This window comes from Mytilus californianus, unplaced genomic scaffold (assembly GCF_021869535.1).
Source record: "Mytilus californianus isolate M0D057914Y unplaced genomic scaffold, xbMytCali1.0.p SCAF_7, whole genome shotgun sequence".
Classification (NCBI taxonomy): Eukaryota; Metazoa; Mollusca; class Bivalvia; order Mytilida; family Mytilidae; genus Mytilus; species Mytilus californianus.
Genome location: NW_026262723.1, coordinates 48,054,059 through 48,169,777, shown reverse-complemented (window position 1 = coordinate 48,169,777; position 115,719 = coordinate 48,054,059). Strand labels below are relative to the sequence as shown.

At 31.5% G+C, this 115,719-nt stretch overlaps 1 protein-coding gene and 1 long non-coding RNA gene across 2 annotated transcripts; one reads left to right on the top strand and one right to left on the bottom strand.

The window, feature by feature from the left end:
- The first annotated feature begins 47,135 nt into the window (after window positions 1-47,135).
- Window positions 47,136-95,344, top strand: LOC127709733 (uncharacterized). Its single transcript, XM_052215404.1, has 9 exons — window positions 47,136-47,423; window positions 55,075-55,284; window positions 80,222-80,318; window positions 86,930-87,113; window positions 87,666-87,727; window positions 89,952-90,054; window positions 90,610-90,700; window positions 91,518-91,586; window positions 93,640-95,344. The coding sequence occupies exons 3-9, from the start codon at window positions 80,261-80,263 to the stop codon at window positions 93,784-93,786; spliced, it is 714 nt and encodes a 237-aa protein (XP_052071364.1). The 5' UTR covers window positions 47,136-47,423; window positions 55,075-55,284; window positions 80,222-80,260; the 3' UTR covers window positions 93,787-95,344.
- On the bottom strand, window positions 57,618-58,672 carry LOC127709747 (uncharacterized). The gene is made up of 2 exons (XR_007985723.1): window positions 58,479-58,672; window positions 57,618-57,758 (listed from the first exon to the last, which is right to left on the bottom strand). It is a non-coding gene; the product is annotated as an uncharacterized LOC127709747 (long non-coding RNA).
- Window positions 95,345-115,719: the final 20,375 nt, after the last annotated feature.

Genomic DNA, 115,719 nt, shown 5'->3' with positions numbered 1-115,719 from the left:
ATAGTACTCTTATATACCGTCTATCAACAGTATATGTCTATACCTACCGTCGGTGGTTAACATACAATATAGTACTCATATGCACTATCTATCAACAGTATTTTTCTATACCTACCGTCGGTGGTTAACATACAATATAGTACTCATATGCACTATCTATCAACAGTATTTTTCTATACCTACGGTCGGTGGTTAACATACAATATAGTACTCCTATATACCGTATATCAACAGTATTTGTCTATACCTACCGTCGGTGGTTAACATACAATACAGTGCTCCATTACACAGTCTATCAACAGTATTTTTCTATACCTACCGTCGGTGGTTAACATACCATATAGTACTCTTATATACCGTCTATCAACAGTATATGTCTATACCTACCGTCGGTGGTTAACATACAATATAGTACTCATATGCACTATCTATCAACAGTATTTTTCTATACCTACCGTCGGTGGTTAACATACAATATAGTACTCCTATATACCGTATATCAACAGTATTTGTCTATACCTACCGTCGGTGGTTAACATACAATACAGTGCTCCATTACACAGTCTATCAACAGTATTTTTCTATTCCCTACCGTCGGTGGTTAACATACCATATAGTACTCTTATATACCGTCTATCAACAGTATATGTCTATACCTACCGTCGGTGGTTAACATACAATATAGTACTCATATGCACTATCTATCAACAGTATTTTTGTATACCTACCGTCGGTGGTTAACATACAATATAGTACTCCTATATACCGTATATCAACAGTATTTGTCTATACCTACCGTCGGTGGTTAACATACAATACAGTGCTCCATTACACAGTCTATCAACAGTATTTTTCTATACCTACCGTCGGTGGTTAACATACCATATAGTACTCTTATATACCGTCTATCAACAGTATATGTCTATACCTACCGTCGGTGGTTAACATACAATATAGTACTCATATGCACTATCTATCAACAGTATTTTTCTATACCTACCGTCGGTGGTTAACATACAATATAGTACTCATATGCACTATCTATCAACAGTATTTTTCTATACCTACGGTCGGTGGTTAACATACAATATAGTACTCCTATATACCGTATATCAACAGTATTTGTCTATACCTACCGTCGGTGGTTAACATACAATACAGTGCTCCATTACACAGTCTATCAACAGTATTTTTCTATACCTACCGTCGGTGGTTAACATACCATATAGTACTCTTATATACCGTCTATCAACAGTATATGTCTATACCTACCGTCGGTGGTTAACATACAATATAGTACTCATATGCACTATCTATCAACAGTATTTTTCTATACCTACCGTCGGTGGTTAACATACAATATAGTACTCCTATATACCGTATATCAACAGTATTTGTCTATACCTACCGTCGGTGGTTAACATACAATACAGTGCTCCATTACACAGTCTATCAACAGTATTTTTCTATTCCCTACCGTCGGTGGTTAACATACCATATAGTACTCTTATATACCGTCTATCAACAGTATATGTCTATACCTACCGTCGGTGGTTAACATACAATATAGTACTCATATGCACTATCTATCAACAGTATTTTTGTATACCTACCGTCGGTGGTTAACATACAATATAGTACTCCTATATACCGTATATCAACAGTATTTGTCTATACCTACCGTCGGTGGTTAACATACAATACAGTGCTCCATTACACAGTCTATCAACAGTATTTTTCTATACCTACCGTCGGTGGTTAACATACCATATAGTACTCTTATATACCGTCTATCAACAGTATATGTCTATACCTACCGTCGGTGGTTAACATACAATATAGTACTCATATGCACTATCTATCAACAGTATTTTTCTATACCTACCGTCGGTGGTTAACATACAATATAGTACTCATATGCACTATCTATCAACAGTATTTTTCTATACCTACGGTCGGTGGTTAACATACAATATAGTACTCCTATATACCGTATATCAACAGTATTTGTCTATACCTACCGTCGGTGGTTAACATACAATACAGTGCTCCATTACACAGTCTATCAACAGTATTTTTCTATACCTACCGTCGGTGGTTAACATACCATATAGTACTCTTATATACCGTCTATCAACAGTATATGTCTATACCTACCGTCGGTGGTTAACATACAATATAGTACTCATATGCACTATCTATCAACAGTATTTTTCTATACCTACCGTCGGTGGTTAACATACAATATAGTACTCCTATATACCGTATATCAACAGTATTTGTCTATACCTACCGTCGGTGGTTAACATACAATACAGTGCTCCATTACACAGTCTATCAACAGTATTTTTCTATTCCCTACCGTCGGTGGTTAACATACCATATAGTACTCTTATATACCGTCTATCAACAGTATATGTCTATACCTACCGTCGGTGGTTAACATACAATATAGTACTCATATGCACTATCTATCAACAGTATTTTTGTATACCTACCGTCGGTGGTTAACATACAATATAGTACTCCTATATACCGTATATCAACAGTATTTGTCTATACCTACCGTCGGTGGTTAACATACAATACAGTGCTCCATTACACAGTCTATCAACAGTATTTTTCTATACCTACCGTCGGTGGTTAACATACCATATAGTACTCTTATATACCGTCTATCAACAGTATATGTCTATACCTACCGTCGGTGGTTAACATACAATATAGTACTCATATGCACTATCTATCAACAGTATTTTTCTATACCTACCGTCGGTGGTTAACATACAATATAGTACTCATATGCACTATCTATCAACAGTATTTTTCTATACCTACGGTCGGTGGTTAACATACAATATAGTACTCCTATATACCGTATATCAACAGTATTTGTCTATACCTACCGTCGGTGGTTAACATACAATACAGTGCTCCATTACACAGTCTATCAACAGTATTTTTCTATACCTACCGTCGGTGGTTAACATACCATATAGTACTCTTATATACCGTCTATCAACAGTATATGTCTATACCTACCGTCGGTGGTTAACATACAATATAGTACTCATATGCACTATCTATCAACAGTATTTTTCTATACCTACCGTCGGTGGTTAACATACAATATAGTACTCCTATATACCGTATATCAACAGTATTTGTCTATACCTACCGTCGGTGGTTAACATACAATACAGTGCTCCATTACACAGTCTATCAACAGTATTTTTCTATTCCCTACCGTCGGTGGTTAACATACCATATAGTACTCTTATATACCGTCTATCAACAGTATATGTCTATACCTACCGTCGGTGGTTAACATACAATATAGTACTCATATGCACTATCTATCAACAGTATTTTTGTATACCTACCGTCGGTGGTTAACATACAATATAGTACTCCTATATACCGTATATCAACAGTATTTGTCTATACCTACCGTCGGTGGTTAACATACAATACAGTGCTCCATTACACAGTCTATCAACAGTATTTTTCTATACCTACCGTCGGTGGTTAACATACCATATAGTACTCTTATATACCGTCTATCAACAGTATATGTCTATACCTACCGTCGGTGGTTAACATACAATATAGTACTCATATGCACTATCTATCAACAGTATTTTTCTATACCTACCGTCGGTGGTTAACATACAATATAGTACTCATATGCACTATCTATCAACAGTATTTTTCTATACCTACGGTCGGTGGTTAACATACAATATAGTACTCCTATATACCGTATATCAACAGTATTTGTCTATACCTACCGTCGGTGGTTAACATACAATACAGTGCTCCATTACACAGTCTATCAACAGTATTTTTCTATACCTACCGTCGGTGGTTAACATACCATATAGTACTCTTATATACCGTCTATCAACAGTATATGTCTATACCTACCGTCGGTGGTTAACATACAATATAGTACTCATATGCACTATCTATCAACAGTATTTTTCTATACCTACCGTCGGTGGTTAACATACAATATAGTACTCCTATATACCGTATATCAACAGTATTTGTCTATACCTACCGTCGGTGGTTAACATACAATACAGTGCTCCATTACACAGTCTATCAACAGTATTTTTCTATTCCCTACCGTCGGTGGTTAACATACCATATAGTACTCTTATATACCGTCTATCAACAGTATATGTCTATACCTACCGTCGGTGGTTAACATACAATATAGTACTCATATGCACTATCTATCAACAGTATTTTTGTATACCTACCGTCGGTGGTTAACATACAATATAGTACTCCTATATACCGTATATCAACAGTATTTGTCTATACCTACCGTCGGTGGTTAACATACAATACAGTGCTCCATTACACAGTCTATCAACAGTATTTTTCTATACCTACCGTCGGTGGTTAACATACCATATAGTACTCTTATATACCGTCTATCAACAGTATATGTCTATACCTACCGTCGGTGGTTAACATACAATATAGTACTCATATGCACTATCTATCAACAGTATTTTTCTATACCTACCGTCGGTGGTTAACATACAATATAGTACTCATATGCACTATCTATCAACAGTATTTTTCTATACCTACGGTCGGTGGTTAACATACAATATAGTACTCCTATATACCGTATATCAACAGTATTTGTCTATACCTACCGTCGGTGGTTAACATACAATACAGTGCTCCATTACACAGTCTATCAACAGTATTTTTCTATACCTACCGTCGGTGGTTAACATACCATATAGTACTCTTATATACCGTCTATCAACAGTATATGTCTATACCTACCGTCGGTGGTTAACATACAATATAGTACTCATATGCACTATCTATCAACAGTATTTTTCTATACCTACCGTCGGTGGTTAACATACAATATAGTACTCCTATATACCGTATATCAACAGTATTTGTCTATACCTACCGTCGGTGGTTAACATACAATACAGTGCTCCATTACACAGTCTATCAACAGTATTTTTCTATTCCCTACCGTCGGTGGTTAACATACCATATAGTACTCTTATATACCGTCTATCAACAGTATATGTCTATACCTACCGTCGGTGGTTAACATACAATATAGTACTCATATGCACTATCTATCAACAGTATTTTTGTATACCTACCGTCGGTGGTTAACATACAATATAGTACTCCTATATACCGTATATCAACAGTATTTGTCTATACCTACCGTCGGTGGTTAACATACAATACAGTGCTCCATTACACAGTCTATCAACAGTATTTTTCTATACCTACCGTCGGTGGTTAACATACCATATAGTACTCTTATATACCGTCTATCAACAGTATATGTCTATACCTACCGTCGGTGGTTAACATACAATATAGTACTCATATGCACTATCTATCAACAGTATTTTTCTATACCTACCGTCGGTGGTTAACATACAATATAGTACTCATATGCACTATCTATCAACAGTATTTTTCTATACCTACGGTCGGTGGTTAACATACAATATAGTACTCCTATATACCGTATATCAACAGTATTTGTCTATACCTACCGTCGGTGGTTAACATACAATACAGTGCTCCATTACACAGTCTATCAACAGTATTTTTCTATACCTACCGTCGGTGGTTAACATACCATATAGTACTCTTATATACCGTCTATCAACAGTATATGTCTATACCTACCGTCGGTGGTTAACATACAATATAGTACTCATATGCACTATCTATCAACAGTATTTTTCTATACCTACCGTCGGTGGTTAACATACAATATAGTACTCCTATATACCGTATATCAACAGTATTTGTCTATACCTACCGTCGGTGGTTAACATACAATACAGTGCTCCATTACACAGTCTATCAACAGTATTTTTCTATTCCCTACCGTCGGTGGTTAACATACCATATAGTACTCTTATATACCGTCTATCAACAGTATATGTCTATACCTACCGTCGGTGGTTAACATACAATATAGTACTCATATGCACTATCTATCAACAGTATTTTTGTATACCTACCGTCGGTGGTTAACATACAATATAGTACTCCTATATACCGTATATCAACAGTATTTGTCTATACCTACCGTCGGTGGTTAACATACAATACAGTGCTCCATTACACAGTCTATCAACAGTATTTTTCTATACCTACCGTCGGTGGTTAACATACCATATAGTACTCTTATATACCGTCTATCAACAGTATATGTCTATACCTACCGTCGGTGGTTAACATACAATATAGTACTCATATGCACTATCTATCAACAGTATTTTTCTATACCTACCGTCGGTGGTTAACATACAATATAGTACTCATATGCACTATCTATCAACAGTATTTTTCTATACCTACGGTCGGTGGTTAACATACAATATAGTACTCCTATATACCGTATATCAACAGTATTTGTCTATACCTACCGTCGGTGGTTAACATACAATACAGTGCTCCATTACACAGTCTATCAACAGTATTTTTCTATACCTACCGTCGGTGGTTAACATACCATATAGTACTCTTATATACCGTCTATCAACAGTATATGTCTATACCTACCGTCGGTGGTTAACATACAATATAGTACTCATATGCACTATCTATCAACAGTATTTTTGTATACCTACCGTCGGTGGTTAACATACAATATAGTACTCCTATATACCGTATATCAACAGTATTTGTCTATACCTACCGTCGGTGGTTAACATACAATACAGTGCTCCATTACACAGTCTATCAACAGTATTTTTCTATACCTACCGTCGGTGGTTAACATACCATATAGTACTCTTATATACCGTCTATCAACAGTATATGTCTATACCTACCGTCGGTGGTTAACATACAATATAGTACTCATATGCACTATCTATCAACAGTATTTTTCTATACCTACCGTCGGTGGTTAACATACAATATAGTACTCATATGCACTATCTATCAACAGTATTTTTCTATACCTACGGTCGGTGGTTAACATACAATATAGTACTCCTATATACCGTATATCAACAGTATTTGTCTATACCTACCGTCGGTGGTTAACATACAATACAGTGCTCCATTACACAGTCTATCAACTGCTTTTAGGAAGCTAAAGGTGAAATACCACCATTGATTTTCCCCTATTAGTCTTTCATAAATTTGCACTTTTCAAAAAATTGTGCAGAATTTATCTTTGTTTAATATAAAGAAATATTTGGCATGAGTAAAGTTTTATCCTGTCCAGTACTATGGAAAAAATTTCACATAAGATTTCATTGCATATAAGAAAATAACCATCACTGCAAGTTAACCAATCAAATTTTCCCCCTTTTTTAACCTGTGTTCAAGCTTTAGTAACCATGTAACCTCAAGTTTCCAAAATATTCTATAGAAACTCGAAATAAAAAAATAATGGTGCTTTGAAATACTCAAGATATATGTTTATGACCCAGAAATGATTTACTGCAATGAAATGTAGGATCAATTACCTACAACTGTCAAATTCAAGGGAATATTTTTTTTCGACCTATTTTCGTATGTAACCGGATGTGACGTACTATGATTTGGTGGTATTACACCTAAATCCCTATGTTTTCTGGAATCTAAGGAGCGCATTAATCCCTAATTTTAGATACAAACTCAAAATAGTCTATATATATATTTATTTTTCTTTCGCCAAAAGTTCATTTCTGGAATTTATTTGGTTAGTTGAAGAAAACAATGACACCAAAAGCACTAGTTTTTGTCAGAGTAGGGCTACTTTTACATACGTTCTAAATTTTAGGGAGTGAAATGGTTGTATCTGTTTATGCTTACCGTCGGATATTATACAATACAATAAAGTACTCCAATATGCAGTCTATAAACAGTATCTGGCATTAACTACCCCTTGCTTATATATATTCGAAATTTAATTCATGTAGAAGCACCTACTTAAAATAATACCGATAATTTAATTTTAAACTCAACAATTCTAATTCCTTTTGCATCGAAAGGTATTAACATTACAAATATAATTTTACGATATTCATAAACAGTTTCATTTGTTTTAGTTTCTTAATTCTATTCAAATCCATGAGATGTCTTATTTTAGGTTACTGTTACCTAACGCTGAAATGCAGGTTTCCATCTGTAAACGGTAAAGTCCAAATTAAAGTTAGAATACTCGGGGTTTTTAAATTTGCTTGTAAAAATATTTCCAAAGGGGATATCCTTTTGGCTGTACGGGATGTATGCATACGTATCCACGTTAAATAAAGGATACGTCTAATCGTTAGCTTCGAGTAGAGAGAGTGCAATGAAATCCGCAATTAGAGAACCCTATCAATAAATCGTTGAGGTATCCGGAGGTCGTCTCTGGCAAGACTAAAGTTCTTGTCAATCCAAAAAAGGGAGGACGATTCAAAAGATATATCCAAACAAACTATTAGCAAGTGGCAGTCCAAATTTCCGCATTTATCTCACTTCACTCCGATTGACCGATTACAGGAACATTATATCCCTATTGTATTAATTGTTTAGTTCTCTCCCCGAACTTGGCTGAAATATTTGCCGCTGGACTGATGGCAAACAACAATCAATCAATTTCCTGAGGTGCTTTTAAATCTAAATATCATATTATTTTTAATCTAACCAATTAAGTGTGATCGGTAAATTATGTGCGTATATCAAATGCGCCAATTTTGAAAATATCGAAATATCATAGTTTATTTTTCATTTGCGCCAATTATCAATTTTTTATTTGCGCCAAATTAATTCAAACAGTTTAGATCTGATAAATTTTAGATAATTACATTCACTTAGGTTAACCAAACGCAGCAGTTCAATGAGTACATGTCTATGTTATAGATACATGTATATAGATACATGTTAAGCTCATTGATTTAATTATAAAACACTTCTGTTACCCGAACATTTACTTTAATTTATGCATGTCATAAAGAAAATCCAGGCATTAATTTAATATATGTAAACATGATAATCAGATCTCTCAACGTGGCAGCAACCGTAACATAACATGAAAAGGGAAAAGAATGACTTTTTTTAATAAAAAGTATATGATATATTGTAGAGACGATATCACAAGGGAAGACTTGTAAATATGCTTTGATGTCAAACTGTTACTATCTTATTTTATAAATTGCTTTTTTAAGTGTGATGTATACAGTTTTAGAACTTTTGCAATAAATTTATCCTGCTCAAAATTCCACTTCCTCCTCCCCGTCATGGGTTAACAAGGGGCAGATGGCAGAAGGCCAGTAGGGATATTTTTGTTATTTTATCAATAAATTCTATACATCTTCTATGTCTCATGACTTGTGTTTACCTGTTAATTGGTGCAAATGAAGAAAAACAAATGGCACAAAGAAAAACAAATAGGCGCAAATGAAGTGCAGAGTGGACGCGGTTATCAAATATCAAACAAATTTAGATCATTTTTGAAAATGTAATTAAAAAAAATATTTTTTCTTAAAACATAAATATATTTATTGTTTAAAAGTTCCGCTGATATGTCAACAGTTGCATAAGCATTTATTATGTATTTTGATTTTCGTTGCAAACGACTCATGCAATTGAAAGTTGATTACTGATAAACAGTATTGTAGTATTAGCTTTCGTACATTATAAAATCGTTAACTGTATGATCCTGTATGAATCCACTTCATTTCTTTATATTAATCGTGTATAAATGTTTCACATATAGGTCTTATTTGAACATAAAACAGTATGGAAACAATGAGTACATAGTATAACCAAATATGCATGCAAAAAGCACGATTTATCATGCAAAATATGCTAAGTGTCTACTGTTACTGTATTGTACATAGCTCAATTCAATTCAATTCAATTTCAATTTCATTTTTGTTTTTTCAATTTTCATCAAAAACATGATTTCTAACAATTAAAATGAACTAATGTGCTCTGACGATGACACACAGTAATTGCAACTACTTCCGGCATTTACACTCATGTTTTTATTTACATCGATGTCAATCATCCAGTAAAGATGAATATTCATTACTACCCTCGGTGGTTAACGTCCCTCGCTGGTTAACTTTAAGTGCCGTTGTCTCTTTGACACATTCCCCATTTCCATTCTCAATTTTAAGTTCGATGTTTACCATTGCAGTAAGATTGATAATTAATGTTACTATGTGAATATCTATAGCAGCTTCAGAATGATAAAAAAACAAATTCAAATTCAATATAACCTAAAGGCTTTAGCTAATACGCTTACAAAACAAACGTTTGAATTTCACATATAATTCATTTTATTTGAACATTTAAATTTTAGTTAATTGTAAAGAGCTAGAATAAAATATTGGCTGTGAGATAAAATTTAGTTGTAACTCAGATTTTGAATTTATTAATTTGAATCGTAAATAAACAAACTGAAGACAATTCCTCACTTAATTATTACATTATTTACACTCATACTCATAATAAGGAAATTTATACACTTTTTAACCATTTCATCTACTGTTGTGTCAACTAATGTCTAGTACACAATTTATTAAAATTTCTAAAAAAAAAAATCAGTCCTCACATAATAAGACTAATCCATAAATTAAATGCCTAAAAAGGAAGTCATCCATTAACTATAAACATCAGTGGCGGATCCAAGGGGGGGGGGGGGGGGGGGTCCGTGGGCTGGAACCCCCCCTTTTTTTGGACGATCAATGCATTTGAACAGGGACATATAGTTGGAACCCCCCTTTATCCTGGGTTAGGACCCCCCCCCCCTTTTATAAATGGCTGGATCCGCCCCTGAACATTGCACTGACAATCTGAGACTACTATACTGTGTTAACGTAGTCTCAGTGACAATGAAACGAATTCTTGATCAAACACCAATCAAGAGATCATTTGAGCCTTGAGCACTTTACAATATTCTAAATTTATAAGATAATGATAATTCTTTTATTCATGATAAGTACTCGCTAACGCTTGTACTTGGATTATCATTCTCTTGCATATATATATACAAAAAAAAAAGAAAAGATGACTGACAATTTATCACCTGACTTTCGATCAGATTGAATAAAAAAGCAACAGTATTACGTCACCTATCTCTTACCTGAATCAGATAATATAATTATTTTATATGTGTCTGTTCAATTATATATCTCTGTTTGAATAAATTAATAAATGATTAGTCTATTGTGGTTTTAATCATCGACGTTGTATCATTGCATGAATTGTTTATGACCTTCGACTGAAAAATGCAAGCTGTGTTTACCAACGGCATATGTGGTTACAAGTCAAAAGCAACCTTGTTCTTATGAAACATCTCTGTCTGAGGTTAGTGGAGCCTCAACCCTGCCAAATTTCTAAATGTCCCAAGTCTGTATTAAGGTCAAGGAACAGTAAACGGGCTATGTCACAGATTTTGCTAAAATTTTGCACACAACCTTGATTCGTTGAACTATAAATGATCATAAATGAAAATTGGAAAAATAATGCGTTTATCTCTTTTATTATCTGAAATTTTACTGATTGAATTCTTTCAATATAGGTGATCATTTGTATAGAAAGCACATAAAATCGACAAAAAAAAACTTCTTACAGTTTTAAAATCATTAAATACATAGATTTTTCTTATAAAACTATATGTTGTTGATACATAAATTTTCGTTTTAATGATATGAAATAATCATATGGTCACCGACTTTGTTTTTTTTTTTGTGTCTAATAATCAATACGTATCTGTTACCTATTTGGTAGTGAAAAACGTCAAAATTATCGTTTTACGGCCTGCAACGCGATGCATGACGTTACGATTTTTTCACACAGAACACCACTTTGAATAAACGAAGTCGGTGACTCTATCATTATTTTACATCATCAAAAAGGAAATTTTATATGTATAAACAACATATAGTTTCAATTCTTCATTATATATTAATTATTTTGAATTTAGCTAAATCTTTTTCATTATTTTGTTTGAAATCCGTGATAAAAGAAATACGTTTTATGATTTTGAAAGTGAATTATGTCGGGTGTATTTTATTGTTTATGTAATATATCTGTATTTTGTTAAACTGTTATTATACATGTCACTATAATAAAAAAAAAATACTTACTTACTTGCTTACTATAGTTTTTCCATAAAAATCTATGTATTAGAAGTTAGAGATTTGATGATTTTAAGACAAATTTCAGAATTTTTTTTCGCCGATTTTATGTGCTTTGTACACAAATGTTCACCTATCTTGAAAGAATTCAATCAGTAAAATTTCAGATAATAAAAGAGACAAATGCTTTACTTTTACAATTTACTGTTATAGTTCAATGAGCCAAAGCTGTATCATCCCCCCGGCCAAATTTTAGCAAATCTGTGACATAGCCCATTAATGTAATTTGACCTTAAGTGGTTGCTGTTGGTTGCCGTCTATATCTTTTAATTTCCTGTAGAAAACAATTTTGATTGATATTTTGCTCGTTCCATGTAAGTCATGATTCATAGTTGCATTAATATAAGATACACAATGATGCACAAACATAACATTTTACACTAAATTGTTATTACTGATGAATGGGAGATAACTCAGGATAAATATAGCACAACATTTCTTGTCTTGAAAGTTTTGATATAAGAGTAAATGAGGTATAATATACCGTATATGGAAGATATCATTATTCCTTACAGTTAATAGATTATACTGTGATAATCATCATGATATCTTGCTATGTAAAAGATTTTACGTGTTTTACGGTATTGTAAAAGTTACATACATATAAAAATAAGGAAATGTGGTATGATTGCCAATGAGACAACTACCCACCAAAGTTCAAATGATGTGAATGTAAGCAATTATAGGCAACCATACGGCCCTCAGCAATGAGAAAAACCCATACCGTAAAGTCGACTATAAAAGGCCCCAACATGAAAAATATGAAACAATTCAAGTGAGAAAACTCTGGCTAACGGCCTGACCTAATCTGTAACAAAACAATTTACGAAAAACAAGTATGACACAGGTGAACCAACGACGAATGTAGGACAGAAAGTCACAGGACAAAGGTCACAGACAAAAGTCACAGGAAAAAAAGTCACAACTCAGTTTTGACATTATTTTTCTTAGAATAAGAAAACACTAATATTTTTAAATGTATTGTTTGTAATTTCTTGAACTTTTATATATAAAGCAATTTTGTAAACAAAGTTTATTAAAAAAAAAAATCAATAATGATCTAATAATTATTAAAAAAAAACAATTTGTCGAAGTGGCTTGGTTCTTAATTGGCTTCATGGTTCCTAGAAATATATCCTTAGCATGATTTAAATTTCATAAATCCTGATTTATCAAGGCTTGTGAACAATTTCCTTAAAAGTAAAATGAATATATGTAATAAAAAGCAATTATTTCAAGATACTTCTCTCAGTATATATTCAAACCAGAGGCGGATTTAGGGGGGGGCAGGGTGCCCGCCCCCCTTTTTGTGGGAAAAAAATTGGTTGATTATTTAGGGACCACTGAAGCATGACTGGAGCGGGCCCCCTCATATGGCAGTCAGTTGCCCCTCCCCCCCCCTTTATGACAATTTCTAGATCCGCAGAAATCGACATTATAGATTTTACAGATAAAAGTCTTATAGAAAAATTACATTTGGAATTTTGTAAATTTGTACTTGGAACCAGAAAGAATGCTTTCAGTTTAGCAGTATGATGAATAATTCAAGGAGATTCTGATCATTAGAACATTATAATAAACAATCTATAATATATTTAAAAAGATTTATAAATAAGCTTAACCCAATTTTACAAGAAGCGTATGAGTCAAGTCTGATGGAATATACACTTCGTATACATTTGCCGACAGTATTGTTTAAATGAAATTAATTTTGATACTAAACAGCTACAACAAAATATAGACGAACAAAATCATTTAAATAATAGGTTCAACAAAATTATAAACAGCTTTATGACAGATTAATCTTTAAAATTACTAAATTAGAAAAAACGATGAAGAAAGTGAATGGTTTTTATATAGCAGACTTTAACAAAATTTAAGGGTAGAATATTTTTTAACTACACAAAATTTTATATGTAGAAAACTGATCACTAAACTCAGAATTAGTGATCACAACTTAGAAATACATCTAGGGGAGACATTCAAATGTTTTAATTCACTAGAACCTGAAATGCATGTTTTATTGCATTTTAGATTTAACAGCTTTTTATTGCAGTTAAAAATTAGCGAAGAACTAAGAGATATTTATTTTACCGTAACTTTAAGTAAACATGAATTTCATTGAGTTATCAGAAAATCAAATGAAAAAAAAAATATGTATTAAATTCATCAACTCTATCTTGAATAAATCAACTTGGTTCCTATATAAAAAAAAAGCCATTAAAACTTCTTCTTAACGATGGTAAGCCGTTCTCGTCAAAACTATCATACCATTTTTGAAAAATTTACACACTGAGAATTAAAAAAAAACACAGAGATTACAAAAAATGAAAAACAAACACTGAAAATTGAAAATTACACAATGAGATTTCAAAAAGACACACTGAGATGAAATAAACTCAAAAACACACTGAGAATTTGAAATTACACACTGAGAATTTAGAATTACACACTGAGATTTGTGCGCACTTTTTTGCGCACATATCTAATTAGCATACTTAATCTGAATCTATTACAAGCTTAAAACAACTAGGGGACAGAACTCGTTAGTCCTTCAATTTGGCGCTAAATGTTTTATAAAAAACATTAAAAATACAATGTATAGAAAAACTGCGTTATTAAAGATCAATAGAAAAAGAAAAATACCCATTAATTTACTCTAGAGCTGCAAGAATACAAACAATGCAGTGATTTTTCCCCCCAAGTGCCTATTAAAGCATATATAGGTAACAAAAATGTAAAAGATTACCTTATGAAATCAGGGTAACAGTTGAAAGACTTTTGAAAAGGGATCATGCTTAAACAGTTTTAAGCAAAAAATCCCGATATACGGTTAGTAATAATCTGAATTATAGGCAACAAACTTATGAATATGAGTTAGCAATAAAAGTTGTTAAGTCTCGAAATTTATTACGAATGTTAGTTGTAGGAACTGCATTTCATTATGACAAGAGTCCGGGAGACCAAGATATTAATCTGTTGAATTATTCATCTCATGAATATTCATTAGTAATTTGCATATTAACCCTCTTGCTGCCAAGTTTTTTTCTTGCTTTGTCGCGCCAAAAGCATCTTGACGTTTCATATCTGTGACGTTGCAAAACTTGTGCCTCTCTGTAGAACAGCGCTTTCCCGCCGTCCATAATATTTCCCGCGTTAATGTAGCCGTAATTATGAAAAGCGATGTAAAAGTAATTTTATGAAAACTATTGCTATAAGATTGTTATAAACGATGTTTTAATACAATATTATTTTACAATACAACTTTTAACCTTGAAATATAGTTTTTTTTATCTTTCTTGTCTTCAAAAAAATGAAAATAATATACCCATGGTCACCCATTGCTACAAGCTTTATAAGCGCTTTTGTTTTATCTTTGTCAAGTGAAATGCATAACTGATTTTTAACCACCTCTAAAATACTAAAATATATTTATCCTTGTTATCCGATTAGCTAAGCAAACCTTCTTATAATTGATAAATACCGTAAAAAAATCTCTCAAATAATTATATAAACAAAACAACGGTCCCAAATAAAAATTAAAATAAAAACAATGAGTGTACAAATAAAAATAAATAAAAACTCCGAGCAGCCGATTCTATGAACTACTTCTTGTTGTAAAGTATCAAGCGTGTCAGATTAAAATTTTCATTCCAAGCCTTGTTTCGGTAGGCGAGAAAATAATGTTTATAGACGTTATTATCCGTATTCATTTTGTTTATGTTTTAATCATGTTTATTATTATTTTGTTGACCACTTATTGCTCAAAATTTCAGAGAAATGTTTGAAAATACGAATTTAAAAAAAAAAAACAGAAAAGCGAGGGAAGAAATTCTCTAAAATTAATTTCTAGTTTCTACAAGTGAACCTGAATCAACAATAATTCTTTTTCATTTTCTATGATGAAGTACACACTGTAATTGGCATACACGAAATATCTTTTAAAATCTGTTGATTGATAAATTGTTCTCTTCTCAACGTTCAGTGGCAAGTATTTCATGCAATATTAAGGACGTCTGAAATTTAATGTAGAATAAATATGTTGCTCAGTTGGTCCTACAAAGTAAAAGTTTTGTGATGAATGGCTGAAAATTGAGGTTGCCACTGGGAAAGGATGATATGTAAGATAGGAAAAGAAATCATTGGGTCACCTGCTAATTTAACATCCCCATTTCGAATGAAAATAAATAGTTTTAGATTAGTGCTTCAATGATGAAATGGGTATAAAATGTATTGAAATATCGTATGGCAATACAAGTATATCGGGTATCATTTGTGTACTTTTACAAAAAAAACAATCTTCACTGAGAATTCAATCACGGCATTTGAGCCCTAAAGAAATTTTCCAGTTCTCTTAAATAAAGCGTGTATTGTGAATATTAATATTTCGCGTACACAAGTATAACAGTTACCATTTCTATGATTATTTATTAGGAATGCAATTATTATATGAGATATTCTGATTGAAAGATGTATGCAAAAAACGTTTAACAAATTTCTCGAAAGTATGCAACATTTTACATGAAAATGACGAACTAGATAATTAGTAAACACGTTAAATAAGTTGGTACTATAGTACTAACAAGCTTATGATCCTGTATAATTTTTGACATCCGTTTTAAGTATACAAATAATGCATTTTATTCAGTTTGCTTCATTCCCGCCAAAATCGTCCTTTTGGCGCCGTCTTTTGACGTTGTCAGTGCCCCTCAGTATTGTGACGTTACCATGGACCTTTGACGTTCTACACAATCAACAAGATTTGTGTGTAGAAGCCATAAATGTCCCTTTGGCAGCAAGAGGGTTAATCTCAGTGTGTATTTTTGAAATCTCATTGTGTAATTTTAAAACAATTCTCAGAGTGTGTTTTTCAAATTATTTCATCTCAATGGGTTTTTTAAAAATATCAGTGTGTAATTTTAAATTCTAAGTGTGTGTTTTTCAATTTTTTAAATCTCAGTGTGTAATTTTAAAATCTCAGTGTGTAATTCCGATTTCTCAGTGTGTTATTTTAGGTTCTTAAATCTCAGTGTGATTTTTTTAATTCTCAGTGTGTAATTTTTTCGAAAAAATGGTTTAAACATAGTTTTGACGAGAACGGCTTGCCATACTTAACGGTCTCCTCAACAAATCTGGTGGTCTTCTGTAGGGCATCCACTGGTCCATATTATAGCTTCTCTTTGAGTGGTGTTAGTGAATGCCATATCTTATCTCTCAATGCCTGATGGATCTTGCATGACTGTAAGAGGTGTGCAGTATCCTGCTCTGCTTCTCCACAAGGACAAATTGGAGATTAAACAACTTTCATGACTTTGTATAATTCAACAGATTAATATCTTGCAAGGTCTCCCGGACTCTTGTCATAATGAAATGCAGTTCCTACAAGATTTTACTCGAATTTTTTAATTCCTTAAAGAATACATGCAAGACATTAAGTCATTTTATTGGCCCTGAACTAAGGACATTCTCAGGATTATCCAAGAATTATCCCAGGGCCAACTTAATGCAAGCAAATCTGTAAATCCTGACATCAGGATAATTTCCTGAGACCAGGACCTGATGAATCCTAAGCACAAGATTATCACAAGATTCTTTACTATGATCATGATGATATTTATGGTCTGGATGGTCTCTGGATATCCCTGGAATATCCTTGTTCCAATACCGTCCCATGTTTAACCCTATCTCAGGATAAGGATTATCTCAAGATTGCCCTGGGATTTTTCCCAAGATTATCCTGCTGGGGATATCTTGTGATATCCTGACCCATTTTCGCAAGGGTCAGTCACCATCACCAGGGGCATTAAAGTGATTTTCTTAATTAAAATGTCATTTAATATTTTAAATATTTTACATCAAGAATGCAAAAATAGCAAAATATATTTTTAGAACTGCATTTTAAAAGTCAAATCCTGAATTCCTGCAAAAATAAAAGCTCGAGAAAGACCTTCTGCCCCTCATATTTGTATTCATGAATTCTAAATTTATTTCTACATTCAATATTCAAGAACATCTATTTCGCATTCATGGTTATTCTAGAATATTCTAGGATATTTCACATTCATGGTTATTCTAAAATATTCAAGGATATTTCACATTCATGGTTATTCTAAAATATTCAAGGATATTTCACATTCATGGTTATTCTAGAATATTCAAGGATATTTCACATTCATGGTTGTTCTAAAATATTAATGGAAAATTACTTCACATTCATGGTTATTCTAGAATATTCAACCATTCAATATTCATGGACATCTTATTTCACAGTAATGGTTATCCTTTAAGTCAGTATTCCACTATCAATACTCATGGACATCCTTTTTCACATTCAAGAATATTCTGTAGATAAATATTCATGTTAATTCTTGGTTATTCAGTTCATACAATATTCATGTATATTCAAGGTGCCATTTAACATTCATGAATATTCATGAATATTATTCATGAATGTTCTAGAATTATTCTGGAATATTCATGAATAATTCCAGTTCAGGAAAGCAGGGTTTAACGCCACTTTTGAGCACCGTTTTTGGGCTATTTCGTGGCGGCCAGTTTTTATTGGTGGAGGAAGCCGGAGTGCCCGGAGAAAACCACGACCTTCGATAGGAAAACTGACAATCCTAGTCAATTAAGATTGGAGTCGAGTGCACCTGCACGAGCGGGGTTCGAACTCACAACCTCAGTGTTGACTGGCTAGTGATTACAGTAGTAACTACTTAGATATGGACTTGTGAGTAATTCAATCCTTTTCAAAACTTCATAAAAATGCTGCTAATAAAATGTGTAATAATAAAGGCTAACTGTCCATTAAACATATGATAAAAAGGCAGTGTGATGTTGAATTTTCTGGGACATATATATATCTACTTTTGCTAGGAGACATAAAAGGAGTGTATGTAATATCAGGCTTAAGAGGAGTAACTCCCACAAAACAAGCATCTGTTTCTACAGATAATTGAATTATTCTATACTGAAATAAATCATATTATTACACAAAAGTTAGTTCAGGACATATAGATTCCAACACTGCATCAAGTGTGTTACAATATTTCTCCACTCAAGACAGTTAAATTTTAATATTTTTAAATAATTAATTTAATTTAACTGTTGAGAGTGAAGAAATATTGCACAAGTTATACATGTAAGTGGTGGAGTCTATTTCTCAAATGATTTTTAGACGATATCTAAACAAAGTATATCTTTCCTTTTCAAAGATTTGCAAAATGTTGTGTTCTTTATATGTGACGTCATCATGCATGGTCGCCGTTTTTCATGACCTCACAATAGGAAATTCAGAAGAAACCAAGAAAATTTGATGTCATAATTAAATTTCGACCATTCATTTGCTGAGAACAAAGTTTTCTCTAAAGATGAGAAATATTTTTCTCACACAGATCGAGAAATGTGAAAAAAGCATGAAAATTAAAGAAATCTGAATTAAGTATTATACCTGTGACAAAATATCACAATATGACAAGTTAAAGTTTAAAAGAAAGAATATATACCAGGTAATATGAACTGCATTTGATTTTACATACAAGTTTTTGATTTCAGTTTTCTTGAGGAAGGATTAAATGATATGGAAATTTCAAGTCAGTTTGGTTGTACAAAATTATCATAAGAAAACTTGAGTTTTCTCCCTTTAACTATAATAATTATAGACATTGTTATGGTAAAATGCATAGTTATCTGAACTAAATATTTCAAAATAAGGCCTAGTTTTCATTGAAATACAATATAGTTGAGTCGGTCCGAATTGAAAAACTATAATTTAATCTTGAAATGGGTTAGAGTTATCCTGGTTTAATCTGTGCATATATCTCCATTCCTCTATACTGAATATGAACTAAGACATAAAAAACTTTGAAAATTGAAAGTTTACAAATTCTTAATTGGCTATAACAACCGAAAATTGTTGAGTTAAAAAGCATGGTTATATTTATACATCAGACCGTACTGTGCTGGTTACTGGAATTTTAGATACATCAAACCAGGCACTTCATATCTGAGAAACAGGCTATTTAGAATTCATTCATACATTTTTGTATTATTCAAAATTATCTGTAAATTGTGTGTTCTTACAAGGATCACCAGTCCTTCACCTTTCATCTGATACCTTAATTACTAAAATATATATATGCTACATAGTTTAAGATTTACACCTATGTGTAGAAACTATTTTGTTGTAAATATGTACTACTTTCCAGTACGTTCTTTTTTACCGTGCCCAATTAGGAGGTTTTACATCTTCCAGAGTCTATCCAAATCATTTTTGCAAAGAATTCCGCTCAAGCCGGTGCTAGGGGCCATCTTAAACTTGCAGTGAGGTGAGAGTTTTTTTGCTCCGTGTTGAATGCCTCACTGTGACTTTGAGATGAAGAACAGCAATAAAAGCGGTGTTCCTTTGCTTTTTGTGTGTTTATTTTTTTGCTGTGCATGTACTGATTTTGTGTCATGGATGGATACCCATAATGCCCATATCCTTTTTTTTTCTTTTTCTTTTTCTATTATTATATCTATAGTAAAATTATGCAATCAATTAATTATAATTGGTTCTAAATGAATATTTATCAAAGTTGAAGCTCAGTTAAATGGGCAACATTTGCTGTCAGAGTAAAATGTTTGTGAATATACATTCGAAAAATATTTGCCACAGTATGTTAAACAAAAAAAATTATCAATCTTGTAAGAATGACTGGGTATTTTCAACAATTATAACCAGGTTTTTGTAAGGATAGGTATACATTTTTAGCTCTGACACCTGGCCTTGATCTTTTCTCATCATTTGGCATCTGTCGTCATTGTCTGTTAAATTGACAAAAATCCTCTCCTCTTAAACTACTTGGCAAAATGTAACCAAAATTGGCCACAATCATCATTCAGGTATCTAGTTTAAAACTTGTGTCTGATGACCGGCCCACTTGCTAACCAACTTGGTCGACATGGCTAAAACTAGAACATAGGGGTAAAATGCAAGTTTTGTCTATTGTCTTGAAAACCGCTTTTCATTTAGAAATGAAAAATATGGTTAAGTTCTTCATTTAAGGCAATAACTCCTATGAGAAGTTATCTATCAGTTTTGATGTGAATGGACAGTCCGTATATATATATATCTCAACTTTTTGAACATTTCTGTAACCTGTTAGATTTCATTTTTCTCATCACTTGTTGTCCGTCTTCATTGATCGTTACAAAAATCTTCTATGAAATAAGTGGGCCAAACATGTCCATAAAAAAATGAAAAAAAAACAACACATTATAAATTTCATGCGTCCGAAGCGCTTTTCTGGATTTACCTTCATCAGGAATCATCATTTGGTATCCAGTTTAAGAATTGTGTCCGATGACCCTGCTTGCCAACTAACTTGGTCGACATGGCATAAAATAGAACATAGGGGTAAAATACAAGTTTTGTCTATTAATTTGAAAACCGCTATAAATATAGAAAATCTGACTGCATGGGACAGAAATGGTCAGATTGATGAAATCTACTTGTTCATTTACATTAGAACAGTCAGACAACTTCTTATAGCCCTTAAGGGCATACGATACAGTAGAGATCTCTCGTTGATTTTTATGCCCCACCTACGATAGTAGAGGGGCATCATGTTTATCGGGCTGTGCGTCCGTCCATCCGTTCGTGCATCTGTCCTGCTTCTGGTTAAAGTTTTTGGTCAAGGCAGTTTTTGATGAAGTTGAAGTCCAATCAACTTGAAACTTAGTACACTCATGTTCCCTATGATATGATCTTTCTAATTTTAATGCCAAATTAGAGTTTTGACCCCAATTTCACGGTCCACTGAACATAGAAAATGATAGTGCGAGTGGGGCATCCGTGTACTATGGACACATTCTTGTTTTTTTACATTTCAAGATAATACTTTTGACTCATTATTTTAATATAAAAATGAATAAATATAACAATTCTCATGATATGGCCACTTTTCTTAGCAGGTACTTTTTTTTTAAATTCGCGCAACTGGATTTATGACGTCAGTGAATTTTCCGCAAATGTGACTACATCTAAAGCGATGTCGCAAAATGATAACGTTTTGATTAGAAACATGGCAAAATTACAACGTCGCGAAAACAACACGAAAAGCTTTGAAAACATTGTTATCTGCCCCTGCTACTGTATTGTATGCCCTTAAATGATGAATTCTACCAATTTTATTCATTTTAGCCTATTGTCCTAAACTATAATATAACTGTAAACAGAAAAAGATGTTGGGCAATACAAGATCAACATAAAATAGTTTTTTTCTGTTCTAGTTTATGATGTTAGAGAGTGACCATTGTTTAGAAGCACGTAGGCCTAGGTGAGTGACAGTCTTTTTAGAGCTTCTAGTCAATGCTAGTTGTATTTAGTTAAATAAACCTTTCATTGAAAAACGTATCATACATATCTTAAAGACACATATGGATTGATTGGTTGTTAGGTGGCAGTTCAATAGCAAATATAACACTTATGTGCAGGTCGGTTACATGTTTTATACATCAAATCAAACCATTCCAATTATTGCTTTAAAAATGCAAAGCTAGGATTAATAGAAGATATACACAATTCAATATATATTATATTTGATACCATGCTTTGTAGAGACAGATGATCTGGGTGATTTTTAACATGCTGCTAACAGGGTAACTGTCCTCTTTAACACAAATATATTTTTCTGTTGGGTAGATAGGGAAATCCTTAAGCGTCAGTAATTTATGTCTCCACGTGAGTAAAGGAAAACATATTATTGTAAATTGAATTTGTGTTGATGTTCTTCTTCTTAAATTATCAAATTTGATTGTAATACATCAGCAAGTATGATTGGTTGATTGTTGTTTAACGTCCAGTGGCATAGTATGCATTTTACTTTTGTTTCTGAGGCTGTAATGCATTATATAAGATGCTCTATGGACAAACATATGAATTGTTAATTTTGAAATGCATATTATTGCTGTATATTACAGATAATTGATACATAATTATCACCCATGGAGAAATAATTACAGTCAGACTGCCATGCTGTAATGTCAACATATGATCATTTCTCACTGTATTGTAAACATTGGTCATTTTTGGTGAAGTGCTAAACCAGTGTACATGCATTAGAGATATATATACTTCAGGAAAAAGGTATGTACTATGAATAAATGGTAAAAAAAGCAAAAAAGAAATGGAAATTAGGGCACATCAAGGATGCAGACGCATCACTTTGTCCGTCGGTCTGTGAGCCACAAATTTTATAAATGCAAAAACTCCAAAAGTATAGGTAGGAAGCCAATAACATTTTGCACAGTTGTTGTGCATAATATGTAGATGTGCATATCATGTTTTGGTGTAATTAGGCTCATTAATTTTGGGAAAAAAAAACATTGTTTTTTTTTTTAAATCAAAAGTTTTGAGAAAAACTTTATTTTTGTTTTAAAAAATCAAAAAGTTTTGAGAAATGTCTTTTCTAAATTTATTTATGCAAAAACTCCAAAAGTATAGGTAGGAGGCCAATGAAATTTTGCACAGTTGTTGTGCATTAAACATACATAATAGGTAGATGTGCTCATTATATTTTGGTGAAATTTGGCTCATTCATTTTGGAAAAAAAAAAATTTTGTTAAAAAAAAATGCATTCTGAGAATGATTTTTTCTTTGTAGGATTTAAATGAAAAAGGTATGGGTTATAGGTTTTGCTCATTGTTGAAGGCCTTATGTTGACCCATAGTAGTTAACTTCTATGTCATTTGGTCTCTGGTTGAGAGTTGTCTCATTGGCAATCATACCACATCTTTATATTTTTATATCATTTTTTATTACAAAAGGATTTTTTGTGTCAAAATTATTGGTTGCCCACTATTTTTGAAAATACCCACCAAAAACATAGAGCTTGGATTTTAACAAAACAAATATTAATCAAGAAGACATCCAGTATTAATTGCTGGTGTCAAAATTTATGAAACTTGACAACTATCAACATTTGCTTTGTATGCATCAGTCTCTTTGCCGCTCATAAAGATGTGCTATCGGGACCCTTGCTGACATGTCAGTTTTCTAGTTCCTTTTTAAAAACAAAAAAGGAGTATAAAAAGAACCAATTTTTACAAATATCATTCAGTTACCACATGGTTATTTTTCATTATCTCAAATTTCCATGGATATTTTTCTCCCCTCAGTCAAGGCCCATTGACTTTGAAACTTTTACACAGTTTACATGTTAAAGTTTGTGTTAAGGTCTGTTTGAAGGGAAACACTTATGATAAGTCAATGGTATTTGGCATGTAGTTTTATTAGCATTTGCATTTCTCATTTCCATGGAGGTTATTTAGCCCCGCTACTGTGGTCATGGTTCATTGACTTAGAATATTTTGGATAGTTTACATGTTAAAGCAACGCGATTTTAATTTCAACATTTGCATGAAACTATCAAAATTACATAAAGGCAAGGCCTATCTCTGTGTCAACAGTTTATTTTTATCCCATTATTTTTTTTACAATCATTGCAAGGTATACATGTCCCTTATCATCTGACTTTGATATAGATAAAAGAAGATGTGGTATGATTGCCAATGAGACAACTCTCCACCAGAGACCATATGACGTAGAAGTAAACAACTATAGGTCACCAAACGACCTCATTTCATGGATCAATGATCAGCTTATGCTTTCATGGTTAAGTCCATTCATCAGACATCATTAGAAATAGGTCAATAGACCATTTTCATAATACCGACTTTTGACTCCGGAATTTATATTTTTTCGACAGGTTATCTATTCTGTGGTAGGACATCCTGGTACTCGGTCAAGTAAGAGCAAATTAAAGAAGTAAAATCAAGCATTCAATCGGTACAATTTTGCGGGAAAATTAACTGTTTTATGTTTTCTATACACGACAAAATCATCAGAAAACAGTAAACTTTCCCCTCAAATTGCACCGATTATATATTTGATTTTACTTTTTTTGGTAGCTCTTACTTGACTGAGTACCAGGATGTCCAACCGCAGAGTAGGAAACCTGTTGAAAAATTATATAATCCGGAGTTAAAAGTCGGTAATATGAAAATAGTCTATTGTATTTTGTGTATGGAATGATTGTTAGGTGTTCATGGCAGGGTTCTTCTTACCATGATCCAATTTTCATAGTTGATAGGTCAACATTTAAGTTCATGATTGGTTCTATTTCTAAGATAATACAGGCAATAGGTCAACTTATTGGGTGTGTAGAATGATTGTAAGGTGTAAATGTCCTTCTGACAGGGTTAATCTGACCTTGACTCATTATCATGGTTGATTTGTGAAAGTTGAGTTTTTGTGATCAGTTCTGTTGTTAGATACTATAAGCAAAAAGTCAACATATACTGTGTATAGAATGATTGATTGTAAGCTGATGTAAACAACAGTCACTTGGACATCTTCCAGTTTGTGTCAAGAGTTGCAAAAAACAAAGGTCGTCAGATGAGCTGAGGGAGGAAAAAGTTTAGAAAATGAACATTTTGAAATTTTGATAGTTAATGATTCAATTTTTTGAAACACAAATAAAAGTCATAAAAATGCTTTGTTTGAAGTGTTTAAGATGGTTTAAAAATGTCTCTTTGAAAAGTTTTATTCACAGAACATGGTTCAAACATGGCCCCAGATAGCTTCAACTGGTTTGTTACATCATGAAAAAGTTGTGTAATTTTGTAACTTATATGGATTTGAACTAGAGGCTCTCAAGAGCCTGTGTCGCTCACCTGTATCTATTGTTGTTTTGGAAATCATGTTAAATAAGGTTAAAATCATAATTAATAGTATTACATACCTTAATAATGATTGAGGCCAACTTTGGTTTAATTTGCCCAGTAGTTAAATTAAAAGCAGGTCATCCCATTGTAGTCTTACAATAGTTAATGCCCTTATCATTATTTAAATAAGTTTCAAGTTGTGACCATTTGAAATTATTTTTTTTACAATTTTCCTTTAGACTTCTATAGTAAACCCCTATGTTCTATTTTTACCCATGGCGGCCATCTTGGTTGGATGACAGGGTCATCGGATACATTTTTCAATCAAGATACCCTATTAAAAATTGTGGCTAGGTTTAATTCTATTTGGCCCAGTAGATTAAGTGGAGAAGATTTTTGTTAAAGATTACAAAAATTTACGAAAAATTTACTCTAAAGGGCAATAACTCCTTAAGGGGTAAATTGACAATTTTGGTCATATTGACTTATTTGTAGATCGTACTTTGGTGAACATTATTGCTGCTTACAGTAATCTCTATCTATAATAATATTTAAGATAATAACCAAAAACTGCAAAATTTCCTTAAAATTACTTCAGGGGCAGCAACCCAACAACAAGTTGTCTGATTCGTCTGAAAATATCAGGGCAGATAGATCTAAACCTGATAAACATTTTTACCCCAGTCAGATATGCTCTATATGCTTTAGTTTCAGAGATATAAGCCAAAAACTACATTTTATCCCTATTTTCTATTTTTAGCCATGTCGGCCATGTTGGTTGGCAGGCGGGGTCATTGGACACATTTTTTAAACTAGATACCCTAAGGATGATTATGGCCAAGTTTGGTTAAATTTGTCTCATTAGTTTCAGAGGAGAAGATTTTTGTAAAAGATTACAAAAATTTACGAAAAAATTGTGAAAAATTGAATATAAAAGGCAATAACTCCTTAAGGGGTCAATTGACAATTTTGGTCATGTTGACTTATTTGTAGATCATACTTTGATGAACATTATTGCTGTTTACAGTTTATCTCTATCTATAATAATATTTAAGATAATAACCAAAAACTGCAAAATTTCCTTAAAATTACCAATTCAGGGGCAGCAACCCAACAGCTGGGTTGTCTGATTCGTTTGAATATTTTTGGCAGATAGATCTAACCCTGATGAACATTTTTACCCCATGTCAGATTTCCTCTAAATGCTTTAGTTTCAGAGATATAATCCAGAAACTACATTTTACCCCTATGTTCTATTTTTAGTCATGTCAGCCATGTTGGTTGGCAGTCGGGGTCATCGGACACATTTTTTAAACTAGATACCCAAAAGATGATTATAGCCAAGTTTGGTTAAATTTGTCTCAGTCATTTCAGAGGAGAAGATTTTTGTAAAAGATTACAAAAATTTACAAAAAATTGTGAAAAATTGACTATAAAGGGCAATAACTCCTTTAGGGGTCAATTGAAAATTTTGGTAATGTTGACTTATTTGTAGATCTTACTTTGCTGAACATTATTCCAGTTTACAATTTTTTTCTATCTATAATAATATTCAAGATAATAACCAAAAACTGCAAAATTTCCTTAAAATTACCAATTCAGGGGCAGCAACCCAACAACGGGTTGTCTGATTCGTCTGAAAATAAGCGGGGTCATCGGACACATTTTTTAAACTAGATACCCTAATGATGATTGTGGCAAAGTTTGGTTAAATTTGGCCAAGTAGTTTCAGAGGAGAAGATTTTTGTAAAAGTTAATGGACGACGACGGACGACGACGGACGACGACGCCAAGTGATGAGAAAAGCTCACTTGGCCCATTTGGCCAGGTGAGCTAATAAAAAGCGATAAGGTGTATAGTCAACTATATTTGGTGCATACAATGATTTTAAGGTGTACATTATAGAAAATAAGGAAATGTGATATGATTGCCAATGAGATAATTATACACCAAAATAAAGAGTCATTTGACTTAGATACAATTGTCTGTCTGACAGACTTCATCTTACCTTGACCTCATTTCATTGATCATTGATATAAATGTTAAGTTTATTTCATACCTGAAGTAAGATTTTAATCTTAAAGACTTTTAACATAAAATTCAATCATATGGATTACCAAACCTAGGAAAGCAGGTGAGATATTTAGGCTTATATATAAATAAGAAGATGTGGTATGAGTGCCAATCAGACAACTCTCCATCCAAGTCACAATGTATAAAAAGTTAACAATTATAGGTCAAAGTACAGTCTTCTTGTTTAAACCTGGCAATAGATTGATTCCACGAACTCCATCTCTCTAAGGCAAGCACCAAAGCAGTTCAACTGTGATGATATGTAAAACCTTTTGATTCTGTAATGTAAAAAGTTGTCTCTCTGAAATTTTAAAAAGTTGTATCAGTATCTGAAATATAATTTTTTATTAAATTAATTGATCTCTGAATTATAAAACTACCAAAAAATCAGCAGATTGTAAAATGTTGAAAGAAGATAACTATATTTGTTTTTTACTGTCCTTTCATTTGTTAATCTGTAAAAATGTTGCACATAAAGATGATTCTGTACAAGTAATTGGTTTTAGTGAAGAAGATTTTTTTAAATATCATGTACAACAATGGTTCATGCATTGTGGATATTTAAGCCTCCAAGTGATGGTAATATCTTACACAGGCATTTTGGACCAGATGAGCTATGTATATTGTATATATGTATAAGGCCCTGTGTATTTTTATGTGTATGTGTATCATCGAGGGAAGTATCTTGATATATACCATACAGTTACAGGCATTAAGTGTAACCCTTGACCAATTCAATATAAAAAAATTCTGGTCTGATGTTCCAGGGTTACTCAGGACTTTTAACAGTCGTATTTTAGGCAATATTTGTATGTCTTGGTAAATCCTCATGTAATTTTTTCTTAAAGGCCATTTTACTGAATTCTGATTAAAAACCTTCAAAATGTTCCATTTTATTCTTGCAACAATTTCTATTTACAGCTGATTATTTCTTTATCTGCAAGGCTCAACACAGAGATACAATCAATTAAAAATGAGTGAAATATATCTATAAATGTATAGAAATTGATTATTAGAATGCATGTAAAAAGCACTGTAAATATGCAATTTTCCACTTTAAAGAGCCTTTCTCGAAAATCTGTCCACAGAATTTTGTTTAAAAATGACATGTTATTGCTGTTATATGCTGAAGTTCACAGTTTTTCTCAAATTTTTACAGGAATGCTTTGGGGAAGTAGTCTTTAATCGGAAAAAGGGTAACCAAAATTTTGGTTTAGCAATTTCATAGACTTGGACCTTACTTCCTCTAATAAACAACAAATAAACAGGTTACAAGTATCGTGAATGTTAGCTTGTTTTTGATTTTGAAAATTTTCTGGTTTGTCATTCTAGTGTTATGAGTCATATTTGACACAATATTTATATGTTTTTCTACAGAGCCATTTTATTTGCTTCTGATTAAATGCCTTCTAAATATCCCATTTTATTTTTGGTGTATTGTTTTATCATGACAAGTTACAGATCAAGTTCGAATTTTGTTCCGGTCTGACGATTTTGTGTAGAATTATGGTCCTTGAACTTAGAAAATTCACTCAAATAATCAGTTTTCTGCACTTTTTTTTTGTCATACTTGAAGATATTGATTTGATGATTGGTATATAGTTTTATCATGACCAGTTTCACATTAAGTTCGAATTTTGGTCCGGTCTAATGATTTTGTGCAGAGTTATGGTCCTTGGACTTAGAAAATTCACTCAAATAATCAGTTTTCCTCACTTTTTTTCGTAATGCTTGAAGATCTTGATTTGATAATTGGTATATAGTTTTATCATGACAAGTTACAGATCAAGTTAGAATTTTGTTCCGGTCTGATGATTTTTTAACCGGTAGGGGACTATGTATTGCCAGGCAATACTCGCAGAATTCTTGTTGTTTTACAAAATTCTGTGGACAGGATTTCAAAAAAACTATTTAGATTAAAATAAAAAGTCAGATTTATGCCACGTTTCACATTCATTATAAACATTTTTTCTTTCGTTCAAACTATTTTATTGATTATATATATGAAACATGTATTATTGTTTTCAGATGCAGCCTTTCATTAGTTCTAAATGCATAAAAATCTGAAATATCTCCCAATGAATTAATACTTAATTATTTGCCTGATGTTTGGAGCATAATAAACTTGTTCTAAAAACCATGACATTGATACGCCCGTCAATTTTTGACGGGACGTATTATGGTATACAAATGTCCCGCGTCTGTCCGTCCGTTGTCTGTCTGTCCGGCGTAAACATGTCGCACCGTAACTTGAGAATGACTTATCCAAATTTCATGAAACTTAACATAGTTGTTTCTTATGATGGTCAAATGATCTGTATACTTTTTGGTGAAAATAAGATTAAAACTTTTTGAGTTACGGGACTTAGTGTTTTTTTTCACATGTCGCGCCGTATCTCAAAAACAATTTATGATTATTGCTTAAAACTTTACACACTTCTTAGTTATATTAATCTTAAGATCTGTATACTTTTTGGTGATGATTCAAAATTTTATTTTAGAGATATTGAGTATTTTGTTAAAAAAGGGAGAGGGGTTTTTCACATGTCGCGCCGTATCTCAAAAACAGTTTATGATTATTGCTTAAAACTTTACACACTTCTTAGTTATATTAACCTTAAGATCTGTATACTTTTTGGTGATGATTCAAAATTTTATTTTTGAGTTATTGAGTATTTTGTAAAAAAAGGGGGAGGAGTTTTTCACATGTCGCGCCGTATCTCAAAAACTATTTATGATTATTGCTTAAAATTTTACACACTTCTTAGTTATATTAATCTAAAGATCTGTATACTTTTTGGTTTTGATTCAAAATTTTATTTTTGAGATATTGATTTTTTTTTTTAAAAGGGGGGTTTTCACATGTCGCGCCGTATCTCAAAAACGATTTATGATTATTGCTTAAAATTTTACACACTTCTTAGTTATATTAATCTAAAGATCTATATACTTTTTGGTTTTGATTCAAAATTTTATTTTAGAGATATTGAGTTTTTTTGTAAAAAAAAAAGGGGTTTTTCGCATGTCACGCCGTATGTCAGAAACTATTTATGCTTATTGCATAAAAATTCACACACAAGACGATGGGCGTATAATGTGCTCATGGCGCAGCTGTTTATTAGCACTTGCTGTCAATGAATAATTAAAGTTCAAAGATTCAAATATTTAACCGATTTCCAAGTATTTTTTTGACACTAAGCTGTAAATATTACAGTTTATTGGATCAATACAAAATTAAGAGGATTTTAGATTGAATTGCATATACTTTGATAGTTAGCCAAACTATTCTTACTTTTCTTATATAATTTATGTAATAAACTGTTTTGTTACATGTTTTTATCTCATTTTGGGTTTTTTTTTCTGTTCAGGAGTTCATTGTTCTTTAATACATGTATTGAATTGAAAATATTTTTAACAAACAATGTTTCAGTCATAACCAAGAATAATTTTGTGGAAAACTTTAATTTTTTTTCCTGATGAAGATAATGTTTAATTTATTGAAGAGGAAGCAAAATTAATGCCCTAAGGAATTTTATCTCCAAAACACAGAGAAATTTAGTAACAACTGGATGTTTCTGGAATCCCTTGCTCAACTGTTGTGTTAGAGTGTATGTATAAGTGTTATTAGTTTTCATATGATACTGTCAGTTGTATGTAATTAAGGCCAGTATTAATTGCACATTTGCAGAAATATCAGATTTGCATAGACTTCCCAAAATAATTCTTATCAAAAACAAAGTATTGTTACTGGAAGATCCCATCCATCAATCTGGTGGTAGCCTAGCATTATCTAGGAAAATAGGAAAATACAGACCAAGGTACTGGTACTTATCTCAGACAAAAAGCAAACTGAAAGTCTCTTCAACCAGAAACAATTGATAATGATTCATTTGTCAGGAAGATTATGTAAATATTCATTGCTTTTAGAAAAAAATCTGAACATAATTCCCAGTTGAGGTTTGCCTGTTAAGAGCAGTGATGCCAATTAGACATAATTATTTTGTGGAATGCTATCTGAGGTTCAAGCTATTAAGAATGTTGTAATATAGTATTAATGGTCTCTCACCTTCCTTTAAAAAAACTTTATACATTTTAATTCTAGAACTGAAGGAGTTCACATGCCAGACACTTTTATCAGCAATTTTACAGAAGACTTGTTCCTTGAATTTTAAGTTTAACAATATACCATTTCCTTTAAGCTTGTATACGGAATTTGTCAATGCCATGTAATCATTAGTATCCTGCAAACTTACATGATGTAGGTGTGCAAGTACACTGTTTTAACCCCTTGTCACGATTGCTACATCTTGATTATGAAAATAGCCCCAAAATATGATTGTGTGAAAATCTACCTGTACATGAAGAATGTGTTGTTTCACAATTTTGAATTTTCCCCAGGAGACATTCCATGAAGTTAATTAGCCAATAAAAATCATTTTTTCATGTAGTCATGCTTTCATCTCCTGATTAATAGTGGATTTGTGAATTTTTAAACTGATATATTCCATATAATATCAGACCCTATTTTGATAGTTTTCTATTAGAACTATATAGACATGCTGACATGCTCTCCAAAACACCTTATAAATGGTAGGAAATCTACAAATATTTAAATCTTCAATCAGAAATAGATAATTCTGGGAAATAACTTGTTATGAATGTATTCAGATTACTGAATTTTTCCTCGCTGAAAGAATAGTGGATTGGGCTGTGCAATCAACCTGATTAATGAATTAAGACTTACTAGTGTGACCATACAATCAGTTCAAATCTCAATTAAAACCATCATGTTCTAGGATACCAGTATATATTTTGGAGTTTGTGAGACTCAGTCAAAATGGTAGTCTCCAAAGCATATGTATTCACTCACTATAAGTTTGAATAAAAGATTCATTGTATCATGTTCTTAATCTAGCTGTGTAAAAAATAAAAAAAATTGTTCAACAGTTGATATGTTATTGAATGGAACTTATCATATTTAAACATTATAATTTGCTGCATTTTTATATTACCGCAAAAATTTGTTGGTCGTATATTGGTATCACGTCGTCGTCCGAAGACATTTGGTTTCCAGACAATAACTTTAGTATATGTAAATAGAAATCTATGAAATTTAAACACAAGGTTTATAACCACAAAAGGAAGGTTGGGATTGATTTTGGGGGTTATGGTTCTAACAGTTTAGGAATTAGGGGTCAAAAAGGGGCCCAAATAACCTTTTTTCGAGTTTCCAGACAATAACTTGTGGAAAGGTGTATGGATCTCTCTGAAATTAGACCACAAGTTTCCATACCACAAAGGGATGGTTAGGATTGGCTTTGGGGGGTTATGGCTCAAATCTTTAAGGAATAAGGGGCAAAAAAGGGGGTAAAACAAGGGTTTCCTGGTTAACGGACTATTACTTAAAAGTACAATGTTATGTTTGGATTACCTCCCTTACACTGCTTTTAAATTATGTATAAAGAAATGTTGTATTGTCTTGAGGTGATTAACTGTCAATTTATTTTTAGAAGTTACTATTAGAAATGCTGATTAAGGAATGTTGATTTGAGTCATGATTATGTATGTCATTTTCTATTTTAAGACTTTTATGATGTATTTAAATGGGTAATTATGGTTGGAAACTCCATTGGAAATTTGAATTGAGACTATGACCATATCTTGAGGGAAAGATTTTTTTTTTGAAAAAGTGGGGGGGGGGGGGGGGGGGGGGGGGAGGTGAAAAAAAAATTGGGGTGGGGGGGGACAATTTTTTTCTCATTTCAGATTTCAGAAATTAAAAAGATAATTTCTTCAAATTTTATATTTTTTTTTTTTTTGCAAAAAAACGGGGGGGGGGGGGGGGGGGGGGGGGGGGGGTTCATTCGCAACAGCATAGTGAATAAAAGCAAAAAATTGAATATAAATTCAAATCATATAACCAATTCTAAGTTCTTTGACTACAGTTATTCTGTGTCAGAAACCTATTATGTGTCAAATATTTAATTACAATCCCAATTCAGATCTGTATCAAGCGCGAATATTGTGTCCATTTTTGCCCCAACTGTTCAGGGTTGGACTTCTGCGCTCGGGGAAGCAATTTATTATTACTTATCTTGGTTTAACTTGAACAGGAATGCTATAAGTCGAAATTTTTGAAAGCCAAAAGTAGTTTGACCACAAAAAGGTTCACTAAAATAATGTCCAAAAACCCTCCTGGATCACCTCCAAAGTATGAATCATCAAAGCAATTGCATGTGCTGTTACTTTATTTTACTATTTCAGATTTTAAAAGACAGTGAAAATCAAATTTGCAGAGGCAGTCACTTATCTTACTCATCAGTTTACAGTAGAACACAACAAAAAAACTAGTGGACTTGAGAATAAAATTAGATTTTAACTGAAACCTAATGGGAATTTATTGGAAATACTATTTAAAAGGTGCGAACAATCCATTAGTCCAAGAGTATCGTCAATCTATTAAAAAACAATAATAAACAGCTATATATACTTACATTTAAGTAATACATTGCATACTGTTGATGATCTCACTAACTATCTTAATTTTCTAGGAATTAATTCAGTAACACTATTCTTAGTAATGCATACATTAAAAAATCACATACACTATTTTAATTAGCTCTGTTGTCCATCCCTAAAGAAAGTAATTATCATTATTATAGCAAACATATGGCCAATGTCTTTTGTCTGTCCCTGTCGGTTAACTTTCACAGTTGTTTATCCTTTCCCTAGAAACTTGGCAGGATTAAATTTTGTTTGAAGAGTTCTTTAAAAAAGTGGTAAGTTAGACAAAATTAATTCTGAATAGTGGATTATTTTATTTTCACTGAAACTACAAGGCTAAAACTTTTTACATTATGAGAGCAATTATTAAGGGACTCTCATGCCAGTCTTTTGGCATGTAAGATGACTTTTGTGCTATAAAGTTGCAAAGTGAAACTGTTTAATGTTTTACTTTTTTAGCTCACCTGGCCCGAAGGGCCAAGTGAGCTTTTCTCATCACTTGGTGTCCGTCGTCCGTCGTCGTCCACTGAATGGAATGAAACCAAACATGGCATGAATGTTCCTTATGAGGTGCTGACCAAGTGTTGTTACTTTGTAGCCGATCCATCATCCAAGATGGCCGCCAGCGGGGGACTTAGTTTAACATAGGACCCTATGGGAAATGCATACAAATGACTTCTTTTAGAGAACCACTGAATGGAATGAAACCAAACATGGCATGAATATTCCTTATGAGGTGCTCACCAAGTGTTGTTACTTTGTAGCGGATCCATCATCCAAGATGGCCGCCAGCGGGGGGACTTAGTTTAACATAGGACCCTATGGGAAATGCATACAAATGACTTCTTTTAGAGAACCACTGAATGGAATAAAACCAAACATGGCATGAATGTTCCTTATGAGGTGCTGACCATGTGTTGTTACTTTGTAGCCGATCCATCATCCAAGATGGCCGCCATCGGGGAACTTAGTTTAACATAGGACCCTATGGGAAATACATACAAATGACTTCTTTTAGAGAACCACTGAATGGAATGAAACCAAACATGGCATGAATGTTCCTTATGAGGTGCTGACCAAGTGTTGTTACTTTGTAGCCGATCCATCATCCAAATGGCTGCCAGCGGGGGACTTAGTTTAACATAGGACCCTATGAGAAATACATAAAAATGTCTTCTTTTAGAGAACCACTGAATGGAATGGAACCAAACATGGCATGAATGTTCCTTATGAGATGCTGACCAAGTGTTGTTACTTTGCAGTCGGTCCATCATCCAAGATGGCCGCCAGCGGGGGACTTAGTTTAACATAGGACCCTACGGGAAATACATACAAATGTCTTCTTTTAGAGAACCACTGAATGGAATGAAACCAAACATGGCATGAATGTTCCTAATGAGGTTCTGACCAAGTGTTGTTACTTTGTAGCCGATCCATCATCCAAGATGGCCGCCAGCGGGGGACTTTGTTTAACATAGGACCCAATGGGAAATACATACAAATGTCTTCTTTTAGAGAACCACAGAATGGAATGAAACCAAACATGGCATGAATGTTCCTTATAAGGTGCTGACCAAGTGTTGTTACTTTGCAGTCGGTCCATCATCCAAGATGGCCGACAGCAGGGGACTTATTTTAACAAAGGACCTATGGGAAATACATACAAATGTCTTCTTTTAGAGAACCACTGAATGGAATGAAACCAAACATGGCATGAATCTTCCTTATGAGATGCTGACCAAGTGTTGTTACTTTGTAGCCGATCCATCATCCAAGATGGCCGTCAGCGGGGGACTTAGTTTTACATAGGACCCTTTGGGAAATACATAAAAATGTTCTTTTAGAGAACCAATAAATGGAATGGAACCAAACATGGCATGAATGTTCCTTATGAGATGTTGACCAAGTGTTGTTACTTTGCAGCCGATCCATCATCCAAGATGGCCGACAGCGGGGGACTTAGTTTAACATAGGACCCTATGGGAAATACATACAATTGTCTTCTTTTAGAGAACCACTGAATGGAATTGAACCAAACATGGCATGAATGTTCCTTATGAGTTGCTGACCAAGTGTTGTTACTTTGCAGTCGATCCATCATCCAAGATGGCCGCTAGGGGGGGGGGCTTAGTTTAACATAGGACCCTATGGGAAATACATACAAATGTCTTCTTTTAGAGAACCACAGAATGGAATGAAACCAAACATGGCATGAATGTTCCTTATGAAGTGCTGACCAAGTGCCGATTTACTGTTCAAGATGGCCACCAGGATATTTTATTAAATAACGGGACCAATATTAATCAAAATTTGGCCTCAATCATTATTTGGGTATCTGTTATGATTTTTATCTATCTTTACATGATTTCTAAAACCAAAGTAGAGTCAGGTGAGAGACACAGGCTCTTGAGAGCCTCTAGTTTATTAAACTTTTTGGCTTAAATTTCAACCAAAGGAAGCACAATGTTGCTTATGGGGTATACATCTCTAAGTTGTGAAGTTATTCCAGAGGTTGATGTTTTTTAACTCAGAGTTCTTAAAGAATAAGTTGAAGTTGAGTCTTTGTTGACTGCCAAGTAAATCTGTATTACAGATGATTACAAATATCTTCATATGTATTATCCACAATTCCATTCTCCTTCCCTTTCCAGCTATGTGACTATCATAAAATGGATAACATTGAGAACTGAGATTTTGACTGATACATGTAAGATTTACCAATATACCTGATTAATTTAATGATTTTTGTGCAGTATGATGTCAATAGCCCAAGTAAACAATATACATAAGCCAAAAGAACAATGATACATAAGCCAGGTGAGCAATGATACATAAGCCAAGTGAGCAATATTACATAAGCCAGGTGAGCACAATGTTCTTGATTTTGGTGATTTTCAACATAACCATAGAATTTGAATAAGTTTTTTTTTTTAATTTATTTCATAGATTAATATGTATTGCTTAACTTGAATTGCTGAACTTTTATAAAACTGTAAATTCAGAAATGGTTGTGATGTTTTTTATTATTTCGGAAAAAGTTAGTGGATGGGATTTGCAAAAATAAAACCTCGCATTCTAAATTTGAAAGCTATAGTTTTATACAGCATTAATTACGGTATCTGAATTCACAGTTTGTGTGCATTGTTCAACAAATTTTATAATAGATGCATACAAAAAATCTGAATCTACAGTATTTCCATTTCTTTTGCACAGCTCATAACTTAATTTGCTTTAATGTGCTTGTTGATTTACTTTCATCATATCAAGGGAACATGTGGAAGAAAATTCCCCCCTCCCCCCCGTAGGGTCAGAACCAAATTCAAGTAGTCTATAACTTGTATTGAAATAAAGAATTTATTGAACATATCCTTGCATATCTTTACAAACAAATCAATTCTGATTACCAGTGGAACAGAAACTGACATACTGTTAGACATATTGAAATCAATTCCTGTTACATACATTTGTCTTTTGAATCATCCGAGATATCATGTGATTCTGTATAATTGATGAAGTTTTCATTGGAAGATGTTATGTTTTGTAAAAGTGCATGATATGTGTCAATGATTAACTGCCCAAGGTCATTGCTTTTATTTATATTTTTTTTCAGACCAGTTGAAGATTGATCAGCCTGAAAGTGAAGAAGAATTAATATTTGATGGTACAGTTCAGGACATCCTATACTATGCAGTAGATTAGTAATGTAAACAAGATTTTGGAAATTTCTTTTGGTTTATAATCCATAAACAATTTTAAGCATTCAGTTAGAAATGAAGTTAATTAAGGGGTCATGTCATCGAGTTTCAAGCTGCCTTTTCAAAATCCAATGAGTTGATGGAATTGATTTACTGTGACTTGACTGTAAGTGTTGCTTTCCACCTATTGCAGTTAATTCAAACTTCTGATCAAATCGCAATTTGTTTTATCAAACCAAACTGTTCAACTGGACAGAAAGTTTTAACAAACTGCTGTAGAACACCACAGTCAAGACGTGAAAGTGCAAGGTGATAAAATAAAGCATACTTACAATCCTATTAGACTTTAAATCCACTTTATTGTTTATTATGAAATTGTTTATAAGAATTTCTATACATTCTTTATTGTAATTTTCATCCAAAAGGTGTTAGGCAGTATTTTTTTAACAAATTGCATTTTGGTCAGAATTTTGAATAAACTGCAATAGGTGTAGAGCAACACTTACAGTCAAGTCACAGTAATACAACATTTTATTGTTTTAAAATATCCTAAAACCATTAAATTTAGATTGATTGGTGATTGCTTCAAGTACAGAAACAATTATTATTCATTTTAGCTCATCTCGTCAAAAGGGCCAGGCTAGCTAATCTCATCACTTGGCGTTGTCTGTTGTCATCAGTTGACTTTTACAAAAATCATCTTCTCTGAAACTTCTGTGCCAATTGAAACTTTACTTAGTCACAACCATCATTGGGCTATTTAGTTTTTTAAATGTGTCTCATTCCCCCCCTGCCAGCAAGACAGGATCAAAGAATAAGTCAACATGGTCGAAATTGCCCTTAAATGAGGATTTTTGTCTGGCTTCGACAAAGTAAAATAAGCGAGACTTAGGTGTGCTGTTGCCAGTGTAGGCAGCGCTGTAAACAATGAATTTGTTTGTGATTAAGTTAGTTTTATGGGGAACCACTAGTGGTAGATCAGTAATATATAGTATGCTGTTGTATTAGCATTGGCACATCTCATTCCCATTGAGATAATTGGTCCCACCCCCTCAGTCATTGTCTATTGACTTTGAAACTTTTGCTTACTTTACATGTATTAGTTTGTGATTAGGTCAATAGTTTATTACCAACTTATTTGTATTTTTGCTCATTATCTTGAAAACTATAATAGATAGATAGAACGTTAAATTGCAAAAATGATCAGTAAGACAAGTCTTCTAATAGCTTAACTAGTCAGAAAGATTTGGTCAACTCCTCATATTAGTATGGTAGTTGTTCCTAAGTGACACTAAAAGAAGGAAAAAATTATCAGCAGGACAAGATCTTTAAATTTTCTAATATGTTTTAATTGGTCAACTCATAATGTGGGTTATTGCTCCTAAATGAAGATTTTTAACTTTTTTTTTTGCATTTTTGCCTAAACTACAGTAGTTAAAGAAAAACTGTACACAACAAAAATTATAAGCAAGACAAGGTCTACAAATATATCAACATGGCTGAAACTGTCAGTCAACTCCTTATAATATGATAGGATAAAATTAAATTGATATATAATATGATAGACTGCCAATAATTATATATTTATATATCTTCAAAATCATATCAGAGGTAAATTATTGATGAATGTCAAAGGATACAGGTTAAAGTATTAGACAAAAACCTATACTGATCATAATGTTAGGTTTGAGTACTGCATCTCATCACTGGTAAGCTAGCGTCACACTGCTATCAGATGTCATCACTGGTAAGCTAGCGTCACACTGCTATCAGATGTCATCACTGGTAAGCTAGCGTCACACTGCTATCAGATGAATAACAGCAGTAAAAGTTTTGTTTGTTTGATATACAGTTATTTTTTGTATGATTCCATTGATGTTGTTTTGTACATCCATCCAATATTCAGTTTAAACTATACAAATATATCCAGTCTGTATTTTCTTTTTTTATTATTTAACAAGAGTCAATGGAAGAAAATAGACAAATTAGAGATACATACATACCATAAAGAATATTCATTGACTAAAATAGTGATATTCAAAATCAACATGAAATGTTTATTGATTCAATAATAAACAAAAAAATCCAAAAAAAAATAGGAGTAGTTATGCAATGTGTAGCACATTATATTTTGTCCAAAGTATAATGTTTTTAGTTCAGATAATTGTCTAGATTGGACATTTATAATTTATGACCAGAAAGCTTTCAAGATCAGAATATTAGACTATTTTAATATTCCCTGATGGATTTTGAACTGGAATGGTTAATTTTACTATGTCATAAACAATTAAGCTTAATATTTCAAATTCCTTTCATTTTGATTATTTTAGCATGCAGTGAAAGAAGATTTAGCATAGAACAACCAAGAATTTAATTTGTCAGAAGATAAGTCAAAGACACGACAGACACAAGGTAAATAACTCAGAGTACAAAATCTCTGTTTACTATAGTATATCCTGACAACCTTAGAATTATAAACCAGGAGGTTAAACAAAGTTTTTATGCCCCTGCCATGGCAGAGGGGGCATTAGGTGTTACTTCTAAATTTATTTTTTCTAAACTGAAAAGAACCTCCCACCTCTCAAACACTCCTTGAAAATAAAAAAATCTGATACCAAAAAGATAATTTTAGAATAAATCTGTTACATATGATTTTTTATGCTATGCTATTTAAATATATATAACCTGCTTGATTGTATAGATGTGTACAAAGGAAATCATCTCTGTATTTACCAGTGTTTTCACAACAATAAATCAAGTGTAAATTATACACATATTAACAGTGGTTAGTCACTATTGCATTGAATTGTGAAACTTTGTATCAAAGATCTTTACTACTGTGATATTACAAGATAATATTCTTTTATCCTCAAATGATATACATTGTAGTAGGAGTTGTTTCATAAAAGTATTTCTTTGATAAAAGCTTAGTGGGTAGATGTATGGTGGATGCTACTGGTTTTGTTATGAAAATACTCAACTAGAGGTTGAAACTAGCACAATTTTATCAAGGTCCAGGCCTCAAAATTTGGAGTACAATTATCATACTCAGACTCAGAATTCAAATAATCAAAATACTTGATTTGGTGTTTTGAGCACAAATTTTGTACTGGAATAACTGAGTAAAGTGTTATGACTGCAGTCTCAGGACTTGAAATAAAATTCAAGAAAGATTCTAGTTTATTTGTATGTTTGTGTATAACACCACTTACAGATTCCTTAGCTATTTCATGGCAGCCAGTTTATTTTTGTCATTTTGTTGTGGATGCAAGACATAGCGCTCCTTCATTCCATCTTCAGCTTCAGCAAACATTTAAGTTCAGTCTGTGGTTAAATTTTTGTAGTTATCAATAACTTTGTCAAACCTGCATGAAATTTTATGGAACTTGATCAGAAACTTTTTTGTTATTAAGAAATAATGTCCAAATCCAAATTTTGAAAATATATTTTTCAGTTTTCAATTTTTTACTGATAAGTAGACTTCTTTTTTCTTGGCAATTAACATTAACATAGTCTCAGACTACATTTTTTGAACATCAATAAATTTGTTAAACCTTTTAATGGCATGTTTTCAAACTTTGAAATAAGCTTCTTCAAAATTTCAAGAAAAAGCACCTGAAGAAAAAAGTTCAATTTAAAAATTTTGTTTTCCTGTAATTTACTGATAAATGGACTTACTTTTTGGTGACCAACAAAGTTCAACTTTACACTTTTACACAGAAGCAATCACAGGTGAGATACAGGGTCCTGCAGAACCCTTTACAAATTTTTGATTTAGGAATTGGACCTCTGGCAGGAAAACCATCAATCCTTGTCAATTAAGATCGGAGTAAACACCTCACCATGACCAGGGTTCAAAAGCCTCAAGGTTCACAACCTCAAAATTGACAGGCTGGATTAGGCAGTTTCAAGAGAAATTCTGCCAGGCCTTGTGCCTATCATTATGAAATGTAATGAATTAAAAATATTTTGAATATTGCATTTATGATTGTGGAGTTCTATTTGCCTATATAATTAACTTCTGGGAAACATTTTGGCAGGAAATCTTTCAGAGTTGAAGAAAAACATATTTGCATTTGAACCTGAAAATGTAAATAGTTTTCAGACTTTTGATTTCTTTTTGTCCACCGCGCAACGTGTTGCGGGGGACATAGAAATACAGGGCGCCCGTTTGTGCATATGTCCATCGGGTCTTGTTAGCGCTCTCACGTGTACACTTCTTGCCAGATTTTTACGAAACTCATATCATAGGTTTATATCAGCAATGTCTTGGAAGAGTTCCAAAATCAGTGCTGATCATTTATTTTTAAAAGAGTAATGCCCCTTGGAAACATTTATTATATGGAAAATTTCATCGTTAGCGCTCTCATTTGTTCAATTCTAGCCAGATTTTTATGAAACTTATAAGATTATATCAGCAATGACTTGGAAGAGTTCGAAAATCATGGCCGATCAATTATTTTTTTAAAAGTTATACCCCTTGGAAACATTAATATGGAAAATTGCATTGATAGCTCTCTCATTTGTTCAGTTCTTGTCAGAATTTTATGAAACGTATAGAATAGGTTTATATCAGCAATGTCTTTGACACTTTCGAAAATAAGTTCTGATCAAATATTTTTAACAAGTTATGCCCCTTGGAAATATTAATTATAATGGAAATCACATTGCATTTGCTCTGAAGCCTTCAATTCTCTAAAATATTAATAAAAAGTCTTATAGAACCAAAAAAAAAAAAGTGCTTTTTTTAGTTATTGCTCTTGTACCTTGAATAGATAACATATGTGCAAAAGGGGGACATTGGAACTCTGTTCTTTTATTCAAATAGATTTCATCAGAAAATTGTTAAAAGAATCAGATCTGTCCTATTTTCATGTCCTTGCCAAGTTGTCCCTTGAGTGACCAAGTTGTGATTATGATATTTATAGTGGAAAACAAGTATATTATATTCTGAATATATTTAGATGGAAATTGCATGCAAAATTTTAATACGGGTATGATTTATAATGGTTTATAATAAAAAATTTATCCCATTAGAAATTATACAAAGACTTAGAGAAGTATTATATGAAACCTGTAAAATATGTATTCCAGTGAAAAAATGCTTAAATGGAAGTTAAAACCTTGCCAATATATGATTTTTAATCAAACTTCTAAATGTCACCTGAACTGATCTAAACCAAGAGAATCGTGCCTTCAAAATGTTTAAAACAAGTTTTATTTTAGGAAATAGATTTCCTGTTTAAAAATTGGAGCAGATATTGGCCAAAAATCTGTCACGGAATAAATGTATAAACATTTTTTAAGTAAAGAAAACCTTTTAAAAATTACTTCAGAATAAAAATGTCATATCTAGTAATTCTATACATAAATAGCAAACACCTTCATGATGTCAAATGTGACCTTAAAAAGTATAGAAGAGTAATTATTTTATAAAGTACATACATGTGTAGTCTATTTAATTTATGAATGGAACCACCTAATCTCCTTTTCAATCTATTACCGATGACAAACACCAATGAATACAAACATTTATGAGGTTTACTTACCTGTAAATAGTTGTGGTCAGATTATACAAAATCTCTCCAAAGACAATTTGTCTATGATAATCCTATAACAGGTGTTCATGTGAAATTCTCATACAAAGCTTAGTGGACCTTTGTTTCATGGAATAATGTTTTTTTGTGAAGGATTTATATTGTTAAAGAAATGACCAGGTACCTTAAATATGTAAATATATGTATGTCAGAAGATAGAAGCTTTTATTTTATGTTGGTCATCAGTGTAATTTTTGTGATGCTGATTTCAAAGTTCCTGTAAAAACTTAAGACAGTAAAATTTTATAAAGACATGCTCATATGAGTTTGAGAAACTTATACACTCTTCAGGTGACATTATTGTAGGAAGAGATTGGATTGAGAGAATTTGAAATTTAGAATGAGAACTTGGGAGTACATGTAAAAGGATGTAAATGAATAAGGATACTATGTCGAACCAATGATAATTGATTATCAACATGAGGGAAACCATATGCCTGGCCAGCACCTTTTATTAAAGCATAATCAGGTTTTTCTGCAGAACTGAAAAAATTTGAATTTTGTATATGGAAATTGGATAATGTATATTTCTAATTTAGCTTAAATTTTCAACATCTTAAATCATTATAATTTTAGAAAACAAGAATTCAAACTTTCAATTAAAAAATTCAGTTCCTCCACTGTTCTAAATATGGGAGGTTATACTGAATATGAATAAAAGAAGACATTAGGAGGTAAAGCATGCAGTCTTATATATATAGTTGATATTCATTGTTTATGCATTTTCCATTTGCTAAGCACTGGTATTTTACATATATGTAATTTTTGTTACCTTCATTTCAACTACAAATCACATCATTGATCTTTAAAGCATACCATGAGATGTATTTTTTGAAATATTCCCTGGGGTATTTCATGTTTGCCAGATTATCTTTCAAATAACAGGAGCAATAGAAATATGTAATTCTCACAGCATACATCTAGTTTAAGCAAGATTTTAAGATGCAGGCAAAAATAATAATTCCAATAATGACATTCAATTTTTTAAAGTTCTGTGGTCAATTTGTTAACCTAAACAGTAAATTTCTAAGGTTAAATGATATGGAAAAGAAGAGATATGGTGACACAATAATCCCAACACGAACTTGAAAGAAACCATAAGCATAGGATCATGTACATCATATCAAAGTCACAATGATGCCTTAAACACAGCAAAAGCTCACAGCTCACTGCAGTTGAAGACAGCCTCTAGCATATTTTCTTTACAAGAAGCAGAAAGGGGTCTAAAATTGGAAAAGTAAAACAAATGTTGTTGTTTGTTATTGATGATAGTAAACCATAACTTAATATAGAAAAATTCTAAATCAAGTCAAAATTATTAGGATTACAAGAGAAAACAATAACTCTGTTATCAGTGCGTTAAGTTTTTTTGACCATACACTATAAGTATGTCACAATATATAGTATAATTTATATAATATACATTTTAGAGATCATTATGGTATTATAAAACTGTTATGTTTCGTAATAAAAGTGACAAACTCATAAAGTTCTCAATCAAATTCCACTGGAACTGATCAATATATGTGATCATGCACATACTTATATTTATACCTTTAGGGGGGAGACTAAAATACTATATGGTTAGAATAGAAAAGCAAGTAACTTTTCAGTGATGGGTCCAGGATATTCTATTAGGGCGCCCTTAGAGACCCATTGAGAAAAGGAGTAAAAAATCAGCAAAGTGAACTAAAAACAAATTTTGGGCCAAAAAATGGTGAAAGTGTTTTTTTAGGTAATGTTTGTAAATAAGTGGAAACAGGATACAAGACATTCTAAGTTTCAATTCCATATAATGCTTTCTGGAAGGTAAAGTAATTCCAACTAAATAAAAAAAGGGTCTTATAAGAAAATATGATACATCTGTAAATAAGAGGGAGAATATAATAAGGTAGTATTCCTCAGAGCATGTTGAAAATAGGTGAACATTACACAAAGATGATATCTATAACCACTGTATGAGAAAAGAATGAAATTCCTAAAAGAGATTATTTCTCTAATTAAAATGAGGGTAAAAAATATGTGAAAAAATAAAAAGTAGAAGAATAGGGACAAGATACGTAGGATAATAGAGACAGACAAGTAGGAAAATAGGGACAAGATAAGTAGGAGAATAAGGACTAGATAAGTAGGAGAATAGGGACAAGATACGTAGGAGAATAGGGACAGATAAGTAGGAAAATAGGGACAGATAAGTAGGAGAATAGGAACAGATAAGTAGGAGAATAGGGACAGATAAGTAGGAGAATAGGGACGGATAAATAGGAGAATAGGGACAGATAAGTAGGAGAATAGTGACAGATTAGTAGGAGAAGAGGGACAGATAAGTAGGAGAATAGGGACAAGATAAGTAGGATAATAGAGACAGACAAGTAGGAAAATAGGGACAAGATAAGTAGGAGAATAGGGACAGATAAGTAGGAGAAGAGGGACAGATAAGTAGGAGAATAGGGACAAGATACGTAGGATAATAGAGACAGACAAGTAGGAAAATAGGGACAAGATAAGTAGGAGAATAGTGACAGATAAGTAGGAGAAGAGGGACAGATAAGTAGGAGAATAGGGACAAGATACGTAGGATAATAGAGACAGACAAGTAGGAAAATAGGGACAAGATAAGTAGGAAAATAGGGACAGATAAGTAGGAGAATAGGGACAGATAAGTAGGTGAATAGGGACAGATAAATAGGAGAATAGGGACAGATAAGTAGGAGAATAGGGACAAGATAAGTAGGATAATAGAGACAAGATACATAGGAGAATAGGGACAAGATAAGTAGGAGAATAGGGACAGATAAGTAGGAGAATAGGGACAAGATAAGTAGGAGAATAGGGACAGATAAGTAGGAGAATAGGGACAAGATACATAGGAGAATAGGGACAAGATACGTAGGAGAATAGGGACAAATAAGTAGAAGAATAGGGACAAGATAAGTAGGAGAATAGGGACAAGATACGTAGGAGAATAGGGACAAATAAGTAGAAGAAGGACAAGATAGGGGAAGAAGATACCAAGGGGGAAATCAAAACACATTAGTAAAAATTAAACGTAAAAGACTGATGAAAATAATAGTCCATTCTCAACAAAGCATAGCACAGAAAGCTAACGATTTAGCAACATGAGCACACCAAAAATTGAGGTTTGACTTTGGTGTTCTGGAAGAATCAGCAGTTAAATAAATGTAAAAGAGGAGACAGACAGAGAAAAAGGAAGTTTCTTGTATATGTTATATTTTTTACTGGTGTGATAAAAAGATTTACTAAAAAATGACAGTATGATTACAAATGATATAAGGAAACAATTATTTATTTATGATGTTAGTGACGCAGTTAGAAAAAATTGAACCAAAAAAGAAATCTCAGAGGTGTTAAAATCTACAGACATAACATGATTAGTATATTAAACTATCAAAATATAGCTAATAAGTTATGAACTAAATACTATACAGGTAACAACTTTTATTGATACATAGCTTTCATACCAGGTAAATAAAGTTTTACTATAAGATTAAAAACAAACAATCATAGTACACAAAACATAGGTAAAGAGATCCCAGGTGTACCAAGACTGGGTTATTGCAATGACTTTTAGATGTTTGATAAGGGCATGACTTGAATACTGGCCAATTTCAATTTTAGAAAGAAACATTGTTTCAGTATGGAATTTTATAATTGGATGTATAATATATTTCTATAAGGTAAGGTTGTTTTGCACATATTCTTCAACCTTATACTTCTTGGTCAATTACGTTTTTAGTTTACTTAAATCTGTAAGTTTTGAAAGAATTGCTGCAATTAAAATTAAGTATATCATGAATTTCCAAATTTATTTCTAGTTTGAAGATATAATTTGAAAATGTTAAACATTTAAAGGTCAAGAATGAAAGGTTCACCAGTTCCCTTCATAAAACTTCCTTCTTAAGTTTTACAACCACTAAAATTGTGAACAATTGGATTCTTTTATAGTGTATATAACTGTATCTGTATTTTGTTTAAGTATTACTACATGTAGTATCATCATTAAATTTGGTGGTAATGTGTTCAAAAAGGATAAAATAGATCAAGAGTTGTAATATCTGTGTGTGTCATTAAAAGATAACCATAAGATAGTAATGTTGTGACACTTCAATTTTTGATAAAATCTCTTAAACTTTACAAACTGTATAAACTAGCACTCAATCTGTGATACTTTGTCCCTGCTTTAATCTATGAAGGTTGATCTGGACCATTGAGGGAGATGAGATATGATAATAGTTAGGATGGTTAAGGATTTTGTGGAGTATATACTGTAAATTCAGATATTTTTGCAATGTTATTATTATTGCAAATATTGGGAGGGAATCTGTTTCTTAAAAAAAAAATTTCAGACCATAATTTTTATGCAGCATTTGTTCATTTTTGAAAAATTGCAATAATAGATGCATGCAAACATTTCTGAATTTATAGTAACTTACATTTACTTTCACCTTTCTAAAGTATACTTCTTTGTACCTTTGATGTCCTTTGTTCTGGTTTTTAGATTTTCTGTATTCGTACTCCCCAAAAAGTATATGTCTGTTGATCCTGCCTCCAGACTGACCTTAAGTTTTATTGCCATTCCAAAAAATTATGGATTTTAATGCCTCTTTTGTCTAAATATTTATATTATAAGATGTAAATTATGTTTGAAGAAATTATAAAGTACCCAGTATCCTACTTTACCATGATTTTTGATTGACAGAAATATACATCTGTAAATTGATTCCCACCCTGGTTAATCACCTTAAATCTCCATTGAACACCTGTTTTCTAATTTCTTTAATCTTGCACAATGCCTTCAGGTTTCACTGTGTAGGTGTTCATTTATGTAAATTACCTGAATTTTTGACATTTCAGAAATGTTTTTAATAGATGATATATTAGATAACATCAGCTAATAATCAGGTACTTACAGACTAATATATGTGGAATTGAATATGATTTATACTTATAACAGGCTTTGACTTTGTTAAAGTACTGGAACACATCATTTGTTAAAAATCTAAATTCTTTGTTTTGTTTTTAAAATTGACCTTTGCTTTGAATATTGTATTCTGATGTGAAATTTGCCAAAAATCTAATATTTTTTTGCTTTTTTATTGTTTTAAAAAGCTTTCATGATGAATGTTTATCGTCTGTTGGGGTATGGAAAAAGGCGGTTGATTAATCATTTAAATATATATTAATACTGACAAAAATCATTTTTTTGTTCATTTACTGTAAAGCAAGATAATGGTAAGTGTATTTCTGCTACCAATAGCTACAGTAAGATTCAGCATTGGAAGAGGACCCATTTGCAGTTGGTGTCTGTATCTTCATTCATAAAATGATATTTCCATGATATAAGATCAATTCATACTTCCTTAGAATAAGATTGCCATCAGACTGATCATTCATTTCTTGTTAGGGATCTGATTTTAGGAATTCTAAGATGGTATTTAACTTGGGGTGAATATGGTGAATGTTTAATCCCCTGTAAAGTAATATAATCTGAAATAAACATTTCTAATCAACACACTGGATAAATTCCAGTCAAACTATTTTTTCACTTTTTCTCTATTGTTTAACTTTTTGCACTTCAGATTCCTATATGAGACTTCAATGAATTACATATTTGTTTCTCCTCTGTTGCTATTGCAGCTTTAAATCTTATAATTGGTTACTTCTTTCAGGATTCCTATGTAGTGATCTTAAGGTTGAATGAATACAATTATGTATTTTTTTCATTTTGTGTCTTCATTTAGAATTTATTAAAGGGAAATAAAGCAGACCTGTTATTAAAGCCTTTAATTCTAGGGACAGGGGTATAAGTAGACCCCAGGTTCTTCTGAATCGGTGTTTTGTAGTTTCATCATTTAATGAAACTAATATGTTCACAGTTTTTGTATTTTTATTCCCCAGGTTGGTTAGTTGGAGGCTTCTTTACATCCGCATAAGGAAGATTATTAAATTGATGGCTGCTTAACATCCATTTAAGGAAAGGTTGTTTGATTGATGATAGCTTCACATACTACAAACAAAAGGTTGTTTGGTTGATGATAGCTTCACATATTACAAACAAAAGGTTGTTTGGTTGATGATAGCTTCACATACTACAAACAAAAGGTTGTTTGGTTGATGGCTGTTTAACATCCATTTGAGGAAAGGTTATTTGGTTGATGATGACTTAACATCCATTTGAGGAAAGGTTATTTGGTTGATGATGACTTAACATCCATTTAAGGAAGGGTTGTTTGGTTGGTGGCTGTTTAACATCCATTTGAGGAAGTTTGTTTGGATGATGACTGCTTAACACCCTACTAAGGAAATGTTGTTCGGTTGATGATGGCTAAACATCCATTTAAGGACATTTTGTTTGGTTGATGATGGCTAAACATCCATTTAAGGACATTTTGTTTGGTTGATGATGGCTTAACATCCTACTAAGGAAGTGTTGTTCGGTTGATGATGGCTAAACATCCATTTAAGGACATTTTGTTTGGTTGATGATGGCTTAACATCCATTTAGGGAAGTTTGTTTGGATGATGATGGTCTAACCTCCTACTAAAGAAAGGCTGTTTGGTTGATGGCTGCTTAATATCCTACTAAGGAAATGTTGTTTGGTTGCTGATGGCTTAACATCCATTAAAGGGAAGATTGTTTGTTTACGGCTGCTTAGAGCTATTTTTCTTATGCTTGTAGTTTGAAGGTTTGGTTGGCTTGCTTACTTTGTTTGTATAATATTTGCTCAAGCATTGTAATTAAGATTGACATCTGCAATCAATAGATAGGCGAGGCTTCAGCTTGTATACATTATACTCTGCATTATACTTAACATCCAATAACATTATACAAGCTGAAGCTACTCCTAACTGTTGATTGCAGATGTCAATCTTAGTTACAATGCTTGAGAAAACATTTATACAAGCATTAGGAAAATAGCTCGGAAGGGTTGTTTGGTTGATAGCTGCTTAACATCCTAGTAAGGAAAGGTTGTTTGGTTGATGAAGGCTAAACATCCATTTAAGGAAAGATTGTTGCTGCTTAACATCCATTTAAGAAAGGTTGTTTGGTTGATGATGGCTTAACATCCTACTGAGGAAAGGTTATTTGGTTGATGATGGCTCAACATCTATTAAAGGAAAGCTTTTAAAAAAAAAATTCTATCTTGTTCATTGATAGTCAAGATGAAATAGTTGATGTATGTACATATAAAAGTAAAGGATAAACCTGGAATTATCTTTATTTCTTTATTTCCTTATTCTCAGAAATTACCCTTTTAAAAGGTCATAAATAAGGTCACATTTGTGACATTAAAGGTATACAAGTTTAACCTTTCAGAAAGGTGTTTTGCAGTATCGTTAATTAACGTCAGTTTTTATTTTTGTGGTTTTTTTTGGTGATTTTTAGAGAAAAAAGAAGTTTTTTTTTCAGAGGTATTGGTTTTTTTTTTTTTTTATTTGTGGATACTCTTAGGGTTCCAGTTTCATATTTTTATTCAGTTATATGATGCAAAATGCAACCTTACAGGGAATAGCCTTTATCTGTCACAAATACAGGACTGTGAAAGGAAAATATAACATAAAATAGTTATAAAATAACAAATTATTGAGGTTATATTCGGATCTCATTGATTAGACTGACACAATGCCGTTAATTCTGACTGATTAATTTCACTCTCTCCAATGAATTTGATTACTTCTCAGTCTTCTGTCAGGTACGAGTAAATTGATACCCTCCACTTCATCATCACCTTCAGTACACAGCTACAGTAACTCATAAATTGATGCTTTAATTTAACCATGTTCCAAAGGTTACTGATATATACTTGTGTGTTGGTTGTTTTGTTGTACTGTTTTTTAAAGTGCCGTTTTAGACCCATTCTTAAATGTGATAGTTTATAACATCATATGATAACTCAAATTTAACAACAAAGTTGAAAATGTTTTATTTGCTGGAATGCTTGAAGTTTTGTTATAAAGCACATGTACATAGACTTTCTTTTAAATAAACTAATGGTAATGAAAGGATAATTTAATAGAAAAACAAAGAAAAATGGTCTATCATATCACTTATTTTTCACATGCACCATGAATCTGTGGTGTTTGTTTATCAAGGTGACGATGATACATCTACTATCATCTACGGCACAAAAACCAGAGTGTTGATTAGTAGTCTTAAGTTTTTAGATCAATAATCAATGAATGAAATATGTTTTTTTCAATTATGGATTCATATAAATATAAAAAAACGTACACAGAGGACTTGGTTTAATATACATGCATGCATTGGTATCAATTTCGACTGTCAAAGCTTATCCAGCAATATCTTATTCTACAACAACATATTCATTGATCAGGGCTCGAATACCCATACTGTCAGATTATCTGTATATTATTTCTTCTCCCCTTTTTATCATCCTCCCAAAATTATAACTCATTCTAGCCAATGGAATCTTATTAAGGCACACCAATAAGCAACCAATCAGAGCTAACTGTTGTTTAGTTATTGTTTCAAGATGGCATGTATATCAACTGAAACTAATAGCTAAAAGCAAAAAGGATTCCAATTTACTTATATTTTTCATCAATTTATATACAACTGTACAGGCATTGCAAACCCTTGAAATTTCATATTATAATTGTAAACAATTTTTAAATAAAATAGCACTACAAATTTTTAGAAACAAGGGTCACAGATTGTTGTTTATCTAACAAAGCATAAACAAATGAATTCCAGGTCTTCATGTAGTCATTAGGGTGGGGATGGATGCATTGTATTTTGACTCTAAGTGACCTTTTCTAAACATTGTATTTTAGACCCTCATTGTACTGAACATACAGATCAAAGAAATATGATAATCCTATTTGAATTGATTGCTTTTTCATTGGAATTTATTTGAATACACACAAGGTGTATAAAGTAATGTCAATATTTGTTGAATAATTGTTTAAACCACAGTAAAAATCTGTTACAGTGGTATCAAGCTTCACAAACTTTCATTTCTTTCCTATACCAGTGCCTTATTTGGAGGAGAATCTCTCTTCTTTTTTCCTTTTGTCTGTATGTCCATTTCCTTCCTTCACAGGAGTTTAAGGGTTCTCTGTTCTTTGAATTAGAATGAACAGAGGTTAGAGATGTGAAATTTTCGATATTATTTAAAATGTTATAGAATTTATCAAGATAACTAGTTTTTGTATCCTAGAAAATTCCATAAAAATGAAGAATATAATTATGATTCTACATTTGACTTTAAATTTTAATCAAAAATTGCACTTTTTTTATTGCACATTTTTTATTGCCCATTTGTATTTACATTTATTAGGGCCCCGCCGAATGGCGGCCGCCCTATAGTGATCAGTCTGTCCGTCCGTCCGTCCGTAACAAATTGTGTCCGCTCTATATCTAGAGAACCTTTATTATTTCAAAGTTTATACTTGACATGTATATTAACCAACACCAGAGGGTGTGTCATAATGTATGTTCAACTTCCTAGGTCAAAGGTCAAGGTAAAAAACTTTGGTTTTAGTTGACAACCCCATGTCCTATGGTAAAGATCGTGTCCGCTCTATATCTTGAGAATTATGATTTCAAAGTTTATACTTGATATGTATATTAACCAACACCAGAGGGTGTGTCATAATGTATGTACAACTTCCTAGGTCAAAAACTTTGGTTTTAGTTGACAACCCCATGTCCTATGGTAAAGATTGTGTTCGCTCTATATCTTGAGAACCGTTATGATTTCAAAGTTTATACTTGATATGTATATAAACCAACACCAGAGGGTGTGTCATAATTTATGTACAACTTCCTAGGTCAAAGGTCAAGGTCAAAAACTTTGGTTTCATTTGACAACCCCATGTCCAATGATAAAGATACAAATTTACAAATTTTTTACCACACATTATTCACAGCGGGGCCCACAGAGATGGCTCCCATCTCAATGATATCTAGTTTCACATATTTTCATGGTTATTGGCTGAAGTTACATGTGTATTTTTTAAATATTCTGAAATGCAAGTTATAGGCCTAGATTTTCATTTTCATTTTTTGTTCTTCTATATTCATCTCCTTCCATCATAAACAGATAATAACGTTACGTCATTGTCCTGAAATTCATGACTATCAGACTTTCGTCATTTTCTTTCTTTTTTAATTCTTTTTTCATTTGGATTTGTTTATGGCTTGCTCTAAACATATCCGCCTAAAAAAAGGCTAAATTACAAGACAACATTTAATAAATCACATAGAGAAGAGAAGATGTTTGGTCATTTATTGCTAATTTCATAAATAACCTTAGATAGATGTCATAATTTGTATAAAGTACACAAAAGAAAAGCTTGTGATGTTTCCTTAATTTGTTGATGTAAATGAGAATTAGGTAGGATTTGGCTGTAGTTTGAAAGAAATAATGAACTGAATCTTTTAATTGTTTGAGGCAGATATTTTCCTCTGATTATTCAACATAAAACTGATTTTTCTCTCTCACTCGTATGCATGTATGGAAATTTATCAAAAAACCTGACAAATTGTCAAAAAAAGAGGAGTAGTCATCTTTTTATGTCAGAATTAAGTTGGTCATTTTCCAAACTTTTGTTAACCAGTGTTTACATTTTTGGCATTGTGTTATAAAAAAAGAGATAAAATTTGTTGTCTGGTGAAAAATTATGTATTTTTATTTGTAATTACAAGTAAGAATGCATGTCTGCATTGTTATATTTCCAACAAAAAAAAAGAATAGACATTTAAGTTGCTCTTTGACCTGGAATATATTTTGGTTAAATATGTAGACTTGATTGTTTCCCCAAGGAATGTATATAAAGAATGTTTATATTTAGTCCTTAATGTATATACCAATATAAATTCAACCTATGCATGCCAATAATTCTTCCAATATAATTTTTTTGAAATTTAGTTTTTGTTAATTTATGAAAAAAGGAACTATCCAGGTTTTGGTTGGGCTGTTTGGTAATTAATTTTTGGCATGTTTAATTTGGACAAAACAGCATCAAGATTAAAGTAATAAGTAACATGTAGATAAAATATAAATGGTAAATATATGAATAAACAGATTGATAAATAAACAAAAAGTTAGATAAAAGAATTTTTGAAATTGATTAACTTGTCTCATTTATGTCTAGTGCAAGAAAGAGTTCAATTTATACACCTGTTTAAAATGTTAAACTCATAAATGTGGTATTGTCTATCCTTTTGATGTTTATATGTGACATTAATATGTGCTTTAATTAGCAAACTGGATTAAAAGTGATCAAATCATTTGTTAATTAGTTTGAGTTGTTCAATTAAATATATGCTTAATTAAGTAAGATTTGATTTCCTTTTTACAGCTTCACGTATATAACTATCAGCTGATAAACAAGAAATCTTTGTCATAGCACTGGAGATTACATTTATCATGGATAATATTACTGGAAGTATTCAATGGATGTAAAATTAATAATATATTCATAACAGATTATGTGTGTGGAGTTTATAATATTATAGTTTTAACAAGGATCATTGCATTCAAAAGTGACAACTTCAGTTTGAAAATAAAGGTATGTTCAGTTTAATATATATTTATATGTGTAATTCTTAAATGTATATGAAAAAAACCAAAGAAGACATACCTTTTGTAAAAATAGATTAATTCTGCAAATCTTTGATACATTATTTCCTGTGACAAGGATATAATACATCATAATTTATATGATTACTAATTATTTTGATAAATATATTAATATTAATATATGTATTACATGAGTTGATTTTCCACCACAAAAGCAGGATATCAATGACACGAAAAATGGAATCTCAGTAAAGAGGTTATATTACAAGAATGGACAAGGGGTTATTCACAAATTAAGTAACTTAAGTTATCATGGTTATATATGGTAAGTAACTTTTTTGGAAAATATTTTTAATGTGATGGCTGAGACTACTATAACACAGAGATTGGTCACTATAGATTTATCGGATTATCTGAGTCTCCGGTAGTTAGCTACGTTATTTTAACGTAGTTTCGTATTCGACCGTAGCAGACGACATTTATCACCTATCACTGAGAATACTATAACAGTATCGGATATTATTATTATTCTTTTAAAAATAATTTAAAAACAAAATTGAATTAATAAAAAAAAAAGAATATAGTTTTTATCTTTCAAATGCAGTTATCTCTATTCATATTTAAATTTTTGTTTTTAATCATTAATAATTTGTTAATAGTTTGTTATTATGCGGCCACTCTTGAAAATGTGAATGTGATTAATCTTATCAATCTAACAGTTACATTGTTTTGCTACACGTCCGTTAATTGTATCTAATATACAAATATTTTACCTGTAAAGACAGGTAGTCTCAAAAGCATGGGAGATGAATTTTGTTTCACAGCTGGGTGCCCAAGGTACACGAGGCTCCGTTTATTGCAGTAAACTTTTATTCTATACTTGTAAGGTATTTCACTGCTGAGTGCCCAATATACATGTTTATTGTAGTAAACCTTGTCAAATATCGTCGGTGCACTTGTGGTAGGATTCAGGAGGGTGTGGATGGGGTTTTATAGAATGGAGAAATAGGGGCAAAAAAGGTATAGAATGGAGAAAAATGGACCGACAAATAAAGAATAGAGAAGAGAAAATAATAAGTTATTAAGATTTAAAGAATAGAGAAAAATGGCATAGAAATTATAGGAAATAAAGAACCCCCATCCAGACCCTCATTCAGATTATCCAACGTAAATGTGGCTGAATAATCAAATTATCTCTATGTTAACATAAATAGAACCACATTAGGGTAATTTACGATGACATTTTTTCAACACCAGAAATATGTGCCCTCTTTCAAAATCCCAGACAAGAAATTTTGTGCTTCAATACAGAGCCGTAAAGTTTTTGAAAATTTGAATATTGTCTATTGTTAAAGTGTCGTATGTTTTAGTTATATCGCTATGCTTTTTGTAACCCTAATAATTGAGCAACTCAGATGAAAAGAGTTATTTGCTTTAGTTTTTTTAGCCACAGCAAATATAAATGTGCTTGTTCAATGTTTGGTGACATACCATGTTAATTGTTGTCGGCATGATGCTTTGTAAAAAGGTTTCCTATAACATTTTTTTGTTGGGTAACTGCTGAGTTTACCATGTGAAAATTCTGAGAAGCCAAAAATAATGCGGAATGTATAAATACGTAGCAATGTCAGATCTAAACAAGAATGTTAAATATGATAGCATATATTGATATAACCTTTCTGTAAATTCAACTTCGATTCACAACTGCTTGTCAATGGCAAATATTTCATGTACAGTCAGCCTGATTAAACCGAAATGAACTATTTTCAAATTATGTTTAAAGTTTGTTTTTATGTTATGTCGTTACACCAATGTCCCATGCTAGTGGTGGTGATGAGCGCCTAAAAATATTTAACATTGTCATTCTTTATGTGCCCGTCTCAAGTCAGGAGCCTGTAATTCAGTGGTTGCTGTTGGTTCATGTCCGTCATATTTGAATTTTCGTAAATTGCTTCGTTATTGTAGACACTTCGTTTTCTCTAGTGAATTGTTATATATTTTCCATGTCGGGGACTTTTGAAGCTGACTGCACGGTATAGGTTTTCTCATTGTTGAAGGTAATTACGGTGCATTCCAATAACTTACATCCACTTCATTGAACTTCATTTGGACTAAAGGAGTTGTCTGATGATCATTAGCAAAAATATATAAAAATCTCCTTAAAGTTTGCTTCAAGTGGCTATTCCTTTAATATATAAAGATGTGTGGTTACTTGTTTTTTTTCTTTCATTGAACTGTTATCCAAACTGAGCGTGTTACACAATGTAGTGAATTTCTGCATTCCTGTCTTAGTTTTAATGTATATAATAATAAAAATGTATATTCAAAGACTTAAATATTTATTTCTCCATGTAAGACAAGCATGACAAATTCAATGAAATTAAAAAAAATACTAAAAAAAGTCATTTTCTCCTGTAGTACTTCTCCCTTCTTCTAATGCGTGATTTCTTTCTGGGGGTATTCCTACAATAAAGAATATATTATAAATAAAAAGAAATAATCTTTGTCAAGTTTATAGCATAGGCAATTCATTAATTTTTAAGACAGTAATCTGAGACTTGAGACTCAGCAGTAATTGACCAATCATGTCAATATGGATCAAAATAGTTAAACTGATAAAGGATGCAGACCAAAGGTGCATGTACTTTTTACATCATGTTTGGGTCAATTATTTAAAAAAAATACGTCTATTTAGGAACTCATGATGTACTGGTATTTCACATGGTGACACATTTTCGTTGCATAATATTATTATACTAGCATGTATAGACTGCATATATATTATCAAGGGAACCAAATATAAATCTAAATTTCTTTCACTAACAATACAAATTCACCTATCAGACCTCATGTTGTGTGTGTGCAACTTGTCTCGTGTGTTTCTCAGTTCTGCAGCGGGAACTTACTGATACAGAAAAATTGGAATTTCATATAATTACAAATTTTACATCATTACATTGGTTAATTACTAAGGCTTGCACATACATTATCCGGAAAACAGATTGTTCATCTGAATGTAAGTTATGGGTGAGTTGCTCATTGACCCTGTCCCACGGACTGGTAATAACTCGAGGTTACTTTCCGGTTTGGTCGGTAAATTCAAGTCTATAACTGCACTTATTTTATTTAAAGTGCTTATAAATCAACATTTATGAACATGTCAAATCTTATATTCACACTTACCGGAACATAACACTCTTTATAAATCCACATTTGTTAATTATTATTTTCTCTTTCGCTGTCAAAAATGGCGGTCGAATCCTTCTTGTCAATCATTGCGAGTCACGTGCCGAGTCACGTGATCGAAGACTTACAATTAATTACTATTTGACTGGTCAGTACGGGAAGTGACCAATCTCTGTGTTATAGTAGTCTCAGGTGATGGGGAGTAATATTTGCTAAATATTTCTCTAAAATTGAATCTTTTGGTATGTTTTTGAATATTTTTGCTGGTGTATAAATTGCCAATGGTGGATATAGTTTTGCAATATTTGAGAAGATAGAATATCTATAACATTACAGATGTCTGAACATGAAATTAGATGGTATGGTTTATACTTAACAACAGTTACTATCATGACTGTTCTATGTAACTGAATACTGAAATATGTAATAAGTCTTTCTTTAGTTGGATTGCTAAACCTTAGTGGTACATTTCATTATAATGTTGTAAAAGATATATTATAATATACTATTTTATTGCTATAGTGACAATTTTCTTGAATTTCATGGCTAGATTAAACAAAACATGAATGTTACTACCCACCATAACTATGCATTGGGTTGATGGCTTTCAACCTACTGGTAGCACTCATATAATTCTTATTTCTGTCAACAAATCAAGAACATACTCTATCAAAAACTTTTCAATCTGAGTTTTCTTAAAGTTATTACATCTATCATAATGTTAAAGATTATTCATGAAACAGAAACAAGATCATATGATATATTTTCATTGATTTCATTCAAGTCTAAATCCAGGAATTCAAAAGCAATGAACCAAAAATATTTCCTCAAACTACAAAGTGCACACATATACTGATAAGACTTCCTTTTGATCCCCCTTTATGTATATCTATGCTGATTCTGTCAACAGAGGGGGACTTCAAAAGAAAATATTTCCGAAGTACATAAATAGCAATAACAAGAAAGGATGATGAGCATGGCAGATTAGAACTTCATCTCAGGTTTTAGATGTGGAGATAAACAGAAAACTCACTGTGCTTACTGTCTTTCCATGTAGTTATTTTTGTGTAAAATATATTCTGTCATTTGAGAGTATATGACCCTCTGAAATCCTTCCTTAATCTATAACTTGAAAGATTTAGGGATCTGGGACAGAAATTTTAGGTCTGTCAGATATGGAAACATTATTGTAGTAAGTATTAGATACGCCTATGAGGGCATTAGCTTGATATGGTGTATCTAATTTACCCCATGATATGGGGCCTTTCAGCTATGTGACCATATGTTATTGAAAAGCATGATCAATGCAGGGCATCCAATTTCATTTAACGACATCTTTGTAAGCTTGAGATATAAGAATGGAAAAAACTCTTAACTGATATTAAAACAGAGCATTGAAGGTTAATTTAGATAGACTGAATCAAATGACATTTAAGGATTATCCAAAATAGGATTATCAGAAGATGAAGCAAGTAATCTTTATCTTGGTTATCCCTCTGTCAACAGTCTAAAATTACAGCTTTGTGGCAAAATATGAAACACTTAAAAGTCCAGGTATTAAAACATGGGACACATCAAAGTTAGTAAGGTGAAATCTTTACGTCTACAAAGTTGTTATGTTTTGGTGGCAAAATTTGAAATTGTTTCTTTTATTTGGAAATGATTCCATAGTAAAAAGTTGTTTTATTTTAAATTACTAAATGTGAAATATGAGGAGTATCATGTCAATACTGGGAAACTACTTCTTGATTTTTTGTGAATTTAAAAAAAAAAAGCCAATTCAACATTTAACTTAATGTAAACAGGATGCCTATTTATTCGAGTGTGTAGAGATACATTAGTTGAGCTAAATAAGAAAACTGTTGGTTGGAAAAAAAGTTTGATAGCTTCACAATTTACAGTATCAGTTACATTAATTTTCTCCTTTCTGTTTTATTTCAATCAGTTATTTATTGTAAAACATTTAGAAATACTTGACATTTCATGTTATCATTGTTTGTCTATTGCACCTCATCAATATCAGTAAATAAAATAACAGTTTCTCTGATGATTTCAATCAGGAAAATAATTTTTATGTTGATAGCACTTGGTTTAGTTTTACCTTGGAACTAATCATTTGCATGTTGAAAAGTCATTTGTCTGTTCATAACAAGATTTGAGAGGTATCCAATTTCAACAATGCTACAGGTAAATATACATACATGTACATATCATTGGTTGACCTGAACAAAAGCTAGCTTGTCTGGAATATTTGAACAAGGGGGATAACTCTACTTATTTTCACTGAACTAGTACACAATTTTATTTAGGGGCCAGCTGAGGACCACCTCCAGGTGCGGGATTTTCTCGCTGCGTTGAAGACCCATTGGTGGCCTTCAGCTGTTGTCTGCTCTTTGGTCAGGTTGTTGTCTCTTTGACATATTCCCTATTTCCATTCTCAATTTTATTTTATAGTATCAGATATGTTGATGTTCAATGAGACGATGACATCAGTGAACTTTTACAGCTCCTTAAATGTATTCTGACCTTTTTAACATTTGAATGGGAAACTCTTTAAAGGAAAAGTCAGTCTCTGAAAACATATAAATTTTGTTTTTGAATGGTCAGATGAAGAAGAAGTTTTTGACAGTCACTTTAAACCGAGTGTGCAGAATAGAATATAATTTTTGAATTCTTGTCAGTTTAGTTGTAAGAAAATCTGATATCTTGTGATTAGTCTGTGGTATCCTCTATTGAAATGGACATACACGTGATTGATTTCTGTATCATGGTAAGCATTCTGAATTCTTATTACATTTTATTAAACATTTCTTTACAAATGATATATTCATTGACAGATAAGCTTAAAGTAAAGAATGAACCTAGCTTGCATCAGCAATTCTTTTTAAAGATGCATCTAATATTTCATTTTAATTGATATAACAAACATTTTTGCTAAAAATTGTTGGAAAATATTACTTTCAATAAGCCATGACATATCATGTTCAATATGTTATGATAAAGTTAAAAATGTCAGAGAGAAAAGTTTACTTTTGTTAATATCATTGACAGATAAGCTTAAAGTAAAGAATGAACCTAGCTTGCATCAGCAATTCTTTTTAAAGATGCATCTAATATTTCATTTTAATTGATATAACAAACATTTTTGCTAAAAATTGTTGGAAAATATTACTTTCAATAAGCCATGACATATCATGTTCAATATGTTATGATAAAGTTAAAAATGTCAGAGAGAAAAGTTTACTTTTGTTAATATAAGCTTTTTAGAGGTTATTACATAAATTGTTTATATAGATATATAGTTAAAGGTTATTATATTTTTATAAGACTGGTAGCCTAACCTTTGCTTTGCCATGATAGATTTCTCCACATCTTGTTGAAATTCTTGACTTAAAAATTCGAATTACAAATTGTACTAAAAATTAAAACCTGTCAAATATATATTCATCTATGTAATACTCAGACTGCTTTACTAAAATTTTGGATGCTAAATTTGTGTGAAATCTTCACCTATAATACTAAAAACAGATAATAACAAAACACATCATTTTCAGAAGGCAATTGATTGAATGCTGGCCAACTTTTATTTTGGGTGTAAACATTTTAAGTCTAATTTACAAATGATAGACAAATCTGTGTTCCTAATTAAAGATTTATTGTTAAAATTTGAGTCCTAAAAAAATCTTTTGTATGTATGTTTGACTAATTTTAAGAAATTTAATGAATCAATATCTTAAATGTTAAATTACCCTTTAACGAACGTTCAAGTGTTGAAATTAACTTGTCTTCGGTTTTTGAATACTTTGACAGTGAGATCATAATTGTCTGAACTGCATGTAGCTTGAAATGTTTCACAAAATGAAATTTATACTCTTCATGTGCTTCACTAGGCTGTTAAAGAGAGGAGAAACAAGTCTTATATAAATTAGTCTGAACTTTGGGATCAACTTTTAAAACAAAGCCTTAATCTTGTTGACTTGATAAATTACAATTAATAATGTAAGTGAGAATGCATAAAGTATGAAACATCAGTTTTTTGGACCATTTGTTTTTAAATTTCAATAGCTTTAAGGTAAAGGGTGCAGCTGCAGAATTCAAAGTCCTCTTTATTTAAGCCTAAGTTTAGAGCATGATATTTATTTTCAGCTAACAATTTTAAGTAAGACATGCTTATTACTGGAAATTTAGCAACTTATAATCAGTTTGTCTTGAAACAAGAAAGGTCTATGAGAAAGTGCTTTATTCAGGGTATTGTTCAAGACCTGCATGACTATAGATGATGCTGTTATTTAGATATATGGTCAGTAAGGTCAAACTCAATGAGAAGGGAACCCAACAACATTATAAAACCAGATGTTTTGATCATGATTACAAGTGTGAATGTTGAGTTCTCAAATACTTGTTTTACCTGTCACAAGCTATTATAAGGTGTCTGTCTCAGGAACTTTGTCTCTGTCTTTTATCTCTTATTATGTTTTTTTGTCCATTAAAGAATTCTGGTATTGATGGAAGAAGTTCTGAATCAGTAGTCTCATTTAAATTTATTCACAACTAAGGATGATTTAGAGATTGACCATTGGTTGACCTCTAGATTTCTTAATGTAGGGTTGCTGTCTCATTGGTCTATGTCCTATATCTCTTGTTAATCATGTTTAAAGGTCAAAATATAGCATTTAATGATAAACAAGTGGTCATACCATATGTCAAGGCTTAATTACATAAAGTCTACAATGGTGTTAATGAAATCAACAGAGTCCACCAAATTTAATCTATCAGCCAAGATTAAAAAAAAAAGGGGGGGGGGGCTCAGTAAACTGGGAGAGAAAATGGACTACAAATCTAATTTTTGACCAAATTGGACCTTCTGAGCCCCTAGATCAATTAACACCAATTAATACAAAAAGAAAATTATACATGATCGAGCATACTCCTCAAGAATTGAGAGGCATTTTACTGTATCCACTCAGCACTAGATAATAAATTAACTTCAATGAATGTACAACAAATGATTAGTAAGTGGTAACATCACATGTCTTATCTTGATTGTAATGATTGAAGATAATGTCTATCCTAAGGTTGTATTTAATCAAGGTAGATTCTTTGATAAATATATTTTTATTTAAAAATGTTCAAGCTTCAAAAAGGTTTATATATTGATCTAATAAGATAATCTGATATGCCTGTATACAGTTGTGTTTGCTTGATATATATTCTGTTTTTGAACTTAAATGAAAGTTTTTTATTTTACCACAACTTATAAGATCTCTCACAAATCCACCCTACTTAAAATATAAAACGAATAAAAAAATGATGCTAACATTTCGTATAAAATTTGAGATGGAAAATGAACCATGCACCCCTCATTAAACATTGTCATTACAGAGACATCACACCCAATCCCCATTGAAACTGACAAAAGAGTGACTCTTCCAATAATATAAATACATAGGGTACAGCATAATCAGGCTATCAATACTTTTCATTATTTGCAGATTTTGGGATTTGTGTCAAAAATCTTAGATTGATTCTGTTAAATTCATTACACTTTTCATGGACTTGAGAATTTAGAGCTTGCCATAATGTATAAACACCTGTCTATTGTTTAGACTGTATGTTGCCCTCTACATGTCTTGTGATTATTTTTGCCTTTGGGTTAATGTCTCATTGATGTATACACCCTATTTTCACTTCAAGCTTTTAACAAATTATGATGAGGAGATGAGCTCCATAAAAGAGTTTTACATGTATTTGAAGATAATAGTAACCACACTTGTTGAGTTTTACCACTGTGATTACAGTAATAAATCTAATGTTTTACATAACATTTAAACTTTAACCAGACAGATTATGTTTGAATTAAAATAGTATATTATGGAGAAAGTGATACTTAATTTTTTTATGTGTAAATCTGGAGCCATGTCTAAAATGATTGGGGTATTACCATGATTACCTTGACCCACAGAAAAGTTACATTGACATGGAAATTGAATGAACTGTGTACTTCATTGATTTGACCTTTAATTTAAAGTCAAATCAATTGATCTTTTTACAGATTCAATGGACACAATATCTATTTAAACTTTTTTCTCCTGTGGTGAAAATATTCAGCTTTAAAAATGTTCTGAAATACAACTGTCCATTTTCAGATGTTACAAGTTCAGTTTGCAATTTAGTTGGGAATTATCGTTTTGTAAGGGAAACAAGGACTTAGCACTCTTTTCCAGATGGTAAAGTGTTTTTGGTTTTTATAGTTTTTAGATAAAGCCATATTAAATACCTTATTAAATATCTATTTTGTTTACAGAAACTAACTGTACCATCTGCCCAGTTTAACCAGTTTTTTTTAACTGGCATGATTTAAATAATACATGCATAATTTAAATTGAAAATGTTCAGTTTATGAATTATGCAATTTTACTACAATGAAGGATTTGACAATGAAGGATTCAAATCCTTCAAGCTCAGATGACTTATGAAAGATTTGGCTTTACTGTTCAGGCCTTTATGGGTTTGAAGCTTCTGAAAATGGTAAATATTTGGTGTCAAACACACCTACTGGTAATGAATATTATTCCAGGAATGTGCTGTGCATTATGCTTAGATAATAAGAACTTTTTTGGATGTTCACCTAAGGAAAAATTAAACCCCTGACGAAAGAAGTACCTGCACTGAGGATGGATTAAGGAATCTACATCCACATTAAGGTGAAGAAAATATACTGAAATTTAGACCTTCCAAAATATCCTTTTGATTGATAAACTCTTACATATAAATTATATCATTGGACAGTCTAAATTTCCTTATGATAGCTATAAACATAACAAAAAGGTATCTGTTAGCAAAAATTGAAATTAAGTGGGAGAGTTACAAGCAAGGATGGTTTGTTTCAAAGTATTTAATAACACATTTGAATAAATTAGTGCAAGATTAATGTCTATGTTTTTACATATAAAAAACCATTTGATAGGTAAATAAGTATGTAAAGGTAAAAAGTAAAGGCTAGGTTTGACCTAATTATGATTGCAAGATAAAAGGATTACCTTTAGGGTAGTTTCATTATCTTGTAAAGAAACAGGACGAGACATAGTAGATCACAATCTAAACAAATTACAGGAAATATACTTTTATGGTAATGATACCCCTCAGTCATGTCAGTTAGAGTTAAATTTATTTTAATTTTTTGGGGAAAAAGTCTTGTGTAGGTTAATTATATCAGTCTTAGATCTGGAAGTTAAGCAGGAAATAGTAAGTGACAAGAAAAAGGTATTTATTATCAGTAATTTCTTCATGAAAATAATCAACTATCTAATGATAAAAGAAATGCATAAATTAGAGCATGAAATTTAAATAGAGTTTTAGTGAAACTGACCAGAAGTGTCAAGTGAGCTATTTATACCATTTGGCGGTCGTTATCTGTTAACTTTTACAAAAATCTTCTCCTCTAAAACTACAGGGCCAATTGAAACCAAAGTTGGCCACAATCATCATTGAGTTATCTAGTTTTAAAATGAGTTCGATGATCTTTTCTGCCAACCAACATAGCTGACTGGCTTAAATTAGAACATAGGGGTAAAATGCAAGTTTTGTCTATTCTCTTGAAATACAGTGATCTTCTCCACATTGTTGGAGAGTGGTCATTGTTGGAGATGCAGATAGATCCAAGTGAGTGACATAGGCTCCTGACTTTAGTGCCTCTAGTTTTAATATTTGATAGAAATTTAGCGTTTACATTTTGGTAACAATAAATTAGAAGATGCTCTTAAAAATGAAATTTAAGAAATAGATTATGTACCAGTAAATCTTAAATGTTACCCCTCGAAATAAATGATGTCCAGTTAATGTTGGGATTACAAATAAATTGCATTACAATTTTATATGTAGTGTGGATAATTGAGTATATTCATTTATTGAAGATCACTGCTGTTTTTTATTCTTATGTGCTGTTTTGATCGATATTTACTCATATTTTAATTTGGAAAAAATGTTGATCAAGCTAATACATGTAGACTAATCAGTATACAAAATAAGCATTCTCACACTGGGTATCGTGATACAATATCCGCAGAGGGATCCCAATCCGGAGGAGCAATTACAAGAAAAATAGAAACAGTAGGCATATAAAATCTGGAACCAATTCCCACAGAAGATTATGAGTAAAAATTTCTAAGGCATATAACTTTTTGTCCCCCTTGTGACACGTTGTTGGGGACATAGAAATATCAGGTGTCTGTCTGTCCTATCTTCTCAGCGCTCTCACATGTTCAATTCTTGCCAGATTTTTATAAAACTTATATCATAGGTTTATATCAGCATTGTCTCAGACAACTTTGAAAATTAGTGCCGATTAACAATTTTTAAAAGAGTTATGTTCTTGGAGATATTAATTATATGGAATATTGCATTATTAGGGCTCTCATATGTACAATTCCTGCCAGATTTTTATGAAACTTATATCATAGGTTTATATCAGAAATGTTTTGGACCATTTCAAAATCAGTGCTGATCAAATATTTTTGAGAGATTTATGCCTCTTGAAAATATTACTTATATCGGAAATTTCATTTCATTTGCTTTCAAGCCTTCATTTCTCTAAGATATTTATGAAAATTTTAAAGAACAAAAAAAATTATTTTTTAAGTTGTGGCCTTTGGACAGATAAAATATGTGCAACACAGGGAACATTGGAACTCTGTTCTTTTATAAAGATGTGATTAAAATGAGTCAAAATTTTGAAACAATATTTCTGGATTTGTAAGCATGAAATTCTTCCTAAATTTTCATTTTTGACTTCTCCAAACACCATGTTTTCAACCCCAAAATGAAAAATTTGGCCAAATTTGTGAAAACTGAAGATACATGTATCTTTTCACTGAAAACAATGAAAATGACTGATGTTCGGTTTCGTAATTTTGATTTTTTTTTTCTAATGACCAATTTGAAATTGACTATAATCTCAGACTTGTAAATTTTGACTTTTATAGTTGAAATCCCAATTGTCGCCACTAAAATGAAATTTTCTTGTCTTTCAAACCATGGATTACTTTCAAGATTAGACTTAATATCCTCTAGTGTTACGTAAATTTTCGCAAAAAACAAGAGATTTTGATATGACCAGTCGTAGTTATTAGGTAACAACATTAAGTATTGTTGATTTAAGTAGTCTCTACTAGAAAGTTGACTTTTCCATTCCGGAATATTATACCACCATTCTTGAGTGCGTCAATGTCATAACATGTGGAAGTATACTTGTATACAGGACATTGCATGCAATTACTTCTTGTTAACTTATTTAGTGAATGTGATGATCTTTTAAAATCCAAATAAATACTTACGTTAGTCCTGTAAAAAAAATAAGAAGATGAAATTAGTCTAAACAAATGATGCTGACTTTAATATTCTCAATTTTTACTATAGAAGAAATAAAAAAGTATTTCTTTTAGTCATTGGTTTTTCCATGAATTTTGTGCTTATCCCTATAAGAAGTTGAAAGTATTCAAGTTCCTATCCCTTCACCTAACTACTTGTGTAAGCGTGCACTACTTTAAAAGTATACGGAAACCATCAAGTGTTTCCTATCCCCTCAAAGGTAGTATTTATAAACAAAAATTAATTTTATTTTCATTCATACATGATTTTTAAGGTATGTGTATATCAGTATACTTCTACAAAGAAATATTTAGGACTGATTTAATATTGGATGTTGTATGTGCTGTCTCCTTTTTGAAGATATTTTTACATTAATTTGTAGTGCTTGTAATTTTTTTTTTATTTCACCAAAATTAAAAGAAAAACCTGTTTATATAACAAATAAGATGAAAGAAATTACGAAAATAAATAAGTTAAAAGACTTAAATTAAGATGTAATAAGTTGAATATCAATTCAGAATCAAGTTTTATATCATTATTCCAGCAGAGAAGCTTTCAATATCATTGAATTACTGAACTCTTTTAAATGGCTATTATTTTCAGAAAAATAGAAATCTTATTTCTATTTCAATATCAATTTAACAAGTGATTTAATTTAATATGATATTTAATAATTTTTGAAATAGATATTTGCTATGCCATTCAAATTATTGAACTCACAAAGTGCTAAATATAAGCCAATATGTGGCTTGCAGATTGCTCAGCTCTACATGTATCCTCATCAACTAACGCCCTTTTCAGGAAGTCCTTTCTGAAAGCCTGTGTTTGGTGTAAATTATATTTTGATGAGAGTTACTTGGCTTGGCTTGTTTGCTGCTAAAATGAAGATTATATGGTAAAAGATATAAGGCCTAAAATTGTTTATATCCTGAACTTACAATCAAGTTTTGTTTGAAGTTAATTTAAGAGACCTTCTGAAGTTGTTAAGAAATCTTATAAAAATCAAACATTACTTGGAAATTGTTATAATATCAGAAAATAAATGCTTCTGGCTATATTGCCCTTCTTTGCAAAAAAACAGTATTACCACCCAGGAAAGGAAAAATGATATCAATCAGGGATTTCAAGGTCAAATTCAGACTTTCACAAACTACTTTCTGGAAAGGGCTACACTACAAGTACACTAAATGTTTTTATATTCATTTTCATTTCATATATTGCTTGATCAATATAAAGCTATTTTGGACTTTAATGCCAATTGAGAAAAAGTACAACATATGAGGCACATGTTAAAATTCTTCAAAATTAGGAAATTACAAGACATTAAACATTGGCTCAAAATTGCCATATAGAAAAATAATATGTACAATTCAGAATATGAAGTTAAACTTTCCAAAAGCTGTGAAAATTGAAAAATTTGGTTGATTTTATAGGGGTTTTGAATTGGTCTGACACTAAAATACAATCTAAAGGATGCACTTTGATTCACAAACGATGCCTCTTTTCGGGAGATAGTTAATATTCATAGATATTTTGTTTTGTTTGCCTACTGGTTACCAGATATAATCTCCATGTTTCATCTCATAGTGATACAACATGGGAATTTTACCAGTATAAATACAGTTGGGTTATATCAGCAGTTAAAATTGAATTCTCAGGAAGACTCAAAGTAAAGGGAGGGGAAGTACAGAATTTTAGTATAACTTTAAACTCTTAGAAGTTTGTGGCATATAAAAGTTGAAAATATGCCGCATAGCCCTATGTTTTGACCTTTGCAAAAAATTGTAGTGCATGTGAACTTTCCGGACATAATGGGATATGCATAGTAAATGTGACACAGTTTTAGCTGTAAATATTCTATTTCATTAACTTATAGTTTCAACTAATTGAATATTTTATTGCACTTACTCAGCTTTTAGTGAAACCGTTACATAAAGTTACATTCTGTGAGGGAAAATTATTACAAACCTTTGTTGATTGCTATTATTGGATGGCACCTTTTTGAAGTGATATTATTGCAAATCATTTAATACGAGGAATTATTGCACACTGTCTTGTTGTTAAGATCTTCAAAAAATATTATGTATTTAAACAAATAGATATTATTAGTTCAGTATCTATGACAAACGAGACGATTTTAATTTTGAAATGATAAATTTCCCCAACCTTAGTAGCAATAAACCAACTTCACCTGCATATGGGATATATATTTACGAACTCATTCAGTATTCAAGAGCTTGCAGCTGCTACTCAGACTTTGTAATACGTCACCAGTGTCTGAGTAGAAAGGTAATGAACCAGGGTTATGTCAAAGAACGTCTTGTCCTTTTCCTAAAAAAGTTCATCAGAAGATACCAAGATCTTGTTGATAAATATTCCGTATCAACTTCACAAATAATACACTATGGTCTTGAAGTATAGATTCTAGGTACTGACGTTGTTTATCATCTTACTTATGTGTTGTAGTGTTCTTTTTATTTGTCTTTGTATATTTTTTAACCTTTACTGTTTAGTCCATTTTTGGTAATATCCTTTTGGCGTGGCTTGGTATTTATACATCCCTCCATTGTGTTATTGTACTATGGTCATTTTTTTAATTCTTGTCTTTCATTTTTGCATATGTGTTTTGTCTATAGAGTGTCTATATGCCATTTTGTTTTAATTTATTGACATAGTTGTTTGTTTTTATAGTAATTAAGATTATAACACAATGTTGACTGCTGTACGCCCAGTGAGAGGTTTAGCTAGCTAAAAAACCATTTGCTACATAACGAAATGCCTGTACCAAGTCAGGAATATGACAGTTGTTTTCCATTCGTTTGATGTGTTTGAGCTTTTGAATTTGCCATTTGTTAAGGGAATTTACTTTTTGAATTTTCCTTGGAGTTCAGTATTTTTGTAATTTTACTTTATTCAGTAAGAACAGACTCTCAGTGTTATAGTTAGTAACATACAAATGTACTCTGTGACCATGCATCAGTAAAGTCTAGACTTAAAACCTTTACACCATGTAATGATTCAAATAGTGGTTGTCATGCAGCTGAAATTTCGATATTGAAACCCTTGACAAATGCATTTTTGTTTTGATAATTAAAAGCTTAATTTTGGACAAATTCTTTGACCAAATAGTTGTGAATTCTTGATTGTTCCTAACACTGAAACTTGATTCCTTGAAAGCAAAGAATATAAAAGCCTTACACATATGGTATGCTTGAAAATAGTATAATGCTATTAAATATTTATTCAATAATTCTATTGGCTTTTCCCCTGAAAATTATAACATTCGGAAGATTATAAATTGATTTTGGTCCTTAAATAACAAATAATAGTTGGCATTAATATACATAGAAACATTTGCCGTATTTACCTTTTTGCTTGAATTATTAATAGGCATTATAATACTGTCCGGTGATGCGCAATATTCATAGTACTACGCTTTATTGTATGAAATAGACACATAGTAATTAAATTCATCTTCTCACTGCTTGATGTGTTTTGCATCTCTCCAAATAAGAACTGGAGATACTTTTAATCTTGATATATAAATGTGTAGCTGGAATGTACTTTTTTACCTAAGGTAGGTATGCTTTCAACATTTTCCAAATGAGATTAGTTTAAAATATCCTTGCTTTTGGAAATTGGTCGGCCTAATATTGCAAGGACTTTACAATTGTTTTTTTGACCGTAGTACACAATATTGTAACATTAATCGAAGATAGTTGTTTTTGTGTGAAATATGATGTCCGCTAATCTGATGGAGCATATATACTGTAGCTTTTCTATGAGTGGAAATTTATTTTAAGATTGAATGCTTCTTTTTGTAATTTTATTGGGGTTTAAAAGTGTTAACCAATGCACATTTTGTATGATAAGCACAGAAGCACTGCGCTTCATACTAAAAATATGTGCACGTCCAATACTTTTACAACCCTATAAAATAACAAAAAAGCATGCAATTCATATAGATATAGTTTTTGTTTTTCTACAACTATGAAATAACCAGTTAAATCAAGCCTTTTGTTTGTTTTTTTCTATGCATTGTTTTAAAGTTGTCATGGATAGCACGTTCAGTAATAGATATTGTATTTCATATAGAAATCAAATTTAAAGGAGCATTAGCTACGAGATATAAAAAAATATTAAAATATGATTTTGTTTGTTCAATCATCATGATCATTAAAGTGAAATAGTGAAATAATAATTCGCTATTAGCAGTCAGTTTGGTTCAGTTTTATCAAAATAAGGTAAGAAACATCACTGATGAATTATTCACTTGCAAGTGAATAATTCGACCTTGTTGAATCCGTATTCATATGTGACCTTAAATTTAACCCCTTAGCTGGAGATGGATTATGCATGTATTCAGCTATTAAAAGGAAAAAAATGTCAACACAAGGATGAACCATTTGGTTGACTGATTCGATCCACAACATAAGTCATTCATTTACAGGTAAAAATGACCAAAACATAATTTTTAACCTACAATATGAAATCAAACAGACCTAGAAAAATCCAATTGCACGTGGTCACTATCTATTTATATTTATATTTATGTTTATGTTTATGTTGGGTTATATGACCATTGGCAGTCTTCGGAGGTCATATTAATGGTTAATTAGATGACGTCTAGACAAAAATACACACGAAATGCTGATACATATGATCAGTCCAGGTATTGTTAATTTGTTTATCTTAGACTTTTTGTAATTTAGATATACGTTTTAGTATGTTATAACTCAAATTTGAGAATTTTAGTCAAATCGGTGATCATGAATTTGATAGCTAATCAAAATTACTGAATTGTATGAAACTTCTATGTACTATAATTATTCTGCTATTTTATGGTGCGACCGAGTTTGCTGACTTACATGTTTCTGTTACTGTTATTCCTTTGCTGACACAATTAATTTTTTGTTGTAGTTTACAATTCCTTTTCAATAAATTAGGATGATACATAGAAGTTGTATCTGTAACATAATAATGGTAACTCTTCTTATAATAACCATAGATATAATAGGCTATTATATCTATGTAATAACAAACACTTATATGCAAGGAGAATTAACCGTCATTGTCCTAAATTGTCAATACTGTATTGCATTTCTTTTTTGTATGCTCATTCAATTATCTCCATGAAAAGCTTCATAAATGAGTTGTAAAGGAATGATAGAGAAATTTTCAAATTTTACTTGTAGCTGGTGACACCATTTTTTCTTTTTATTTTCTTAAAAGCATAATTTAAAACCTATCTACTGGTATTCATATCTAATTTCAAAAATTCTTTCTCATAGATTTTTATTCACAAATTTTTTTTTTTTCATGAACAATCTATGCAAATTTAGGCAAATTTGCATGACTTGTAGCTTGAAAAACAGCACGGTGACCCATACTTTTATTATATTTTTGAAAAAAGCATGGAAAAATCTACATTCTGGAAAAGTATAAGAAAATTCTATCTGAGGAAAAATATACCAATGATCCATCTTAAAGTTGTAGGATTGTGAAGTGTTCAAAACATTTTAACCTGGAAAATTGCAAAACAATTACTGATAATCACATGATTACACCAGAGACATATATTGTATTATATGTCTCTGATTACACTCACTTTGAAGTCTGAATATGCCTAAAAATCATCTTGACTTTAGGACGTTACCGGGATATATTTAACTTGGCAAGTCGACTTGTCCTGATAATAATCTCGGCAAGTCGACATAAGATGTGATTAAGTTGACTTAACGCCAACTGTAAGCCAACTTGTTGAGATAATTATCTCGGTAAGTCAACTTAATTATCTCGGCAACTCAGCTTCACAACGGCAGAAATAATCCTGCATACTTACTTAACATTATTTCTTTTAAGGGTTAAGTTGTTTCAATTATACAAAAAAGTATGTGTAAAATCATGGAAGTATTATATTGACTTTTTACTTCCATGATGTAGATTAAAGAGAACTTCTTTGTTTAGAATGGGAACCAGTCAGCTAGACATGGAACCTGTTGTATGATATCTGTTGTTGGTTCCACTAACTGTCGAAAGGGAATAAATTAAATCTTCTGCATTATCATATGTCCCTTGACAGAACAAGAAAATCTATATTTATTGGATATAACTACACTTCATTAACATCATACAAAATAATATTTCCTGCTTTTTCTCAATCTGGTTGAAATCTGCTGATTAAAAATTTTTTTTGCTTTGCCCTATATATTGCTTGGAGAAAAATCCTTAAATTGTCACATTTTCTACAATCCATATAATTTCTAACCTACTTCAACTTAAGAAAATGGAAAATGCCATATGGAAAGTATGCAGTATCTTCAGACTAACATCATATTCAATCCTTCAGATTCAAATGAAATATTTTAAAAATCATATGGGAACTGCAACCTTTTATTGAAGATAAAATACTATTGACAAAGACACAGTTTTCTTTAAAAATTGTATAATAACGATAATTGAAAAAAATGAATTTGTGTTAATTGGTTAAAATGAACACGAATCAAATCAGTCTTATGAATTTGACTCGGGGGATTCAGTGTAATTAGTTTCTGTAGGTATATACTAAAATAAAAAAAAAATCTGAATATTTTTTAAAGAACATACTTTTGGTTAGAAAATGCTCAATATTTTGAGTTTACCTGTGCCAAAGGTTGTATGCATTTTAAAAATTCTGTACACCCTGGGTGTAAATAGTTTAGCTGGGGTGGGTTGTTATTTACACCTGGGTAATTAACCAATCAGATTACAAGATTATTGAGGCATAAGAAATAAAAGAGCTTCTTCCTTGATGGATAGTTGTTTTCCAATATTTTGATTTAATTGTTGTCTCATGTTAATCCCCGTCTTGAATATGCATGAAATATTTGCTATTGGATGTTATGTAAAAACAATCTATTATCATGTATATCACCTTATGATATTTTTTCCTGTTATACCTGCATTCCTTATTTACTTGATCAAACAAATGTTGGGGTTTTAATTTTGTCTGTTTCTAGATAGATACTTAATCGTGAAATTTAAAACCTCAACAAAAATTAACCTTAAAAAAACATTGATTTCTCAAACTGAAACTACAAAAATTTATCCCCACAAAATCAATTTTACCACAAAACTTTCACTCCCACGAAAAATAAAGTTTAGACTTATTTAAATTTTTACGAAGATTTAGTTGGGTTTATTAATCCAATCTATTTAAGTTACACAATTTTAAGATGTTTAGAAACAGTTTGTTTCTTGTTTTTGTGGGAAATGAGAAATCAAAAATCTATGAGAGTATTTTGATCTAACTTAAATATGCAGAATATACATATCAACCAAATTAGATAGTTGAAGCTGTCTCTTTGAAAATCACATCATATTTGCATTAAGAGGAATAATTAATGGCAAACATTATTTGAGCTTGGATAAACAGACATTGACTTTTGTAAACTTATAATACAATTGACAAGACTGCATTTGGTGTAAAAATTAAGCTTTCAAACCAAAAATGTGTAAAGCTGCATGTATATAATGGGTTTCTTGCAGAAAGAACCAAAAATGATTTTTCTTTTATTTATTTAATTTATGCATGCTATTCATTTGCTTTTGTACATCATCATTTAATTTTAGCAGTGGTTGTGTGTTTTCTCAAGGTTTCTCTGGTTTTTTTTTTGCTTTTGGTTCTTGCTTAGTATCATTGTTCTAAACTGATATTGCAAAAAAAGACAGTGAGTTGTCTAGAATAACTGACATTTGCCACAAAGATATTGTAAAAGTAACTGAATATTTATAAATGAACTTTTCCTGTAATGTAATGGGAGATAACTCTAGTTGTCTGAGATTAGTTGTTGGTTTCTACTGACCAGCATTAAAGACATATTGAGGTGGAAAAGAGTTGTTAAGGTTTCTACTGCCACTTGAAAGGGAGGGCATTTTTAGTTGTTATTCTTTAACACGTATAGAGTTTGACAATATATTTTCACTGGACATCAGAGGTGGATTTAGAAGGGGGAAGGGTTCCCTTGTGGAGCTACATTTATGTTTAATGTAAACTGTTGACCTGTTCCACTCCAAACATTGTCTAGTTTGGGGACCCCTGGGGACCCCCATTTTCAAAATCTTGGATCTGCATCTGGACATATATATTGAACGCATATTAATGCACCCTGTAAAAACAAAACTGAAACTCTTTTATGGAGGGTTATACAAAAGGACATTTAAGAGACTGTTCTTCTCCAGGGACCCTAAAATTTATATAAAGTGCATACGGATTAGTCAATTTTGCAAAATCAGTACTTTGCTAAAATTCATGTTTTGATCATGCAGTCAGTTTTAAATTTATATAGGCTTTTCATATTTAGTTTCTATATGATGAATTTATATTTTGTACTCAAAACACCTATGATGAATATTAATTAGCATTGATTTCCATACCCATCCTATCTCTTTGATATTGACTGCACCTATTACCTCAGGACCTTCTATGTACCAGTAATGTCTATTCCAGCTATGTTAATTCCACAGTCAGTAAAGGTTAATACAATAAAATGTATAGATTTATTGCTAGAAGGGGAAGGAAGCTTGTAATGGAACAAATAATATGAAGTTTACCGATCAGTTGCCAGATTACATAATTTGATCAACAGTTAGGCCAGAATTATATTATTTGCTTCAAATTTTTATTTCATTTACAGTAATGTTCATTATCACTATTTTGTGTATTTTTCCTTTGGCCTTTTAGTGATAATTTTTCATATCATGCTACTTGCTTGAGATAGAAAATTATCGTAAGAAACTAAGGGCGCATGTGACGTTGTCAATGTAAACATCAACAACATCATAGGCAAAATAGCGATAAACAGATTGACAATGATCTTTCCAACTCTGGATGTTTCTCTGCCACATCTCATCCCTGAAATGTCACCCTATGATGAGATTGAAGGTGAGAAACACCCTCTGGTTTCAAAAACCATGATAATCTATAATTATTTGTCATCTGACAATATAATAGAAAAACAAAGGATATGGCAGTTTATGGAATAAACTCATTCCTCTTTTCTTAAAATATAAACTTTGAGTTCAGCTCAATTAGTTTAATTATCGCCCTGATATGTAAGAATATCATGCAAATGAAATGCTGTTAATTTGGATATTTTAATTCAGATTTCAGAACAATGTAAAAGCTGTCTGTTATATATTATGTTGCAGACTAGTATAATTTGAAAAAAACCTCTCCATCAATATAAAGACAATTTGTGTTTGAAAAGAGATTTAAAATGAACGAATGGGATATACGAATGGGATATAAGAAAATGAGGAAAGTCATAAAAAGTTTTAATTCATCCTGAAAACCTGTGTAAAAGGGAATATAGGCTGGAAAATCTGAGAATTAAAGTGTAGTGGCCTTACTATCAATTTCATTCATAAAACTTCTGTATAAGTGTGGGTGGTTGGAATGTTTGCTTTTGAATTGCATGCAACCACAATTGTATAAATTTAGCACTTGGAGATTTCATGTCAAATAAAAAAGATTAGCAATACATTTTATGGCATTGATTTCTCATAGGTAAATCTGTTAATTTATTAAAATACCTGATAGTTATGATGAAAGGTTTTATGAGTATTGAGTCTCAACATTGGGAATATTGAATTCTTGTGATCCTTTGACTGTATCGATGTTTTCCAGAGGCAAAGTTAAGATGATGTGGGGCAAATGTCAATAACGAGAAAGCAACCCAAGACCACAAATAACCAAAAATCATCTACATGTCAACATAAAGTCTGTAACAAAAGACAGGTGTCTATAAAATATGTCTTAATAAGCTATCAGTATGTACAGATTTCAACATGATTATAGAATAAAAGATAATAGTTTTTTTTCACTCAACCTGGACTCATTTTTCTGACTCAGAGATGACCAAAAACAATTTGGGTCCATTTCTATTTAAATTTGAAAATATGAATACATGTTTAAGAGATTTGTAGGGTTAAATGTTAACAAAATAGCAACCAGCCAACACTAATTCACTACATAATAAACTTTTATGACATCTTTACACCAAAGGCATTGAATGTGTGCTGATTGATATTTTGTCTTGAAACATGGTTTTATTATTTGTTGTTATTGGCTTGGAACTTAAGCTTTCAAGTACTCTCAGATTGGTCTTTAGTGTTTTTGTTAGTTGTTTGATTGCTTTTTATCGATCTGATATGATTTTTTCAATTGATTTTTACAGTTTGTTCTTATGCTGTGCTGTTGCACCACAGTCCCAGGTTAGTGGGAGGGTTGGGCCACAGTAAATATGCCTGCCATATTCTATATGTGCCTGTTCCTTAGTCATTAGCCTGTAATTCAGATGTTGTTGTTTGTTATATATATCATATTTGTTTTTTGTCTGTTGATTTGTACATGAATTAAGCCATTGGTTTTCTCATTTGAATTGTTTTAAATTTTGTTATGTGTGGCCTTTTTTAGCTTGCTATCCAATATGGGTTTTGCTCATTGTTGAAGGCTGTAAGGCTATCTATAGTTGCTAACATCTAAGTCATTGGGTCTCTGGTGGATAGTTGTCTAACTGGCAATCAATACCACATCTCCTTATTTTATATTCTTAAGATTAACATTTAAACAGCCATTAGGGGCAAGTACTTACTTATTAATTTGCAAACTCGAAATTGAGTCATGTTGATGAGATCCAACGTCTTATGTAAAATTCCATAAAAATGCATGCATAATGACCCTAAGAACTAAGGTTATAACTTAACTAATTGCATTAGTTTTCCAGAGAGTAGTCCTAGTCTGATATCGTGGAATTACATTCTTTGGGTTATATAGTTGGCCTGTTTATAAATTTGAAGTGAAACTTTCTCAGAGAAAATATTCCTGCATACTTATATCCTGTTTCTCATTATCTTCTTCGTGTCCATTTGTACAGAAAAGTTGATTAAGTACAAGTGTTATTTTCCAATATCAGATAATGATACAGGGATGGATAAAACTCAGTAAATATTGGAACTTCAAATATGCTGTTGTAAGTAATTTTTTCCTTGATTGATTAATTTTGAAAAGATTTGATTGTTAATGGGAGTGATTGAAGACTGATGGGATCTTAGTCATTTATACATCTCTAGGTTTTAGTTGATCTATCATTACCTATACTTGCTGTTGTCGTGAGGCAGCAGAAGTGGAATTTTCAAGGCAAATCAGAAAATAAAAAGTTTGCATTTCTTGACAGGACAAGGAAAAAAGTGTATTGAAATCTTATATGGGAGGGGAACCTATACATCATAACCACTCCCCAAAATCACAGTCTACCTTTGATGATCATAGTTATTAAAGATTAATTAACTGCTTGCCACTTCAGCCTCAGCTGGCAATGTTTCAGTTTCTTTTTAGAACATGAACAAGTTAAAGAAAACAGGTTGAACCATTCCAAACTTAACTAGATATTTGTAGGAGGCTTTTCCTAAGTTAAATTGATGCAAGCATGCTGCATGCAAATCTCTTAAATACTTATTTTAATTTTTGCATCAGCAGCATTTATTATTGCGATTTTTTAAGAATGGACATAACTGCGAGATTAATTGATGGAAAATCTGCATATAGATATATATATATCAAATTCAGAACATGAGTTCTTATCATTGTGGTATTCTTCCGATTGCATTATTCGTATTAATGATAATATCGCAATAATTTCAGAATTTACAGTATTTCATTCTAACTAGTTGCAACCTAGTAGATAATTGCAGAACATTGGACAAGCAAATTATATAAATGCAAGCATTTTTTTTACTATCATTCAAGCTTAATTTTTTCACTGCAAGATTCTAGCTGCATGCAATTAGGAGTAAGACAATTTTGACTGATACTGAAATAAGAGTGCATGTTGAGTAGTTGGAAACTCTTTATTCAAACATTCCATCTACCTACCTCCTTTTACAGAAGTATAATATATGTAGTCAATATAAGCCATTTGGTCCTACAGATATACTGAACAACTTTGAATATTTCTTTTCTACTGGAATTTCAAGGCTGAATCCTATTCATAAAAAAATTAGCTAATGCATATTTTGGCATAGTTATTTGATATTGAACCACCTCTATAGTTTCTGAGAAGTGTGCTTGTCTAGAGTACAGGAAATTGCGAGTTTGATCTCTGTCAGGATAAAAAAAAATGTAAAATTTTAATACCACATAGGAAGCATTCTACACCACATATTGAAATTCAATTGACATTTGTAAATTCTTGGGAGTGGAAAGGGTTGGATTTTTTTCAGGCAGTTGATTTACATAGCACAGGGATATGTCCATTTTAAAGAAAAACATTAGGTCTTAAATCTATTAAAAAGTATAAGGAATACAGTGTTAGTATGTATATTTTTTTTTTCAGGAAGGCTGAAAATACCAAACTAGACACATGAGTTGAAGAATGATTAAGAATTTACCCTTGGTTATAATACTTGTATTCTATGTTTTAATATATACAGGTAATGTTATGTAATTATACCCTATACAACAAAGTGTTTTACCTGTCTGTCTGTCTGTCTGTCTGTCTGTCTGTCTGTCTGTCTGTCTGTCTGTCTGTCTGTCTGTCTGTCTGTCTGTCTGTCTGTCTGTAATCACTTTGTTGGTGCCTGTTATAGCACCTTCATTTTTCTGAAAGGAAGATATATGATAAGAGCCAATAATTAAAAAAAATTAGTAAAATTCAATTCTTTAAAAAGTATGTTAATTATAATGATAGATTAAATAGATACTATAAAATTGCCATTTTGTTACAGAAATGTCACTTATGATGTCCCTGTGAAGTCAAAATATGTAAAAGAAGATGTAGTATGATTGCCAATGAGACAACTCTCCACAAGAGACCAAATGACACAGAAATTAACAACTATAGGTCACGTACGACCTTCAACAATGAGCAAAGCCCATACTGCACAGTCAGCTATAAAAGGCCACGAAATGACAATGTAAAACAATTCAAACGAGAAAACTAACGGCCTAATTTATGTACAAAAAATGAATGAATAACAAATATGTAACACATAAACAAACGACAACCACTGAATTACAGGCTCCTGACTTGGGACAGGCACATACATACAGAATGTTATACAGAATAAAGAATACCCTCCCCCTAACCTGGGACAGTGGTGTAACAGTACAATATAAGAACTAACTATAAAAATCAGTTGAAAGAGGCTTAACTCATCAGAGCGATAAAAATACAAATACTAAAAATACAAGTGGACGTGGCCGGGTACTTGTACATCCAAACAACAAAAAGACACTAAGTACAGATCTGAGAGTACTCGCAGTTACTGACAGCTAGTTCAAAGCCACTAACAACAAATAAAAAAAATCATGCATCTATGACTAAATTATCAATCAGTACACATCCAACATCCAATGGATTTAGTGTAATGACGTCATAAACAGTCAGAGAAAAACATGACCTTGTGCAATGCCAAGATACAGGTATTGACAGATTGTAGATCCTTGAATGTGTATATGTATATAACAATAATATTTAGTTTGCTTTTAATTTACTGATAACAAAATCAATATTAGTACCAATAAAAACAATATTTAATGATCTAATAACAGTGTTGAATTGGTAACCTTTTAGAATAAGTTTATTTTAAGGATTGATAAGTTTACCAGGATCGTTTCTAAATTTCCGGGCACGGTAAACAATATTGCCGTAAAAACGAGGATGTGCAATCCCGTTTGAAATAAGTTTTCTACAGGTACAACCAAACTTCAAAACCAAATCTTTATATCTGTGGAAGAATTTAGTAAAGGTTTTAAGTAATTTGTGGTAACGAAATCCCTGGCTTAATAATCTACCAGTAATACATAGATTACGTTCGTTTCATGTTTCAATTGAGATTTTGAGGGATTAAGGTAATTTTACCCACAATTTTCCATAACCAGTAGCCTTACCCAGAAAGAATTTTTACTTTTCTCAACATTTTCGAGCTAGATTTTTTTTTAGGGTATTAATGTTGCTCACATTTAGATATTTAATGACAAGATCTCAAAATGAGGGTATTGTGGCGGTTTTTACATTTCCTTCTCAATTGTAAGAATTTCAAAAGCTCAAAACAAAATATTTCTTATTTTAAATGTTAAAATTTAAAGTATGTTATTGAAAGATTTATAATACTTTTACAGACTATCTCCTTTAATAATTTTTTGAAATCAAGACCAGTCTAGATGAGAAGTACCCGACAAAATTTTGTAAAAGATGTCTTCAATTTGTTTTTAATGAATTTGAGAGAATCGTAAAACTTACCTTGCAGTATTTCATATTTTGAAGAATAAGTCTTGCAGTGATGTTCAACTTTTCTAGATAAATATAAGAAGATGTGGTATGATTGCCAATGAGACACTATGCTCTCCAAAAAAAAAAAAAATGAAGCTTAAATATATAGTTGTTCAAAACATAGAATTAAAAATTGAAGATTATATGAAACTGATTACCTTAAAGATGTAATATGCACATTAATAATTACTTTATACACAGAATTAGTCATCAAACAGAAAAAAATATGATTTAGCTTTATAAAATGTCATCAAACAGAATTTACTAATTAACACATTTATGTTAATTCATCAGTTGCACTTTTTTGCACATTATAAAGAACAGTCATCTTTTCCATTTTAACAATCAATATTCGAAAGTACACACAATCCTTGATTTTAATATCAGTAAAAGAAATAAAAATAAAAATTTAAGCTTAGGCTTCATTAGTAAAACTTCCTTCATCCTCCTTTGCAGTAAGTCACCAAGTTGTGTAACATACAGTCAATGTTCCAGAATTTTAGCTGTCTAATCATTATATGGGTGTATCAAAAAGGTATGACATAGGTGAAAAAGCATATCTAGGAAAAGGGCAGTAACATTCATATTCCCAGGGTAATAAAGTATTTTAAGCACTTTCGGAAATTAATCATTGAACTGTAATCTGAAAGTCACCTGGCTGGTAGTAAATTGACTTTTCAACAGTACTCCAAAAATCTAAATGTACAAGTTGTAAAGCCATATAGAAATTGTTTTTTAAATTCTAGCTTAAGTAATCTGAAGAATAAGAAATGATTGTTTGCTTAATGTCCAGTGACAACTTTACATGCATATTCAGTATGAGAACAAATAAAGAATAAATTCAGATTCTGCAAAGTAACGGTTGATAAGTATGAAAGGCAGACAATAAAGACTTCCATAGAAAAAGGGTAGGTTTAATACAGGCTGAAATTTTGCCTTGTAACATGCCACTTACAGAACGCTCCAAGTTGATGTGAGGGTTATTAAAAGTACAGTGTGTGTGTTTATTTTACATATAATTCAATGGAAGATATATTGTGTGTCATTTGGTATTAAAATCTGTAGTTTAAATTTTAAAGTGTCAGTTCAAAAACTTCAGCTTGCCCACCTAACTAAAAATGTTCTTTTTTGGTAACCCCCATATTTTTATATCTTATGTTTCTTTCACTCAATCATTGAGTTACCTTGACTGCCATAGATAAATAGCTTAACGTATTCTGTCAATGATAAAGGACTAACTATCATTGAAACTATGGAATACAATGGCCGGCCTTACGTGAAAGTGACTTTCACAATGCTAGTCACATATGAATATTGCATTCTATATTTTGAACCTTAGTTACATTTGGTTAACTTTGTATTTTATAAGACATGAGTATATGATTTGTTTCCCTTTAGAATGTTTGATTATGAATTTATCACTGCATGATGTAACAAAATTCGGTTATTTAATGATTCAAAATTGCCCGCTGCCAACTATAAGTGTATGCAAGTCATCCAGAAAATTTTATGGCAAAATTTATAATACAGTTATCTTGAACCATAATATGTAATCAAAGTACTGAAGTACTGAACATCGGATGACCACAAGTTCTTGAGGATGGTCAAAAGCACTTGTCTCAGAAAAAAACAACATATCTCTTTACCTAAAACTGAGGTTAATGTACAGAGATATATTTTTTTCTGAGACAAGTTCGTGCGTGGATGATGAATAAATGACAGGAAATTCAACTTCACCGTAATAACTATTATAGTGTAGTGATACAAATCAGTATACACTGAGTTGTTGTTTATATTATATTAAAATAACAGTTACATATATATATGATTTGAATCCATTTGCATATCATTCTATTCTACTATTCTAAAAATAGTGCAATGCAAGTGCATGGTGGACACTTTTCTGTAAAAATTCGATTTTTCTAAGATTGGATACGAGTAGGCATTCATATTTTCCCGCAAAATCAATTACAGAGTTACCGGTCCTTGACGGTATTTTCACAAAACGTTCTTTGAGATATTCTTCCGCATGCTTTAACACAATTTTTCGGTACGTGTGCATTGATATTATCAATGATTTTTTACTTATATATATATATCTAACTACAAAACATTTTCATATTATTAATTTATGTTGTAAACAAAAATATGTTTATCAGTATTCATTGAAGAGATGTATTTATATCAAACGATAAGGAATGTTATTTTGCACTCGTTTATGTGCGCGTATTTATCATGTTTATAGATCGGTTACAAACCCAAAACTAATTTACATAATGGAAATCTAGGCGATAGCAATACATCGGGATGACCTCAAGGTCATCGCGATGTAAAAACCACATACTTCTTCCTGTCACACACTAGACCTCAGATCCTCAATCAGATTATTATGGGCCTTTTATGAATGAGTTACTTTACATTTTTTTTTGTAAAGAACTTCCGATAACAATACTCCATTTAAAACCACAAAAGTGTTTAAAAATTTTAAAGCCTTCTTGCATTATTTGTTTTATTAGTAAAGATACTCTAAAAGTTATTTTACAATTGATTACCTAGTTGGTTTTTTTTTCATTGAATCGTAAATACTTGACATTAGATGTAAAGTCAATTTCATTCAGCCAAATTGACGTGAAAAAGATTTTCTTGTTTTGATCAGTTTCAGTATATTGATTGCTGATTCATAAGAATTTTTGCTCATTCATGCAAATGATTTTTTCCACGGCCCATTTATGATCATGACTATAGAGAATTAAGTCAGTTAGATGTAGGCAATATTTTGCTATATATACTATGGTAGTTTTGAATTTGGAAAATATTTTTGAATTTAATAAAAATGAAGATTTTTTATGATTATATACGCTTTTGGATATTGATATTTGTTGAGAAAGTTTTGCTATGTGCTGGAAGAGGTATTGGTTTTAACTGTGACCCCTTCATAGGTAAGAAATTAAATGTGATATAGACACTTTGGTAGGTTTACATATATATATATATTGGTCACATATGTAATGTTTAAAATATTGTTTAGACTATTTAGTTATTTTACAAAAATTTGAATCAGTTCAATGATTATTGATGACAGAATTTATAAGCTCTCTTGTCATTTTGACTTTTGACTTTTTCCAGAAGTAACACTTGTTCATAGCTTTTTACACAATCATTGGGAGGTAAAAATAACAATTTTTTTGGGATTTTGAGAATTGCTCTGATGTTTCAAAGATTACATGGTAGGCTTATTTGGCTTTATTTCTGCTAAATTGTCCTTTTTTAGTAAGGTATAATACACACATGAATAACTAGTTAATTTCCCAGGGGTTCACTGATTACAATTTTTATGCAATAAAAAATAATTCTCTGATCTTTTTTAAACTTTTATAGCACTATTTCACCTTTTATTCTTATTTTATAGATGTAAGGATATAAAAAGTTAATTTATAGTAAAAGTAAAAGTTAAAGGACAATTTCTGTATTGATTTTTACTTCAAATTTTAAATTTGTTTAGTAAGTGTTTATATAATTATGCCCCTGCCATAGCTCGCCGTAGCGGAGGGGGCATTAAGTGTTACCCTTGTCCATCCCATCCGTCTGTCTGTGTGTCTGTCTGTCCTGTCTGTTTGTCTATCCGGTCAGTCCGTACATCCCCAAAATTGGTTTCCGTTCTCTTACTTAAGTTTGCCTCAACCAAGTGTATTAAAACTTATACATACCGGTAATGCTTATTACCACAAAACACAGTTCAAGTTCGTAATTGGGTGGCCTCACTTTTACCAATCATGAGTTATGCCCCTTTATAAACATAAAAATTGCTGAATTTTTCGTTTCCGTTCTCTAACCTTAGTTTGCCTTAATCAATTGTTATAAAACTTACACACAATGCTCATTACCACAAAACACAGATCAAGTTCGAAATTGGGTGGCGTCACTTTTACCATTCATGAGTTATGCCACTTTATAAACATAAAAATTGCTGAATATTTTGTTTCCGTTCTCTAACTTTAGTTTGCCTCAAACAAATGTGATGAAACTTATACACAATGCTTATAATCACATAACGGTCTTAACCACATGAATCCTCCATCTGTATGTTGAAGTTGACTCTGCATATTTACAAGCGGGGCCATCTGTGGCCCATGGACACATTTTCCATTTATTTAAAAAGTTAAATTAAATGTAAGTTACTGTACATGTGTTTTCATATTAAACAATTTAAGATAAGAATATGTTTAATAAGACTTGTTCATGCAATAAATTATTGATTTTAAAAGTGGAAAATGACAAATATGGCCTGATTTCTGGCTGCATGGGATGAAACCATTTAATAAAATATGATGCTTCCATGCACAAAATGCAATAACATATACATTACTGTGGATTCATTATTTGTTGGATACCAATTTTTCGTGGATTTCTTGTGTATAGGTAAACCACAAATTTAAATGTCTCCCCAAAGTACACATTTTTTATAGGATTGTATACAGACATTGGCAAATCCACAAAATTAGATATCCATGAAGAAACAAGTTTTCCTTGATCCACGAAAATTGTATCAATGAAAATAAATGAATCCACAGTAGTCGATTTGTAATGTATATAGTATATCCAGTACTTGACCATAATGTGCTCTATACATTATGACAAATTAATCAGCTCCATATAAGAATACATCCTAAATAAATTTAAAAAATTGGTAGCAACATGGAATGTTTCAATAAATGATTGATTGTTTAAAGTAGAATGTCACAAATAAAAGTATTTTTGAATAATTTTCAGAGGGCTGTGGTAGAACTCCTTCTCAACCATCACCACCAGCAACTACACCTCGATCTAGTGAAAATTCTACAATACCAGAAAATCACAGATTATCATGTACAGAGAACGAAACATATCAGACAGCATGTCTGAACGGTGGATCATGCTTTGCCACATATGTAGAGTATAGGACCATACAGTGTGCGTAAGTATTTTTTGAAGACTTTCAAGCAACAGGAGAACTTGTAGTACCAACTGCAAATTGAAGATTCATTCATACTCAAAACTGATATATAATGCATGTCCTGGAAAAAAAGTTGCTTTGCTGTTGTGTTTTCAGCTCAAACCACTAAGCGGCCAGATCATAGGGTTATCCATGTTTATCTGTAGTGATTTCTTCTGTCTTTCATTCCAAAATCCTACAGTTTACACTGATGTTTGGTTTATAAGTGTATACATGTGATATAGCCGAGGCATAATTCTCTGCTTTGTTATTTCTTTACCACATATCCGGTGTTCATTTGATTTGGCAGGATATATAAATAGGCAGAGAAGAGCAATGATTGCTGCACTTCATCTGAAGTATCAGACATAAATCTTTAATCATGAATAGGAAACTTGTATCTCTAATTAAGTTACTACCATCAGCAGAATGTGTACAAACTGTCAGTATGTTGAAGATTTTACTATAAAAAAAAAACTTATTTTTTAAAAATGTTTTGTTTGTTTCTTATTGAGTTAGTTGTATGATTTTCAGGTGTCCAAAGAAATATGTAGGTGACCGTTGTCAGATGATAGATCCTACCATTATATTTGGTAGTAAGTATAAATTATTTAAGTTGTTTGTCAAAGGATGTCATTATCATATTTTTTTTTACTTTTTTCTAAAATACATGGTAACTTTATATGATTTGAAAAACATTAAATGAAGCAAACTATATTACAGTTATGTTGTGATTAAACAGTGGTTGATTTAGGATTTTCAAAAAAGGTAGATCCTGTAGGGGCCTACCTAAAATGTTTGCCAAAAAAGGAGGACGGGCTGTAAAATAGAAATGTGCTGAAAAACACAAATTTTTTGGTCACAAGGGGGGACCTGATAAATAATGATAATTTCAATTTGCTGCACAAATGAGCAAATTTCTAGGCATTAGGCAACTACAGATATCATTAAGCCAGCGTTTCCAATCTAGTATGTCTTTATGGAGGCTGATTCATAAGGGGGTCTTCATATTATGCAAAAAATTTAAAATACACTGAACTTAATTGTACAAAAATGCACCTTTGAAAAAAGAAAAATTGAAGCTAAGAAGAAGTGGGTTGCATCATAAGAAATGTGCGAAATAATTTAAACTTCATTTATGCGGTGAAATACGTTACAGTGAATTGAGTATTTATTGGAGTTAAAAACAAATATTTGAAGTTAATGATAAAATTTCTTGAAACAAGCATTAAAAAGAGAAAGTCAAACTATTACAAGCTTCTTATTAATGTTTATATCAGATGCATATCTATCATAAACTGTCCAGTCCAATAAAATAATTGAGTGGTTGTCGGAAGAATAATCACACCATTTTATAATATATTTTTCAATTGATAATTTGTCCCCTCAAAATTATATTTATTTTGATGATTTTAACTAAGAATCCAAATTGACCTTACAATTAACAGTCATAGTTGATTATTGATTTTGTATAGTAAACATCAGTTACTAAATACATCATTATGTGTCAGATATTCTCTTGACCAATTTATCTGAAAAACTATAAAATTGATGAATCAATTAAAGTAATCAAAACTGGGTGGGGACCTCACATGTTGTATTTTAGTTTGGTTCAAACTTCAAAGAAACATGGGTGACACACACAATTATTTAATTGAACATTTACAAGAAAAGTAATAGCAAGCATGCAACTTATCTAAAATGTTTTGTTTCCATTCACCATGTAAGTTATGGTCAGATGAAGTTCAAGGATATGTTCTGTTAGTCTGTTTTATAAACAGGACTGTATGAAACATGTGATGAGCTTCAAAACACATATCATATGAAGATAGCATGAAGGAAGATAATTCTCCTCACTTGTTTTTATGATTGAATTTATAATGTTAGGTGGTTTAGAACACATACTTACATCGCTTAAAATTTTCATTAATGGAGTGTATACAGAGAAAGAGGAGAAATAAAAACAGAAATATTTATTTATTGTCCAACCTACTTCAGATGCAATACAAGATAAATTGTGGCTTTAAACATAGTCTGAATATATAGATAAATTACATAAATGTTTAAAAAAAAGTCAGACTTAAGCTGCATTTTTAGTTCTTACAAGCAGAGTGTTTCTTTCAACTAAAATGTATGTTTACCACTAGAAGTTCTGATTTTTTGTTGTTGTAGGGTAGTGTCTCCTTTTATTCATTATTCAAATGTTGATACAATCTATTTTGTATTCTATTTCTCTTGAGCTGGATAATTTTTGTACAGTTTTGAAATAAAACATTGCTTTAATACACAGTTTTGTGTGAAATGGTAACCATTTGATAGAGTTTTTTGTCACATGGTGTATATTTCCAAACTTCCTATATTCTGAGACAATAGATAGGTTTCAATATGACTCAGTTTGAGTTATTCTCTTGGCAAACATTTTTGAGTTCTTATTTGACTAAACAATTGAAACATGCGGAGCAACCAATTCTGATGAGAGATTCTTGCTAGATCATATTGAAGAATCAAGCAAGGCTAAATAAAATTAAAGTATTTAGAAACCAGGTTTTTCTAAAATCTAGCAGTCAGTATAGCCAGTTGAATTTGGCTGATTAATGAAAGAATTTGTGCACATAGACCTCCATCATGGCATCAAAAGGGAAATAATTCTTGCTCAAATTGTGTCAATCGATGCCATGAAATGTACATTGTGTTTGGAGTCTACCAAATAGTAAAATCCTCTTACATATTTACCTGTTAAAACTTCACAAACAATTTGGAATTTATTACAAAAATTATTTACAGTATAGATTTTATCAATAATCTTTTTTTATTTTGTAGGAGAAAATGAAGAGAAAGTGACAAAAGCAGGTTTAGCTGCAGGATTAACAGCTCTCATCTTATTTTTAACAGTATTAATATTTATACTCATTTGGCACAGGCGGTAAGTGAGAAAAAAAGCACCTATAGTCATTTTTTAATCTTTAAGAATTGGAAAATGTAAAATGATGTAAACTGGGAAAAAGATGTAAGAAATATTATTAAAAACAAAAATACAAGGCATTAGTGATGATTACAGTGGGGTATGACAACATCTCAAATAGCTTTTGCTTTCACAAAAATGCATGGAGGAAATATATTTCACCAACATGCACCTTTCTTGAACCAATATATTTTTGTTCAAAGGAGTTGTCAATGTTTCCAAGATGGAAATAATTCTTTTAAATTCTTTGAAACAGCTTAAGCTGGAACAATCTACAGTTGGAGATTTCAACATTGTTCATGGCAAACTGAATGTAGAAAAGTAATTGTTTGATATTGTAAAATAAATGATTGCTTTTTAACTCAGATATGACACAGTTCAAAATTTAAAGCTAAATAGAAAATATCTCTGACAGTACTCCTTTTTATTTTGAATAGTGTAATACTGGTAACTATTGCATATCATAAGAATAAGATTATGTAGAATATTTCATAACGATTTGTTCTATTTTTTCAGATACAAAAGAAGAAAAGATAGAGAAAAACAAAACAAAGAAAAACAACTAATACAATATAATAATGGTGATCTCAATAATGGCAATTACAAGGTTAGTTGTTATTGTACATGAATGATTTAAGAGTAAAACCACTAATCTTGGTCTTTACATACTGGTAATTCTACTTGCCTAGTGTATGAGTCTACTGTATAACATGTATTTTACATGTAACTGTATTTAACTAAATAATGTATATATATATGGAAAGAACAATGAATCTAAATGTTAAAACATCATTTGTTTTTTTTTCAGGTTTAATGACTTCATGTATTTTGAAACAATTGTTAGAAGGAGATAACTGATTAATTTTCATGATTTCACTTGCTTACTTAAATATAAGGTGTCAAGAGCGCAAATATTTGTAATGCATTTTCCATTGGGTACCAGTGGTGTTCCATATTTTATTTCTTGAAGAATAAACAAACTACAAAAACATTTGTAGCAGTTCTTTTTACTAGAAAGCTTTTTATTACATCCAAAAAAATATATGATCATGTGGCAAAAACTGACATAAAATGCCGTTGAAAAAAAACCACCTATTTTTTCATTTAATAAGAAAGGCAATTTTTAATGGCTCCCTCGTAAATAAATTGAACATTTTCCTACACTTTGTTAAATATGACTTTAATTTTCTATTATTTTTTTTTAAATCTAATTGGATAAGCTTTCAATTAAAAATAATTCCTACCTTGTATCATCCAATCAGGCGTCCCATAAGATTTTATTCTGAGTACCATCTTCGCCATTTAATTGAAATGGAAACAAACAATTGCGCTCTTGTAACCATAATGCTTATATAGTGCTAATGTTTTATAATACTAACATGCATTCAGTATATTATATTAAGTTACAATTTTATTTATTACAGCCTGCCTTAACTAGCAGAAACAGAGATAGTTATGTTGAATCAATTCCATTAACTTCTTTACCTTATAATGTAAGTAAATCTACTAGCTTAGAATCTGGAAAACTTCATACCTATGTAATTCTTACTCAAAATGTAACAAAAGCCAATCATGGTGACTATAAGTGATATAATACTAAGGAAATGTCGTATGATTGCCAAATAGACAACTATACACCAGAGACCAAAGGACTAGGATGTAAGCATATAGGTCTTCAACAATGGTCAACACCCATACTGTATAGTTAGCTATAAAATGTCCTGAGATGACAAAATGTGAAACAATCCAAAAGTGAAAACCAATGTCCTGATTTACAAATATTTATAAATTCCAAAGAGAAAACTAAAGACCTAAGCATGTTATATTTTTAAAATAACAAGAAATCGGATAGATGAGAAAATAATCACAAAAATCAAAAGTTGACGCTCACTGGATGGAGATGAGCATAAAAACACATCATATGGAGACTTTTAAGAAAGTTACAGTATATAGAGTTTAAAAGCAAAGTAAAAAAAAAAAAGCAATGAAGATGCAAAAACAACAAGATTTTACAATTTATAAATTATAACACAAATATATATTAAATAGAATGAGTAGATTGTAAGTATATTAGCTTGTTGTCAAATTTCACATATTTTCTTAGTAGATGTATATGTCACTGAAAGTGTGTCTAATAAAATTGCTCAACTAGACTTGCTGTGTATATTAAGGTTTTATCACTATCTTTTTTTCAATGACAATAATCTGTTCTATAAATTTGTAAAACACATGATCTTCTTATGATTTCTTTGATGAAAACAACTTGTTATAAATAATTGGGTATTAGTTGTTGTATCCCCAGCTTGTAATTAGCCATTTATTTTATGCTACAAGATGTGTTAATTCAATTGATCATATTGTAGATGAGAAAATTACTAACATTGAATTGGGTGCTTTCTAATTAAAAATACTGCACATGTGTAATGGTGGTAATCAACCAAATATGGAAACCTATTATATTTTTTTCAATATACAGCTTTAAAGGAGCCACCATACATTTGATTTAAAACAAATAAATTGTTACATTTGCCAATACTGCTTTAAGCCTATAAACATTACTACGAGGCCTCGTGAAACTTTCACACTGCTATATTTTTCTAAATTTCAATTATAAATGTCAATTTCTCTTAATTTTTACTCTAAACTAGGAATTGAATGCTTCTTTTTGTAATTTTATTAGGGTGTAAAAGGTTGACCGAAGCACATTTTGTATTAAGTGCAGATGTGCTTCATACTAAAGATGTGCACACGAACAACACTTTTACAATCCTATAAAAGAACAAAACATTCAATTCTAATAATTGCTATAAAAATGAAATTTCAACTAAAATCAAGTGTATGCATTATTGTAACCGTCATGGAAAGCACATGCAGTCAAAAAATTTGCATTTTATTGGGAAACAAATCATAATATTGGAATTTCTTGCGATGGTTGTATGTCAATCAAAGTAACAGAATCTTATGATTAATTGATTGATTGTTGGTGTAAAATGCCACTTTCAGCACTCTTGGCTATCTTGGGGCTCCAGTTTTAATTGGTGGTAGAGGCTGGAGTGCCCAGAGAGAAAAAGAACCTTCAGCAAGAGAAATGTCAATCCTAGTCAATTAAGATCAGAGTCGAATGCACCTGCCAATTGCAGGGTTTGAACACAGAACCTTAGTGTTGACAGGTCTAGTGATACTGTAGATGAACCCCTTAAACGACTGGATGGAGGCCCCTGGAATCTTATGAAACATACATAGAAATAAGATGTGGTATGAGTGCCAATGAGACAACTATACATGTTTTGTTTAAAATTTTCATGAATAAGATGAAAATATCTTAATTTCAGTTTTCAGAATTTCCATTGATAACTTTAAAGATAATTTATTTATCAAAATGTGTTTAAAAATACTGTCCTATCATGCATTCACAACATCTGCTGAATACTTTTTGTCAAGAAAACTCTTTTTGCCTCTGATAGAGAGTGTAAATACTCATCTATTGGATTTTGTATGAACATTAGACCCTTACTATTTTAATGTGGATATGTTTTTTTATTGCAGCAAACAGAAGAAATCCATAAAGAAGAAGAAAAACCGTTACAATTAAGTCAAAACTCTAGTTTTTCAGACAGTGATAGTAGAAAATTATTAGCGTCTATTAAATACATGGATGATGATGACGATGGTGCTTCTCCAGAATTTGTATAGCATATCAACACATATAACATTTCATTTGATCTGAAGCATGTCATGTGATATTCTCCATTTGATTCATTCTCCATTTAATGTCAACAAGTGAGTTGCACTAGTTTGTCAAAAGCAACAGTAATTTTGCAACTTCATGATTTCATATCAAAGTCATTTATTTGAGGCATTACAAGCATCATAATTGAGCAACAGCATCAAGGGGGATAATTCATAGATGTTCATGCAGGGAGATAACTGGATATTTGACTAACTTATTGGTATGGAACACAGAAATTCATTTTGTGATATACAAAAAGACATTTGAACAGTGATAGAAAAGTTCCTATGGTTGAATTACATTGCACCAGAAGATGTTATGTTTCTGATTTAAAAGTGAATGAAATTATATTTAGTACATTTTGTATTTGGCTGTTTAGCTATCTGTTTTGGCACAGGTTAGCATTTTGTCTGATTTCTTGATAATTTCATAAATTTAAAATTTTTTTAAAAAAGATTTAGATATGGTGAATGGTTGAAGGTTTTACATACTATGCTAGAATTTAGTCAATAAATTATGCAAAATGAAAATAAAAATAAAAGCCTGCCATTCTCTGTTAAAAAAAAAAGAAAATCATAGGTATGAATTTAAAAATGTATAAAAAAAAAGGAAAATTTTTAGATTTATGCTTAAATACTGACAAATATTTAAAACCTGAAATTACATTTATTATCACATATCTTGCATTCTGTAAATACATTATTATTCTGACATAACCATGATATGGTCGGTCTGTACAATTTTGAATATCTACACTTGTTCAGACAGAGACTTTTCATCAGTTTCATTTTTCTGTGATTTATGCAATAGAAAACTTTATGATAGCAGCCATTTCATTTTAGTTAAATTCATTATAATTTATTTTCATTATATATTATCATTTCAGTTCATTGTAAAATAGTTTGTCATTGTTTATATTTAACAATACAATGTTTCATGAGGAATTTTATCAATAGCATTTTAATACAAAGTCACTGCCATAGTTTGTTTGTAATTATATGGTAAGATGCATTTATTTATGTCCATTTTTGTACAATCTATGTTTGTTTTTTAATAAAAGATCTTGGAAAAAATGATTATCAATATTTTTAGTCGTTAGCTCATCTGACCTGAAGGTCCATGTGGGTCATTGTTATATTATTTATATCATCTTTTGCTAACTTTTATGTTACAATACATTCAGGAACCAAAGTTGTGTGAGATCACAATTGAAATGTGTTAAGGAGGGGTTTATTTCCTCTTATTTTGGAAGTAAGATAAAATCATGAAGACATTCCTTAGAATCAGGGATACTCCTAGAAGTTGTGAAATCTTAACTCCTCAAAAATAATCCAATCTATATATAGGTTTCTTTTAGGAGACTTTTAATAAAATGGATACTTTGATTTGTGTTTTTCATTACACTTGGGAGTCATTTGAGCTTTGCTAAGATTGGTCAAAACTTGAATGTTTTTTTTTATTTCGAACGACTGAGGACAAAGTTATTTTTGAAATATATAAAAATAAAAATCTAAAAACTCTATACTTTGTGACACAATATTAACAACCAATCAAATGAATTTCTGCTCTATTTCTGTTGTATTATTGATAATAATAATAATAATAACAATTGTAGCCGTTGTATGAAGTCTATACGAGGATATTTTGACCACTGGAACAAATATTATAGTATTTGTTCTTAACAGAATAATGGGTATTTGTTGCAATAGGAATTAACAAATGTATGACATTGTTTATAAGAAAGTTTCCAGGGGAACTTCTGTTAGGAGGAACAAATATACATTGACAATCGAACACTAAAGTTTTGTTATGATCTGTATGGTGTTGCTTTACACTTAAACATTCTGCAGTTGAATTTAATAAAACTGTTTATTTCTACTAAATTGGGAACAAATAGAAAAATATTCCCCCAAAAAACAAAAATAAAAATCTCAAAGTATTTACCATATTGAGAAGTGATTCTTTTAGCATTGTACAAAGATTTAACCTGTTTCAGAAGTTATGTGCCTCTTATTGTCATTAAAGACAATGCAACAAAATTAATACATTTGTTTTCTACTCATGAACATCAATAATTTTCTATCATTCTGTATACTAAAATTTATTGTGCCATGTTTGTATAAAGCTTTATAATTTAGAAGGTACAGTGGAAAATCTAGTGACAAAATATTACCTCCCCTGTAAACACTGAAAACTATATCTATTCAATGTTTGTCCCGTTTTAGCAAGGATGCCATCAATTATAAATTCACAGGAAAAAGCTCTGGTAAATAGTAAAAATAGAAATAAGTTAAAAAAAAACAAAATTTCCATTTAATGTTATCATTTCCCTCCTTAAATAGCAAACGACGAGTACAGCTGGCTATAGGAGCTTGATGTAAAATTGGTTTAAAATGTTGCTATGCAAATAAATCCTTGGAGTACCAACTTCAATTTATATTTCTACTGGCTGTAAAACCTCTCTGGAACATGCTTATTATCCGTATGTATATGCAAATAGATCAGAGAAGTTCAGGGAAAAAATTTCAAAGGAATCAATTGATTCAAAGATTAACACTTTTGAAATTGAGTTACTAAGCAACTTCAAACGGACCTCATCCCAATGTAAACATTGAATGTGAATAGATCAAGAAGACCGCAAATACTTGTACAAAAATTGAGACAACCTTTTTATACGACCGCAAAAAAATTTTGCGGTCGTATATTGGTATGACGTTGGCGTCGTTGTTGTCCGAAGACACATTGGTTTTCACACAGTAACTTTAGTTTAAGTGAATGAATCTCTATGAAATTTAAACATAAGGCTTATAACCACAAAAAGAAGGTTGGGATTGATATTGGGGGTTATGGTCCCAACAGTTTAGGATTTAGGGGCCCAAAAGGGGCCCAAATAAGCATTTCTCTAGTTTCATGACAATAACTTGTAGAACAGTGTATGGATCTCTCTGAAATTATACCACAAGTTTCCATACCACAAAGGGATGGTTAGGATTGGCTTTGGGGGGTTATGGCTCAAACCGTTTAGGAGTTAGGTGCAAAAAAGTGAGAAAAAACAAGGGTGTCCTGGTTAATGGACAATTACTTAATTACAAATTATAGTGTAAGGGAGGTAATTCAAAAACTACTTTGAATTACCTCCCTTACACTGCTTTTAAATTATGTATAAAGAATTTTTGTATTGTCTTGAGGTGATTAGCTGTCAATTCATTTTTAGAAGTTACTATTTTAATAATTTTAAAAATGCTGATTACGGTAAATTAATTTTAGCTATGATTATGTATGTCATTTTCTATTTTAAAACTTTGATGATGTATTTAAATGGGTTATTATGGTTGCAAACTCCATTTGAAATTTGAATTGAAATTATGACCATGACTGAGGGAAAGAATTTTTTTTTTTGGAAAAAGAGGGGGGGGGGGGGGGGGACAATTTTTTCTCCTCAAGATTTCAGAAATCAAAAAGAAAATCCTTCAAATTTTTTTTTTTGAAAAAAAGTGGGGGGGGGGGGGGGTGGGGGGGGGAGGTCAATTTGCAACAGCATAGTGTATTGCTCAAAAGCAAAAAATTGAATATAAATTCAAATCATATAACCAATTCTAAGTTCTTTAAACTACAGTTATTCTGTGTCAGAAACCTATTATGTGTCAAATATTGAATTACAATCCAAGTTCAGACCTGTATCAAGCGCGAATATTGTGTCCATTTTTGCCCCAACTGTTCAGGGTTGGACCTCTGTGGTCGTATCCAGCTGCGCTCGGCAAAGTAATTTATCTTAAAATTGTATAAAAAAATAGTAAAAAACATACCTACTTCATAAAAATATTTATCTTTAATTTTTTGAACCTGCACATACAGACTTAAATTGTTATATTCACGAAAAGACAATATTTCTATATTTGAATGTTCACGTGACAAGGGCAGACCAGTGTACTCGAAAACTTAGATGTGAAAAATAAGAATATTTTGGGAAATTGTAACATGCTAAGTACTTTGTGGAACACCCTGAAAATTGATGACCCAAAAGATCTTTAGATTTTGTATGTACATGATTTTGTCCAATTTTTTTTTATCAATATGCAGCAAAGATTAACATTTCTTAGACTTCAGTTTTAAAAGCTTTTAATGCAATTATCTCGATATATACTGAACATAATACATCATGTATTTGCATGTATATTTCTAATAACACAGTTTAACAAATAATTTCTTTTAAATGTACAATTGTTGTTTGGAAATAACTTTTGATCAGTATTGTCACTAGCATTGTTTTATTATTGATTTTCTCAACTTTTTCATAAGAATAGTGAATTTTCTATTGTTTCGTTCATTAGATTTCCCACTGGGTAGAAGTCCTTGATGCTTCATACCTTGTATGTAGATGCTTTGTGTAAGGTCTACAGGTCTGTCTGCCAGGTTTCATCTGACCTTGATCTCATTTTCATAGTTCATTGGTCGATGTTAAGTTTTGTAATAAGGTCTGTTTCTCAGATGATATTAGCTATAGGCTCACTATATTTGGTGCAAGGTGTACCTGTCTGTTTGACCTCTGACTGGACCTGATCTTGACCTCATTTCCATGAATAATGTTAAGTTCATGCGGTACTTGGTAGTAAAACCTTCATATTACAGACTTTCAACACAAGTTCAATCACAGAAAGTAAAGCAGCCAAGACATATCAGCATGTGCACTCTTGTTATTCTTTAAAAATTTATTTCAACTTAAATCTATGCTGGTTACTCTTTTTGTGTAAAAAAAACTAACATAATTATTATTTTACAACATTTTGATTTTTGGCATACAAATTCTTACAACCAAATAACAAATGTAAAATTTGTGTTAATCTTTCCTAGGTAACAGTCATACCTTTTCTTTTAATAAAATACTATAATTTTATTGGACAAATAAAGTTATACAAGTTATTTTATGGGATATATTTTTCTATGAAGTGCAATTTGTTTAGTATATGGATATCATTTTGTGATATCCTGCGTTTGTTATTACAGAATATTTATATTCAAATCCATGTAATATTAAATTATTTATTTCATGTTAATTTTGTTGTCTCTTTTCCAGTCTGCACCCAAGCAGCAAGGTTGACTTCTCTAACACGACTGGGAATTAAAAGGGTGTTTTTATCAGTTATTTAACTGGTTTCAGTTTCTTTGCTTCTTGACTTGGTAAAAGTTGATAGACAATTACATTTTATGGTGTTTTCAGATAAAAGTAAATGATTTTCCTACAATATATATATTCGATAACAACAATTTGTCCTACCAGGTATTTTCAATGTAGTGCTGCACACTAAGTTAATTTTTTTATTTGATCTTTCTATTGAAAGTTGGGGAAAGATTTGAGACTTTATTATAGTTAGATCTTTACTTATAGTCCTATAAAGGTTAGCTCAGCTTTCCATTTCCTTTTCCTATTATCTGGGGTTTTTTGTTTTTTGTTTTTTTTTGGTTTTAATTTTTTTTGGGGGACAGGGGGGGGGGGGGGAAGAGCTCCCTTCCAAATTCCCTAATTTGTTAAATTTGTATGTGAGTGATTAAATTTTAAGTTGATAAGACTTTAAACTGTTCCTATAGACTTTTCAAGAATTCCGGACATTGGTTTAAGTTGACTAATTCATAATATGTCTACAAATGAAATAGTTGCTTGTATATGCAACCTATCTTATACTATGACTGATTTAAATGAAACTTTCACAAATTCTCATTGTTTCTGTATAAATGGTATTAATTTTTGGGCTCTGCTTAGTTTTTCTAGTTGTTAAAACATTCTTTCATTGTTGTATGTTTTTTTTGTAATTAAGACCAAAATATTTATAAAATAAATAACTTTTGTTACAAATGTTTTTTGTTGTCACTTTCTTACCTAAAATGTGGAAAAGTTATATTTTCAATACAGCAGTATGGATGATTCTATTAAAGCTTAATATCCTGTGGCATAAAGTCCTGTCATGTTCAACAGCTCCAGACAGTGTGATCCTGTGGCATAAAGTCCTGTCGTGTTCTACTACTCCAGACAGTGTGATCCTGTGGCATAAAGTCCTGTCATGTTCTACTTGCTCCAGACAGTGTGATCCTGTGGCATAAAGTCCTGTTGTGTTCTACTGCTCCAGACAGTGTGATCCTGTGGCATAAAGTCCTGTTGTAATCTACTGCTCCAGACAGTGTGATCCTGTGGCATAAAGTCCTGTCGTTATCTACTGCTCCAGACAGTGTGATCCTGTGGCATAAAGTCCTGTCATGTTCTACTGCTCCAGACAGTGTGATCCTGTGGCATAAAGTCCTGCCGTGTTCTACTGCTTCAGACAGTATGATCATGTGGCATAAAGTCCTGTTGTGTTCTACTGCTCCAGACAGTGTTATCCTGTGGCATAAAGTCCTGTTGTGTTCTACTGCTCCAGAGAGTGTAGTTATACTGGTTTGATTTATTTTTGAACCTCAACTCCCTAAGGTATAGCAGACCAAATCTTATTTTTCTTACATTATACATAGATTTATAACAGTGAAAACAAAAAATGTGACCATAAATTATTGTGGACAATGGAAGCCAGTTTAAAATAGATGTTACATGATCCCAAATTGATATTTATATATTTGTGTTTGAAGGAAAAGGTATGATAAGGCCCTTTTTTCAGTCCCTTGAATTTGAACATAAAAAAGCATCATGTACAATTTTTAACCGGATTTTATTTAAAAGAAATGGGTTATTAATTTGGTGATGTACGGCGGGCGGGCAGGCGGTCGGCTGCCAAACAGTGTCCGTGCATTTACTCATGAATGGTTCAACCAATTTTCAAATTTTAATATGTTGTTACTGATGACAAAATGGAGGTCAAATTCGATATTGACGATTTTCACTTTCACCGTTCAGGAGTTATGGTTCTTGAAAAATAGAAAAATGGTGTTTCCAGTCGTGTCCATGCTTTAACTCATGAACCGTTCAACCAAAGCTTTTCAAATTTCAATATGTTGTTACTGATGACAAAATGGAGGTCAAGTGCGATAGTGACGATTTTCACTTCCACCGTTCAGGAGTTATGGTTCTTGAAGGATTGAAAAATGGTGTTTCCAGTCGTGTCCGTGCTTTAACTTGTGAACCGTTCAACCAAAGCTTTTCAAATTTTAATATGTAGTTACTGATGACAAAATGGAAGTCAAGATCGATATTGATGATTTTCACTTTTACCGGCCATATTAAGGTTCAAAGGATCCCAAATTAAACTTTGTTTGATTTCTTCAAAAATAGTATTATTGTTGTTCTTTGATATGCTGAATGTAATCATGTATTTATGTTTTTTATTATAATTTGAAAATAGATATGACATCATATCTAATATAGAGAACTATTTTTTAGTGATTAAATCATATCTAATTTTAGAAAACTATTTTTTATTATATGAATTTGAGTTATTTTCCTTTGAACAGAAATGGTGAAAACTGATTTTTATTATGTGACCATAAATTATTGTGGACAATGGAAGCCAGTTTAAAATAGATGTTAAGTGATCCCAAATTGATATTTATATATTTGTGTTTGAAGGAAAAGGTTTGATAAGGCCATTTTTTCAGTCCCTTGAATTTGAACATAAAAAAGCATCATATACAATTTTAAACCGGATTTTATAAAAAAAAAAAAAATGGGTTATTAATTTGGTGATGTACGGCGGGCGGGCAGGCGGTCGGCTGCCAAACAGTGTCCGTGCATTTACTCATGAATGGTTCAACCCATTTTCAAATTTTAATATGTTGTTACTGATGACAAAATGGAGGTCAAATTAAATTCGATATTGACGATTTTCACTTTCACCGTTCAGGAGTTATGGTTCTTGAAAAATTGAAAAATGGGGTTTCCAGTCGTGTCCATGCTTTAACTCATGAACCGTTCAACCAAAGCTTTTCAAATTTTAATATGTTGTTACTGATGACAGAATGGAGGTCAAGTGCGATAGTGACGATTTTCACTTTCACCGTTCAGGAGTTATGGTTCTTGAAAGATTGAAAAATGGTGTTTCCAGTCGTGTCCGTGCTTTAACTTGTGAACCGTTCAACCAAAGCTTTTCAAATTTTAATATGTAGTTACTGATGACAAAATGGAGGTCAAGATCGATATTGATGATTTTCACTTTTACCGGCCATATTAAGGTTCAAAGGATCCAAAATTAAACTTTGTTTGATTTCTTCAAAAATAGTATTATTGTTGTTCTTTGATATGCTGAATGTAATCATGTATTTATGTTTTTTATTATAATTTGAAAATAGATATGACATCATATCTAATATAGAAACTATTTTTTAGTGATTAAATCATATCTAATTTTAGAAAACTATTTTTTATTATATGAATTTGAGTTATTTTCCTTTGAACAGAAATGGTGAAAACTGATTTTTATTATGTGACCATAAATTATTGTGGACAATGGAAGCCAGTTTAAAATAGATGTTAAGTGATCCTAAATTGATATTTATATATTTGTGTTTGAAGGAAAAGGTATGATAAGGCCTTTTTTTCAGTCCCTTGAATTTGAACATAAAAAAGCATCATATACAATTTTTAACCGGATTTTATAAAAATAAAAGGGTTATTAATTTGGTGATGTACGGCAGGCGGGCAGGCGGTCGACTGCCAAACAGTGTCCGTGCATTTACTCATGAATAGTTCAACCAATTTTCAAATTTTAATATGTTGTTGCTGATGACAAAATGGAGGTCAAATTCGATATTGACGATTTTCACTTTCACCGTTCAGGAGTTATGGTTCTTAAAAAATAGAAAAATGGTGTTTACAGTCGTGTCCATGCTATAACTCATGAACCGTTCAACCAAAGCTTTTCAAATTTTAATATGTTGTTACTGATGGACAAAATGGAGGTCAAGTGCGATAGTGACGATTTTCACTATCACCGTTCAGGAGTTATGGTTCTTGAAAGATTGAAAAATGGTGTTTCCAGTCGTGTCCGTGCTTTAACTTGTGAACCGTTCAACCAAAGCTTTTCAAATTTTAATATGTAGTTACTGATGACAAAATGGAGGTCAAGATCGATATTGATGATTTTCACTTTTACCGGCCATATTAAGGTTCAAAGGATCCAAAATTAAACTTTGTTTGATTTCTTCAAAAATAGTATTATTGTTGTTCTTTGATATGCTGAATGTAATCATGTATTTATGTTTTTTATTATAATTTGAAAATAGATATGACATCATATCTAATATAGAAACTATTTTTTAGTGATTAAATCATATCTAATTTTAGAAAACTATTTTTTATTATATGAATTTGAGTTATTTTCCTTTGAACAGAAATGGTGAAAACTGATTTTTATTATGTGACCATAAATTATTGTGGACAATGGAAGCCAGTTTAAAATAGATGTTAAGTGATCCCAAATTGATATTTATATATTTGTGTTTGAAGGAAAAGGTATGATAAGGCCTTTTTTTCAGTCCCTTGAATTTGAACATAAAAAAGCATCATATACAATTTTTAACCGGATTTTATAAAAATAAAAGGGTTATTAATTTGGTGATGTACGGCGGGCGGGCAGGCGGTCGACTGCCAAACAGTGTCCGTGCATTTACTCATGAATGGTTCAACCAATTTTCAAATTTTAATATGTTGTTACTGATGACAAAATGGAGGTCAAATTCGATATTGACGATTTTCACTTTCACCGTTCAGGAGTTATGGTTCTTAAAAAATAGAAAAATGGTGTTTACAGTCGTGTCCATGCTATAACTCATGAACCGTTCAACCAAAGCTTTTCAAATTTTAATATGTTGTTACTGATGGACAAAATGGAGGTCAAGTGCGATAGTGACGATTTTCACTATCACCGTTCAGGAGTTATGGTTCTTGAAAGATTGAAAAATGGTGTTTCCAGTCGTGTCCGTGCTTTAACTTGTGAACCGTTCAACCAAAGCTTTTCAAATTTTAATATGTAGTTACTGATGACAAAATGGAGGTCAAGATCGATATTGATGATTTTCACTTTTACCGGCCATATTAAGGTTCAAAGGATCCAAAATTAAACTTTGTTTGATTTCTTCAAAAATGGTATTATTGTTGTTCTTTGATATGCTGAATGTAATCATGTATTTATGTTTTTTTATTATAATTTGAAAATAGATATGACATCATATCTAATATAGAGAACTATTTTTTATAGATTAAATCATATCTTATTTTAGAAAACTATTTTTTATTATATGAATTTGAGTTATTTTCCTTTGAACAGAAATGGTGAAAACTGATTTTTGTCGAGCCTTCGACTTTTGTCGAAAAAGCGAGACATAGCGATCCTACATTCCGTCGGCGTCGTCGTCGTCGTCGTCGTCGTTGTCGTCGGCGGCGTCCACAAATATTCACTCTGTGGTTAAAGTTTTTGAAATTTTAATAACTTTCTTAAACTATCCTGGATTTCTACCAAACTTGGACAGAAGCTTGTTTATGATCATAAGATTATATTCAAAAGTAAATTTTGTAAAAAAAAAATTCCATTTTTTCCGTATTTTACTTATAAATGGACTTAGTTTTTCTGCCAGGAAACATTACATTCACTCTGTGGTTAAAGTTTTTGAAATTTTAATAACTTTCTTAAACTATCCTGGATTTCTACCAAACTTGGAAAGAAGCTTGTTTATGATCATAAGATAGTATCCAGAAGTAAATTTTGTAAAAAAAAAATTCCATTTTTTCCGTATTTTACTTATAAATGGACTTAGTTTTTCTGCCAGTTAACATTACATTCACTCTGTGGTTAAAGTTTTTAAAATTTTAACAACTTTCTTAAACTATCCTGGATTTGTACTACACTTGGACAGAAGCTTATTTATGATCATAAGATAGTATCTAGAAGAAAATTTTGATAAAAATATGTTCCATTTTTTCCGTATTTTACTTATAAATGGACTTAGTTTTTCTTCCAGTTAACTTTACATACAGTCTGCAGTTAAAGTTTTAAAAACATTTATTAGATTCAAAAACCATCCTGGATTTTTACCAAACTTGGACAGAAGCTACTTACAATCAAAAGATAGTATAGAGAGGAATATTTTTATTAATTTTTTTCCTCATTTTTGTTGAGCCTGCAATTAACAGCAAAAGTAGGCGAGACACTGGGTTCCGCGGAACCCTTACGAATTTTTATTATATGAATTTGAGTTTAAATGAAACAGAAATGGAGTAATTAATAAGTATTTCATCAAAAATTGAATTCTTGGGGTTCTTTGATATGCTAATTCTAACAATGTACTTAGATTTTGGATATTGGACCATAATAGGTTAATGTCCAATTTCAAATTTTTCAGTTCTTTGACCACATTCATTTTGTGTTACAAACCTATGCTGTGTCAAATATTCAATCACAATCCAAATTTAGAGCTGTTTTAAGCTTAAATGTTGTGTCCATACTTGCTCAACTGTTCAGGGTTCGACCTCTGCAGGAAAATCCGGTTTGCTGTCACTCTGACAGCCTCTTGTTATATATATCAAAACACATCATCCAGGTGTTCACATCACATTAGTTGGTTAGACAGACATTCTTAAGTGCAAATCTGCAAAAACTGCCAGAATAACCCCATTTTGAGATTTTGTCATTAATATTTAGATATGAGATATACTTTAGTATATAAAGTCCCTTCCTTAAAAGATATTTTGCAATTAGATTTCTTGAACAAAGATGTTAATTTTAGTAAAATATCTGTTGATTATTGCTCATATCTAATATTCCCAAAGTTGAAAAACTATGTATAAAATGGCTGTTTTAGGTCAAATATGTAAATTTAAAAATTTATCACATCCAATTTATTAATTTTTAGAAATTGCTTATAATTTTGAAAGGATTGAAGAATTTGACTATGTTTGTAATTAGAGGGGCCAGATAATGGCTCTTAATTATACCTCCTCCTTTATATATTGGAATCAGCTTGTTATTGAAGACCTAAGGAAAGAGGTATGACAAAGGAGTAGGTCCGGTAAGGGCCGATTTTGGCATCAAAATTCAGGTTCATCTGATGAAAGATTATGGACACTTTTTAAACACTTAAACACTCAAATGATTCAATTAGTTTATGTGAAAGATTTGAACTGATTGAGTCATTAAAGACGCTCAAATTCATGCTTAAATATGAAAAATCTATCAAATATGCCATAATATGTCACTTTTCAGATGGTTTTAGTAAAAATTACCCAAAATGCTAAAATTTCGAAAATTCCGTAATTTAGCATGACTTAATGATGCAAGTACCCGATACATGTGCATTGTATTGTCAAAAACACCCCATATTTTTGTAATAGAAGTATTCTTCTTTCCAAGAAATAGTTAAAAATTTACGTTTTTACAATTTTGTAAAACTGCTATATTTTGGGGCCAAAAAGGGGTCTTACTGGGCCTACTCCTTTCCACTGTAGGCATGATGTATTTGTTTCACTCACAATCTGTAAGTTTTCAATTGAATATTGATGAGTCTATATGATTATCGTATACTTTTCAAAAAAATAAAACATGTTTCTATATGGAATTTCAGGCGTTCTATTTTGTTATTTAAAGTCATTTTGATACAAAATTATAATTTTAAATGTATCAAATGATGTAACTAATCAAAAAGAAATATTATGTACCATACAATTTACAATTTAAGTTACAACTTGATTTTGATTTTGGTTATGAATATCTTTCTTTTACATTTTTGGATAAATACTCATATTTTGCCAAATCAAACTTGTGTTTTGGGCTATCTTTAGGCATTCAGAACTTAATCAACTATTTAGAATTAGCCATAATATTGTACTCAGATTCTTAAAGTACTTACATGGAGCTGTGAAACTATTTCATTACATACCTTTTGAAATTCCTATTGTGAAATAAATTGAGGGGACATTGGCACCACCTCTTTGATTTTACAGTCAAATCAATCTTTAATATGAATTCCCACATGCAAATGCATGCACTCACACAATATAGACAAATAATGGCCTACTAAAAGAGAGAGGTATCTATGCTATATATATGTCAAGATCTAAATAGAGTATTAAAATGTAAAGTTTATGTCCTCCATGATGTTAAGATTTTAAAGCATAGATATAGTTGAGAAGGAGCTACGTACCCTTCCAGAGCACATTATATAACCCCCACTTTTTGGTGGTTCATGTTGCTCAGTCTTAAGTTTTTTATGCTCTACCTACGATAGTAGAGTGGCATTATGTTTTTTCGGTCTGTGCATCCATTCGTTTGTTCATCCGTCTGTCCCGCTTCAGGTTAAAGTTTTTGGTCAAGATAGTTTTTGATGAAGTTGAAGTCCAATCAACTTGAAATTTAGTACACATGTTCCCTATGATATGATCTTTTTAATTTTAATGCCAAATTAGAGTTTTGACCCCAATTGCACGGTCCACTGAACATAGAAAATGATAGTGCGAGTGGAGCATCCGTGTACTATGGACACATTCTTGTTTATGTAATGTTTTGTAGACTTGCTTTTCTTTCCCTCTTTTGTTTTTGACCATGGTGTTGGCAGTTTCTCTTCCCTCTTTTGTTTTTGACCATGGTTTTGGTTATTTCTCTTCCCTCTTTTGTTTTTGACCATGGTGTTGGCAGTTTCTCTTCCCTCTTTTGTTTTTGGCCATGGTGTTGGCAGTTTCTCTTCCCTCTTTTGTTTTTGGCCATGGTGTTGGCAGTTTCTCCTTCTGTTGAATGTCCCAATGGTATCTTCTGCCTTTTTTTTTATAGTTAAATGATTTTTTTCCTAAATTCAATATTTATTTATTTAGAATAGACCAAAAAAAGACAGAACATTTCGATGGCCTCAGCTTAGTGGATATTAATGACAACTAACAAAAAACTAGTAAATTATTAAAAAAAAGTGCAAGTAATATAAATGTTTTCTGCAGTCCAGTGTTTGTGAACTCTTTCAATGGTGTAGGAGTACACAGAAAGTTGTTTGTGTGTGTGTGTGTGTGTGTGTGGGGGGGGGGGGGGGGGGGGGGGGAGGATTGACAAACTTTTGAAAGTGAATAACAAAAAAATATAGTCTAGAAGTTAGTCTATTTTGCTTGGGCTCCTACCCCCCTGAATTTTAGCAGGCACTTTATTTCAATTTCTGTATTCAAGCAAACAAAACAATTTTTCCGATAGACGGAATTCTCAATATTGCAAAAAGTCAATAGATGCATGTTAATCTTTTGTGTTGAATAATGACCCTCTGACTTTAACTGATTATCTCCTAATTCATATCTCAAAATTACTATAATATAAAGATTTGCCTCCTCCCCACTGGGCCAAATTTAACCAAACTTGGCCACAATCATCATTAGGGTATCTAGTTTAAAAAATGTGTCCGATGACCCCGCCAACCAACCAAGATGGCCGCCATGGCTAAAAATAGAACATAGGGATAAAATGTAGATGTTGGCTTATATCTCTGAAACCAAAGCATTTAGAGTAAATCTGATAGAGTAAGACTGATTATCAGGTCAAGATCTATCTGAACTGAAATTTTCAGACAAATCTGACAACCTGTTGTTGGGTTGCTGCCCCTGAATTGGTAATTTTAAGGAAATTTTGCAGTTTTTGGTTATTATCTTGAATATTATTATAGATAGAGATAAACTGTAAACAGCAATAATGTTCAGCAAAGTAAGATCTAAAAATAAGTCGTCATGACCAAAATTGTCAGTCGACCCCTTTAAGAGTTATTGCCCTTAATAGTCAATTTTTAAAAAAAATTCGTAAATTTTTGTAATCTTTTACAAAAATCTTCTTCTCTGAAACTACTGAGACAAATTTAACCCATCTTCGCTAGCCAAGGGTTACGATCCACTTCCCTCCTCTCCACCCTTGGCAGATTAAGCCAACATTTGTGATAACAATGTTGCGCCATCTATCGGTAGATTAAAGTCACGCCCATTTCTTATACATTATTCTTGACCAATGGTAGCACTTGAACTCTTCAATTTGGAGGTAAAAACACGGTAGCGTCTAGATTCTACACACTTGGTAGCCTGGTATCCTGGCTCACCTATCGACGACGTATTAGATTGGGTCAGGATGCCAGGCTACACACTTGGTAAAGCAGGAAATGAAAATATACGTTGACATTAATGCATTTGTGCAAGAAACACACACAGGAACTTCTATTAGTTGATTAAAAACATTCAAATTGTCACTAAATATAGTCGTATGTTTAGGGATGTAAAGACTTGTTGCACAATAAGCACGTGGCAATTGTTTACATATACTTTCTACATTTACACGTGATCATGTTATAGGCGCTTTTTGATTGGATGCAGATAATTTCGACTGCAACCAATGAAAATCATTACCTTGTGTCTCCGAAATTCTATCTCAATCCGCCAAGGGTGGAGGGGGGAGGGAAGTGGATCGTAACCCTTGGCTAGAGAAGATGAATTTAACCATACTTGGCCATAATCATTATTAGGGTATCCAGTTTGAAAAATTTGTCCGATGACCCCGCCTTCCAACCATCATGGCTGACTTGGTTAAAAATAGACCATAGGGGTAAAATGCAGTTTTTGGTTTATATCTCTGAAACTAAAGCATTTAGAGCAAATCTGACAGGTAGCAAAAATGTTCATCAGATTTAGATTTATCTGCCCTGAAATTTTCAGACGAATCTGACAACCCGTTGTTGGGTTGCTGCCCCTGAGTTAGTAATTTTACAAAAATTTGGCAGTTTTTTGCTATTATCTTAGATATCATTATAATATCTAATATCTAATACTATAAATTATGATTTTAACCTTATTTTACATGATTTCCAAAGCATCAGTAAATACAGGTGAGCGACACAGGATCTTGAGAGCCTCTAGTTAAAATCCCTTATTAATATTCTATCAATCTATAAAAGTCGTTTAAAAACCTTGTTATTTTGAAACAGAGGAGCGAACATCCTTAATATGTTATGTACAGGTGGGATTTTGACTTGATTAAGAAGATACATTAATTTTAATATGTTATGTATAGGTGGGATTTGGCTTGATTAAGAAAATAGACAAGGTCTTGCTTTTAAAATTATAATTATTAAAAACTAAAGAAAGAACAAAAAAAGATAATGTTGAAAATAAAAAAAAGGTCTACACTGTGAAGTTTTAAGGAAAAGGGACAACCAACACATTCATTTACAAAAGCAAGAGTCGCATGAGAATAAAGTTATAGTCAACATCTCTTGTCTCGTATTGGGGAAAGATGTCAGTTTCTAACACAAAGTCTTGTCTGATCGAAATGTGAAAATTCATTGAATGCATTATCCAGTCTTCAGACAATGCAAAACACATTTTACTAAACTTTTCATAGCAAAAATGATCAACAGGACAAGATCTGCAAAATGACAGCAAAACAGTATCAACAAATATTTCAACAAAGGCAAAAATTGTAAGTAAACTGCTATGATAGAAGAATCATCAGTTGTTAATTAACTAATATGAAAAATTTGAGACAAACTTCATTGAGGTTAAATTGACAAATATATAGCTATGAAAAAAAGAAAGCTATCAACAATCCCACTCCTTTCATGAATCAAACTTTACACAGGGAAATATATATAAGTAGTGGTAAAATAGGGATAAGCCGCCAGTTGCGCAGTTGCGCAGCTGTCCACTTAGCCCATTTGGTTGCGCAAGCTGTCCACTTAACCCATTTGGTTGTGCAATGGGATATTTTGGGTTGTACAACTGTACACTTAGCCCAATTGGTTGCCCAATTTATTGTTGGTGAATTAGCTTCCCTTTTATGAATGATTTACCCGTATTGGATTACACAACTGATCACTTAGCTCATATGGTTGTGTATAGGGTGGTAAAAAAATACTCTATAGCCCAATGAGCTGACGTCACATCAAAGATTTCTTTTATTCGCGAATAGATTATAAAGTATAATTTTCTTTGGTATTTTAAACAAAGATGAAATTTACACATTTACACATGTTTCATAAATATATATTGATTTCGGTATTTTGAGACGCTACAAAGTTTAAAAGATAAGCAGCTTAAATTTTGAGGGGTGTAGGATTATTTACAGATAAATTTTAAAATAGCGTGTAAATAGTTGTAAAAAAAGACAATTGTACTACGAATGCATTGTATAAACAATACAAGAGTTAAGGGGGACACGTGTTTTCTTAAAAAAAAACATTAACATAATTTTATTCGATCCTTCAAATGTATTGATTTTAATTGAATTTTTAACATTATTGATCTTCTTTAACTTCTTAATAATTATAGTGTTTAACAAATAACATGACAATACAATTAAAACTCTCACTATCTTAATGAATAAACATGAATAAACAAAAACATAAATGCATAGCATTAAGTAAGTAAGAAATCTTTATCTAAAGTCGGATTGCATATATACATAATAACAAGGGATATGAGCTCTTATGAGATCTTTAACCGACTGATATTCAAAAAATAACACACATCAGATGCATACACAACACAAACATACAGACAACACATACATGCATAAATACATAGATAGCACATCCAAAATAAAAGTAAAAAAGTCAAAGTAATGTGAGCGCAAACATCAACATCAGGACATCTTTAAAAAAAATTTTAAAAAAGAAAGAATCTTCGAAAAGAGAAACAAAATATACAGTTTGTATAAAGACATAACTTCAGGCAGGTAAAATGATGAATATAGTATATTTTGAAAATGCTCAATAGTAAACTTCAATCGTTATTTATATTTATCCGTGTATTAAACAGTATTAATCGACCTTATAACGATAGGATTAATAAAACCTTAAATTTTTGGTTTATTTATTGTATTTTCAGTTGTTTTCAATCCTGCATACAATAACCATGTCTTTCTCCCTCAATGTGTTTGGTAGTCAATATTGCTGATACGAAATGTACTAGGAAGTACCCACCTTTCAAATTTACATATATCCATATGAAAAAAAATACATCCAAGTTAAATCCAAAGATCAGTAAAAATCCTAAAATCTCTCGGGATCATTTGTTACCCAAATTTATATTGATACATATATATTTCTTTAATTCAACATATGTTAATCCGTTTACGGTGAAAAAGAAAACATCACACCGTTATTAATGTGATATTTGAAAATAAGGTGGTAGTCAAATAGTTTTAATGTTGATGCAACCGGATTAAAGTAACCACAGTGTCGTTCGAAAATTAAGAAGCTTAACATTTTAATAGAAATAGTTGGGGTTAAAATCTTTAGAAATTATCGCAAACAAGAGTATCTCAGGCATTTTTCTATATTACACGCCTTTGTTTGACTAAATATATTTGAAGGTTAAATTGACCTATGAGAGCATGCGGTATGAATAGATAATGAACGACTTGTATATTATTAAAACCTTTTTGGGAAGTTAAAACAAAGCGTACCTTTGAACATTTTACATTAAAAAAAATTGTTTGCCTTATATTTCTTTACATATTCGTATATGCATTTATACTTTTTCCATTAAATGGTATATCTTACTTTTACAGAATCTAAACTGATAAGTCGACTATTGTTTATATCATACTGAATCGAACAATATTTCATTCATGTCTTAATAACCCTAGTTTATTATTATAAAGCAAAAATATAAAACTGTTCTCAGAGTATTTTATTTTTTGGATGGTAGTTGTTGCCCAAATAACTTCGATCTTACAATTATTTATTTTTATTTTCCTTATTGACTAATTATATATCTCTTCCAAAGAATAAAACAGTGGAAATCAGACCTTTTGCAAATATTTGTATTTAATTTGTATCCCATTTGATATATTCTTCAAAGTATATAATTAATAAAGCAAATTAGACTTCGCGTTGGAGAACCATTAAATCTTGTTATAATAATTTCGAATACGTTCTTTCAACTCCAATAGTTTGTATACATAAATTCTCTCCATTTTTCAAAAGAGATGCTTGAAATGAGAAAGATGAGAGAGGATGTGCCTTTTCTATACTTAAAACAATATCAGCATCTATAAAAGGGATGTGAAAAAGGGGGAGTGAGGATGTACTCTTTGTGTATTATAATGATTTCGAATACGTTCTTTCAACTCCAATAGTTTGTATGCATAAATTCTGTCCATTTTTCAAAAGAGACACACCCCCGAAATCGCGGTCACATAGAGCGTGGTTGATAGTATATGTAACATGTTGTCACGTAAGCTTAGGATAAAATTATGTTAAAGGTTATGACTGGAGAATTTCAGGACAGGTATTAAACGTCATAGGTACTTGGGGTTATTATTCAGCCCTATCCATATTTACAAAATCCGTTTTTTTTTGGTTTTATTAGAGCGTATGTTATGTACTTCTGTCTACACTATGTCGACTCTAAATAAAGCTTATTCATTTATCTAAATTCATTATTATAAAATAACATGTAATTTGAAACAGTCCTAACCGGAGGTATTGTCTATGACTTAAAAGTCCGTCCGATGACGGAAAAATATCCGTATGCCTTAATTTTCGTTTTTATCCCAAAATATCGCAAACGGAATATGCATAAGCGAGGATAACAAATGTGACTATGCATGGTACCTATAGGACACATATGCATTATGATTAATTTCTTGCGGAAGGAAGAGAAGCGACACACAAAATGAGGTCTTCTCGTTTAATAGCATAGATCTTTGAAATGAGAACTCTATATTTAAAACAATATCAGCATCTTCAAAAGGGGTGTGAAAAAGGAGGAGTGAGGATGTAGTCTTTGTGTATTACAAGAATCTCCTCTTTAAAATTAGAGAAATTTAAAAGAAAAAAGAGGTAAGTGAAGAGAGATCTCCTCATCATTAACAAGAGAAGATAGTTATTAATATTAAAATGAGGCAACGTAGATACATTAATTGAAAACTGAAAACTAAAAAGTTATTCTCGTCCATGCATGCTTTTAAGTAAAAAGAAACATGTCTTAAAAATATGGGTGAGAAAGATTAGCTAAGATCAGAGTGTTTTATAAACTTGGTCTACTGTTCATTTTTGGACATCCGTTCTTTTTTAACATATAACAAGATAGGTACCCACCCAAGTGTAGATTTAAAGGACACATATTTAATGTATTAAGCAGAGTACTACTACATTTAAATAAGGGGGTGACACGGTGGTGTCTATGTATATCTTATATTTTTTTTATATTTATTTTTATATATTATATTTTTGTCCTGCTAGTCAAATTTTGTCGTCCTTTTTCTCAACTCCCCATCTTTTTTTTTAACTATGCTCCTATCTCTTTTTCCTTTTCCGCCATATTCAACTTTACCACAACCCATACTCCCAGGGTCATTCCTCTCAGCTCAGTTATCATAACTGGGTGGCTTGTTATTGAAAAAAAGTGTTGGTGCTAAACTGGTTTGCTTATTTTTTTTCTGAAATCATCATTTACTGTAGTTCCTGTCCATGCATGTCTTAAAGTAAGAGAAATATGTCATACAATCATGGGTGGAGGTGTGGATAGCTTAAATTAAGAATTGATCCCGATTATATCTGTTGAAGTGTTTTGCTCTCAAATATGAAACAGTTTCTGGTATTAAATATATGACTGTTCTTGTTATTCAAACTCGTGTCAGAATACCAATATTAACACTGGTGGCAGTAATATTAAAATCTGTTCACACAAACAACAAAATGGATAAAAAAAAAAATTCTAGCAAGATACTGTCCCTCTCTTCCTCCTCTTATCAACTGTAACTGAGTAGGAATAAAAAGAGAAAACAAAGTACTCCTCCTCAGTTTTTCGCTGGAGTTTGGTATGTTTAGATGTGACAATTGCCAAAAGTGTTTTACTCGTAGAGATAATATGAACCGACATATACGTACCATGCATGGTTTATCAGAAATTGAGAATGATACGAATGGTGATGATGAATCACAGGCTTCAGTAAGTTCAGAAGACTTGGGCACTGATAATGGCAGTGAAGAAAATCACTCAGAAGCAGATAGCAATCTGTCTGACGATTCTTGAGATGAATTTGACGAAGGGTGGAATAATACAGATTCTGAAGAAAATTCTAACGATCCCTGGGATGTCATTGTATCTCAAACATTTGATACGTTTAACTCGAAATATCAAAAAGAAGTAAATAAGCTTACACAAGACGGAGACGATGAAACTGATGCCCGCACTACTGTTTATGATGAGTTTATTCCAATATTTAGAAAAGATATTGCATCTAAATACTTAAATCGTATATTGTGGTACGACAGAATGAAGATGAACCCTATTCATAAAAAAATAAGAAATACAGTCAAACGATTACGACAAGATGAAGAGTATGACGAAGATGAAGCATGGAAATATGCTGTTAAAAAAAAGGAAGTTTCTTTTCGACGATTTATTGAAAACGTATACTCCACCTGAAATTGATGAAATATGAGTATTGAGTGATTTTTTAAACAATCGCTATTAAAGGAATTATCCTACTATCAACTGGAATAACTGGTGGTAGAAGGAAGTCTCTATAACATAATTAATTATTTGTATATTTAAAGTAATATTACACAACACGTTTTAGTGTCGTGAACATTAAAGACAAAGATGATCGTATTCATGAATACAATAAATCAAAATGTGTTCTATATAGGTTTTACTGTTAATAACAAGGAATAAAGATGGTATTCATTTTTAATATTCTTAAAGTTTTTTCTTCTTCTTCTTCAATTGGCGTAGATGCAATGCACAATATTCGTGATACAATTTTGAATAATTGAAGTAAGTCATTTTATTTACAAACGAACGCATCATTGCATGAGTATCAGGCGACGCTAGAATATAGGACTTGACACCCCATACAACAACAAGCAATAATATCAACAAGATAAACAGAATATCTCGAATAACACAATCGTCCAATCCCTATAAATCAGAGGTTGACCCCGGTACTCGGGTATGAAAAGAGTTC

Coding starts and splice junctions, on each gene's coding strand:
- LOC127709733 (XM_052215404.1), top strand. CDS start 80,261: ATGATTAAGAATTTACCCTTGGTTATAATACTTGTATTCTATGTTTTA. Junction 90,701..91,517: donor TCAATAATGGCAATTACAAG/GTTAGTTGTTAT, acceptor TATTTATTACAG/CCTGCCTTAACTAGCAGAAA. Junction 91,587..93,639: donor TAACTTCTTTACCTTATAAT/GTAAGTAAATCT, acceptor TTTTTATTGCAG/CAAACAGAAGAAATCCATAA.